The sequence below is a fragment of the Necator americanus genome, chromosome V (genome assembly GCF_031761385.1).
Source record: "Necator americanus strain Aroian chromosome V, whole genome shotgun sequence".
Taxonomy (NCBI): Eukaryota; Metazoa; Nematoda; class Chromadorea; order Rhabditida; family Ancylostomatidae; genus Necator; species Necator americanus.
Window position 1 is genome coordinate 24,928,816 of NC_087375.1, and position 121,896 is coordinate 25,050,711.

Consider the following 121,896-nt stretch of genomic DNA (forward strand, 5'->3'; position numbering starts at 1 on the left):
TATAAGAGGAATGAATTTTACAGGTCACTGTTTTTGAAGCAAATTCAAAGGAAGATACGAAGGAAGGATGGTGTAAAAATATGAATACCGTTGTAAACAACGTCTCTTTCAAGAAGTGTAACCTGTAAACAACTATCTGTTGCCAGTTAATGGTGAATTTCCGTATGAATAGCATATCTGATTGTTCTGTTCCCAGAAAACAGAATAGAAAACAAATAGTAAGACCGCAGAATTGCGAACGTATGTTTTCTGGTTATTTTTTGATGAGGTAAGGAGGAATTCAAAAGGAGATCAACCTTGTTACTTAAAACTACAACATTCTGATCGGAAATTAGTGAATTGAAGGAAATGGATCGAGAATTCGGTTGAAATTGATCGATAACATGAGGGTATTGACAGGCTCAGTTGTCAATTACGGAGTCTCCTCGACAATGATTTCTTTTTATTAAAGGGGAATCAAAAAGATATTTACGCAATCCTAAAATATTCCCAAATTGAACAATAGCACAAATAATAGTATAAATAATAGAAAACTAATAACAAGCACAGTGTATATTGCCGCAGAAGAAATTTGCCTTTGCATTTGCGGAAAGAAAATCCGCGTATAATTCTGGGTGCGCCACCCGCAGCACTTACGATTTCAGCCAGGAAAAGCAGCTGAAAAGGAAGTTGCGTCGTCAGCTGCAAAAAGACCGCAAAAACGAATGGAAGTCAGGAGCAATGGAGTTTGAAAAGCCGTGGGATGACAAGAACCTTTAGTAAAGCTTATTATTTACTAAAACAGTATAGCTGCAAAATGAAAAGAAGTTCTCCAGTCATCAACACTGACAATGGAGTGCCTGAAGCAGTCTTTCCAATTTGGAGGGATCACTTCAAGACCTTGCTGAATCGGCACGCGGCATCAGTTCTTGAACCTGGGCACGTTCATACACCAACATATGCGGTTAATGACCGTGTCGGACTACCCTACCGGCCGTGTCGGAGGTTCTGTTCTGTATCCAAAATGTAAAAAATGGAAAATCTGGAGGAGACAACGGAATTAGAGCAGAAATACTGAAACATCTTGCTCCGTCTGGGATTCGTGAGATGACAAAGATCCTTCCTTCAATATGGACAGAGAAAGGGATACCTGACTCGTAGGACAAGCTATCTTAATTCTCCTCCACAAGAAGTTATCCATCGCGAAAACAACGCGCGACAAGCAAGCTGGCTTTCGTCGTGGGCGGTCTACGGTCCATCGTCAAGAGAGTGATCGAGATCTAGAGATTGAGCCGTGGGATGACAAGATCCTTTAGTAAAGCATAAGCTTTACTAAAGGTTCTTGTCATCCCACGGCTTTTCAAACTCCATTGCTCCTGACTTCCATATTGGTATTCGAAACCAGCACAATTAGTGTTTCTAGATTTTGAAGCCGCTTTCGACTTTTCTCATCGAGACCGTCTTCTCAACGCTCTCCGCACCGATGGAGTACCTGGAAAGTTTGTTCGCTTGGTTAATGACATGAGTAAACGAACAACCGCTGCACTTCGAACACCAGCCGCATGTGCAACCCCGTCCTGCCGACATTATCCTAGCATCATCAGGAAACCAATTGACTGATCCCGAGTATCCCGCTGACGTTGCTGTTATATTGGCGGAAAGAAGTACAAACCTTCAACACGTTGTCAACCTTGTATCGAAGATGTTCAGTAAAGAAGCGGCTATTTCAGCACTTAACTTTCTAACGCCCATGTTCGACCCCCATCGCTAACGAAACGGAGTCAAGCTGCGGATCTACCTATCCGCAATTCGCCCCATCATGATGTACGTATCGGAGCTTCGGGCAGCACCATCTACGGTGATGGAGGGGCTTGAATGCGAGGGAAGGAAGCTACTTAGACGAATGATTGGCTACCTTTAACGTAGGCTATGCCACAATGAAGATCTTCACGCGGAAATCGATGTGATGTATCGGACGTTTAAGATATCAACATTTTGCACCTCCATCGAAAGTGGCAATAGAAAATGTCCTTGCTTCTTTGGTTATATATTGAGAAGAACGGCAGATTGCCTTTTTCAAAGTTCGACTTCGGGCTGGAGGACCACCTGGTCGAAAACTGAAGTTCTGGACTGAAGTCGTGAAAGAGGATCTGAGGACATTCGGCGTGGGTAGGCAGCTCAAGCGAGACGTGAGGTTTTGCAAGACATTCAATAACTACGAATGGATTGATTCTGTGGAAGCTCTCGCAGAAGATTGAGAAGGTTGGGCGGAGCTATGATCAAGGACGGCACAACTCGGCGAAGATGCGGGTAATCGCGTCATATATTGACTTGTTTTCTCGACTTAATCGCCGATTAAGTGAGAAAATAAGTCAATATAATAATAAATAATATTATTAGCAATAATTCTAAAATGCAGTGTTCTAAAAAAGAACGATATTTTGAGAGTGTAATGCAATTCTTCATCTATAGAGGAATTCAGTAGAGCCGCTAAGAGACCAAGCTTTTCTCATTTCAAAAATTCTTTTTGTAAAGAAGAACTTCTTTTTTCCAGTAAGCACCAGATGAGAAGGGTTATTCTATAAGATCAGCATAGAACTCGCATTAGTTTTATCCTTCTCGAAAAGGAAGCTTAATGCATAACGCAGAATTAGCGTATATTTAGGCTATTCAGCAATTTTCGCACATCTCTCTGCACTTTCCATGAGGAAAATTTCCTCAGCAACACCTGTGAGCCTTTCATTCAAGCTACGGAAACTTATAAATTGTGTTTAAAAAAAACGTTGTATGAGATAATTTTTTGCAATTCTAGGTTCCCCTCCTTTGTAACTAAAATACTCTTTCTCTCAAAATACGTATTATATAAGTTGAAACGGAGAGGATCGTCCTAGAAGGCACATTGGACAAAAAGCGCTCGAAACGGTTTCCAGTTCAAATTGTACCTAAAAGAATAAAATCTCACTGGGAAGAGATTTCAGAGGCAGAATGGAGTATTACTGGATCAAAATAGAAGACCTGGATGAAAGTTTCAGTACATATTCATTTGCTCCATCAGCTACATCTATGGAAAATGGAAATTCAGAATTGAGAAAGGTTGACTGTAACTGAGGAACTACAGTGTGGCAAGAAGGAAGATTTTGATCTTTCCGACATTTCGCCAGACTCTCAAGAAACTATTGATGTATCTGGACAATATTTTCTTCCACTCAGACAAATCTAGTACTAATTCATTGATGTCGGAACATGGAAGGGTTGGTTTTCTTTGGGGGGAAGGAAGTTTCTGCCGACCTCCACTGAACGGTTACGTCATCTCTTGGGCTGCACTCTTAAAAATAGACACGGTTTACTATTTTGTTCACCTCGGGTTGCATCAACTAATGTTTTTTTAAAATATCTCTGTGGCGACAACAGTAACTATCACTTGTTTATCTGTGGATCGTCTCTAGAGACATCTCTCTTCCATAATGCACATCTGGAAAGAAGCCAGATCTCCACTCAGAAATTAATTTCTACGATGAGATGAAGTATTTATGGTGATGCAAGCGCTTCATTGCTAATTTTTTAGTTGACAACGGCACACTTGTCTTTTTAACTTTCCAATCATACTCGTCGAAAAGATATTTTGTGCCTCATTATATTTTATGAAACTTATACGAGATTCCAACTCGTGACTATCCATTGAGAAGATGCTTGGAAGGAAAGTTTGTGGCAGTGACCAGTAAATGCTTCTAAACTTAGAATTTTGTGGGATATGAATGACACATTTTGGAGGAACTCATACATTGGTGTGAATTCTTAAGAATAATTATGAATAATGGATGGATATGGCTCAAAAGATCGTAATTTTTAGCCTGCAACTCAACTGCAATTGCATGCAATCAATTAACAAGATATCTCGTCGATCTCGTCTCATAGTGAAAATGGAAGGATTGTTTGCAAAAATCTACGCATAGAAGGTTCAGCTTCAGCGGATCTTTTGTTTTTGGACCTCGCGTTGTATCCGCTCTAGTTGTTTTTCTTTCTATTTTATTTTGTTGACTTTGCGATACTCCGAAAAAGGTAACTAAACCAGAGAGTTCGAGGGGAATTCTCATGAGCTTGGCTTGTCTATAAAGCGTTTGCGTGCTACCAGTATGCATATTTGTTTTCTCTGGAAACCCCATAATAATAACTTAAGGTGCATTTTCATTTACGGCAAAGAAAATCGCTAAGGAACGTGAGAAATATAAAAGAAATTCTCAAACAGGAAAGACAACGTCCAAACGCGAATCCATTACTTCCAAAGTTATTGATATCTATCCTCTTTCCTCTTTCTCTATTTCTCTTTTTCTATAGCAACGCACCGGATAATTTAACCATCCAACATCCAAATCACACCATTCACGAAGAAACAAAATGATTTGTGATATAAATGGAACCAATTGGGACCGAGACAACTGCAGTTAACCCGAAGGAAGCGGTATGCGGACACGTTTCGGAGCACACAAAAAAAATTGTCGTTAAAGATGTTCTACTTTAACACTGCGAGTCGCTCTAGAGACGAAGTGAAAAAAAAAAACTCCTTTACAGAGGAGACGTATACGGAGAGCTTCCACAGGTTGTGCCAAAAAATGGACGGCACAGCGATCGGCGAAATAAGCGAAGCAGAACTAGAACGAGACAACAAAATGTTGATTGAAGAAATTCACTGGCGAAGATGTGAGCTGAAGATCAAAAAATAAGAAGTGGTAACAGATGATAGTGATAACAGAAGAGAACAGAACAACCTTCGTTTTTAACGCATTCTCGCCTAACTTCGATATCGTGTCCTGAAATCTCTCAGTCATCTTGTTGCAGTACCTCGCACTCAGAAGTCGTTCCATCAATCTTACTAATCCCGTTACAGCTCGAAAATCTTTTTGAGGAATCACAAGTCGGGAAGCTTGGATTAACTCATCCATGGCATCTTAGCAGGAATCAGATAAAAAGTGCAATGCTTATTTGGCTCAGTATTGCGAACACTGAACATTCTTGATGTTCTCTTCATGTTTCAAGAGGGGAGCATTCTTTATTTATCATCATTAATTATTTGTTAGGAGGAGAAACTACTCTTAAATTCAGTGGAGGGACTGCACCGAAGCGAGAAATTTTTCAAGCAAAAATGTTTGTGATGGATTCGCTTCCTTTCATGCGCATCCAACTACCAATTCAATGGTAGCATTGATGCTTTCACCTCTAATTTTAATCTACTATTTAAACTCTCACTAAGAAAAGAAGAGTAAAAGAATCACTGCTTTCGGTTGGAATACCACATAACATCCAATACTACAAGTATTAGTCACCTATACAAGTATGATTGCTACCTGCCCATATTGGCTGTGGTTGTACTGGGTTGGAGCAGAATTAGTCGCAGTTTTTAGCAAGCATTTCGCAAAGACTGCATTCCGCTTCTCACTTTCCTAAGCGAAACATTCTTCACTGTCTTGTTCGTAAAGGTCTGAGAATTATGTTCACATTTGTCATATTATGCTCATTTCGAAGAAGAATGGAAGGCGTCACATTTATTTAGCCATCGTAGCGACGAGGAGATAAATAATGGAATGCAGTGCCAAGAATGATTTTTCTGCTTTAGATCTAGCGAAGCGAGCTTGGAGGATAAGCTTAAAGGCATCACCCCACGAATCTGAGGTGGTGCAGATTTCAGGTGGAGTATTCGCATACGGGATGGGAGACTACGGAGAGGGAGGTGATTCCGTCCATTTCTTGCTAATTGCCGTAAAAAACGGCCGCAAGATTGGCGCGCTCCAATCGAACCTCTTGTACAAAATGGTGCGCCAAAACGAATGAAGCCGTATCTTTCGGGCCGTTTTTTACGGCAATTAGGAAGAAATGGACGGAATCACCCCCCTCTCCGTAGTCTCCCAACCTGTTTACGAATACTCCACCTGAAATCTGCACCACCTCAGATTCGTGGTGTGATGCCTTTAAGAGAGAACGACTATTGGATTTTGACGATCAAGCACTTCTGGGGGTCGTGGATGAGGATGAGGGCACAAAACACCCCCAATGTTGGTAGAACATTTTAATCTCAACAGTTCCGCGATCATCCGTTGTCTCAAAATCCTCGGCAAGGTGTGAAAATTGGCTGCATGCGTATCTTACAAACTCTCTGATAAGAGCAAAGGTGCTCGACAATTCTGCGACAACAAAGTCTGTCTGCGTGTTGAACGCTGTGTCACTAACCCATCGCCAACAAAAGCAGGGAACCGCTTCCTCATCCAACATATTCTCCCACACAGGGGCTAACAGATTACCGCCCCAATGATTTCTTTAAAAACTGGCTAGCAAATAACGTTTATGACGATTTCGACGAGTTGGTGGTCGATGTAAGAGTGTGGATTGCTTGCAACAGACGTGACTTCTTTACCCGTGGAATCGACCGTTTGCCAAACAAACGCAAAGCACTAATCAATGATTGATGATGATTTGGTGATTACGCTCAAGAATAATTATATAAACATATTTTTGTTATAAACGCCAACTTAATACTAAACGCAAACGTGCACGTTAGTTCTGAGCACATACCAGTTGTATGTGACTTGCGCACATACATGATTAAGTGTGCAAGAGAAATGGGGCTGCATCTTTCTCGATTCTTCCTCCAGTTCCTTCTGGTTGACAATCAAGGTCCAGCTTGGGGTAAAATGTTAAAGCAACCATTCGAGAACAGAAAGAACGCAGAATGATTTGACGACAGAATTCTTAGGGGGTAGCGTATTATTACACTCACTATTACCATTATTATTATTTTTTTATTATTATTATCGTTGCTGCTATTATAGGACATGGTATTATTACACGAGGTTGATTGCAGGCTGTTCAATGTGCCATGCTTGTATTAGGCACAACCGGGAATTTTATTATACGCTCGGCGCACGCAAGAGATATAGCATGCACGATTCTATGGCAGGCCTTTCTTAAATATTGCAAACAGAGCAGATGATGATTCCAAGTGAATCCCCTCATTCAACAATGTCTGACATTGAACTGCCAGACATTGTTGAATGAGGGGATTCACTTGGAATGGCCGTTCCAGCAGATGCGTCGGATTCCCCAGGATAAGACACAGCGACGAATACAAAGATTCTTCTTCTGTACATCGATAAGGTTGGGAAGACCTATGTATAATAAAATGGGATACACCTCGACGAAGATGCGAGCAATCTCGTTAAGGGAATAACGTCAGCGTGCCGATTAAGTCAAGTAATTCATAACTAATCACTACATTTTCTCCGCGTCTTTCAGTAGCTTTGTGTTTCAACACATAGATGTCACAGAAAAGAGGAAATATCTTTTCGCAAAAAATTGGCTAGTCCCAATGTTGGTAGAGTTTCCCCACATGATAAAAAAAACATTATAGCAATGAAAAAAGTGGCTGTCAACTGGAAAAGACGTCAGTGCTAGAACTAACTTGTGCTCAGACCTAACTTTCATTGTGATTACACTTTGCTTTTATTCCATGTGGTTGAATGAGATGAAATGATCAACAATAATTAGACTAAAAAGTTTGATTGGAGAAAAATGCGTAGAGTAAACCGAGAAGACCATGAAGTTCTCAACGAAAAAGACACCTCGTCTGAGCACACATTAATTAATCTGAATTGGACTGACGGAAAAGCGGGATATGAGTATATGCCAGTACGCCCCTGCCTACACCCACAAAAACAGAAACCTCCATAAAAAGTGGTATTTTCCAAAACAACCTATTCTTGTTTACTTCATGGAAACATAAAAATTAACATTAACTATAGTAGGGTCAAAACGACATGAAGTACGGTGCATTTGCGTACGCGCTCGAAACGGCGCGGTGGAGGCAGCAGTTGGAACCGAGGTGGGGCCATTGCAAACTCCAGCGAAGGGTGGTGCCAGCAAGGGCTCCAGTACGCTCCTAACCACATCGCCTCGAAAGAAGCCGCGTACGCAATTGCACAGTGCTTCATTTCGTTTTGACCCTACTATTCCTTAGGTAAGCGGCAGTGAACTACCTAAGCGACTGTGGAGTCTATCTAGGATGCTTGTCCTCAATGAGAGCCCATGCAGCTCTGGACCTCGTAAAATAATAAACCACATGAGCTGACGATATCAGCAGATCTCCATCACTGTGATGACAGGTTGGAAGTATTGAAATATGAGAAGCTCATTGAGCTTTGAGGTGACAAACCAGTTCAAAGACGAAGACTTGGAAGCCGGCACACCATTTTTTGCCAACAGATGCAGAGTGACAGAAAAGTTGATGGTGAAGGCGTGGAAAGTGTCGACGGTTGCTCCAGAGCGATACGACTTACGAAAAAAAAACAGCGAAAATGTGTAAATTTCTTTGTGAGAAGAAGCGGTTACACAAACGCAAGCACACAATATGCGTAAGATAGCCCTTTTCTGCAAATCAATGCAACCATAACCAAAGGTGTTAGTACTTGTCCAGCAGATAATTCATATCTGATGGTAACGGAAATACTACGGGCTCGCCGTCTTTTTTTCTCTAAAAAGTATACGAAGAATAAAAGTGTACGGTGACTAAATCCGTGAAACATAAATAGCGTCTTTTCGGGGAGTGATTCTTGAAAATGCTATCGGCACATGCATATGCTATTTTATTGGCTTATTATAGGATTGCCCTGCCGGCGTTCATTGAAAACGTGAAAATCCTCTTTCATTTGAATCCATCACTTTTTGCATAAGCATTAATGAAGCTTTTCGAGAGTACCACACATGCATTAATTACTAATGAAAACCTAGAAAGGATAAAAGTTTGCCCTAATTGCAGCAACATATCTAAATGGAAGGGGAGTGAAAAGAATAATTTCCTCTCACTTTTTTTCCTCGAAGTATTCGGCATCTTGTTCGGTAGAAGACTGTTGTACTATCGGCGACAACAAAAACAAGGCTGGCTCCATCGAAGTAGCGGCGTAGACCTTCCGAGGACGGCTGCTTCTGATTATCCTGGTATGCTGATAGCATCTGACATCAGATTTGCATTCTCGCATAAATGCTGCACGACTGATGTGGCGATCAGCAACTGTGCCCCGTCATAAAGGCATGACCGTCGCAAATCGAATGTTTATACAATTTTTATAAGAGAAGACAGCATATTTTGTAAAAGAAAATATCGAGACATAGATAATGACTCCAAAGTCATCTACAAGGTACTATAAACACCAGTGACAAAGTAGTCATGATTATTCCTCTGCCCAATAATTTTTATTTTATTTATTACTGTTACTACTTCATTTTTATTTTTTATTAGGTTTGCAAACCTAATAACAGTGGTTGAGTGCTTCAGTGACCGTCTGATGAAAGCAATCATTGCCTCTTCACGTTCTTCTCGGCTTACATCGCACTTAAGTCAGTTCAAAAAAGTGTTTTGGGAGCAAGTCGACGGGGAAACCGATGAGGACAGCCTGAAGAGAAGACTATTTTAGCGAGGGAAATGAGCGGGCGTGACGGAGCGATAGCCGACGGCCATGGCATTCCTGGTGGTTTCAACTATAGAACGCGCAGGTGAGATGACAACCGCATTTAGGAGTTCAAAGGTTCAAATAACCTCATTATCGCAAACACGTAATCTTTAAAGCGAGGAGTACCACCTGATCATTCTCTGCAACACTTGGACGCCAATTAAGTTTGTGTAGATGGAACCTCCCGATCGAAAACTTGTCACGAACGCCAAGTTTACACCTTACGAAACGGTCACAACGCCTCATCGTCATGTCTTCACAATCCGGCACTACTGTTGGCGCAGAAAACCATGTAATCAAAACTGCTTCCATCAGAATGTGGGCGCGGACCATCCGAAAACCGAGTCTTTTGATTATATCGGTTCAACATCAGATTTGCACTCTTACATATACACTGCTTGACTGAATCCGTGACCAGTTACAATGTTCTGTCACAGAAGAATGAAATGTCGTGTTGAGTCAGAAGTGTATATAAAACTGGCCTCCTTGGTGCACGGTGCTGATGCAGTTTTCGAACGTTGTGACCACATTAGCTTCTAGATACGCATGATAAGCGAATAGAAAGGTGGCTGGAACAAGACAAGTTCGATACGACTCCCACTTACATGGAACTCCAGTCAAACGCCGGACGAAGTGCTGAACTCACCCTGATCAGATCCACGATCGAGGCGTGGCGGACGTCACCTAGCCAAGAACCAGAAAAGTGGCTCTTGCCACTCAATGGGGCTCGCGCTAAAGAAAACGTTGGAAATAAGAAGACGCCCCTTTTATCGTTGACTTCGTTGGGCTATTTATAAAGGGTTCCTACCCTGTCATCATCTTCCAAAGATTCACATATCCTGCAGTATGATAGACATACGTAAGTCGACCTAGCATGCGATACGTCAAATACGTACCTAGATTTTCGTCGACCGGTAAAAGTTCCTCGGCGGTGTTCCATTGAAATATTTTTTTTTAAACATGGAGTAAAAAGTTATTGAAGAGCTCATAGCTGAAGATTTCTCTTTTTATGCCACAAACACAGAAAGGAAATATAATAAGAAAAATGAGTGGCGTTTCCAGCATGCGCTCTTTTAAATGGCCATTGGTGTCATCTACGCGTTCAGGTTTTCCGCACTCAAAAAAAAAACACTGCATGTACCAACACCTAAGCTTTACACATTCATGTTGACACATTCATGATAACTGACTCGGATAAATGGCGATACTGCGCGCAAATCTCAGGTTCGATCCACCCCAGAAAGGCGAAAGTGCTCGTAAAAGTTAAGAGAAATAGTAGAAGCTCAGCAATAAAAGACACTATATGAGATCCGAGTTGACATGAAGTCTGTGAGAAATGTTACAATTTCTGATTAGATAAGTGCTGCTAGAAATCGCCACAAAAAAAAATTGATTCGCCCAAATCTTCTCGTTTTAATATTTGACGATTTTCATCTGGGCCGTATCCATCTTTGTTTTGACGAGCGACGATCTCATTCCTTTTATTAGCTATGTGGAGTGTTATGATGAGATGCAGTGCTTCTAGAAAGGTCTTCTTCAAAATACTCTCCTGGCACAGCTTTTCAATGTTAGATATCCGTATCTCTACCACAAGCAAAAGGAAAATTAAGGAAAGTTTTAGGTGAAGCAGAGGAGGCAAGTTGATGCAGAAAGCTGAAACGTACGTGTGTAGTGTTGAAGAGATTCTTAGAGAAGCGAGGCACCGAAGACAAGGAGTATTTGCCGTAGGGCACAGCCTAATACTTGTTTATTGAATGCGATTCTCTGAGCGCAGGATGAGTGATGTAGGAAAGCAGTGCTGAGCTGAAACGTCATCACTACATCGCAAAGTCGTAGATCTCTAGGAATACCGAGCTTACAAAGTTTATTCAAGTATGAGATGCTTTTTTGAGTAATTCTGGAATATTTAGACTCTATGGAGAAAAAAGTCTGAAAGAATCTGCGTAGTCAACAAACGGATGATAAGCGCATATGCATAGTAAGTGACGGGAGCTGACTCCAGTGACATGCGAGAAAAACAGTTTTCTTTTTTTCAGTTTCTCACGCCACACACCTGTGCAGATAAATAATTTACGACTGTGATTAGGTTGCTAAAAGGAGACTGAACAACATTTGAACACTAAGTTTTGTGTTACTAAAGTTGTAGTTGAACAGCATAACCAGATATCAATGTTAAGGAGTAAACGAGAGAGGGAGAGAGAGAGAGGAAAAGAGTTAAGAATATAAAAGAGATAACATTAGAGAAGAATCTTTGCCGTCAAATCGAATAAAGAATATCAGAGTCATCTTCCTTCGAACACATCTCTTTGAAAAAACTTAAAGACAGAAAAGTGCGGATTTCTAGTTCTAGAGGAAATTTTAAATTTACTTATTCAAGCTTTAGAGAATTCGTACAGTATATTTCTACAGAGAACTACTATAAGTTGCCAGGGGAGGAAAAAGTAAAGGAAGCTTTTAGTTGCAGCACTGTAATCATAACCCCGAGTTACGTTCGATAATTGCTGCCTCTAGTATGTACGTAATAACAGTGACACCGATAAAACATGTCATTTAGTGGATTCATAGCCATTTTCCGTGAACAGTAGTTTTATCCACTAAAAATTACACGTTCTAGGTATCACTCATAAATTTTCCAGAGAATAGGCGAATAAAAGTTATTTGTGACAAAAAGAAAAGTAGGAATTTTCCGGGACATAGCAGTAAACCTGCTGACCTACTTTCTTTCCAAGGGCAAAATATGCAACACCATATGTGGTTTTCAAGAACTTTCTAGAAAAGACATTTTCCACGGAGTTATTCAGAGTATGCATGTTGCGAGGAGATGCAGTGAAACTCGTCTTTTTTTGCCAATCAATGTATAACTCTAAACAAAATTTTGTTTTGTTTATACATCGCACGAGTCGAAAACACTCCGGTGTGTAAGACAAGAAACAGACAGAAAGAGGAAGATATTTAGTTTTTTTTTTCTTCTTTTTCTGAAACAAAAACTTACGAACCATCTGGGATCCAATAGAACACCTAGAAAAATATTCCTCTATTTTGCAAGTTAAGATCTGCAAATCTATGAATGACTGACCTTGTGAACAACTGTCATCTGCTTCCTTTCGGAAGAACCGTCCATGAAAGAGAAACTGAGAACTGCGGAGCACTCCTCACACCGTAAGTCCTCGGTTTGTTTTGCTCCTGTTTGGTTCCTTTAGCCACCAGCAGCTGGAAGAACTTAACCCACGGTGATCCCACCCACCACATTATTTTCTCGAGGCGTCCTGTGCAATGACATTCGTGAACGTGACATGACGATGTGTCATGTCAGTTTTTTTCCAATCCAATTTCGAATCAGTTTTCGGATTTTTCCAGTCTTCAATTCAAAATCGTTCGAGGTTTATGAACGAGTGTGGAGCCTTAAAATGATTTGTGGTGGCGAGCCGATGTGTCAAGTCGGTGTTTTTTTTTTCTCCTTTAGACAAACTGATAGAAATTTATGGGCCACGGAGGGATGAAAGTTAGGATGGCACTGAAGCATCTACTGTGGAGTAGCTGGGGAACACTATACCGCTGCGTTACAGCCGCTCTCATCCCAATAATGATCTTTTTTAATCTGCTTTTCTCGTTTGTTTCTTTTCGTTAGGAACAAACCGACTATGGTAGCGAGCATTGAAATCGACCCAGGAAGATGCAAGAGAATTTTGTTTGCCTTATTTTGTAAAAATAATCTTGAAAAAAAAAACATGACAGGGAATTCGGCATGCTTGTAGGATGTCTGAAATCTTGGAAAACATGGAGTCCCGATACTTCAATTGGTTTATTTGTGGATTGTATGGGTAGTTTAATATTTTGGATAACTCAACCAAGATTTGGAATTTCTCATAGTGCGAGGTACGGGGTATATCCGAGTTGAACTGAGGATGCGCGAAATATGATAATATGTATGAAGAGTGGATGTCATTGATAATGGGCAAAACGATCTCTTAAGCTGTTCACAATCTTGGTGACTTCCATTTGTGGATCTATCACTGACTTGGTTTACAGGATGTCAATTATTATTGATTTGGTTTGCACTAGCCACGAAATAGACATACAAAACTGGATACCATTATATCCTTCTTCAAGTATGGGATATTATCCAGAAAATCCGGAAGAATGACGACATCATCATTCACCTCACATAGATAGTATTTTGTGACAGGAATATCTATCAAATTAAATGGGACAGAAACAGGTTTTTTCGAAACGAACATTTCCGGATGGTTCGGTATTATATTGTTACTCAATCGTGAAGACCAAAACTACTATAATTTTGTTCAGAGAACGATTTTTCAGCCAACGAATGTTCCAGAAACGAAAACTGCTTCTGATTCTATGGTGTATGTATGTATGGTTTCTGATTTTCGTTTTTTCGCTCAAGTAGTGTGCTTATTCAAGAATTGCTCCAATTCATTTCGAATATATGAAAAACATGTACGAAAGAAGAGAAAGGAAATAAAAGAGTGACCGTAGTGATGTAAACAAGCGCAAAAGTGGTCAATCAGCTTAATAGGAGCAACTATTTCTAGGTGGCAGTTTGTATATTCCATATGGAAGGTTTTGAATGAATGTATGAGTTCACTGCACATGTTGGCGCTGAGATGTACTTTCAGGAGGTGATCAGTGGCTAGAAGTAGGGTTAGATTTTCCAGACGTAACGTTATATGGATGTTCCTGATTTCTCTTGGTCAAAACTCCCAGGCTATAAGAAGACTTGGCACATTTCAACGCCGCTGGCCGTACAACTTCATCTAAAGAGGTCTTGTGAAGTCCTGCTGCTAAATTAAACCTTGCTGCGCCATGACGATGTTGAATTACTGTGGCGTAGTGTTGTTTGATCTTTATAAGTCATCGTACTATCGCTGGTTCGTAAATGTCTACGATACTGATCAGGAGTCAGATGCGCTGGATCATCAGCAAGAGATTGATCGTTCCAAGCGCTCGCCGTCGCCTAGGAAAGTTGATCTGCCATCGCTGGAAAGTGGTTTCGCGAGGAGGGTTATTCAGGATTCTTCGCAGCTTAGCATTATCGGCCACCGTTCTGTTCCCAAGGACATTTAATGCAGTTTTATGAAGAAAAAAAAGCTAACCCATTCTAATTTAATTTTTATCCACCCTTTGGGATTAATAACGCTCAACAAACCTGAGTCTGCTGTTGTTAGAATTAGTTTTTACTCCTGTTTCAAATTGCTCATTAAGCATCCTTCAGAACGTTTGGTGGAGCTCAAGCTAATTTAGCAGCTTCCTAGTCTACCGCCATTGTTTTCGTAAATAAAAAAGATCACGTAACAAACATATCCGAAAACATCCGCAAGGATTCATTTGTTGGGATCAGCTGATATTTAGAGCATGTTCCGAGAAAGTATAGAATGCTATGAGTGGGAATCTCATGGAGTGACGAGAAATTGTGGTGAGATCTCAATTCAGATTGAGCATTTGGAGGATTTTTAGCTGCTTTTGATACTGATTAGAGATCTGAATCTGACTTGGATTGTGAGCAAAATTCAGCTAGTAGTTCGGAACGAAACGAAAGTTAGTAGTAGTTCTCTAGGATTTTTCAAGCTCCATCCCTTGAATCAAACTACTAGATAAATTTTGCTTACAACCCAAGTCAGATTCAGATCTCTAATCAGTATCAAAAGCAGCTAAAAATCTTCCAAATGCTCACACTGAAATTTGAACGGTAATCGAACAAACATAAAAGAGATGAAACATTTCTTGAAACAGCAGAAAAAGAAGGACTATGAACTTTGCGGATGCTGCTTAGTAGTCTGATAACCAGAATCTCACATTTCTCAAATTCCTTTAATTCTACCAGTGAAGCGGATGGAGCGAAAAATCACAAATTAAAAGGATAGGTCTCCATGTGCGATTTTCGATAAACCTCGGCATTTTGATGCTTCAATAATTGTTTTCTTTAATAGAGCCGGACAGGAGGTTATTATAATCCTTTATTCATGGCTAACTTTTCGGCAATATCGCCTTCAGAGTCTGAAAGGGGTGATATCGAACGTGATTAACCCGATCAACGCCTTATCCGCCCAACAAAGAAAGTCCTACGTTAACCGTTGGGCCTCATAGCTAATAGTAGAAGATAACGTCGTACCTCAGGATCAGCTGACTGTCCTGCCACTGCTAGATACCTGTTGTGAGGTGACTAGCACAATCAAATATCAGCCTTAAATAAGGCGCGAGTTCCCGCGTAATGGAGAGGCATTCCTCCTTGCGATTCATTTTTGGACTCTTGGAGTGGATCCAAAAAGCCTCCACAGCCTTGCGCGCCACAATGCTAGGTTCGCGCGCCAAAATCGTCCTCTCCTTCACCCCTTTCAGGCTCTGAAGAAGGCGATATTGCCGAAACGTTAACCACAAATAAAGGATTATAATAACCTCGTGTCCGGCTCTTTTAAAGAAAACAATTATTAAAAAGATAGGGACAGAAATATCAGGTCTAGATCGTTCTGCTCTAAACATTGTCTTTGAAGAAAATCTGTTTTGAAAAATTGTGCTGACTTCGATTCCTAGTTTTACCCTTCTTTACCATAATCTTACTGCACTATTCCAGTCCTGTAGTCTTTTGCTATTAGGAATGAAGGTGGTTCTACCACGAAATCTAAGATCGAAATAAGACAAAAGTATTTCTCTGAGGTGTTCCTCGTTTCAGATTCCTTATTCAGTCGCTTATCAAAGATATCCATGGCATGCTAAAAACCATGAAAGTACAAAGGTTAAATCATATTTGAAAGAGTATTGAAAGTTTAGTGCGAAAAAAACCCAGAAAGAGATTGAACACAGGGAAGGGAACTTCGAGATGAAGACCGATAGTAATAAAACGTCTTTTCTATCTTCTTACAAGGCAATCCGATGCTATTTTAAGAATTTTATTACTCTGTGCTTTCGGTTTGGAAGAAAAATTGCTTGGAGGAAAACCTGCTCATTCTTTCTTGAGGAAAGGGGAAGACGGAAGAAAAGATTAGAGATACAAACGCTGATTCCTGAACAAATATGTAAAAACCTCTTTTTTTCAAGGGCAGCTGGAAATAGGATAGTTAGACAATGTCAGTAACCCAAAACCGAATGAAAAGCGATTCAGCATCAACAGCTATGTAAAAGAATATAAGAAAGGAATAAAAACGCATCGAACTATTAGTCAAGGCACTACTTCCAGCTGATGGTCAAATTCCAATCCCTTTTTTTAGAAATGTACTAGGATGAGGTAAAAATTCAGGTTAGCATGATCCAGGCGGATGGCGACCCGGTCACAACCTCTGTTAAGAGCAAATGGCGGCAAGTGGATCAGTAGTTGGACACTTAAATTGAGCTGAACACATAGACGCTACATTTCAATGAGTTTACTCATCGACCCCCTTTTTGGATCTCGGCAAGAGGATTGCAGCTTCAAATTCACCTTTTTATACATTCACATACACTTGAAGTTTGCAAAAAATAAGGAAAAAAATTCTATCAAAGTCAAAGCCAGGTTTTATTAGATTTGTTAGGATAATCATATTATCTACCTGTTCATATCAATGTTCAAATTGTATCTGAATTTTTCTATGGGATTTTGATCCTTATATTGTACTACAGATTTTCAGTAAATAGGAAGAGAAAGAATTTCCGCCAAAATTGACATACCATTTAAAACGAGCCCTGAGTTATGCAAAATTTTCTAACAAAATCCATAGAGATTTAAGGATATGTTCTTCTTTTCAGAGACGCAGAGACAAGACTGAACGAAGAAAATTGACCGAACAGATAAAATATGGTAACGGGTTAATACTCAAGCCGCGCTACATACACAAATTAATGAGAAGAGTTGTTATTGAAAAGAAATCTCGGCAAATAAATAAATAATAAAGCACACGTCGTTGATCCCTATGGGGATGCGCTTACGCGGGTAGACTTTTAATTAGGAATCGTTTGGGTTTTGTTGAGCGCGTGTACAACCTAGACAATGATTTGGGCGTTAGTCGATGTGTTTAGTCATGTCACTGGTTTTATCGCTCCAGACAACTTTAGTGAAGGTTTATCGATCCAGAATTGTTGATATTAGGGCGGAACCAAACTATCGGTCGTTCAACCGCAGCCGAACCCTTTACCGAATTTGCTTCATGAGCTCAGCATTCTCGGCAGTATTCAAATTTTACTACTGCTAGCGTTGTGATTTCTTACGTGGCTAAAGTGGTTAGATCAAACAAATTGAATAAATCGAAAAAATAATTATTTGAGTTATGAACTAAATAAATCTTATGCAATGTGAAATAGCCAGGGTGGCGCAGTCAATGGTCGATGGTGCAAAACCTCCCTAGTGCAAACCAAGCCTTTCATCCCTCCGGAGTTAGATAAATTGATACCAGACCTGTCTGAGAGGATAAAAGCACTGACTTGATTATCGGCTGGCCCTGTAATTCGTTGTATAGGTCAGTACGCATTTCAAAACCTCCACGATTACGAATTCCAGTAAACGCGTTTTTGCACAGATTGATAAACCATTGACTTCATCCTTTTTAATAAAAAAAAATAATAGGAAAATTTAGGAACACCTTGTCGAGCTCGTTATATATTTGGGATAGTTTTGCCTTATGTTATATGCGTCGTAGAAACATTTGTCTTTCTTTCTAAGCCCTGCCATTATTACCGGATCAGGGCGACATTTTCAAAGACGTCCACACTCGACCTGCAGGAACTCATAAATTCATGGATGCAAGTTCATCCAAAATACCAATCCAATTTTAGGCACAAAATGCCTGTACGATTCAGCGAGTTTTATGTTTCACTCACATCAAAAGCAGCACGCAAAGAAACCAGTCCTACTCTATCGCCGTCAAAACGACATGAAGCACGATGCAGTTGCGTAAGCGGTTGCGACGGGGCGGCGCGCTGGAGATAGCGGTTCGAATCGAGTTGTGACCATCACGGATTAGAGCGAGCAACGGTGTCAGCAAGGATTTCCCCTAGGTTCTAACCGCTACGCTCCGCTACACCGCTTCGTTGTCCCTACTGTTGTCCCTACTGTATTATCATGAGTTATTCCACAGACTGTTGGATGTGGTGTATCCCCAGTTTATTGTGTTAGTTGGAGGGATCCAAAGGAATGTATGAAGCCCTTTATTTTGGGGACAGGATCCAGTTTTTTTTTAGTCCCTCTACAGTTCACTAAATCTTCTTCCATTATCCACTGTTCGCGAAGACAACAGGGAGAATGAACAGATATCACATAAAGGGCATGCAAAGAATATATAATCTGGTGTAAGGCGAAAATTTGTACAAAACATACATGGTACGAAGTAATTCACTGCTTAAAATCCTACAGCTTTATCCTAGGTTTGAAAAAAAGCCAGAAAACAGGAAAATTTCCACTAATATTGGACAGTTTGCATTAATGGTTAGAAGAGTTCGATAGTCAGTGCCTAAGGTATTCAACAAAGCTAACATGATGCGTCAATGCTTAGTGCGAGGATTATGGAAGTGGTTGACTGCTCTATGATGTCCACTGATGGTTCGTTGTGCTGACAAGTTTGATAGGGTTCTTGGGGAATACGTGCACGCCTTAACAGCGAACGGATCGCCTCAGTCTGGTTGAATGCAGACCATCGTCCCAAAACAGACAGAAATTAAATTATGTTTATTGGTCGCGTACGCTCAAGCTGTTTTCATCGGTACTTACTCGAAAAAAAATCACCGCACCTCAGTAAGTGCCTAAAAAGTAGGAAACATATGACATTGATAATTATCAAATTGCGGGGACTAATGTTTTTTTTTTCATTTTTCCCAAAATTCATTAAAACCCTCGTCGTATCGTTTGCTCTAAAATTTATACTTAAGCAACTGTAAGGTTATGAAAAAGTGTTTCGATCTTGTGATTAACTGCAATTTTCAGTGCCTAAGGTCTGAGATTTCTTTTATGAAATCCTTGCTACAGATAGTTAGAAAGTATGTACCACACCTTAGTGCTTAATTAGTTAATGCGGTATACAGTAGCTAATACATACGTACAGCATAGGATGCATGAAATGAGATGGGCAACGGCCCACATTGAGTCAGCTTCCAACTCACCTATATGGGCTGCTAGATTTACTTCTTTTTAGATTGTAGGGACAAATCCCTTTCGTTTTCCAGCTCAGTTTTCTTTGCTAAATCCTGATTAAGCCGAAAGGCTGCAGCGAATTGAGCCCAAAAAAGAAGTAAGTAGAATAAAACGAAGGGAGGTAAATATGACAGATGTTCAAAGAAAACAGCATTTCCGTGTGCTAATGAGTTGTGCATGTGTCGCTGAAATATGATCAACAACAGAACATATGACGGTGAGTTGAGTGAATCGGTCATGTCGAGAGAGTGTAGAAGAGATGTGTAGGAAGCCGAGGAACGTTTGTAAAAGCAGCCGAGTATGACTTGATCAAATTTCTTAGGCATATCTATGTGATTAGTCGAGCACAAATTACATGAGTTCTGAACATTTTCCCATGAACACAAACACAGCTGATGGTCATCGAATGAATCCTGTTGAGAAAAAGATTTTCCCACAAAGAGTTCAAATACCTGTGCTTCTAAGTGGTGCTCGAGTCCGGAAGTGAGGAATGATTAGTAATTTACGAATACCTCTTTTTCTTTCTAAGTAATTCTGCTAAGTCTGCTGTAGTTCTGAAAATCTTATTCCACTTCCATTATTGGGGAGATTTGAAAATGCATTCTTTGACTAACTTTCGGATTAACAGATACGTTAACTCCTCATGTTTGTGCCCTTTTTTTAGTAGAATATAGGATTTTAAGCGGAGAATTTCATAAAATCGGAAAATTGCTAACCAGCAATTGGATCTCCCTAAAAAGAAAGAGAATTGGGACCGTTGGGACTTCTTTTTGTTCAAAGATTCAACCAGAAGACAACCATGAACAGGAAGCATTGTGACAGTAAAGAAAGATAAACACATAAACAGAAGTAAGAAGTCAAAAGAAAACTTTAGCAGATTTTCAAGTACTCTCTTCTGTATTCCGTTGGTCAAGATTTCGGTTCATCCGTATACTTATTCTCGTCATCTTTCTCCATGCTTAGACTTCATACGACAGTTTATTCGTGCATCATCGTTCGCTAACGCTTCGAATTTTTATCCTATGTAGTTTTGATCCATGCGTACAAACGAATGGTACGTGTGCTACCTACAATCACGTGCATTATATAGGGATTCTTCCCAGACAGCTAACCTTTAGAACTTCTAGTCAGAAGAAAAACCTTTATTCATGCACCATAAGCTTGCTCTAATCTCTTTCAAGTTGCTCCCCTGTTAATGTACCTAATTTTTTCACCACTGTTCGAGTTATTGTTGGAAACACTCCCGGGACCATCTTTTGGAATTATGTAGGGATGGGTCATCGCGTACTCCACGATGTCTCCTTTTGTTTGGAATCAGTTCCCTTCCAAAGTATTACTTGATTTAAAGCCAAAAGTCACATGAAGTCGCATGGAAGTGTACGAGTTGTACAAAGAATCACAAACTACAAAAGTATTGTATCCGAAAAAAAAGCTTGAATTATAAGTTTAGAATTACTGCCCGTATTATTGTGAATAAACTGAGAAATCTGAAAAATCAATGACATCATTCATTTTGTTAGCATTTTCATTCGCCATCCACAAAAATTCTATTAAAGGCAGCGTATCACAAAATTATCGTAGTCGGGAGACCTGTGATATGGTATAGAGTTCTGTAGATGCAGCGTAGATTACGAGTACGAGCCTGGCCCACTCAGTTCGCTCTTATCGCCCTTAAAAATGACGTGGGAAACAACGTTTGTTTCTGCGAGGTTCGTATTCCTACGAAACGCGAATCCTTTGTGCACGCGCCGCATCCAACAGCGAGCGGTGGAAGATCAATGACAATTTCTCGCAAGACTATTCAGTTAAAACCAATGAATACGCGGCTGAGGGTACCGGAAAATATACACGATGGCGCGTTCTAGCATTCCTCGTAGGAACAACCGCCGTTCTCACTACCGTTTTTTGGAGCGATTGGGGTAAATTGAGCGGGCCAATCACTCTCTTGTTCGTGATCTACACCTCGAGCCCCATGTTTTCCATCAGGTTTCCGCACTACGCTAATTTCATGACAAGCTGCATGTAATTCACAAAAATTGACAACACGACTATCTGCCACCGCGGATGCTCCTACATAGACACCCTGTCAGTGACTGAAGCACTGTGTTAGCGACCAAATTTCATGCATGCGCATGAACGTTCTTTTACTCCGTACATCTCTTCTGAAGAACATGCAGGATTCGTTTGTTTTTATGGAAAGAATAGGGCTTGATAATTCTTCGAAAAATCTCTTAATGTCAAGAAATATTTTGTTTAGAAGATAGAAACCATGCAAATATACAGTAAATGGTAAATGGTATACAGTCGTAGCATAGAAGATATCTAACAAGCGGACAAACTGTACTATAGGTAATGACGTCACTATTTTGCATAGCTAAAGAATAATTTTTCATTAATTTCTTAGAAGTCGAGATCTTCCGAACAGATTCGCAGAAATTATCGGAACAATCACGTTTTTTGGACAAAAAAAACGAACGTTCTCACTAACAAGAGGAAATCACATAGGATTCACTGCGGCTTTTTTTTTTTGAAATTATAATCTTCAATTATTAGAGAATTTTGAGAGACTCCTAGCAAGTTACAAAATGAAATCCGACAAATATGTAGTGTCTGCAACATGAATTCTGGAAAAAAAAAACTGCTGATAAAAAGGAAAACAAGCAATGATGTTGACCAGAGAAATCATCGCCGAAAAGCAAATGATCGGTCAAGTGTCAAGATAAAAGATGGATCACGTGCTGCGTAGCCGTTGTTACGTTGAGGAAAATACAACGTTCACAGTGATTTTAAGTAGCTGAGTTGGTCAACGATCGCGATGAGAGGTTGTGTCCTCGAATAAAGTGTTATCCTCCACTCCATAAATCACTCATCTCGGAATTTCCCCATTTACTCATTTCGATTGACAAAAAATGAAGAGAAGTTTTTGTGTGGTGTCTTATATTTATTGTATCCAATAAGTTTTCTAAACCATCCTCATACTGAGACGATGGCAAAATTGGAGATATGTAAAACAAAATTTGTAGACATTGTTACCTGCAGTAACCCAAGACATCACAAAACTTGGACCCGTGGAGTATCGCAAGCGCCTAGGTTTATCTAGAAGCAAGAGGAACCCAACAAAACTAAAGAAAAGAAGGGAATTAGACGTTTCACTCTACTTTTCATTCATATGCGATTCAGGAAAGGTAAAGAAAGTTCCACTGAAATTCTCCTAGGGCAAGAGACGGAAGTGCAATGTTTGGGCTTTGAATCGTGTCTAAATCAAGAAAAGTAGCAGTGAACATGAGTAGAAGCTCTATTAAGTGAGTGGAGAAACGCACGAAAACAACATCGGATATCTGACACCCTGCACACCCGTCACACATGCTCGTTCTGATGCGACTTTCTGGAAAGGGATTCTTTAAACATCTAAACACTCCTATTTAATCCCCTACACTCTGGTCCTACAAAATTTGATTGAAACACATCTTCGTTCTCATGTTGCACAAGGTGAAGTGCAGTCTGAGACCTGAAAAAGGTAACGGGATGGTGAGGAAAAGGAGACTGAATAACTCTAGCCTGAAAAAGTGTCTTTTACGACACGCGTTCGAAATTGAACAGCTGAGCTCTGGATGAGCTAATTGCTTACTCATTTCTTTCGGTTGCGCGCATCACCAGTCCATCATCCGCTTCCATCTAATTTTCTGCCGAAATGGATTGCATGCATTCATTTCCTTTCACGATTTTCTATGAGATTTAAGACTTCGATTAATGGTGAAGGCACAAATTTATGGTAAAGCACTAGGATTTATGGTGCTGATTTTTTTCTCGAACTCTCATAATTCACTTTCAAAACGAAGGTACTGTAAGTTCACAATCTACAACTAGTTCAAAGAAAATGTGTTACAAACGGCTAAAATACTTTGATGATTGCACTACTTTGGTCTTTTGCAACCTCCCAAAAAATCTTTGCCATTTAACTGAAAACCACGTTAGGGAATCGTTGAAATCGAAAAACGTTAGGGAAAGTGTTAAGGAATCTTCAGTAGATTTTCAATTCCCAGTCACTGGTTAAGTGAAGATTCTGCACATTACTTTGGAAAATTCGAAAAAAAAAACAGTTCCGTGAAAGATTGGATTTTGTGCTATTTTCTAGAATGAGAGATTCTTTCTTTTACAAGTTCAGCAGGGGCGAAGCAATTTTTTTGCAATGATATTATTTGCAACTCCTCGTGGACAAGATGGATCACAATTTTCAGTCTGGACACCAAAGGTTCTACTAGTTGCAGTACTTCTTCTTGCGAAAGTTCGAGCAATGCTCCGAATTTAGAGGAATTTGGTTGGTGAACCATCTTAGACGCAATATTATATTGATTGTGATTGACTATATTAATGTTTGTGGAATATTTCAGTTTAAAAAATTCAAGAAAAATCATCAAGACCGAAGATATCTGAGTAGTAATAGACTCAATTTACGCATTGCATAGGACGTTAGTTGCACAAGACGTCGCTATAGTTTTAATTCTAAATTAATTACTACACCAGCTAGGAAAAGTCTTGAAGCCAGCCGATAAACAACTATCAAAAATTCTAGTAACTTCGTCCCAACAATTCTTCAGCTTGCAGTTGAGTGATTTGCATCACTACATAACAATCCCTTGCTGCGGCAGCACTCCATAAAAGTAGGGGAGGGGATTTTCAAAATAATATTGCTGAGAGCTCAGTTGGATACTGCTCAAGGGTCTCGTCAACGTCACTCATGGAACTCACGAACATCTTGGATAATGATTGCGAGGGACGGAGAAGATGCGAAGAGGAAAAGACAATACTGAGACAAGCACTATCAGCGAAAACAGGCCATGTTAGTTGATGATTCCATGTCGCGTAAAAAAAAACTGTGACAGAATGTGGATTTTTTTCTGAAAGTGTTAAAGTCCCACTGCAATAACGAAGTAAGGGCTAAAATTTGTGAGTTAAAAAGAAAGACTTTGACTGATTTGCTTGGGATGTAGCAAAGATTGTTACTGATCTTTCTCTATCGATCAAAATCTACAAAATGGTCATACTCGATGACAGACGAATATAGGTACCACTCGCAAAATACTCAACATTCCAGAAAAGCTGGGAACATTGTGGAAAGAGAGACAAAATGGGTTCACAGAGTAGATAAAACTGATGGATTTGCCTTTTCATTAATTTTGATATTAAATTTGTGCTTGCAATAGCAGCATTTTCAACTGGGGCGAGGATTATTTGGGAGTCATCGTTCTCTTCATAATTTAAGAAGCTGGGATCATATATGCTTTTTTGTTTTCACTCTTCCTTTCGTATTACTCAATACGACGTAAATTAAGAAAACAATATGTCAAAAACAAGCTCAAGGGTGGCATCAAAGCTCACTTGGATAAAGCTGCGACCTTCTGATCTTGGCAGATTACCGTATACAATTCCAGCAGTTGTTTTGATTTCGACCTATCCTATCACTTTTGACCTATAACGGTGAGATATACTAACTCTAGCAATACTCCAGCACATGATGTGGCTGCAAGTTATCGAAGTGGATCATGATCATCTTCAGATCATTACCTTTTCTACTATTAGGCGGACTATTAGGTTGACGCAGAAGAAATGCAGGTTTTTTTCATCACTTTAGCACTGTTTTATAGCAATAAAATGAGATTTTTGTACTCAGAATTATAGATTGTCAGAAAGTTCACCTAATGCACTTTCTAAACAAATGTATACGAAGTTTAATTCGAGTAGCTTTTCCTGAGAAATTTTGAATTTTATATTCAGATCCCACGGATCTCCCTCACTAGAGGGATCACAGCCGGTTAGTCGCGAGGCTACGTGGCGCGTCCCCGGGTGGCGGATAGGGGGCTAATCGCGGACCAAAAGCGACCTTGCGCTTGCCCAGAGACGCAGGTGGATTCAGGGGATGGACTCCCTGTTTCTGCTGAGCCAGGACTGACTCATGACATCCTTGTATCCCGCACGTCGGTCCGGCCAAAAGCCTGCAATCAAGTGACTGGGAGGTGCAAGGGAGGCGGTTTGGAGTCGCCTCCAACAAATAAGCTCCACATGTCCACACCGGGAGAACGAAAGTTCTCCCAGAAACTCATGGGACTAGAGGCTTGCAACCTGCCCATGGGTTTTAAAATTTTTAAGCAAAACACAGTAATAGAAAAGAGTCTCCTGATTCCGGAGGAAAGCCTGGTACGGTAGCGCCAGGTAGGACGGGGTTGCAGGAGTCATGTAGGCTACCAAAACGGAAAAGGACTAGGATGACGATCTGTACTTATAACGCACGTACGCTTGCATCGGAAGCGGCCATCGAAGATCTGATGATGCAAGCCAAGAAGATCAAGTACGACGTCATCGGACTGACCGAGACGAGACGACGTCACCCTCTCAACGCCGTATATGAAACTGGAGAAGAACTGTTCTTAGGAACATGCGACAGTAGAGGTGTTGGTGGAGTTGGCGTCCTCGTCAACACGAGTATGGCAAAGAACATCGACTCTTTTGAACAACTTACGACCCGAATCGGACGTCTGCGGATGAGAAGATGTGGCCCAATACCAGCTTTGACTATCTTCGTCGTTTACGCTCCAACATCAAGCTACGAAGAAGAAGAAGTCGAAGCTTTCTATATGGACCTGGAGAAGTTCTACCAAGAAGATCATGCCTTCTACAAGGTCATAGTTGGCGATTTCAACGCTAAGGTTGGCCCAAGAAGAACGCCGGAGGAACTTCACATCGGGACCCACGGCCTACAATGGAATGACCAGGGAGAGAGGCTCTCCGAGTTCATCATGACGACTAAGACCATCCATGGGAACTCGCAATTTCAGAAGCCCTCTTCTTTACGCTGGACGTGGGAGTCACCCGGTGGAGGGTACCGTAATGAAATAGACCACATCATCGTCAATAAAAGGTTCTGCCTGACGGACGTCGGTGTTGTACCAAAGTTCTACACGGGATCGGACCATCGCCTCCTCCGAGGAAGATTTTCCTTCACAAGGAGAGCAGAGAAAGCCGCCAAGTTCAGAGAGAGAAATCCCAGGACTACCATCAACTGGGATCTCTTCGCTACGCTAGCCGGCTTTTGGGAAGATTCCGCAATGGACAACATCGACGAGGAATATGACCGGCTTGTCGAACACCTTCACGACTGCGCGAAGAAGGCTGAGAGTTTTAAAACCACCAAGAGGCGCCTGTCTCTTGAAACTCTTGAGCTGATACGCCAGCGTGGAGCAGCACGAGCCGCAGGGAACCAAGAACTCACGTCCGAGCTCGCAAGGCTTTGCCGAGAGGCGATAAAGGAAGACCTTAAAGAGAGAAGAGCAGAAGTGCTGGCTGAAGCTGCAGAGGCGGGGAAAAGCATCCGCTATGCCCGTCGAGACTTCGCTAGTCGCAAGACGAGGATGACTGCTCTCCGGAACCCAAAGGGAACAGCCATTGCATCGAGAAGGGGGATGGAGAAAATCATCCACGACTTCCACTCTGATCTCTTCGACAGCCATGTCCACTTGCCTCCTCACCATCTGAGGGAAGATGGACAAGTCATTCCAGAGGTTCTCCCGTCCGAAATACGACATGCTATCATGTCGGTAAGAAATCGTACGGCACCCGGTCCCGACAGAATAAGACCAGAACACCTGAAGAGCCTTCCGCCAGTACTCATCAACACCCTGGCGAGGCTCTTTACACGTTATCTGTCGGAATGCAAGATTCCTAAACAGTGGAAGACCAGCAAGACCGTGTTGTTGTATAAAAAGGGAGATCCACATGACATCGGCAACTATCGCCCAATCTGCCTACTGTCCGTCATCTACAAGCTCTTTACAAGAGTAATCCTTAATAGGATTGAAAAAGTCTTGGATGAAGGACAGCCATGCGAGCAAGCAGGGTTTCGAAAAGGATTCAGCACGATTGACCACATTCACACTGTTTCGAAACTCATCGAGGTATCACGAGAGTACAAGATGCCGCTCTGTCTCACCTTCATCGACTTGAAAAAGGCCTTCGACTCAGTTGAGACGGAAGCGGTCGTGGAAGCCTTGGACAACCAAGGCGTCCCTACTCAGTACATAAAGGTACTTCGAGAGTTGTACAGTAACTTCACGACCGAAATTTCGCCATTCTACAAGAACATCATCATTGACGTGAAGAGGGGGGTCCGACAGGGTGATACAATTTCACCCAAAATATTCACAGCCACCCTCGAGAACGCAATGCGAAAGTTGGAATGGGACGACATGGGAGTGAAGGTTGATGGTCGGCAGCTACACCATTTGCGCTTTGCTGATGACATCGTACTGGTAACACCTAGCATCAGCCAAGCGGAACGAATGCTGACCGAATTCGACGAAACATGTGGATGCATCGGTCTTCAGCTGAATCTACAAAAGACGATGTTCATGCAGAACGGATGGGTCTCGGATGCCCCATTCACGCTCAACGGAACGAACATATCCGAGTGCACCAGCTACGTTTATCTGGGTCGGGAACTGAACATGATGAACGACCTGATCCCCGAGCTAGGCAGGAGGAGACGAGCGGTTTGGGGAGCATACAAGAGTATCGAGGATGTAGTGAAGAAGACCAGGAGCACCCGGCTCCGTGCTCACCTCTTCAACACCACGGTACTTCCTGCTTTGACCTGTGCTTCGGAAACCTGGGCATTTCGCAAGCAGGAAGTAAACGCGGTGAGCGTCATTGAACGCGCAATTGAGAGAGTGATGCTAGGAGTATCTCGTTTCACGCAAGTGAGGGACGGGATTCGAAGTTCTCTCCTACGTCAGCGATCGAAGATTAGAGACGCCGCCGCGTTTGCCAAGGAAAGTAAAATAAGGTGGGCCGGACACGTGATGCGCTTTAATGACAACCGTTGGACCAGAGCCGTGAGCGACTGGGTTCCCCGCGATATTAAGCGCACTACAGGAAGACCGCCGACCCGATGGTCAGATTTCTTCACGAAGTCCTTGAAAGAAAAATATGATGCTCTTCGTGTCCCACGCGAAAGGAGGAACCACTGGGCTACTCTGGCACGCGATCGGGACAAATGGAAAAATTACTGGCGCCCGCTCGACCAGTTCGAAGATCAACGGGAGTCAAGGTGATCAAGGTGATATTCAGATCACTTGCATTTCTTTTCGTTAACCTGATAGTTTCAGGTTATTAAAAGTCATAAAGTCACTGGCGTATCAATCCACTTGGGATGCGCCAACGCGTTTTACTAGAATTCGTAATCGATGAGGTTTTGGAACGCGTGTTGGCCTATACAATGACTTGCGGGGGCCAGCCGATGACCAAGTCAGTGTTTTTATCCTCCCAGACAAGTCTGGTACCAATTTATCGACCTCGGAGAAATGAAAGGCTTGGTTTGCACTAGGGCGGTTTCGAACCCTCGACCGTGGACCTCTAACCGACTGCGCCACACCCGCCCCCGTTTCGGTTTTTAGCATACATATATACTCACTTCAGATTGTCAACACAAAACAAATTGGCATTGGTTCCCGAGAATTTGATGCCAAATTGATTCGAATACAAAGTCCACGTGATTTCCTGACATTCCGCGCTGCTTTTGTTTATCCACGTTAGTGTTCCTCACATCCTTTCCACTAACTCTTTCCAGTCCCAAATTTCGGAGGTTCATCACTCATTAAAACGTTATTGAACTACATTAAGAAGCGTTCGTGTCCTTTCGACAGTTCGTGCTTGACAGGATCCACAAATCCATCGCGACTCATTGTTTTCCTGCCGATATTCGGTTGTTCAGCAGAAACTTGAGTGTGCATGTGTGCTTTCTTCATGGACTGTCACTTTCCAACCGTATAGCAAGGTGGTAGATCAGAAAACTGGTGTAGACAGATTCAAAGATTCCCATACTCAGCGTTTTGCGCCGGGAACACTGAACAACGTTTTTTCCTTTACGGAACTTTTTCTCGTAGAAAATCAATCACTAAGGTACATATTTCATAGGTCGTCAGCCAAAATTGCGGAGGGTATAGAAATTTGTTACACATGGGAGATTAAAAGAAACTGAAATAGACACTAAAAACGAGTTTGCATTATTTGCTTTGAAATATGTACTTATTTGGAGGAAAACTCGGTTTTGAAAATCTACGAGGTGCTACTTCCGGCCCTGAAATTATTGTAGCAGAGCTGATCTAAAACCCGATGCTCTCAAGTGAACAGCATCATAGAACTAAGGAGACACTACAAAGAAGTCAATAAACGAGACAGTTAAACAGAACAGATACTTACACATCGTTCCTCAAAAACGGCGACGGCGTTTTTGAGGAAGGGATTGTCGGATAGCACGTTTGAACATAAGAAAAAATTAAACATTGAAGAGAAAGAAGACTTATTCCACTTCCTCTTGACTCCGGAAGACGTAGATCCTCTGCGCTGATCTCTCTTTTCTCTCATTCGGTAGAAGGATTTCGTATTTGAATACTTCATCCATTTGTGTTTCTCTCCTATTTTTTTGCTTTGTTTTGCTTTGTTTCACGTCGACTCCATCGTCTTCAGAGCAGCGAAAACATCAATTTTCTTTCAGCTTTTCACTTTTCACTTCTTGGCTAATTCCACATTTCTTTAAAACATCAATGAACAAATAATATAATATGAATCTAATACATATAATAACATGGTGTAAGCGGGGACTTTCTATGTTCAGAAAACTTTTTTTGGAACAAAGAACGGTTTGTCAAAAGACCATCGGTCATATTTTTGGGAATTATAGAAACAACACATATAAATCTAAATAGAAATAAATATATGCGGACTGACGGGTATACTACAGTGCATACTGTCGAGTGCCTATAGCGAGAGTAATTACTGTATGCATTGGGAAATGACTGTGCAGAAAACTGTTTTAAAGGCATCACCTCACGAATCCGAAGTGGTACGGATTTCAGGTGGAGTATTCGTATACGGGATGGGAGACTACGGAGAGGGGGGTGATCCCGTCCATTTCTTCCAAATTGCTGTAAAAGATGGAACGGAAGATACGGCTTCGAGCGTTCCGGCGCGCTATTTTCTACAACGATTGGAGCGCGCCAGCCGTGTGCACACGCCGCATCTTCCGGGCCGTTTTCTACTCCAATTAGCAAGAAATGGACGGAATCACCCACCTCTCCATAATCTACGATCCCGTATACGAATACTCCACCCGAAATCCGTTCCACCTCAGATTCGTGGGGTGATGCCTTTGAAAAAGTGAATAAAGAAAAAACGAGTAGTAACCTTTCGCTTGCGAGCAAGAAATAATGAGGTCACTTTGGGGGGCGAACACACTTAATAAATCCATTCTATAAATAAAACACAATAAATCCTGTAACGAATTTTTGTGTTGAAATAAACAACAAAGATATGTAAGCATGGCCATTCAAATATAACCATGTTAGTTTCAGGTATATGAGATGTAATGAAAAATGTGAATCATCTGACGACGTCCGAAAAATAATAATCGATAAAACCTTCATAAAAATGGAAATAATTTTGCAATGTATAGAAATCCTCGATATTGAATAATAAATATAGTAATAATAATAAATAATATATAACAGAAAATAAATAAATAACTTATGATAATAATATTGAGTTGAATGACTGACTTCCTCTATAAAAAAGGAGCTCTTTGAAGTTCTCCTCGAAAGGTACTCCAGAGCAATTATCTACATCTATAAAACTAAGAAAATAAGGTTTCTGTCCATTTCAAGATGAACAATTATTCTGTTTGTGAACAGCAAACACGAGCACGATTCTTTTTTCTTCTTCTTTCTTCTTTTCTTTTCTTTATTTTTTTACCACCCATGTTTACAGCAACTTGACGAAGTCATGAAAATTATCATGCAGTGGTTGTTGAAGAGATCCGAAGCATCTTTTCGAGATGACTATGTCATCACAATAGTTAGGATAATAAATTTAAGACTTCCCGTCTTCTTATACCATAAAAATTTATGCGACAAAAACCGCAGGACAATAGAAAGGTGGAATAACGATACTATCTTTTTTATAGTTCAGGCTGCAAGAAATGAACCGGTCTGTACGAAAATCCTAATAGTTCTTGAATTACACAAAAACGCTTCAGCTTATCATTAGCTGCAGCTTAAAGGCATCACCCCACGAATCTGAAGTGGTGCAGATTTCAGGTGGACTATTCTTATAAGGGATAGTAGATTATGGAGAGGAGGGTGATTCCGTCCATTTCTTCCTAATTGCCGTAAAAAACGACCCGGAAGATGCGGCTCCGCACAAGGCTGGCGCGTTCCAGTCCTTGTAGAAAATAGTGCGCAAGAACGCCGGAAGCCGTATCTTCCGGGCCGTTTTTTACGGCAATTAGGAAGAAGTGTTCGTATACGGGATGGGAGACTATGGAGAGGGGGAATCACCCCCTCTCCAGAGTTAGGGGGGTGATTCCCCCTCTCCATAGTCTCCCATCCCGTATACGAACACTCCACCTGAAATCCGTACCACCTCAGATTCCTAGTATGCTGCCTTTAATCACTATTTATAAGGCTCTGCATAGCAACTGAGAGACGTTCCAACAAAAAGGGTCGGACAACATTTGAACAGCTTGGACGATATTTTTGTTACGGTCAATTCCGTTCAGATCGAATGTAGCGTAGTAGGCAAGAGGTTGCGCCGTGACTACACGATCAATCGATTGATTCGAAACCGCTCCACAGCCAACCAAGTCTTTCATCCCTCCGGGCTCGATAAGTTGGTATCAGGCTTCTCTGGGAGGATTCAAGCACTGACTTGACACATCAACTAGTCCGCAAGTTAGTGTATAGGCCGAAACGCGTTCATGAAACTCCAACGATTCCCAAGTGCAGTTTAAAATCCTTGGCGCGTCCTAAACGCTTTGAAATGCCAGAGACGGTATCCTTGATCCTTACTTCCCTTTAAAACGACTTTCGTTAAAGTGTGTTAAAGTGTTTATTTTCCTCTCAAAAACAGCTGCCTGTGGAGGTTTCACTGGATGTTCAGGATGTTCTCGATGTGTTCTCACAGCTTTGATCCACTTCATTTGTTCTAAGTGTCTGTGCCGCCCATGAGCTAACAGTCTTTCTGGAATCCGTTCGACCTCAGATCCGTATGATATGTTTGAGAGCGAAACGCGGGATTTCTCCATTTGATCTTCAAATAATCATCTCTTCTGATGAAAAAAAAGTTCAATTTTCCTACCACCTTCTAAGACTTCCTAAACACCGATGTCTGATGTCTAAACATTACTCTAAACATCTTATATTGATCTTATACTTTTCGTTCAAAACCTTATTACCTGAACACGTTTAGCTAATTTGTTGCGCACTTACTGCACTTTTTTTGATTCCTCTGTGAAGTCATGTGAACAGATCCGGAAGACGAGATCCAGCAGAGCAGCCTCTTCGCGTGTGCTCAGCACACTTCGTCATGAGTGTAAAGGTAAACTGTGCCCCCGCTGCGAGGCGACGGTGCTCAACGACAGTCTCGTCGCTACGCTCAAGTCAACACAACTCCTCTTCAGACCATGGTAAGCTGTTTTCTATTAGGATTTTGGTAATCTTCCTTAGTTCATCAAGAGTTTTATCCCAAGGTTGCTGGATGTTTTCAAACACTCGCTTTCTTATTGACTTGATCCGTTTTTGCTTTTTCTTAGTCGACTTTGCTCCTAGTTGAGTAAGAAGTAGTCCTCACTAGCTCTTCCCTGAAAACACTTTCCTCCTTCTTTTAAATTTTAATTACTACACAATTCACGTCCAACTATCTATCACGCATTCTATCAATCACTGCCACATGCATCCATCCACAGTGCCTGCCAGGAGGTACAAGAAAAGTATGGAAAGAGTTTCTGCAGCAAATTTTCGTTGTTTTCTTCACTTCTTAGGAGTCCGCCTTCTTAATAATTATGCATCCGGTTATGCAAACCTCATCCTCACTGGACAAATCTCATGACTCACTGAACAAATCTTGTGACTAACAGGTTTTTAGTTTATTAGGAAAAAGTTGAAGACACTCATTTATCGCAAATACCGCAGAGTATCAATATTTTATTCATATTCTAACAAAGCTCTGGGAATTCGAGTTCATTGAGATCCGTTATTCCAGGGAGACGCAGTTGCAGATGCGTTGGAGCAGCTCACAGCTGAACAAATTGAGCGTAGGTGTAACTTTGTTAATTTTTCAACGAAACTTTCGACAGAATAGAACAACAAATATTTTAGAGTTCCGTAAATACTTTAATATGTTTGACAAAGAGAACAAAGGATACATCAAAGCCACCCAGGTGACACTTTTGTTCTCCTGAGAGAAGAAAACTGAATAAATTGAATTAAAAATAAATGCATTTTGAATTGTCTTGTTCAGGTCGGACAAATCCTCCGAACTATGGGCCAAGCTTTTGAGGAGCGTGACTTGAAACAGCTCATAAAGGAATTTGACACCGATGGTAGGAACGTTTCCTCATAAATCGCCTACAACACCGGCTTATTCGTCCATGTTCATGTGTGTTTGAGGATCCGGTGAAATCGAATTTGAGGAGTTCGCCGCTATGGTGGCCAACTTTGTGGTGAATAGCGAGGACAATGAAGGTCTTGAGGAAGAGCTTCGTGAGGCTTTCAGACTGTATGATAAAGAGGTGAAATCAGAAGCTTTTTCTAACAAAATTTCAGGAGCAAACCTTTCCAAACTTTTGCTTTGATTTTAATTCACGTAAAAACCGAATACATTTCGACCAGGCAGAAAAAAAATATCTTGTAGCTTTCTTAGATCTAACCTCTTGTCATCTCTAATCCTAATTTTATGGAACTTTTGAAATATTGAATGAAAATTCACTTTCTCACCGCTGACACATTTCCTAGAACTGATCTGCTTCGCGACAAGGATTAGGGTAAATAATACAAAGTAACTATACTGGAAACTTGTTTCGTAGCGTACAAGAAACTTCCTCAGATACATCCACTTTTTTCAAAATACATACTTGCGAGAAGCTCTATTCATAATTTTCGGGTATGAGACACTGCATGTAAATATTTGAGCACGGTAACATTCACTATACCTATTTTTAATCTATGTGTCAAACTCAATAAAGGAACGTGTCATAGCATAAAATCTCGGGATTTTTCAACATCTCTTTGAGTGTTATCCGGCTCCTATTCGAGTTCAGTTTTGACTCAGTTCAGTCCAGTTTTTGACTCGACAGAAGCACTAATAGCTAGATAGAAAATTTTAATCTCAAAAATGCTTATGATAATAGGTTTAGGTGAAAGGAACGTAGAAATATCAAATTTGTTTGAAGCAACTCCAGACCTCATCTACAGTACTATATGTGAGCATAAAAAACCCATAGTGAGTGAAGGTTGGCGTAAAGTCATCGTCCACCATCGCTTACCCTAAACTTGTCAAGAAGTAAAAATTGCAAGACATCTCGCATAGAGTTGGATTCCCCTCTTTGAGGTCCATCCTAACACCGGCATATCACTGAGAAAAAGGCAGAATGCCGAATATTTGTTGAAAGTCAGTAGGTGGTATCCAAGAAGTGTAACATAAGTTTATAGTTGGAAAAGTGTGAAACACCTCAAAATTTCAAGAGAAAGTTAAAAAAAATTCTAAAAGAACCTCATGAAATGGTTGATTTTTTACTTTTTTTCTATTGATTAATGCGGATTTGATTACTGTATAAAATTGTAGTTTCTATATGCTTTGAAGCTTTGTTGCAAGAAGAGAAGTTTTCAAACCAGCGAACAAAATCGCGATTAAGCACGACCATAACTGAATTTTGTCAAACTTCTACTGTTTGTGGAGAGACGAACTTCGTTTGTACACTACAGCAGCGGAAACTTAGCTAGAAATCCCCAGCTCCACAAGATCGAATATGTAGACGAAAGTATCAAAAGAAATATAAAATGTGAATGGATTTTCCTAAAAGCTTGATCAACCTACAAAGATAATTCCTAGAGATTAGATAAATCTCCTCTTCTAGAAAATAGGAAATTTGGACCGTACAGGTCAAATGTGGAAGACTTCCACATTTTCTTTTTTCCACACGATCGTTACCCATTAATGTATCTAGCGAGCGATGGATCTGAGTAATTCTTCGAAGAAATAAACTTATAACATGAAAGATGTTGAGCAGTCGTAATAATGGGAGGAGGAGTCAACGACTTTCTTATTCAGGGAAATGGTTACATCAATGTGTCGGATTTGCGAGATATTCTACGGGCTCTTGACGAAAATGTGAGCGAGGAAGAACTGGACGAGATGATTGCTGAAATCGATACGGACGGCAGTGGAACAGTAGATTTTGATGGTGAATTTCCAATCACTTAATGCGATTTCATTTTCTACGCAATTAGATCTTTTCAGAGTTCATGGAAATGATGTCCGGAGAGTAATACGACAATAATGTTTGTGGTACAAATCTTTTTGTAGTAATCGTTGATGACTGTATAAATAAAATCATCTTCAAACACATTTCTCCGCACGAACTTTCTTAATAAACTTGACTGCTCCTGCTATGGATTTCCATTCCTTCTACTTTTCCTTTCTTGAAAAAATACTACCACTGGGAAAGAATCACAGAAACCGTCCTATCGGAGTAACGAAATTGTGGTCAACGTAAATCAACGTATTCAAGAGCTACCGTAGGTAAGAATTCGATTAGTCTGGAAGAAGCTGGAAATAAATCGATCGATTTGATGCTTTCGTTCAAAACGAACGTATACTTGATCAGTAGGCAGAAGTCTTGAAGGAAAATTCTTGTGTCTACAGCAATTTCAGTGGAAACTAGTACTGATAAATAGTTGACTGGAGTGCCGTCTCCACCCCAAAGTTTTACACTCATTTGTTTCGGACCCTTGCGAGTAAGGAACAGATCATGCTGGATTAGGTTCGGTCATAAATAACTTCCGTTTTGTTTGTCATACATTTATTGTGGTGAAGATTTGTTGTGATTTTGACGGACTGAGCATCTCTCCTAACTATCTCGTTGTTTGACTTGGATCATCATCGAAGGCTGAGGAGGGAGGGGGTCCATCGGTTCGTCTTTCAAAATAATCTTTGAATTTGTCAGTCCAACTTCTATCCGTCCGATTGATTATCACTCCATCACCAACACACAAACACACATTGCATGTTCTTTGAGCCGTGATCCCATGTTTAAATTCCCAAAGCCTAAATTCACATGGTGTAAGTATATTTTTTGATTCTCCATTTTTGAACTGAATGGAAAAAATTAAACGTTATGTGCGCAATACTAGAGTGCTGTCTAAAGACTAATCGGATTTCTGTGTAGTGATAATAAAAATCTGGTTGGGTAACTATTCCTATGCGTAGAGAATAACAATGGGTAGAAGTTTTTTATGACTAAACTCAATAAAAGGACCAACCATATTGACAGAAGTTTTGATAGGAAGTTTAAGTTTGTACTCAACCACGCTTCAACTTGTTATTGCAGCATCTCCCGCTTCCCCGCTGGATTAAAAAATAAGTATATTTGGACCTGGCTTGTTGTTTTTGAGTTGAGTCCTCATAAAGTATTAACACAAAGACTGGATGTTTATACGCGGAATGATGGCCTGTCGAGAACAAAATCCAAAACGATGAAAAGTATGATAAATAATGAATACGTGGGTAAGATGATTAGCCTCTTGTTTAGAAAGATTTCAGTGCTGCTGTAAATCTTTAACTGACGGTGAAGATGTCAAACAAAACGGTAACTGAAAACGGCTAATTCGATATTAGAGAGTACCTGAATCTCCTCTGATTCTTTGGGGGGGGGGGGGAGGGGGTAGGTGTACTGAGTAATTACAGAAATAAGAATAGGAGGATACGGTCGGATCCATTTGTAAAGTGCCTATAGTGGTGACGAATATAGATCTCCTATTTTCACTTCAGCGACTTATGAAAATCAGCGATTAACAACGTCCCTTGAGTACCTTATTTACAATTGAAGAGCATAGAAAATTCGAAATGTTTTTTTTTCTAGAAAAAGATCCATAAAGTAAGAAAAAAAAAGTAAAATTCTGCATCCTAGGATGGAAAATGAACTACTTGTTCGGCAGTTCTAATAGGCTTCAATTTTTTAATGTGAATGTTTTACAAATTTTCAAAACAACACTACATGTTATACCTTTGGGATAATGAGAGATTTGCACTCTTGATGGCTTGAAAGCGGTCGATCCGAACTGACCTTCTCATTCGTTCAGAGTTCACAAACTGCTACCGGAGTTGTTAAAGCGTACAAGGACAACGACTTACTACATCGGTTCGAGTGCATTGGTGCGCTTCAAAAAGATTGACAAATCATCTTTGTTTTCGTACCTTCTGGAGTTTTCTAGAACAGAGAACCCCCTTTGGCCATGGTAGTAGTAGATGCGATGGTCCTGCGATGTATCCAACAGTATGCCATTGGAACGATATCGTTATGGTCAACTACGGCTGAGAACGAAGGTATCCAACAACGTTCCGAAATGTCCAACAGCCGAACTGAGAACAATGCATTGAAACTCAAGAGCGCCTTCACAATATCACTTCTTCGGATTGTTTTCTTTTTGTGAATACAGCGACCTCACAAGGTGGTAAGCCTTGACTGCAATGTCATTGAATGCTTTAATGGTAGTAAACAATACGTTCCTTTCATTCTTACTTTAGACAGTCATCTGTGTGGTGCTCAAAAAATCCTTAGGTGCTGTTTGTGGCATTTCTACAGCAAGATTTGTTCATTCACTCCGCATTTTCATTACTTCTCAATCATTGTGAACTTCCATATTCCAGAAAGTTAGGATTGAGGGAAATGTCTGCAAAAGCTGACGTGAGCCGATCTTCTTTTTCCTAGTGACATTAGTCACTGACAGAAAATTTCTTCGAAGGGTCTCATAAATTTAACTTCACGTGATCCAACTGAAAGATTTGAAATATAGAAAAATAGACCCAAAATATGAGGAATATTTCGAATTTTGAGTTGAGCCCCAGTTATTCAAATCGTTCTTAAGGATGGAATCTGCATGCGGTTGGTTGAATACTCTCGGAATAGACGTGTATTCAGAAGATGGACATATGAAAGATGCGGTGACAAGGCGATCTCAAGGAACTCATCAGGATGTAACCCCCAACTACTGGTTGGCTCTTATTTTTCTTCTTCCCTTCTTGTCTTATAGCGGTTTTTTTCGATCTACCTCAGCAAATGAAAGGAAAATACAGTGTGAGAAAGGCCAAATTCCTCTAGCTTCCCACCTCCGGGTTCCACCTTTGCGTTCTACCTTTGCGCTGATGCTCCTATAGTCGACTTGTTTATGTTCACAGAACGCTCGCTCAACTCTTTATTCGGGCACTTTCAAATGTTCACAGCCATCTGCGAGTGGGAAAACCTTTTGCGAACCATCACGCTATTTCGCCGCTTTACTCGCACAAAGAGTTGGTGGTCTTAGCAGTTACGTCGGATTTTCCCAACGATCACCAGCAACAACGCTCACTGCTTCATTAACAAAGACGCAGTAGGTAATAGAGTCTCGCTCCCCAAAACTTCCGTAAGAAAAAAACTTAACTTTCCAAAATAATTGCTTCCGTGAAGCTATGTGGAGCTGTGCTCATGTCGCGTTGGATCCTACTCTTATTGCCCTCCAGTTATGTTCGGGAGCCTTTGTACATACTCGAATCCACGGGTATGAGAACTCATATCCTCAGTGATGATGAGAACGATGGACTAGTAGACTTCGGGAGTGCTCTTGAAATATACGAAAGATTCTGATTTTTTGATAACTCACGTGATTGTTACTTATTTTTCGTTTCCTGCAAGCATCTAAGTTATGATCATTCCTTTTGCTCTATTCAGAGACAATCAGAAACTTTTTGAGTGATGAAATCCTGCGTAAGTTTCGATAATAAACCAGAAAAAAAAAACAATGCACACCATACATACTCCCTTTACAGAGAGCTTTTGATCACATGCCAACGTTTTCCTCGGAGCCCGGAAAGTCAAACAGAACGCGGTAGATCTCAAGCATGATCAATGAAACCTGAATCCCTGTGACAACCTCAGTAGACGTATCACCACTTTGGTAATGGGGCATCGTGCGATTGAAGCACTTCACCAACGGCAATCATAATAGAATGGGACTCGTACCTGATTGTCGTGCCCCGGGTCCGCTCCGAGAAGGAGCAGCGGGCATCGGTGGGGAGACCCAGGGCCGACTGCCTGGATCCGGAGGGGTCCTGCGCTGGGCTTGCCACCGGATGGCGGCCTAGCCCCTCCGTAACCCTGCGGGCTCGATCCGAGGGTCCCTTCCCCCCTGCCCCGACTCCCCCTTTGGGGGTCTCAGGGCTGCCCCCTTGATCCCACGCCCCAATATATTTCCTAGGGTGCAATGCGGTTAAAAGGGGTTTTACGAATAGGGTTTATCCTTATGACATCAATACACGACACGGCACGCACAAATATACACGACATAAGGTGGATCAATAAGGGGGTCAGTCATGGCTAGATGGTTAAGTGGTTCTTGGCGGCAGATGGATTAGGGTTGCGGTTCGGACCCCGTGGGATAGGGTTGTTGCGGTGTGGTGGTGCGGCTATCGCACGAGGCGGAATATAACACGACGTAACACGACACCGCGAATAATGCGGATAAGAGGCTGGACCGAGATCGGGAGAGTGGCGAGAAGGAAACTGGAACTGGAACCTCGACTGCTCGGTGCCAGCCCTTATATATGGCGGCCTCATGGGAACGTTACCGTAATACATTGCCATTGGCAATGTTCGCCACGCAGCGCGCGAGAACTGCGGCCGGCTGGCTGGGAAAGTCGTGCCGGGCACGACACTGATCCTTCAGACCAAAACCCAGAGGTCAACTGGCATAGAGACAATTTACTTGTTGCACACTCTTTCTTTCCATTCGTTTCTGAATATTTTCGGCTCTGGAATAAATTTCAAATTTTATTTGAATTTTAGTTGGACGAAGGGCTGTCTGCCAAAGATGACGATTACTCAATTGGGATTCATTCGAGACGAGCAAAGTAGGTCAATGTATTTACGCGATCGTTTCTTCTTTTCCTACATTCCTCCCTTGAAAAACATGTTTTAGTATTCCTCCTAACGCTTGCAATTATGCGTAACATTCTATAACAACACCGGAACCTTATTATCACAACATTGTAGTATTAAGTATTGCAGTTAGTTCCTCGTTGTCCGTTGAGAGCAGCTAAAGAAGTTATTCCAGAACATTCTCTTTTTTTTTTGAAAAATGTCTTTTATTTCTTTGATGAACTTCGCAAGGTTCCAATTTTACATAACCCAGCTTACTTCGAAGCTCGCCCCAGATTATGATAGAAATAAACTCACGTTTCCGCCTCCTATGTGTGCCACCAGCACCCCTTTTCCCCGTGAACCCGAAGGAAACAATAACCTCAGGAAGGCTTCATTGTGCCAGCTTTCTTCACTGATTTACTGAATGCGTAGAATTCACATTTAATTGAAGCAACGAAATGTTTGTACAAAAACCATTAAAAAGTCTAAGTTTGAAGGGAGTCAATCCAGCTCAACTATGTGGTTCCGTTTCTGCTCCTTTTCTGTTCTATTATATGTGTTTTGCTCATTGTTGGAATGAAATACTACAGAATAAGTACCAAAGACCCCCAAGCTAGTGCGAAGTTGCACACAAAATTGTTGTTTTGTCTAAGGAGATGTTCTAGAGAGTAGAAGTTGTAGAACTTTCGAATTTTCGTTACAAAGACGGTTTTTCGAATATCCTGAAACTGTTCATAAATGTAGAGTAGCCACGGTAATTCATCTAGAGGAAAAAAACGAAAAAAAGGACGCAGATGCGAGTTTTTTTTTTGTTTTTTTTTTCTTCGTCATAACTCTTCTCGGCATGACCTCCTTCATTATAACTGGGCATCAGTAGAGTTGTGAAGGTGTGCTCTACCTATTGAACTTTTGTGAAACTCTCAGAATCCACTGCTAAAACATTTTTTGAAAATACTACCCATGGCTAAATACTATCAAGGCTGAGCCACAAATAACTATGGCCTAAGGAATCGTGATCCCTCACGTGAACAGAATGTTTAAAATATATTTTGATAGTTACATATTCGTAAAGTACAGGTTATTCAAGAGGTATCCAAGCAAATTGGGTGCCGCTGATGTATGTCCCTGCAGCAGAGGTCGACGCACTGTCCATCCTTAGGTTCCGCCAACCCCTTACACAGAAGGCCTACATGATATTTCTACTTGGATAAGCTGACAAAAGGAGCTTATAAAGAAATGAAAGTGTAAACATGAGCTCCAAACCCGTAGGGAAATGAAGATTACTCGGTAAAAGTGACGGAAAAAGGCGTTACACTTTGAAGAATAACACAAAAATAATGGAATAAGAGAATGCAAAAGTAAAACCGACTGATTAACTATGAAGGTAACGAAATGCGATGTCAGTTGTGACCTCTGTTGATCTTGCTCAAACTTACACCCACTATACAAAACTACATAATGTGAGATACTCACCCTACGGCTTTCATAGATCGAAACAATGCAAATAAAATTCATAAAGGTGAACATAGGCCGCAGGCGCATTTTGAGATACAAACTGACATATTCCAAAGCTTTCTCAATATGAGTACGGCGAGTCAGTATCACTACTTTGTTACGGAGAAGAGTACATAAGAGCTATATTTATATGATATTCTAGTAGTTATGATTTCTATCTTTTGTACGAGTAAAAATTTGTCTTCAAGTTGTAGCCTTGTTAGTTGCCGATCTACACGTATACATTTATGTATGTGCCACTTCATATTTTTTCATGTTTAAAGGCATCACCCCACGAATCTAGGAAAATGCGGATTTGAGGCGGCCTATACGGGGTCGTAGATTATGGGAAGGAGGGTGATTCCGTCCATTTCTTTCTAATTGCCGTAAAAAACGGGCTGGAAGATGCGGCTTCTGGCGTTCTGGGGCGCTATATTCCACAACGGGTTTGATTAGAGCGCGCCAGCCTTGTGCTTCCGGGCCGTTTTTACGACAATTAGGAAGAAAAGGACGGAATCACCCTCTTCCTCATAATCTACTACCCCGTATAGGAAGAACCCACTTGAAACCCGCACCACCCCAGATTTGTGGGCTGATGCCTTTAAGAATTCGATATGGCTAGAAACAATCGATGACTGACTATTATGCGGTATCTTATCAAGATATTCCTGCAGGGATATTGAATTACAGTTTTCGCATTTGCCAGGACGATTGATAGCATTAACATACGGTTCCAAAAACAAATAAAACCAAGCTCAAAGCTTCCCAAGTTTTGAATCCTATAAGAAGTAAGGCTCATATTCACCATCTACGCGGATTGCAACGGTCATCATTGTATTCCGAAGTTCTTCGACCTTTAGCCAGTCTGCCTAGGTTCAGCTGCAGAAAGTAGATGGGCGGGGCATCCTGCATGCGCAGTGGAGAGGTCTGCTGTCGCTACCGAACGTATCTCAATCATCGAAGCACGCAATCCCTAAGAATATATTCTAACAGCCGCGCTGGGTACCTCCTGATGCGCACCCCTTTTAAAGAGATAAATTTGTCAAATTTTCAATGCAGGTTTACAGAGACACCGTTTTCCTGCTTCCTTGGAAATGCTTGGAAAGGTCAAAAAATCAGTTTCCTTAGGAGAATGAGACTTATTTTACGATATTAATAACCTAAGATTGTACAAATTCAGATTTTCGTCAGTTAGGCCCCACATACCACGATGTCAGGCTACTATCATCAAGACCTCTATATAGCCTGGTCATATATCTCAGGCGGCAGGTTGAAGTTATCGCAACGGTGCCGCTCAATTTCTATAACTGACAAAACCATAGTTCTTGACTTAAATTAAAAAGAAATGAATGATGTTATCTTAGAATTTAGGTATCTTAGGCATTGCATCCTCTCACTCTTTTAATTGACAACTCGCCAGCACTGTACATTTGCAACAAGACATGATCTTACATGGAGAACGGTAAAGAGGGCGGATCCCGGCGGATTCTCCGCGAATACCTCCGAGTCATTACGTGTCCGTTAAAAGTAACATATCATTTTGTGTGGTTTTGAAGTAAGAGGACGGGAGCGAGTTTTGTCTAGATTTTACCTTTTCTCAGAAAGTCTAGAAATCTTATCAAATTAACTTCTTCTCATATAAAAGGTCGGAGATACGGAGGGTCCATCTGTCCGCGAATAAATTAGAGTATAAAAAACGTGGAACTTGCAGCATAACGTAATGGTAAGCATAACATAATGGTCATCATTCAAATTACTTTTGAAAGTTGGAATGTTCCGTTTTTAACGGAATTCTTCATACGTAGTTTTACGTACATACGTAATATTCCCTATGGTTAGAGAGATTTATTGTTATTTGTCTCTTTTGCGCTTGTTGTATTCTTTGTGTTTGTTCCTCGTATACGTTATATTGTTGGTTTATGTTTGAAATAATGTTTGTTTGTAAGTAACTGGCATGAGAAATATCGATGCATCCTATGAGGGATCATAGATCATATATCAGGAACTGGAATGCCGACGAGCAACTACACGATATTGTTTCATGATCAGAGATGTCAACAAGTCGAGTCCCATCTTCGCATTTGCGTCGATTCCGACAATGACCACCTGCTAGCTTGGTATTTTAGACATCAACGCATTGAGTTCATCATAGACGGGGTCCTAACTGGTGTCCTCAGCGGTTTCCGTAGGTGCGTGAGCACTTACGATCCAGAGTTTATGTCCTCCGCGATTCCGCAGTCCTAAAAAGGCGCATCTAGACGACGTTGAGCCAAATTCCTCAACCAGGTTCTTGTAATCGTTCCTCACAGCTATCGCGCAGCCACCTACTTTGTTCTCATCAGCATCGCCGCAGTATATGGTGTAATTTTCGATGCTGGTGACGGGCCGATCTCTCATGCGTGTTTCCTGCAGTGCAGCAAAGGCACACAGAGATATCGCAGAAGTCTGGATAGAGCGGCTTGTTGGAGTTCACTCGACAGTGTCCGGCAGTTCAGCGTGTCGAAACGAATGGTTGTTGCCAAAGATTCCATCCTTCCTTCAAGCAGTTGACCTTTCAGATTGTGGGCTTTGGCGATGTGCTGGACGACAGCACCTTTTTTCAATGTATGGGAATCTTTCGCCATATAACAGTGCAGATTATATATCTCGTACGTTCCCAATGCGTGCACTCAAACGCCTTATTGCGTTTAGTTAAAGCAGGGCCACCACGCGCACGTAACAATCAGACTCGTATACGCGACCCTGCCATGGGTTATATTTTCAAAATAATGTTTTAGCAATAGATTCAGAGAATTTCACTAAAGTTCAATAGGTAGTTTTTTTGTCAAGTATACTGATGCTCGAATATAATGGTAGAGAAGAAAGTGAAATGAGTTATGAATAAAAACAAAAAAGAGCGGATCCGAACTCCTTTTTCGTTCTTTTTTTTACTTTTGGTTTTTTTTTTTTGAATAAGAATTAAGTGGCTGTTGCACTCGTTATATTCATTAGAAGCGAAATTGACTAGATCCTCCGCATCGTCTCCGCTGGCCCGACGTCTCAAGCAGGAACGGATTCTGCTAAAAGAAAGGAAAATAATGGAAGAGGAGGCTGAAGATCGAAAGCGGAAGAGTGCAGATGCGAAAAATGCGAACGAGGAAGACAAGGAAAAGAAGAAAGAAAAGCAAAGTCAGGATGGGTCAGTGGAAATGAGATCCACCGAAAATAAGAAACGTAGCAAAGAGAAACACGATTTGCAAATTGATGAGCGCTTAGCTCTAAAGGAAATGAGCGAATTATACCGCGATTTGTTGGAAAGATTTGAAGAACTCAAGCAACAGCAAGATGCTCAGGTATGTCTTGCTTGAATAATAAAAATGTCTCGATTGCAAACCTCCCTTTTTATCAAATGAAAATCTTGCTAACCACACCTGTTATCCAACATCTGCGAGATCAAAACAACCCTTGCGCTACGTCACAGTACATAAATTGGTTGGCACAAAATGACACAACATGCTCAACCTGCCTTAACTTGTATTTAATTCCGCAATAACATACACACGTTGGTACTCCGTGAAGTCCGAAGAATGCAATCTCCGGATAGAGTCGTTTCAACATGGTTTGATAAAGGTTTATTAAAACGAGGTGCTCAGCAGAAGATTTCAGTGAATCAGCCTTTCGTAGATGCACAATAGAACCTTGTCTTTGTTAATACAAAGACCCAGAAGCAATGTTTCTCATCCAGAAGAAAAAAGCATGCTTGTTTTATTCATAGAATCATCGAAGACAAACATGAAGCCACAACCCCACAAAAGTGGATTATCAAGGCGTTAAATGAAACCGAAATAGTCTAATATGAATCTAATTTCAAAAGCAGAACATTTAAAAATTGACGACGTTGGCATATCCCCGCGGAATGATAGAGTCAGTGTTGTAGCTTAGAGAGCACGATCACGCTCAATTTCCGTTAGATGTCCTCAAAAAGCCGCTTTTGAAAGAGCTTTAACGACCGGATTTTTGCACTAGGCACCTAACAAGGTCCATTTGTGCATGCACGCTATAGTCGGGTCAAAACGACATGAATCGCGAAAGTAGTTGCGGTGCATTGCGAAGGCGCTCGAAACGGCACAGTGGAGGCAGCAGTTGGAACCGTCGCAAACTGCAGCGATGGGTGATGCCAACAAGGATCTCACCACGCTCCCAGCCGCTACGCTGCACCAAAGCGTCTCGAAAGGAGCCGCGTACGCTACTGCACCGTGATTCATGTCATTTTCACCCGACAATACGTCTGCGAGAAAACGGACAATCACTGGGCTGCTGACCCTATGCTCCCGCTCATTGCTTAAGCTGTCCGTTTTGTTCGCCAATTTCATCGAACGCCGCATTGAGAAAATTACAGATAGCTGAAAAAAGACTACTAGAAAGCAAACATGGAAATTAATAAGGAAGTGAGAAACATTTTGCACAACAGTCGCTCATGAGAAAATGTTCGTTCCTCATTTATGGAAAAGATGAAATTCATTAAGAAAACGAGAAATCAGCTTTTCCAGATAGCTGCAGAATCTGACAGCACTCGCTTACGCAGAGAAGCTGGAAATGACTCAAGTGTAAATAAAATGCTGCATGAGTTAATCGATAATATTAAGCAAGCAGCATCCAACTTCAAAACCTGTGCGGTAAGCTCGTAAAACAGAACCACGTAGGGAAACAGCTCGCAATACTTATCACTTCCGCGACTGAAATTGAATGTAATTTGAGATGCTCGCCGGATCATCAATGCCAAACGCGGAACACCATGAACGTGAACTCGACCACATAGCCCTTGAACTCGGATGTATTGCAGTAATCAAATAGGTTACAGTTTTCAACAATGAATAATGACTTTGTATGTCGAACAATAAAGAAGTTTACGAACGAATCAGCATAAAAAAAACATGAAGACGAAAGAAAAAGACTAAAGCGAAACCATCATAGAAAGGAGTAAGCAGGATCCGAGTCTGTAAGGGCAGAGCATAATTGATTTATAGTCAATCCCCTTAACCACTCGGACACCGCTGCCTCTGTTGTAATCCTCACCATTGTAACTACAAACTAACATCATTATGTCCACGGCTACCAAGGATCACTATCAATCAAATACAAAACATTCGCAGCGAACAGGATTCGAACCTGTGCGGGCAGAGCCCAATTGATTTCTAGTCAATCTCCTTAACCACTCGGACACCGCTGCCTCTGTTGTAATCCTCACCATTGTAACTACAAACTAACATCATTATGTCCACGGCTACCAAGGATCACTATCAATCAAATACAAAACATTCGCAGCGAACAGGATTCGAACCTGTGCGGGCAGAGCCCAATTGATTTCTAGTCAATCTCCTTAACCACTCGGACACCGCTGCCTCTGTTGTAATCCTCACCATTGTAACTACAAACTAACATCATTATGTCCACGGCTACCAAGGTTCACTACAAATCAGATACAAAACATTCGCAGCGAACAGGATTCGAACCTGTGCGGGCAGAGCCCAATTGATTTCTAGTCAATCTCCTTAACCACTCGGACACCGCTGCCTCTGTTGTAATCCTCACCATTGTAACTACAAACTAACATCATTATGTCCACGGCTACCAAGGTTCACTACAAATCAGATACAAAACAGCGAACAGGATTCGAACCTGTGCGGGCAGAGCCCAATTGATTTCGAGTCAATCTCCTTAACCACTCGGACACCGCTGCATATTGCTTGAGGTTCACCATAATTGCTACTACCAATCAGATTCAAAACATTCGCAGCGAACAGGATTCGAACCTGTGCGGGCAGAGCCCAATTGATTTCTAGTCAATCTCCTTAACCACTCGGACACCGCTGCCTCTGTTGTAATCCTCACCATTGTAACTACAAACTAACATCATTATGTCCACGGCTACCAAGGTTCACTACAAATCAGATACAAAACAGCGAACAGGATTCGAACCTGTGCTGGCAGAGCCCAATTGATTTCGAGTCAATCTCCTTAACCACTCGGACACCGCTGCTATTGTTGTAATCTCACCATTGTAACTACAACTATATATGTAGACAGTTCACTGCAAATCAGATTCAAAACTTGCAGCGAACAGGATTCGAACCTGTGCGGGGGCAATTGATTTCGAGTCAATCTCCTTAACCACTCGGACACCGCTGCATATTGCTTGAGGTTCACCATAATTGCTACTACCAATCAGATTCAAAACATTCGCAGCGAACAGGATTCGAACCTGTGGGGCAGAGCCCAATTGATTTCAGTCAATCTCCTTAACCACTCGGACACCGCTGCCTCTGTTGTAATCCTCACCATTGTAACTACAAACTAACATCATTATGTCCACGGCTACCAAGGTTCACAAATAGAAACAGCGAACAGGATTCGAACCTGTGCGGGCAGAGCCCAATTGATTTCGAGTCAATCTCCTTAACCACTCGGACACCGCTGCATATTGCTTGAGGTTCACCATAATTGCTACTACCAATCAGATTCAAAACATTCGCAGCGAACAGGATTCGAACCTGTGCGGGCAGAGCCCAATTGATTTCTAGTCAATCTCCTTAACCACTCGGACACCGCTGCCTCTGTTGTAATCCTCACCATTGTAACTACAAACTAACATCATTATGTCCACGGCTACCAAGGTTCACTACAAATCAGATACAAAACATTCGCAGCGAACAGGATTCGAACCTGTGCGGGCAGAGCCCAATTGATTTCGAGTCAATCTCCTTAACCACTCGGACACCGCTGCATATTGATTGACGTTCACCAAATTGTACTACATGATTCAAATGGCACATCACGGGCCCTTTTTGTCATCTCCTTAACCACTCGGACACCGCTGCCTTGTTGTTAATCCTCACCATTGTAACTACAAACTAACATCATTATGTCCACGGCTACCAAGGTTCACTACAAATCAGATACAAAACATTCGCAGCGAACAGGATTCGAACCTGTGCGGGCAGAGCCCAATTGATTTCGAGTCAATCTCCTTAACCACTCGGACACCGCTGCCTCTGTTGTAATCCTCACCATTGTAACTACAAACTAACATCATTATGTCCACGGCTACCAAGGTTCACTACAAATCAGATACAAAACATTCGCAGCGAACAGGATTCGAACCTGTGCGGGCAGAGCCCAATTGATTTCGAGTCAATCTCCTTAACCACTCGGACACCGCTGCATATTGTTGAGGTTAATAATTGCTACTACCATCAGATTCAAACATTCGCAGCGAACAGGATTCGAACCTGTGCGGGCAGAGCCAATTGATTTCGGTATTCCTTAACCTCTCGGACACCGCTGCATATTGCTTGAGGTTCACCATAATTGCTACTACCAATCAGATTCAAAACATTCGCAGCGAACAGGATTCGAACCTGTGCGGGCAGAGCCCAATTGATTTCTAGTCAATCTCCTTAACCACTCGGACACCGCTGCCTCTGTTGTAATCCTCACCATTGTAACTACAAACTAACATCATTATGTCCACGGCTACCAAGGTTCACTACAAATCAGATACAAAACATTCGCAGCGAACAGGATTCGAACCTGTGCGGGCAGAGCCCAATTGATTTCGAGTCAATCTCCTTAACCACTCGGACACCGCTGCTATTGTAATCTCACCATTGTAATTACAAACTAACATCATTATGTCAGCTACAGTTCACTACAAATCAGATACAAAACATTCGCAGCGAACAGGATTCGAACCTGTGCGGGCAGAGCCCAATTGATTTCGAGTCAATCTCCTTAACCCCTCGGACACCGCTGCATATTGCTTGGGGTTCACCATAATGCTACTACCAATCAGATTCAAAACATTCGCAGCGAACAGGATTCGAACCTGTGCGGGCAGAGCCCAATTGATTTCGAGTCAATCTCCTGGACCTCTGTGACACCGCTGCATATTGCTTGAGGTTCCCATAATTGCTACTACCAATCAGATTCAAAACATTCGCAGCGAACAGGATTCGAACCTGTGCGGGCAGAGCCCAATTGATTTCTAGTCAATCTCCTTAACCACTCGGACACCGCTGCCTCTGTTGTAATCCTCACCATTGTAACTACAAACTAACATCATTATGTCCACGGCTACCAGGTTCCTACGATAAACGCGGCGGTTCGACCTGTGGGGGATTGTTTCGTCACTCCTTACCCTCGGCCCGCTACTCTTGAAGGTTCACTACAAATCAGATACAAAACATTCGCAGCGAACAGGATTCGAACCTGTGCGGGCAGAGCCCAATTGATTTCGAGTCAATCTCCTTAACCACTCGGACACCGCTGCCTCTGTTGTAATCCTCACCATTGTAACTACAAACTAACATCATTATGTCCACGGCTACCAAGGTTCACTACAAATCAGATACAAAACATTCGCAGCGAACAGGATTCGAACCTGTGCGGGCAGAGCCCAATTGATTTCGAGTCAATCCCCTTAACCACTCGGACACCGCTGCTGTTGTCCACCAGTTACGGTTGCACTACAATCAGATTCAAAACATTCGCAGCGAACAGGATTCGAACCTGTGGGGGGTGTTTGTACTCTAACCCTGGAGCTGCTTGTTGCACATTTGTACTACAATCAGATCAAAACATTCGCAGCGAACAGGTTGAACGTGCGGGCAGAGCCAATTGATTTCGAGTCAATCTCCTTAACCACTCGGACACCGCTGCCTCTGTTGTAATCCTACCATTGTACTACAAACTAAATGTCCGGCTACCAAGGTTCACTACAATCAGATACAAAAATCGCGAACAGGATTCGAACCTGTGGGCGGCCAATTGATTTCGAGTCACTCCTTAACCCTCGGAGCGCGCTGTGTATGCATCATTATGTCCACGGCTACAAGGTTCACTACAAATCAGATACAAAACATTCGCAGCGAACAGGATTCGAACCTGTGCGGGCAGAGCCCAATTGATTTCGAGTCAATCTCCTTAACCACTCGGATTCACTACCAATCAGATACAAAACATTCGCAGCGAACAGGATTCGAACCTGTGCGGGCAGAGCCCAATTGATTTCGAGTCAATCTCCTTAACCTCTCGGACACCGCTGCATATTGCTTGAGGTTCACCATAATTGCTACTACCAATCAGATTCAAAACATTCGCAGCGAACAGGATTCGAACCTGTGCGGGCAGAGCCCAATTGATTTCTAGTCAATCTCCTAACCACTCGGACACCGCTGCCTCTGTTGTAACCTCACCATTGTAAACAAACAAAAATGTAGAAAGCACAATCAGATACAAAACATTCGCAGCGAACAGGATTCGAACCTGTGCGGGCAGAGCCCAATTGATTTCGAGTCAATCTCCTTAACCACTCGGACACCGCTGCCTCTGTTGTAATCCTCACCATTGTAACTACAAACTAACATCATTATGTCCACGGCTACCAAGGTTCACTACAAATCAGATACAAAACAGCGGACAGGATTCGAACCTGTGCGGGCAGAGCCAATTGATTTCGAGTCAATCTCCTTAACCCTCGGACACCGCTCATATTGCTTGAGGTTCACCATAATTGCTACTACCAATCAGATTCAAAACATTCGCAGCGAACAGGATTCGAACCTGTGCGGGCAGAGCCCAATTGATTTCGAGTCAATCTCCTTAACCTCTCGGACACCGCTGCATATTGCTTGAGGTTCACCATAATTGCTACTACCAATCAGATTCAAAACATTCGCAGCGAACAGGATTCGAACCTGTGCGGGCAGAGCCCAATTGATTTCTAGTCAATCTCCTTAACCACTCGGACACCGCTGCCTCTGTTGTAATCCTCACCATTGTAACTACAAACTAACATCATTATGTCCACGGCTACCAAGGTTCACTACAAATCAGATACAAAACATTCGCAGCGAACAGGATTCGAACCTGTGCGGGCAGAGCCCAATTGATTTCGAGTCAATCTCCTTAACCACTCGGACACCGCTGCCTCTGGGTATCTCCAATTGTGGCTACAACAATCAGATTCAAAACATTCGCAGCGAACAGGATTCGAACCTGTGCGGGCAGAGCCAATTGATTTCGAGTCAATCTCCTTAACCCTCGGACACCGCTGCGTTCAAGGTACTACCAATCAGATTCAAAACATTCGCAGCGAACAGGATTCGAACCTGTGCGGGCAGAGCCCAATTGATTTCGAGTCAATCTCCTTAACCACTCGGACACCGCTGCCTCTGTTGTAATCCTCACCATTGTAACTACAAACTAACATCATTATGTCCACGGCTACCAAGGTTCACTACAAATCAGATACAAAACAGCGGACAGGATTCGAACCTGTGCGGGCAGAGCCCAATTGATTTCGAGTCAATCTCCTTTGTTTTCAAAACATTCGCAGCGAACAGGATTCGAACCTGTGCGGGCAGAGCCCAATTGATTTCTAGTCAATCTCCTTAACCCTCGGACACGCTGTTTGTTAACCACTCGGACACCGCTGCATATTGCTTGAGGTTCACCATAATTGCTACTACCAATCAGATTCAAAACATTCGCAGCGAACAGGATTCGAACCTGTGCGGGCAGAGCCCAATTGATTTCGAGTCAATCTCCTTAACCTCTCGGACACCGCTGCATATTGCCTGATTCGACCAAATGTGACTACCAATCAGATCAAAACATTCGCAGCGAACAGGATTCGAACCTGTGCGGGCAGAGCCCAATTGATTTCGAGTCAATCTCCTTAACCCTCGGACACCGCTGCATATTGTTGGGTTCACCATAATTGCTACTACCAATCAGATTCAAAACATTCGCAGCGAACAGGATTCGAACCTGTGCGGGCAGAGCCCAATTGATTTCTAGTCAATCTCCTTAACCACTCGGACACCGCTGCCTCTGTTGTAATCCTCACCATTGTAACTACAACTAACATCATTATGTCCACGGCTACCAAGGTTCACTACAAATCAGATACAAAACATTCGCAGCGAACAGGATTCGAACCTGTGCGGGCAGAGCCCAATTGATTTCGAGTCAATCTCCTTAACCACTCGGACACCGCTGCTCTCTGTTGTAATCCTTCACCATTGTAACTACAAACTAACATCATTATGTCCACGGTCCAAGGTTCACTACAAATCAGATACAAAACATTCGCAGCGAACAGGATTCGAACCTGTGCGGGCAGAGCCCAATTGATTTCGAGTCAATCTCCTTAACCACTCGGACACCGCTGCTCTGTTGATGCTCACCATTATTGCTTATCTAATTTACCACTATTAGGATTGCTTAACATCATTATTCCACGCTACCAAGTTCACTATCAATCAGATACAAAACATTCGCAGCGAACAGGATTCGAACCTGTGCGGGCAGAGCCCAATTGATTTCTAGTCAATCTCCTTAACCACTCGGACACCGCTGCCTCTGTTGTAATCCTCACCATTGTAACTACAAACTAACATCATTATGTCCACGGCTACCAAGGTTCACTACAAATCAGATACAAAACATTCGCAGCGAACAGGATTCGAACCTGTGCGGGCAGAGCCCAATTGATTTCTAGTCAATCTCCTTAACCACTCGGACACCGCTGCCTCTGTTGTAATCCTCACCATTGTAACTTACAACCAACAACTTCCAGCGACAGATTCAGGGCGAGCCCAATTTTTCTATTGTTTACTAACATCATTATGTCCACGGCTACCAAGGTTCACTACCAAATCAGATACAAAACATTCGCAGCGAACAGGATTCGAACCTGTGCGGGCAGAGCCCAATTGATTTCGAGTCAATCTCCTTAACCACTCGGACACCGCTGCCTCTGTTGTAATCCTCACCATTGTAACTACAAACTAACATCATTATGTCCACGGCTACCAAGGTTCACTACAAATCAGATACAAAACATTGCGTCCCTGGGGGCATTGATTTCAGTCAATCTCCTTAACCTCTCGGACACCGCTGCATATTCTTGGGTTCACCATAATTGCTACTACCAATCAGATTCAAAACATTCGCAGCGAACAGGATTCGAACCTGTGCGGGCAGAGCCCAATTGATTTCGAGTCAATCTCCTTAACCTCTCGGACACCCGCTGCATATTGTTTGAGGTTCACTCATAATTGCTACCTACCAATCAGATTCAAAACATTCGCAGCGAACAGGATTCGAACCTGTGCGGGCAGAGCCCAATTGATTTCTAGTCAATCTCCTTAACCACTCGGACACCGCTGCCTCTGTTGTAATCCTCACCATTGTAACTACAAACTAACATCATTATGTCCACGGCTACCAAGGTTCACTACAAATCAGATACAAAACATTCGCAGCGAACAGGATTCGAACCTGTGCGGGCAGAGCCCAATTGATTTCGAGTCAATCTCCTTAACCTCTCGGACACCGCTGCATATTGCTTGAGGTTCACCATAATTGCTACTACCAATCAGATTCAAAACATTCGCAGCGAACAGGATTCGAACCTGTGCGGGCAGAGCCCAATTGATTTCTAGTCAATCTCCTTAACCACTCGGACACCGCTGCCTCTGTTGTAATCCTCACCATTGTAACTACAAACTAACATCATTATGTCCACGGCTACCAAGGTTCACTACAAATCAGATACAAAACATTCGGCGACAGGATTCGAACCTGTGCGGGAGGCCAATTGATTTCGAGTCAATCTCCTTCCTCGGACACCGCTGCATATTGCTTGAGGTTCACCATAATTGCTACTACCAATCAGATTCAAAACATTCGCAGCGAACAGGATTCGAACCTGTGCGGGCAGAGCCCAATTGATTTCGAGTCAATCTCCTTAACCACTCGGACACCGCTGCCTCTGTTGTCCTGACCATGGTTACATCCAATCATTATGTCACGGCTACCAGGTTCACTACAAATCAGATACAAAACATTCGCAGCGAACAGGATTCGAACCTGTGCGGGCAGAGCCCAATTGATTTCTAGTCAATCTCCTTAACCACTCGGACACCGCTGCCTCTGTTGTAATCCTCACCATTGTAACTACAAACTAACATCATTATGTCCACGGCTACCAAGGTTCACTACAAATCAGATACAAAACATTCGCAGCGAACAGGATTCGAACCTGTGCGGGCAGAGCCCAATTGATTTCGAGTCAATCTCCTTAACCACTCGGACACCGCTGCCTCTGTTGTAATCCTCACCATTGTAACTACAAACTAACATCATTATGTCCACGGCTACCAAGGTTCACTACAAATCAGATACAAAACATTCGCAGCGAACAGGATTCGAACCTGTGCGGGCAGAGCCCAATTGATTTCGAGTCAATCTCCTTAACCACTCGGACACCGCTGCATATTGCTTGAGGTTCCTCTTTGCTCTCCATTGCAACTACAAACTAACATCATTATGTCCACGGCTACCAAGGTTCACTACATAATCAGATACAAAACATTCGCAGCGAACAGGATTCGAACCTGTGCGGGCAGAGCCCAATTGATTTCTAGTCAATCTCCTTAACCACTCGGACACCGCTGCCTCTGTTGTAATCCTCACCATTGTAACTACAAACTAACATCATTATGTCCACGGCTACCAAGGTTCACTACAAATCAGATACAAAACATTCGCAGCGAACAGGATTCGAACCTGTGCGGGCAGAGCCCAATTGATTTCGAGTCAATCTCCTTAACCACTCGGACACCGCTGCTCTGTTGTCCATTGTAAGGTAAAATAACACCATTATGTCGGTGGCTCACTACCAATCAGATACAAAACATTCGCAGCGAACAGGATTCGAACCTGTGCGGGCAGAGCCCAATTGATTTCGAGTCAATCTCCTTAACCACTCGGACACCGCTGCTCTGTTGTAATCCCATTGCTCAACTAACATCATTAGGTTCACGGCTACTAAGGTTGCTACTACCAATCAGATTCAAAACATTCGCAGCGAACAGGATTCGAACCTGTGCGGGCAGAGCCCAATTGATTTCTAGTCAATCTCCTTAACCACTCGGACACCGCTGCCTCTGTTGTAATCCTCACCATTGTAACTACAAACTAACATCATTATGTCCACGGCTACCAAGGTTCACTACAAATCAGATACAAAACATTCGCAGCGAACAGGATTCGAACCTGTGCGGGCAGAGCCCAATTGATTTCGAGTCAATCTCCTTAACCACTCGGACACCGCTGCCTCTGTTTATTCTACCATTGTAACTAAACTTTCCTCATGAGGTCCACCCCTACCAAGGTTGCTACTACCAATCAGATTCAAAACATTCGCAGCGAACAGGATTCGAACCTGTGCGGGCAGAGCCCAATTGATTTCTAGTCAATCTCCTTAACCACTCGGACACCGCTGCCTCTGTTGTAATCCTCACCATTGTAACTACAAACTAACATCATTATGTCCACGGCTACCAAGGTTCACTACAAATCAGATACAAAACATTCGCAGCGAACAGGATTCGAACCTGTGCGGGCAGAGCCCAATTGATTTCGAGTCAATCTCCTTAACCACTCGGACACCGCTGCTCTGTTGTAATCTGCCATTGTTTACCTTGTAACTACAAACTAACATCATTATGTCAGGCTCACCAAGGTTCACTACCAATCAGATTCAAAACATTCGCAGCGAACAGGATTCGAACCTGTGCGGGCAGAGCCCAATTGATTTCGAGTCAATCTCCTTAACCACTCGGACACCGCTGCCTCTGTTGTAATCCTCACCATTGTAGCTACAAACTAACATCATTATGTCCACGGCTACCAAGGTTCACTACAAATCAGATACAAAACATTCGCAGCGAACAGGATTCGAACCTGTGCGGGCAGAGCCCAATTGATTTCGAGTCAATCTCCTTAACCACTCGGACACCGCTGCCTCTGTTGTAATCCTCACCATTGTAACTACAAACTAACATCATTATGTCCACGGCTACCAAGGTTCACTACAAATCAGATACAAAACATTCGCAGCGAACAGGATTCGAACCTGTGCGGGCAGAGCCCAATTGATTTCGAGTCAATCTCCTTAACCACTCGGACACCGCTGCCTCTGTTGTAATCCTCACCATTGTAACTACAAACTAACATCATTATGTCCACGGCTACCAAGGTTCACTACAAATCAGATACAAAACATTCGCAGCGAACAGGATTCGAACCTGTGCGGGCAGAGCCCAATTGATTTCGAGTCAATCTCCTTAACCACTCGGACACCGCTGCCTATTGCTTGTGGTCCTCACCATAATTGCTACTACCAATCAGATTCAAAATCATTAGCAACAGGATTCAACCTTCGGGCAACCCAATTGTTTCATCAATCTCCTTAACCCCCCGGACCCCCCCCCATTTTTTTTGGGGAACAAAAATTTAAAACCAATCAGATATCAAAACATTCGCAGCGAACAGGATTCGAACCTGTGCGGGCAGAGCCCAATTGATTTCTAGTCAATCTCCTTAACCACTCGGACACCGCTGCCTCTGTTGTAATCCTCACCATTGTAACTACAAACTAACATCATTATGTCCACGGCTACCAAGGTTCACTACAAATCAGATACAAAACATTCGCAGCGAACAGGATTCGAACCTGTGCGGGCAGAGCCCAATTGATTTCGAGTCAATCTCCTTAACCACTCGGACACCGCTGCCTATTGCTTGTAATCCTCACCATTGTAACTACCAACAGATTCAACATCATTATGTCCACAAGGTTCACTACAAATCAGATACAAAACATTCGCAGCGAACAGGATTCGAACCTGTGCGGGCAGAGCCCAATTGATTTCTAGTCAATCTCCTTAACCACTCGGACACCGCTGCATATTGCTTGACGTTCACCATAATTGCTTCTATCAATCAGACACAAAACATTCGCAGCGAACAGGATTCGAACCTGTGCGGGCAGAGCCCAATTGATTTCTAGTCAATCTCCTTAACCACTCGGACACCGCTGCCTCTGTTGTAATCCTCACCATTGTAACTACAAACTAACATCATTATGTCCACGGCTACCAAGGTTCACTACAAATCAGATACAAAACATTCGCAGCGAACAGGATTCGAACCTGTGCGGGCAGAGCCCAATTGATTTCGAGTCAATCTCCTTAACCACTCGGACACCGCTGCCTCTGTTGTAATCCTCACCATTGTAACTACAAACTAACATCATTATGTCCACGGCTACCAAGGTTCACTACAAATCAGATACAAAACATTCGCAGCGAACAGGATTCGAACCTGTGCGGGCAGAGCCCAATTGATTTCGAGTCAATCTCCTTAACCACTCGGACACCGCTGCATCTTGCTTGAGGTTCACCATAATTGCTACTACCAATCAGATTCAAAACATTCGCAGCGAACAGGATTCGAACCTGTGCGGGCAGAGCCCAATTGATTTCGAGTCAATCTCCTTAACCTCTCGGACACCGCTGCTATTGTTATATACATTTCTGCATATTGCTTGAGGTTCACCATAATTGCTACTACCAATCAGATTCAAAACATTCGCAGCGAACAGGATTCGAACCTGTGCGGGCAGAGCCCAATTGATTTCTAGTCAATCTCCTTAACCACTCGGACACCGCTGCCTCTGTTGTAATCCTCACCATTGTAACTACAAACTAACATCATTATGTCCACGGCTACCAAGGTTCACTACAAATCAGATACAAAACATTCGCAGCGAACAGGATTCGAACCTGTGCGGGCAGAGCCCAATTGATTTCGAGTCAATCTCCTTAACCACTCGGACACCGCTGCCTCTGTTGTAATCCTCACCATTGTAACTACAAACTAACATCATTATGTCCACGGCTACCAAGGTTCACTACAAATCAGATACAAAACATTCGCAGCGAACAGGATTCGAACCTGTGCGCTGAACCTGTGGGCAGAGCCCAATTGATTTCGAGTCAATCTCCTTCCTTAACCTCTCGGACACCGCTGCATATTGCTTGAGGTTCACCATAATTGCTACTACCAATCAGATTCAAAACATTCGCAGCGAACAGGATTCGAACCTGTGCGGGCAGAGCCCAATTGATTTCGAGTCAATCTCCTTAACCTCTCGGACACCGCTGCATATTGCTTGAGGTTCACCATAATTGCTACTACCAATCAGATTCAAAACATTCGCAGCGAACAGGATTCGAACCTGTGCGGGCAGAGCCCAATTGATTTCTAGTCAATCTCCTTAACCACTCGGACACCGCTGCCTCTGTTGTAATCCTCACCATTGTAACTACAAACTAACATCATTATGTCCACGGCTACCAAGGTTCACTACAAATCAGATACAAAACATTCGCAGCGAACAGGATTCGAACCTGTGCGGGCAGAGCCCAATTGATTTCGAGTCAATCTCCTTAACCACTCGGACACCGCTGCCTCTGTTGTAATCCTTCACCATTGTAACTACAAACTAACATCATTATGTCCACGGCTACCAAGGTTCACTACAAATCAGATACAAAACATTCGCAGCGAACAGGATTCGAACCTGTGCGGGCAGAGCCCAATTGATTTCGAGTCAATCTCCTTAACCACTCGGACACCGCTGCCTCTGTTGTAATCCTCACCATTGGGTAACTACAAACTAACATCATTATGTCCACGGCTACCAAGGTTCACTACAAATCAGATTACAAAACATTCGCAGCGAACAGGATTCGAACCTGTGCGGGCAGAGCCCAATTGATTTCGAGTCAATCTCCTTAACCACTCGGACACCGCTGCCTCTGTTGTAATCCTCACCATTGTAACTACAAACTAACATCATTATGTCCACGGCTACCAAGGTTCACTACAAATCAGATACAAAACATTCGCAGCGAACAGGATTCGAACCTGTGCGGGCAGAGCCCAATTGATTTCGAGTCAATCTCCTTAACCACTCGGACACCGCTGCCTACTGTTGTAATCCTCACCATTGTAACTACAAACTAACATCATTATGTCCGGCTACCAAGGTTCACTATCAATCAGATACAAAACATTCGCAGCGAACAGGATTCGAACCTGTGCGGGCAGAGCCCAATTGATTTCTAGTCAATCTCCTTAACCACTCGGACACCGCTGCCTCTGTTGTAATCCTCACCATTGTAACTACAAACTAACATCATTATGTCCACGGCTACCAAGGTTCACTACAAATCAGATACAAAACATTCGCAGCGAACAGGATTCGAACCTGTGCGGGCAGAGCCCAATTGATTTCGAGTCAATCTCCTTAACCACTCGGACACCGCTGCCTCTGTTGTAATCCTCACCATTGTAACTACAAACTAACATCATTATGTCCACGGCTACCAAGGTTCACTAAGGTTCCCATAATTTAAATCAGATACAAAACATTCGCAGCGAACAGGATTCGAACCTGTGCGGGCAGAGCCCAATTGATTTCGAGTCAATCTCCTTAACCTCTCGGACACCGCTGCATATTGCTTGAGGTTCACCATAATTGCTACTACCAATCAGATTCAAAACATTCGCAGCGAACAGGATTCGAACCTGTGCGGGCAGAGCCCAATTGATTTCTAGTCAATCTCCTTAACCACTCGGACACCGCTGCCTCTGTTGTAATCCTCACCATTGTAACTACAAACTAACATCATTATGTCCACGGCTACCAAGGTTCACTATCAATCAGATACAAAACATTCGCAGCGAACAGGATTCGAACCTGTGCGGGCAGAGCCCAATTGATTTCTAGTCAATCTCCTTAACCACTCGGACACCGCTGCCTCTGTTGTAATCCTCACCATTGTAACTACAAACTAACATCATTATGCCCACGGCTACCAAGGTTCACTACAAATCAGATACAAAACATTCGCAGCGAACAGGATTCGAACCTGTGCGGGCAGAGCCCAATTGATTTCGAGTCAATCTCCTTAACCACTCGGACACCGCTGCCTCTGTTGCAATCCTCACCATTGTAACTACAAACTAACATCATTATGTCCACGGCTACCAAGGTTCACTAAAAATCAGATACAAAACATTCGCAGCGAACAGGATTCGAACCTGTGCGGGCAGAGCCCAATTGATTTTTCGAGTCAATCTCCTTAACCTCTCGGACACCGCTGGCATTGCTTGTAGGTCCTCACCATTGTAATTGCTACTACACAATCCAACCAGATTCACTACAAATAATACATTAGCAGCGAACAGGATTCGAACCTGTGCGGGCAGAGCCCAATTGATTTCTAGTCAATCTCCTTAACCACTCGGACACCGCTGCCTCTGTTGTAATCCTCACCATTGTAACTACAAACTAACATCATTATGTCCACGGCTACCAAGGTTCACTACAAATCAGATACAAAACATTCGCAGCGAACAGGATTCGAACCTGTGCGGGCAGAGCCCAATTGATTTCGTTTAGTCAATCTCCTTAACCACTCGGACACCGCTGCCGCATGTTAGCCTCACCATTGTAACTACAACACATATATTTCTTACTACCAATCAGATTCAAAACATTCGCAGCGAACAGGATTCGAACCTGTGCGGGCAGAGCCCAATTGATTTCTAGTCAATCTCCTTAACCACTCGGACACCGCTGCCTCTGTTGTAATCCTCACCATTGTAACTACAAACTAACATCATTATGTCCACGGCTACCAAGGTTCACTACAAATCAGATACAAAACATTCGCAGCGAACAGGATTCGAACCTGTGCGGGCAGAGCCCAATTGATTTCGAGTCAATCTCCTTAACCACTCGGACACCGCTGCCTCTGTTGTAATCCTCACCATTGTAACTACAAACTAACATCATTATGTCCACGGCTACCAAGGTTCACTAAAAATCAGATACAAAACATTCGCAGCGAGCAGGATTCGAACCTGTGCGGGCAGAGCCCAATTGATTTCGAGTCAATCTCCTTAACCTCTCGGACACCGCTGCATATTGCTTGAGGTTCACCATAATTGCTACTACCAATCAGATTCAAAACATTCGCAGCGAACAGGATTCGAACCTGTGCGGGCAGAGCCCAATTGATTTCGAGTCAATCTCCTTAACCACTCGGACACCGCTGCCTCTGTTGTAATCCTCACCATTGTAACTACAAACTAACATCATTATGTCCACGGCTACCAAGGTTCACTACAAATCAGATACAAAACAGCGAACAGGATTCGAACCTGTGCGGGCAGAGCCCAATTGATTTCGAGTCAATCTCCTTAACCACTCGGACACCGCTGCCTCTGTTGTAATCCTCACCATTGTAACTACAAACTAACATCATTATGTCCACGGCTACCAAGGTTCACTACAAATCAGATACAAAACAGCGAACAGGATTCGAACCTGTGCGGGCAGAGCCCAATTGATTTCGAGTCAATCTCCTTAACCACTCGGACACCGCTGCCTCTGTTGCAATCCTCACCATTGTAACTACAAACTAACATCATTATGTCCACGGCTACCAAGGTTCACTAAAAATCAGATACAAAACATTCGCAGCGAGCAGGATTCGAACCTGTGCGGGCAGAGCCCAATTGATTTCGAGTCAATCTCCTTAACCTCTCGGACACCGCTGCATATTGCTTGAGGTTCACCATAATTGCTACTACCAATCAGATTCAAAACATTCGCAGCGAACAGGATTCGAACCTGTGCGGGCAGAGCCCAATTGATTTCGAGTCAATCTCCTTAACCACTCGGACACCGCTGCCTCTGTTGTAATCCTCACCATTGTAACTACAAACTAACATCATTATGTCCACGGCTACCAAGGTTCACTACAAATCAGATACAAAACATTCGCAGCGAACAGGATTCGAACCTGTGCGGGCAGAGCCCAATTGATTTCGAGTCAATCTCCTTAACCACTCGGACACCGCTGCCTCTGTTGTAATCCTCACCATTGTAACTACAAACTAACATCATTATGTCCACGGCTACCAAGGTTCACTACAAATCAGATACAAAACATTCGCAGCGAACAGGATTCGAACCTGTGCGGGCAGAGCCCAATTGATTTCGAGTCAATCTCCTTAACCACTCGGACACCGCTGCCTCTGTTGTAATCCTCACCATTGTAGCTACAAACTAACATCATTATGTCCACGGCTACCAAGGTTCACTACAAATCAGATACAAAACATTCGCAGCGAACAGGATTCGAACCTGTGCGGGCAGAGCCCAATTGATTTCTAGTCAATCTCTTTAACCACTCGGACACCGCTGCATTTTAACCGACGTTCAACAACCATTGCTTTCTGTTCCAGGTAAGGGATAATTATGGTAAAGGGAGCATATCACGAATCTAGCGGATTTGGAAAATGAGCCAGAGATGGTATTGTAGATCGCAGGATCCGGCGTAGTTCTGCTCATCTCCATCTAATCAAAGACGGCGCGGGAATCGCTTCATTAGGCACATTAGAACAGTGCATTAATAATGGAGGTACATTAGAACATACACTTGCTCCATTCAACTGCCTATTCATTGGTTTCACTTGAATATGCTGATGAGGAAACATCACTGATCTTCTCCATATTACACTCGTACAGCCAGAAAACATCCATTATAGTGAAATCCTACAGGATCGTACAGAGGGTGATTAAGTAATGTTTTCCATTGGAAAAAATCCATTACCTAACCCTACTTGTCACTTACTACAATGGACGGTCCGTTGTACCAACTAACATTATTTCATCGTTATAGTTATGAAGCTAAAAATTACACCTTCTTCGAGAACACTACTTTCCACCAGGACAACACCCAAAGGGTTTTCAGAGAACCAACATACCATATTTGATGTAATGTAACTTTGTACTTGTTCGCACAGTTCTCCGCAAACCATTTGGGCGTTGCCCCACTAATCGGATTATGCTGTAGTAATCCCCTTTTTGTGAGGATTACAACAAAGCAATCCGACTTTCGTGATAAGGTTGTATCTATCTTATCTTGTCATCACTCGAAAACGTCAGTGTTCCCATAAAAAGCCAACAATCCACAAGTCATCTCTTCCGCAATGCAACCTGTTATCATCGCTGCTTTACTATTGAGAACAACTTTGGCTTTCTTCATTCCTATAAAACTATCCCCAGTAAACAACGTCACAAAAGGAGGAGCACCGGTAAGGCAAAAGTACATTTTTGTGTATGCTGTTGAAGGCAGCGTATCATGAAATTGACGTTATGTGGAAACCCGTTAGAAAACATACAGTTTGGGATACAGATTACGAATGCGAGCATACCCCTGGCTGAAATCCCCTATTTGTTCTGAAAAATGTGTTTGTTCCTACGAGGAACATGAAAGCGCTCCACTCTCGCACAAGCGTCATGTTCATGAGCGTGTGGACGACAATCAATGAGGTGTCCTCGGGAGACCATTCACATAAAACCAATGAATACCGGGTGAGATGCAACGCGTGCAAGGATGCGCGTTCTCACGTACCGTGTGCGAACAAACGCCGGTCCTACGCTGTTTTAAAGGCATCACTCCACGAACCTGAGGTGTTGCGGATTTCAGGTGGAGTGTTCGTATGCGGGATGAGAGACTATGGAGAGGGGAGTGATTCCGTCCATTTCTTCCTAGTTGCCGTAAAAACGGCCCGGAAGATACGGCTTCAGGCGTTTTGGCGCACTATTTTCTACAGGGAGTTCGACTGAAGCGCGCCAGCCTTGTACGGCGCCGCATCTTCCTGGTCGTTTTTTACGGCAATTAGGAAGAAATGGACGGAATCACCCCCTCTCCATAGTCTCCCATCCCGTATACGAATACTCCACCTGAAATCTGCACCACCTCAGATTCGTGGGGTGATGCCTTTAAGACGGTTAGAGGGAATTGGATAGGTCCACGCTCATGCTCGTAATCTACTCTCACAAACTTTTCGAACAGCATTTCCAACTTCGTCAGTTTTTGATACGCTGCCTTTAACGCCCAAAAGCAAACAAGTACTGTTTGGTAAGTAGGTGAGCTGCCTGCGATCCAAGTACAGAGTCAGCATGCTGGAAGAGATTGATTAAATGCATCATGCCACGAATCTGGAGTGGTGCGGAATTCAGGTGGATTATGCCTATACGAGGTCGTAGATTATTGGGAGGAGGGTGATTACGTCCATTTCTCCCTAACTGCCGTAAAAAATGGCCCCGAAGATGTGGCTTCGAGCTTCCTACAACGAGTTATATTGGAGCGCACTAGCCTTCTGCACGCGTCGAATCTTCTTGGCCGTTTTTTTTTTACGGCAATTAGGAAGAAATGGACGGAATCACTCTTCTCTCCATAATCTACTACTCGTATAGGCATAACCCACTTGAAACCCGCACCACCCCAGATTCGTGGGGTGATGCCTTTAGTTGACTTGATTTTAATGAGTTGTTGTTAATATCGACAAGAAACATATGATAATCACTATGCAGTAGCTCATGTTATGGTGATTATCAGATTGTATTTCCATACATTTAATTAATAATAGATAGAACTCATTGCTAACATCTATGCTTATTAGTTTGTCTGTCTAAGTTAACCGAACAGTAAAAATATTGAACTCAGATTTGTTCAAATTTTAAACTTTCGTCTGAATTGTGTTACCAAAAATGAATGCCGTAAAAACCAGTCCCGTAGTCATATCGGCCAAAGAAAGATGCCAATTTCTACCGAAATAATGTTTTGAGTGTTTCTGTTAGACCTCAGATTAATATGAATTGCCGATGGACATTTTCGGACGAAAAAAAAAACTTGTGCTATTCTTGAGTAGTCAGATACGGACGATTCTAGTGACTCCATCATGACAGTCGTAATTTTTGTCCCTCGGAGCAACCTCGTATGACACCCAGCTTGATGAGGTGTGTAGTAGTGCATCAACAGTCAACCCATTCCACGTTTTTGGCAAAAGAGTCATGCGAAGAAGGGCTAAACTGTAAAAAAAAAGGTTCTGATCAAAAAGTTTATCAATTGCAATTTCTCACAAACCATCACTTGTAAGTGCAAGAGTGGTCGCACCACCCCAGATTCGAGGGATGATGCCTTTAACTAGCAGCTGACTACGATATTTAAAAGCACCGTTTCATTAACTGACGTGATTGGAAAACCTGTGAAAGGAAAACATAGAGTTGTGGGTGTGGATTACGAATATGAGCGTGACCCAGCTCAATCCCCCCAAAAAAATGGTATGGGGAACTACATCTGTTCCTACGAAATACGTTAAAACGCTCCACCCTCGTACACTTGCAACGTCCACGAGCGAGCGGTCGAAAATCAATGAGTTCTAGAATGAGAATGGGAAAATCAGTGAGTTCAGGCTATTCAAGTAAAACCAGTGAATAGGATTCTGGCAGGACCGGAACGTTTGCAAGGGGCGAGTTCTTGAACGAACAAACGACGTTTCCACCCCGTTTTCAGGACGAGTAGAGGGAAATGAATAGGACCAAGCTCACACTCATAAGCTACACCACAAGGGTCATATTTTCCCACAGAGTTCCAAACTACGTCACCTTCAGAACGTGCATGAACCAATTAAATTAAAATACAAGTAATTTGCAGCAGCCAACAATTATCCATAGTTTTTCTTGTGCGAAGTCGCTTATACTTTAGAATTTAAACCAAGTTGGTGGAAGGGCTTCGCTAAGTTCAGCAAATTTCGTTTTTTCTTTAGTTATTCCAAAATGGAAACAGCTTCTTCGTTACCAACATCACTGTTGGAACACCTGCTCAGTTGTTTTCCGTGATTGTGGATACTGGCTCGGCCAATTTCTGGATCCCAGACAAGACGTGCACCACTTGCCAAGGCAAAAGGTTATTCGACAGGTAGGCTATAATTGCAATTTTGGTTGCAATATTCTCGATTTTTAACACTGTCACCATGCTGTGCTTCGTAGTCATTCGACATGCTGTTTGTTTCAAATTCAGTGCATTAAATTTGCGAAGAAATTCGAATGTTGCCGCTGTCACGGCTTATCTTGAAGTCTGGTTCTTGAAAACTCAGTTTTCCTCTAGTATAAGAGAAAATGCTCACTTCATAACGTTGCGTTTTCTTTGAAACCTTGTTGAGTCTTTATGGACCATTTCCTGAAAACCATTTTCTGTTCATGGTGAATTCAAATCGCCAATCTGTGCTACTGGCAAGAATGTCAACTGTGTAATCGAAATGGATGTCGATGCTCATAGAAATGTGTTCAGAGCTGCAGCCGTAGAGCAGAAGTCCCTGACTATCCTATATGCGTTTCCATTGTGCTTCTGACGAAGCACAGTAGACGTCTGCTTATCAGAATTACGTGACATATTTACTTAGGTGTTCTTCCCAGTTCTGCACAATGGAAGACTCATTGGTCGCTCCAAAATTGAATCATGAGGAAAGCTTCTCTTCTTGTAGTAAATGTCTTTCGAAAAACATATTTTATCTCTTCAGGGATGAAAGTAGCTATTATCTTCAGCTGACAAAATTGCTTTTGTTGAAACTTTGTGTTCCACATGGTCGGAACTGATTGTGTACAACCGTTGTATTCAACCTGGGAAGGATCACATGCCTGCAGTAGTGCACACACTTTTGTGCTTGATGCACACTCACTCTTCTCTATTAGTATCCCCAATCGGAGGACCACCCGGTTGAACGTATTACGGTGCCAACTTTACGTATGTTCCTCCAGTAGAGAAATCTTTCTGTCATAGCTGAAGATGTTTACGATTTTATGCTTACTGAGTCGCTGTTATGATTTACTCTGTTCCCATTTCATTACTTTTGTTTTTGCAGAAACCAAATTGAACTCTTTCCAGCCAGAGCTCATCATCGTATTTGCGTACTAACAGAACGTGGATGACAAGCAACCACTTTGGAGTAGCAGAAGGCTTTCTGGGATTGGATACTATGCGGGTAGGTTACTTTTTCTCTTTCAAACATTGCAACTTCGATGATTTTGTCCCAAGTTTTTTCCATATTAAAAAGTTTGGGGGTTTTCCCTATTAAGGCATTCCAGAATAGATGTTCTGAAAAAACCAGATATTTCCCCAAATCATTTTCGAGAAAATAAAATCACACATAGTCGGGTCAAAACGATAAGGAGCATGGTGCATTTACGCGCGCGCTTGAGATGGCACGGTGGAGGCAGCAGATGGAACAGAAGGACCATCGCAAACTGCAGCGCTGGGTGGTGTCTGCAAGGGTTCGCTAGCACGCTCCTAACCGCTGCGCTTCACCGCACCGCCTCGAGAGAAGCTGCATACGCAACTGCATGGAGGTATATGTACAAAATCATTACCTTTGCAAGCCCTGATAACTAATTTCATTGGTATTAAATCAAAACCAAAGACATGAATGTGGGAGTCTTTAGCTTGCCATGGACGCTGCCGACATGATTGTCATCCCAAACACCGAAATTGGTCAAACGATGGAGATCCCAGCGTCTGTGTCATCCACGAATGGTGTTGACGGAGTGTTTGGGCTTGCATTCGCATCCATAGCGAGTGGCAACGTTGTGCCCCCAGTAGTTAGAGGCAGCAACCAAGGTATAGAAAAATAGGTATTTTTTCAGCAGCTTAAATTAAATTGATTCAGGTGATATCGTTCAACCCTTATTCTCCATTTGGCTTGAGGAATTATGGGAAACATCCGACAACGGCACAGCTGGAGTGATTTATTACGGAGGTTCTTCGAATATGCTCACATTCACAACAATAGTACGGTAGTCGCAAAGTAACTCCCACCTATGCGGAGAAATAATGGATGGAGCACTGACATATACCGAGCATAGATAGGTTTCGCAATGAAAAAAAAACACTCAATAAGCGGACCTGGCGAAATAATGGGGCTAACTAGTTCGGTGTTGTATAAACCTAGCATTGGGTTGAGGAATAATGTGGCAGTTTTTTTTTAGAAATCAAAAATGCACATAGAAAAAAGTATCGGCACTGTCTTTTATAATGTTTGATGGGAAATCTTCTTTCTTAGACGCTTCCTTTTTTCTAGGTCGTTAAAGTGGTATCAGATGAATGGAACGGAGCATTTCTGACACTTTTTTTTCCTGAAATTTTGTCCAGAAGATTAGATCGCTGAAGCATATATGGATGCTGTTTGAGGAGAAGGAGCAATGCTTGAAAGTACTGCCCGTTGTTTGGGTCAGCGCTCCGGGAAACTTGAATACAGTTCTGAAGAAGGATTGCACAAAGGTCGACTAGGTTGTCCTGAGTTGAGAGAAAATTCATTCTTTATCATACTTTCCTTCTCAAATGAAAAAGCTACTGGGAAATATCGAATAGTGTATTCATCGTTGTTGTTCCTCATATCACTCCTAACGACCTTTACCAATCACTCATTGAGCTTTTCAATGCGTCACATTTCACCATGCTTTCCTTTCTGTTTTTTTATCTTGTTTTCTGTATTTTTCAAAGCTGTCCTAGTTTATTCACCGTCTTGCATACATCATGCAAGACGGTGAATAAACTATACGTCATACGGTCATACGTAGCAGAAATCCAACAAGATACATATGCATTTCTGATTTCTCGGAGCTCAAACGGTTTCAAACGGCTTGTTTGAAAAAAGGGAAAAAATGTTTCAAAAATGTCCCATTTTGCACATTTGAAAATTCATTGTAATGATCTGGATAAAAATAACTGATAAAATTAAAGAATGAAAGTGCAACAGTCTTTTACAGTGAAAGATTCTCTTTAAGGTACGTATGTAACAACTTGCCAAAACGAAATGATCGCACGTGCATTCTTAAGCTTGAAAAGAACGCTCGCTAATCGTTCTTCAATCATTTGTTGATTTTCATCTGCTGCGATGAGTGGAACCCGCAAAGGTCTCCATCCATACTAACCGCTGGCGCCACTGCGTCGCTTCGAGCGCAATCGCTACGCAACTGCATCGAGTTTTAGGTCTTTTTGACCCCATTGCCCTATACAGAAGTTGTGAAGATTCACAAAAGATTATTCTGTGCCAATCGACTTTGAGATAAGCGTATGACATAAGTACTAACTCATTTTTAATCCAATACAAACTGCATGTGACAGGAATTTCATAAATCAACTCATGCTTACTTCAAGAATCCTCAGGCATTTTCAATGGTGTCTAAAGTGTTTCCTTTTTGATCATTTTTACTTACTATCCAATTTCATTCCACTTTAGCCTACAATTCTTAGGATATGACCTCGTTCACTGTCACAACAACCATGCTTTTGTACAACTCTAATCAGCTACATTGTACCAGTTCACTATCGCTAACTTCTACGTCAACGGCATGGGAGTCAATAGAAGGATTCAGGTGACTGAAAATTTCCGCTAGTTATGATGCTTTTGCAATGTTCTTAAAGGCATCACCCCGAATCTGAGGTGGTACGGATTTCAGGTGGAGTATTCGTATACGGGATAGTAGATTATGGAGAAGGGTGTAATTCCGTCCATTTCTTCCTAATTGCCGTAAAAAACGGCCCGGAAGATGTGGCACAGCACAGAGCTGGCGCGCTCCAATCGAACTCCTTGTGGAAAACAGTGCGCTGTAACGCTCGAAGCCGTATGTTCCGGGCCGTTTTCTACGGCAATTAGGAAGAAATGGACGGAATGGAATCACCCTCCTTCCCGTAATCTACGACGCCATCTACGAATACTGCACCGAAAATCCGTACCATTCCAGAGCGATGCCTTTAGAGATCTTATATGAGTTTCACGAATGTGGACCCTAGCTTTCTTTACTTCTGTGGTGATTTGCCAGAAGCAGCTGTTAAGCTTTCTTTTCATTGCTAGCTGGACAGAGTATATATATATATATATATATATCTTTTTTACTGATGCAAATGAGTTTCTTTTGTTATCGCTAGTGGTACGAAGGAACTGATTTTCCTCGTGCACACTTCTAGAAAATAATAGTGTGACTAATCTTTGCTCCGCAACAGTTACTTCAGCGGCAGTAAAATTTGTCAATAGGAAAATGTTCGCTAACTAAGAACCACAAAGGTAGAAACATACTTGTTAGGCAGCCGCCTTGTTAAAAGTAGTGTATCACGATTCTGACGTGGTGCGGAACAGCAAAGAGTAGAGTTCGGATTGAGTGGATTGCGGGACCTAGCGCTCCGATCCCCCCAGCAAAATATTCATTGGTTTGACTTGAAGAGGCTGGTGAGAAGACATCATTGTTTCTTGGCCGCTCGCATTTGAATTCCGCGAGTGCGCTAAGATGGCGGATTTCAACTGAAATCGTCTTTAAAAATCAGATTGGAAGACGATTAGGGAGAGATGAGCAGAACCACGCTGAATTCCGAAATCCACACCCAAACTCTGTGCTTTCGATGTGTGTTCCGCCCCACGTCAGAATCATGATACGTTGCCTTTTTGACGCCGCCCCAATGTCTGTGTTCTGTATCTACGATGCCAAGAAATGAGTACGTAAAGAATACACCCTCTTTGATTGTAGTTCTTGTCCTAAACATCAGCATAGTTCCTACATATTTTTGCAAAATGTTTCTCCTCCTTATCCACTAGCTCCTTACGTTAAAACAGTCACTTTCCCCTCAATCGATCATCTTTTCCTATAGTTGGGTGCGCAAATCATTCTATTCTCCTTTTGTTGTTGTTGTATGTTTGCATCCTTGGAAAGGCGGAATCAATCAAGAGTGTTTCGAATAATTTTGTCTCTCTTTCTCTTTCTGGCGGGGGAATTGAGCGTGATTATTCTCATACTCGTGAAACACACCACTACTCCTAAACCGACATGAAGCACGGAGTAGTTGCACGAGCGGTCGCGCTGGAGAGGTCGCGATGAAAACAACCAAAAAATTGCAGCCAATATTGATTCTGAAGACTAGGCAAAATTTGGGAAACTACCAAGCGGCAGCTTGTGCAACTACACCGTTCTTCATATAAATTTGACCAGACCAAGGCTACGCGATCACGCGTGCACGAGGCTGGCGCGCTCCAACCGAACTCGTTGCACAAAATAGCGCTGATTCTGTGATTAGACGATTTGATTAAACGCTCGAATTCGTGTTTTTCGGCCCATTTTTACGGCAATTAGGAAGAAATAGACGGAATCACTCTTCTCTACATAATCTACGACTCCGTATAGGTATAACTCACCTGAAACCCGCACCACGCCAGATTCTTGGGGTGACGCCTTTAAAATACAGTACACCAAAAAGCGTAGGAAAACAGGCGGCCGAAAATCGCACATCGCCCGACTAGTTGTTGTGAAAATCACTATGACGATGCCTTTTCAGTCGACGATAATCACAACGTCCGCATTCATCAAAGTGCCGGCAAGCAATTTTGCTCGAATATTAAACACATTAAACGTACCTGCAAGCAGCCCACTGCCGGCTCAGGTAAGTAATTCTGCTCATATTATTCTGTTCTTCTATGTATTTTGCAAACAGCACATATATAATTATACAGGTAGACTGTAATTCTCAATTGCAACTCGTATTCGACTTTGGAAACCAACAACAAACGGTGACTCAAAGGAATCTGATCTTGGAAAATGCTGACGGAAGTTGCATTTTGGCAATAATGCCGACAGATTCAAATGGCTTTGACATGGGAATGAACATCGAGCTTGGAATACCGTTCCTGCGCGGACGCTGTACATACTTTGATATGGACCATGAAAGGGTTGGATTCGCTGATGCTATTCAGCACTAACGCTTCTTCATCTGCTCTGCTCGGAACCAGATCATTAAAGTCTGCACAGACTGTAAAGCCAGAAAACAATGTGCTCGACTCAGTTTGTGCTTATTAATTAGCCACGATAGTCATTTGGTATTTTATTGGTTACATCTTGCCGTTACCGCTTCAGATGTGTTTATGCAGTAATTTAAGAATTGCCTTCCTATTTTGTAATGCTTGCAAATGTCTAAGACAATGTTGACGACTCACCAATAAGAAAAGTCTACGTGTAAATCCTTCCCAGTATTGCGTTTAATAAAACGTCATTGATATTTTACTAATAATAGTCACTAAGAAAACATAAAAAATCCCTTAGAAACAAGAGTGGTAAGGTTATTTTCGCATTGCGAGCAGCATAGACAAAATCTTAAGAAAACACGCCGAAAAGCCAAAAAAAAAAAATTCGATGAGGACGAGGTCGAAGTCTATGTATGTCCTGCAGTTGTTGAGTAGAGGTCCGAAAACATTGTTGATCTTTATACTGCGGAACGTTTTGGAGTCGTTACATTATTCATGGAGTGGTGAAATCAAACAAACAATGTTCCATCACTCGACATCACATGATCTGACCGAGAGCGGTGTCAACCGTGTGATGGGATTTTTCCATTGCTGGTCGTAAAGGGTGGGGTTGCAAGGGAAGGGGGTCGTAAGGGAGTGTGAGGTGGGCAGTAGTAAAGGTACAGTAGTTCCTACAATGCACAACGTGTTGACAATGTGACTGTCCTGACATTTGTATCAGGACCCGAATTCTGCGTTGTTATGCTATAATTTTGGCGCTGTATCATATATCCATTATACAAACATTCGGCATTGTAAAGAGTTATATTTTGACGGTCATCTTATCAAGATGACCGCCCACGAAGTTTGTTTATTCTACGATTGCTCATTATGCCTAATTTGTTAACGACCGCCCAACAACGGGCCATTCCTGTGTTTCATGGCTCCCAGTGAGCACATCGCTTTCGCCTATCAATAACTTCTTCGCCTATCAATATCGTCTTTGCCTGTCAATATCGTCGCCTGTCAATATCGTCTTTGCCTGTCAATATCGTCGTCGCCTATCAATATCGTCTTCTCCTATCAATATATTCATCGCCTATCAATAACGTCTTCGCCTATCAATAAATTAGTATACTACTACCACTGAACCACCTGTACTCTGAGGCAACGGCCTTATCGCTTTACTAATAGGGCATAAAGAAGGATCTGTATAAATCCTTCGCGCCATCACATTTTGGTGCATCGGCTAAATTCGATAAAAGCCGAGATCCTCAAACGGATCATAAAGTCCAGCCCACCCTTCGCTGGCAGCAACAAATTCATTGTTGCTTAATAAAGTCCAGCCCACCCTTAGCTGGCAAAAGCAAGCTAATAGCTACTTAAGCATATCTCTCGTGCAGTCTAAGGTCACTGCTTATAGCGTATCAACGCTACGATTGCTCTCGCGTCACAATGACACTTGTTTTTCACAAAAGGCCGATATTGCTGAGTGCAAAAACGCTGCAGTCACTACTGGATAAGTACAGTACTTACTCAGATGAGATAAAACCATCAGGAACAGATGAGGAAAGGTACGAAGAGTATCTCAGTGCCGCAAATTTGCTCTCTGGAAGCATAGAGACAATCAAAATGAGCAGAAACGCTCTTCAGGCATTGATAGATAAATTGCAAAAAGAATATGAAGAAGCAAGATCTAAGGGAAATAAAAAAGACCTCACAAATGAAGTTGAGGAGATTGAAAATGACACGCAATTCAATGAAAGGATTGCAAAGGCAAACGAAATGGTATATATACTAAGTGCCAGAGTCACAGAAGCACGGAATCACATGGGAGAACTTGCAAGGAAGATGGGAATAACTCATAGAGAGCCCACAAAACAAAAACCTGCAAGAATAAATGAAACTCACGCAGATCAGCAGACCGCAACAGAGTCAACTGCGACTGAGGAAACCGAAGAAGGTTCTTCACAAAATGACGCCATTTGGCTCTCGGAAGACAATTCAAATTCGGAAAAAAGTAGAGAAGACGATGAAGATTTCATATGTCGTACTCTCAAACCAAAGCAACTAAGTTTTCCACGATTCTACGGGGACGAAGAAGAGTTCCCTGAATTTTGGGCAATATATGAAACGCTCGTTGACCAAAGTAAGGTTTTAAGTACAGTCGAAAAAATGCTGTTACTTAGAGATAGCCTCAAAGGGAGAGCAGAAACAGCCATAAAAGGCATACAATTGATCCCACAAAATTATAAGTGGATGATTAATGCTTTGAAAAAGAAATACGGTAATAAACCGACTAACAGAGCAAAAATAGTGCAAAAATTAATTAATTTGCCAGCAGCAAAGAATGATGCTGATAGCTGTATGAACACGTTCGACAAAATTCGAATGCTCATGAATCAAATGGTCTCTGCAGGCCAAAATATACCACAAATGCAAGATGCGATGTGGACAGAGAAAATTTTGGAGAAATTTCCTTACACTATAGTGAAAAACGTTCTTGTTACAATTCAAGATCAAGATGAAGTGAAAATAGAAGATGTAATGGATCATCTTGAGAAGGAGATTAATGCAAAAAAAGTTTGTAGACGCACGTTTAAAAGGTCGTGTAAAATTTGAAAACCATCCGAACCGAAGACAATACGGTGTGGATGTTACAGAACCCCCAAAATTGGGAAAAATTTGTCGTTTTTGTGACAACTCAAATCATATATCAACGAACTGCCGAACAATCACTGATATCAAATCAAGGCGAAATATGGTGAAAGAAGCCAGACAATGCTGGAAATGTTTCTCAGAAGAACACAGCAGTTATGACTGTCAGAAACCAAATTGTCCTAAATGTGGCAAAATGCACGATGTAAGCCTTTGCATTTCCACTTCAAATGATGGTACCAGGACAAGATATAGCGCTGGTGACCGATCGCGCAATCAAAGCTCCTCCAATACCGTACCAGTTCCAAGAAATAACACTACTACTCGGAATCAATACGGCAATGGCCGCAATAATGGTAACGTCCGCAACAATCAGCAGACAAATCCTCATACAGCTGATCACAGTACTAACCACTCAGCCGAAGGTTCCGTGTACATTGACAAAAGAAAAGAGCAAGTAGTCCTGATGACTGCCGAAGGAAATGTTTGGAATAATAACACCAGACAATTCGAAAAACTCCTGTTTTTCTTTGACACTGGAGCTCAAAAAACTATCATTAGAGAGCAGACCGCAAGGGAATTTGGTCTTCCAACTCAGAAAACCGAAATCTGCACAATGTCAGGTATAGGTGGACATACCGAAAAATATCAAACAAACATTGTCCCCCTCAAAATCAGCAATGCCTTTGGCAAGGAGATCCATATGACGATTCAAACCAAGCCAATTATCACCAATGGCTTTTCGTCTGTACGTCTCAACGATGCAGATAAACAATACCTCCAAGACAATGAGATTTGCATAAACAATCCGAGAGTTCGCGGTGAACATCAAAACCCGCAAATATTAGTCGGTCTAGATAACTATTACGACCTCGTAAACACAGTTGACACTATAACTTTGCCATCTGGATTACGCATTGCGCGTACGGTATTCGGACCAACGGTACACGGCAAAGAGTCAATCAATTCGCAGCAAGAAGCGACAACGATAACACATGGCCTCAGCCTCGTTCAAGAACAGAATGAATCAGAAATTCTACAGAAGTTGTTCGAACTAGATGGTTTAGGAATATCATCAGAAGAATGTACTAAGAACGAAAACACATTCGAGTACTTCAAAAGCTATTCGAAATCAATATCGTTTGAAAACGGCGTTGTAACCGTACCCTTTCCCTTGAAAGATAATGTCATCGACCTAACGGATAATTACGGAATAGCGTACCGTCGATTGATTTCGTTACAAAGACAACTATCAAATAATATCCACCAACGTGAGTGGTATAACAAAATAATGAACGATTATATCCAAAACGGAGTTGTCGAATTAGTCCACGGACAAAATAAAAATTCGGCCGGCACTTACTACATGCCACATTCCGGAGTTTGGAAGCCAGAAAAGGCAAAACCATTGAGGATAGTATTTGATGCTTCCTCTAAGAGAGTCGGACAGCTTTCGCTGAATGATGTGATCTACACAGGAGAATCCTTCGTGAACAAAATTCATGATGTTCTAGTTGCAAGTAGAACCAGTGGAATTATTCTTTTATGCGATATTGAAGCGGCTTTCACGCAAATCAGACTAGTGGAAGATCATAAAGATTTGTGTCGGTTTTTATGGCTGAAAGACATGAATAAGCCTCCAAATCGAGACAACATAGCAGAATACAGATTCAATCGTTTGCCCTTCGGTAACACCTCGGCACCAAGTATTCTTAACATGGCCATTCTGGCATATTTAAATCACAAGAATACTCCGCTCTCACTGGAGATTGCAAAACATATTTATGTGGACAATATTCTCTTATGCGCCACCACCAAAGAGGAAGCACTAGAAAAATATACTGCTTCAAAGAATATTTTCCGTGAAATCGGCATGAATTTACGAGAATATATTTCAAACTCTGCTGAAGTTAACAGAGCTATCCCAAAAGAGGATAGAGCGCCCACAGACAACATAAAACTTCTTGGCGTCAAATATGACACCAAATCGGACGAATTTGTGATGAAAGTTACAATTCCACAAAAAGAAAAACTAACCAAACGCGATATTGTAAGCCAAATAAACTCGATCTATGATCCCGTAGGCCTCGCAAGCCCACTGATTATCAAACTGAAGTCTCTAATGAGAGAAATTTATGATACAGGGATAGAATGGAAACAATACGTTCCGCAAGCGCTGTGTATTAAATGGAATTCTGTAATACAAGAGATAAACAATGCATGTATAAGGGTCAGTCGACCATTGCTACGTTCTCCCACGTCTCACACCTCAAGAATTTCCTTATGGGTGTTTTGTGACGCCAGCAAAATGGCAATATCGACATGCGCATATCTGAGGTGCGAAAACACTAATGAGATCACTTCATTGATTAGTGGAAAGAGCAAGCTAACACCAAAAAAGATCCAGCAGACTATACCACGCTTGGAATTGTTGGCTATCTTAATAGGACTGCGAATGGCGAAAACCATTCTTGATTCAATAAACATTGAAATTATTTCCGTAAATGTCGCCAGTGATAGCGAAATAGCACTTCAGTGGATAAGGTCTTCACGCAAACTTCCGATATTCGTGACTAATCAGAAGGATCGCATTTTGAGATTGAAGACTCAAATCGAAGTCAAATCCATCCCAGTACATCTATTTCATGTTCCAACACATCATAATCCAGCAGACGTTGGAACTCGAGGCACAACGGCAAGCCTCATCAGTAATCATGATTGGGTGAGAGGACCCAGATGGCTAGAGCACGACCAGCAAACTTGGCTTATTCGATCCATAGATAACCTCAGCTGTGATCAGTTTTACGAAGAAATAGAGGACAATCAACATGTGAATGTTGAAACCACAAACGAGTCAGCGGAATCATCCCGTTTAATAATAGATCTAGCTCGTTTCTCTCGCTACAAAACAGCTCTTCGAACATTCTCAGTTGTTGGAAAATTGCTGAGTAAATGGGTGAAACGGTGCAATTACACCAGGTCAACATCGATTACGCTAAACGTACTCTCCCTCTATACAAATGAAGATGTCATTGCTGCGGAGGATATGGAGATCTCTGAGAAACTCATCTTAGCAGCTATCCACGAAAACATCAACGTGCAAAAATTGCAGAAACGATTCCCAAATCAGAAGATTATCAGAGACGAAAAAGGTATCATTCGATACAAGTCACGCATTCAGAACGCCAATTTGCCATATGATGCAAAAATGCCAATTTTCATTCCGAATTACTCGGAACTAGCCAGGCTAATCATTCATGACCTGCATTATGGAAACGCACACTGCGGCAAAGAACAGACATTAACGCTGGCAAGACAACGATTTTGGATTCCGCAGCCATCTAGAATGATCAAGAAATATCTACGTACATGCATTACGTGTAAGAAATGCCACGGATTGCCATATGGAGCACCAGAGATGCCACCATTACCAACAGATCGGGTAATAGTAACCAAACCCTTTGCCAATGTTGGATGCGACTATATGGGACCATTTGAGTCAAACGTCAAACAGAAAATGTACGTCTGTTTATTCACATGCCTCACTACCAGGGCTGTGCACCTTGAAGTGGTCGAAAATTTGTCAGCGGGTGCATTTTTAAGCAGCTTCATCCGTTTTATATCTCGAAGAGGTGTTCCAAAACTCATCCGAACTGATTGCGGAACGAATTTTAAATTGGGATCAAAAGTGATTGAAAATTTGTTCCTAGAAAATGATGAAAATGGTAGCTCCGTGATGAGCTACAGTGCCTCAGAAGGCATAAAGTGGATTTTCAATCCACCTGCTTCACCATGGATGGGAGGCGCATGGGAAAGAATGGTTGGATCCGTGAAAAGATGCTTTCAAAAAAGCATTGGACGTAAAAAATTGTCATTTGAACAAATGACTACAGTAATTTCAAGAATTGAAGCGATAATTAATACTCGCCCGTTGACAAAAGTAAGTGCAACGGATCTTGATGAAATACCGATAAGACCTATCGATTTCCTACAAGGAAATCTAAAGTACTCTATTCCAAGCACGCAGTTACAGTGCGGTAATGGCGATACAGTATATGATCCCGAGTTGCTTCAGACAGTTGCGCAAGCACAGGAAGCATTAATGTTTTCGGAAACGATCGCTACAGTATTTTGGGAGCGATGGAACAAAGAGTATCTTACATCCTTGAGAGATAACCAGAGAGTGCTACTAAAACAACCGCGGCATGTGACAAATACACCGCAAATTGGAGAAATTGTACTTATTGAGCAAGAATTTCTTCCACGTGGTAACTGGATGTACGGCAAAGTACTAGAAACAGTACCAAGTGCAGATGGTCTTGTAAGATCAGCGAAACTCCTTACGCCAAACAAAAGAGTTATCCAAAGACCACTCAACAAGTTGTATCCCTTAGAAATACGTAGTTCTGTGGGAGACTCACATCTAGAACTCGAAAAAGACTCCACTTCTGAGCGGGAGATACACCAGAAAGAAAGAGTAGATTCAGCAGAATCATCTTCCCGCAGAACTCGTCCAACTAGACAATCGAAAACACATGCCTTAAAAGTCATCCAAGAATTTGAAAGAAGTCTTGACCGACCCTCTACTTCTTCAAGTAGACAGGTATCCACATATCTGCTGATGGCTATGTTGGCATTATCAACTATATGTCCAGTGACAGCGACAGCACATGAGAACAACTCAATAAAGTGCAACGAAGGAAGAGTAGAAATAGTGCCTCCTTCATCAAGATTTGAGCTTTGCATCAACGCAATGTGCAGAATTATGTCTAACGTATCGAAATCGTATATATTTGAATTGGAAAAATCATCATTAGATGAAAATAGCACGATTACGTTACGCTCTGAATGGGAGAGCTCAGTGGTCTTCTCGACTATGCAGTGCGAACCGCCAGACTTTTGCGAAAAATCGGCCTTGCTGATGAGCAAAGATCTTATAGGTAATCCTCACTGTTGGCCACTTGGAGCCATAATCACCTTAACAGTGTTAGTTTACCTTTCGATCAATAGCATCATGTTGATCATATGGTTAATTAAATGCACACGAAATGCAAAACGGAAAGGAACTCCGAATTCCACATCCGAAGAAGAAACAATTCCAATGAGAACATTCAATCCACATCCGATCAATATACCGTCCGCCTTGTTGATTTGTGTCGCACTCTTGGCACTAGCAAGCAAGGTAATTACTTGCCAGCATGGATATATGAGGCATAGTGTAGAGGTAGTCTGCGAAAATCGCGGAAACTGCACTTATAATTACAACGAGGAAGTTCTATTCAATAGAATCAACTCCAATCTTTGTATTCAGCTTAATCATGCTAACAAAACGATCGGACTTATAAAGATACGTTCGAGACCAATGAAACTGTCCTGTTCCAAAGTTTCATTATTCTTCACTAGAGAGACGAAACTCAAGATCTACCACACAACGAGATGCTCACAAATGGGCTCTTGCACTCAGTCTAAGTGCAGTAGAATTAGGCTGGACGAAGTAATTCCTGAGTTCAAAAGATCATCTCCATATCCAGGATACTCAATTTGTGGTAGCACATGCGGCGGTATAGCATGCGGTTGCTTCCTACCATTTCCAGCATGTACGTTTCTGAGGATTGCTCATGTTCCGAAGAAGACGCAGACTGTCTTTGAAGTAGTAAGTTGCATGGAATGGCAACCAGTAATCCAAATTGACGTCGATTTCATGCTTTATAATAAAGGAAAGCTGAAATCTTTCAGTTTACAACCTTATATTACACAAAAGTATGATGAACTGTCATTGACAGTCATTTCTTTGCAAAAACCTCATTCTCCATTGATGGACAAAAGATTCGCTGTAACCCCAATGGAGGCTATGATGCTACCAGATCATTATCAACTTCCCGTTGAATGCGAGTCAGAAGCATCTGCTCTTGATGCCTTTGTGAACTGCACAAATCGCATGATCTGTTCTTGCGAAAATATGAAAGCACCGCAAACATGTCAGTGTCCACATGATTCACTCCAAAATTTGAGGAAAGAAGTGTCAAATGTAATGCCCATACGCACTCCGTTCACAGAAATCTTCAGTGATAGCAAAGAAATCTATGCGCTCTCCAAGCAAGGAGAGATCACTCTCGCAATAGAATCCAATTTGCTTATTGGCGGCACTGAGTTCATAATCAATCAACCATGTGAGATCTCGGTTCGTGGGGTCAAAGGGTGCTACAGCTGTAGCGAAGGCGCAAGAATCGATTTCCTTTGCAAGTCATCAATAAACTCGTGGGTTACAGTACAGTGCGAGAATCACGTTTTCCCCATTGAATGCGGCCCAACAAATACTTCCGTGCAAGTTATTTTAGACTTCGAATATTCGGTAGTATCACAAGTGTGCCACACATCATGTGATGGCAAGAATGTTACCTTTGATCTACAGGGAACACTCTTGTACCATCCAAGAAGCAAGAGAAATTTGCTCTCGCAGACAGAAGTGCAAGAGCTACATGCAAAGAATTCATTACTTAATTTTGATCTGCCTGATCTAAATCCACTAATGAATACCTTAAAAATGCACTGGCACCTGCACTATAGCCTTTACCGCTTGCGCCACATTGGCCTTAGCCACTGGTTTGACGTACTTATTCGGACCCACAATGGTCTTAATGATAGCCAAAATAACGCGGTCACTAACAGTCAGCATAATCAAATTCGCTTGGAGAATGGTTTGCTTGGTACTGAACCTATTTGGCAAGATCACTGCGTGGATAATTTGCAATTACAGGCAATAATCAAGCTCGAATCATACATCATATCATCGTAATAAGCACATTTAGTGATAAAAGAAAAATAAAAACTCAAAAAAGAGTACTAATTCTACTAGTAAGCCTCCGCCGCCCAAGGCCGCACATTCGAATAATAGGATGTGTCAGCTCCTGGAAAGGATCAACTATGAATTCTCGTAGTTGATTCTCGGATTCCGAATAACGACGCCAACGCCAACGAGCCGCAATGGAACGATGCCGATGCTATCTCCAACAAACTGCAATGGAACGACTCCACCGCCGCCGCCGACTCCAACAAGCTGCAGTCGAATGAAGCAAATAGTGAAACCTATCGTCCGGTGATCATTGGCATTTGACTCGTTTCAATAATTTTAATTGTGTGGCCCGGAGTGTCCTGACATTTGTATCAGGACCCGAATTCTGCGTTGTTATGCTATAATTTTGGCGCTGTATCATATATCCATTATACAAACATTCGGCATTGTAAAGAGTTATATTTTGACGGTCATCTTATCAAGATGACCGCCCACGAAGTTTGTTTATTCTACGATTGCTCATTATGGCTAATTTGTTAACGACCGCCCAACAACGGGCCATTCCTGTGTTTCATGGCTCCCAGTGAGCACATCGCTTTCGCCTATCAATAACTTCTTCGCCTATCAATATCGTCTTTGCCTGTCAATATCGTCGTCGCCTGTCAATATCGTCTTTGCCTGTCAATATCGTCGTCGCCTATCAATATCGTCTTCTCCTATCAATATATTCATCGCCTATCAATAACGTCTTCGCCTATCAATAAATTAGTATACTACTACCACTGAACCACCTGTACTCTGAGGCAACGGCCTTATCGCTTTACTAATAGGGCATAAAGAAGGATCTGTATAAATCCTTCGCGCCATCACAGTGACAATGGGTCAAAACGACCTAACAACCTCCTGCAGTTGTGTATGACTGCAACAATGAACTCTTAAACCCCCCAAAAAAAAAAAAAAAACAAAAAACCCCTCAAAAAAATTTTTTTAAAAAAAAAAAATTTATAAAAAAAAAAAGGGGGGGGGGGGGGGGGGCCCCCCCCCAAAAAAAACCCCCCCCCCCCCCCCCCCCTCCTCTTTTTTTTTTCCCTCCCCCTTCTCCCTTCTTCACAAAAAACCCCCCTTTATAAAAAAAAAAAAAAAAAAAAAAATATTACCAAAAAAAAAAAAAAAAAAAAAAAAAAAAAAAAAAAAAAAAAAAAAAAAAAAAATTTTAAATAAAAAAAAAAAAAAAAAAAAAAAAAAAAAAAAGAAGCAAATTTGCTGAAATGTTGTTTAAATATTGATATTGGAATGTTTTCATTTTCATTATATTCTGTTTTTTTCTCCAAAATCTATCAAGTATCTTGGAATACTGATTGAACCACACAATACGACAAAAAAAGAAGAGTCAGCTGCATAGGTGGAACCAGAGAAGAACGACGAAAAAAACCGAAAAATCAAAATTTTGTTTCTACAATATGACATTGGGGTGACGCAGGCTCGACACTCCGCTGAATCAAATTTTTGCAAAAGAGCTAGACACTTGGAGCCACTTCCAGAAAATGAAGAATTGAACTATATGCAGTTTTCAGCAGTTCAAAAGTAGAATTTAATGAATAGAGAAGCTCAGATTCTCTGCAGATTGTTAGATCTGAAACTTCGTGATAAGAGGATCAGAAGCAATATTTCAGAAAAGAAGGTCTGCCCTAAAAAAACAGTCATATCGCTGTTTTTTGCAATCTCCCAGTTTTCTTTGGAATCAAAAGAGATAAATGCTATCTTCCCCATCTCTATCCCATCTAAACTGATAAAAAAGGCATTTTTCCCATCTCTATCCCATCTAAATTCCAAAGATTTCCTATCTTTTCGAAATTGGCGATTTTGAGAACTCTAAGCGAATAGGCAGGGGTAAGGATTGTGGTTCACGAATTTGAGCGCCATCAGGCTCAATTCCAACCTGTAATCTTGAAGAGGATGTGAAATGCAATTTAGCTGCACTAGTATTCCCAACAACCCAAGTTAGTACATATTGAATATTGACGATAGAATTGCCCATGTTTTGTCGAGTAACAAGTTACATCGTAGTAGGAACAGGCGAAACCTTTCACGCTCTCTTTCACGTTCTTTCTGGAAGCGCAATTGGGCGTGAGCAGGACCATGAGGCTGAACAACATACTTTATTATACCTGCCTTTAAAAGCAGCATACCACGAATCCTACGAAGTGGAGTGGCGGAAAAAGCCAGAGATGACTTGCAGACTACAGGATTCAAATTGGCACCACTCATCTCTCCCTAATTATTTTAAAAAAGCAGAGTGGAAAGCGCTGATTTTTCCAGTTGCTAGTGGCCACCCCTGTGTACGCGTCGCAACCGAGCGCGAACAGTCGAAGATTAGTTACGTCTTTCACCAACCTCTTCAAATGAAACCAATGACTAGGCTGCTGAGGAGACCGGGACGTGCACGTAGAAGAGCGTAGCTAACGCACCCCGTAGAAACTGAAGTGATTCCTACGCAGTTTTTCATGTCCATCGCGGAGAGATGAGTGATACCACGTGGTTTTCCGCAATCTACAACCCCGAATAGAAGCTTCCCATGAGCACATCAATCTCATTTTTAGCTTTTCTCGCGGATCCCCTCGCCACGGTAGATTCGTGGTGTGCTGCCTTTAAGGGAAGTTCGTAGAATTATGGAACATATTTCGTGATTTTCTGTCAGACAGTAGGAGTTTTCAAGAGTGATATATTCACCACTTTCGTCACGCCCCCACACTTCTGATATATTGGTCTGATATCTCTGATCTATTTTAAAATTTCTAGAACACGAAAAGAACCAACTATGTTTGATCACACATTGAGAAAGAACGACGGTAAGATTGATTATCTTACAGCGGAATTAAGCAAGATTCCGCACTCCGTTCGTCCTGCAAACGTTTCAATAAGTACAGTACTATGGAGCGATAAGGGCAGCAACTTAGAACGGTGAGAAATTGTTTGGAGAAGGGATAAAGAGTTCCGTGGTTGTAGTAGTTGTACCCATCGTCCAATACGAACGATGATATGTTGGAAAGGCACTTTGAATGTTCTACGAATTACCACTGTAGTTTAGCGCCTATTCCAATAAATAGATAGAGTCGGGTCAAAACAACATGAATCTCTAGTGTAGTTGCGGTGCATTTGCGTACGCGTCCGAAACGGCGCGGTAGAAGCAGCAGTTGGAACCGAGGTGGCACCATCGCAAAATGCTGCGATGCGTTTCACCACGCTCCTAGCTGCCACGCTCCACCGCACCGCCTCGAGAGAAGCCGCGTACGCAATGCTTGCTGCTTCATGTCGTTTTGACCCTACTATAATGTGTTTGGTGTTTTATTCTAGTTGATGATGTTAAACACACTGTCCGGACAGAAATTTTCATCACAACGAACTTTCCTTTGAATATTTGCTTCTCCAATAGTTCGCTTCTCAAGAAGAAAAGTGAACCTGGGGACTTCTTTTTGCCGCTGCATTACGTTCATGATACTTCTAAGAAACTGTGCTCTTTGTACTTCGAACTGCATATGTTATAGACGGGTCAAAACGATGTATTGCGTAACCGACTGTACTACGAGCGACGCTGTGGAGATAGCGATTGGAATCGATGTGGAGCCACTGCGAACGGCAACGGCATTGTTATCCCAACCAATCCTAACCGCTACGCTCTACCGCATCGCTTCGAGCGCAGGCGCTTACGCAACTGCACCGTGCTTCATGCTGTTTTGATCCTACTTATGCCAGCTGACTTTTGCAGCTTAGGAGTCTCATGATTTCAAAAGCAAACAATTCCGAACTGTTATAAACTAGGGTCATTCCATGCTACTTTTAGACCCGCTCTTCTCATATTATTTGGTGTCCAAAGTATTGCTCCTTAGATAGAATGGACCGTATAGGTGTAACTACTTTTGTCCCTACTAGAAATCTCCAGAAACCCAAAAAGTTGTGATCTCAATCTTATAATCAGCAGTGATGAATTCATTTCCTACAATGGAACACCTATTCCTCACCGCACGGTTAATCCGCTAGAGTCCAACAGCGACAAAACACAATACGTACTACGTACGTGTATCCTGTCGTCGGATTCCTATACACCACTCCCCGACGACAACAGCTGCGGCTAGTGAAGGACGACGACTTTTATGCGTACCGTCGATTGGAGTCCCTAGTCGCACCTGAGAGCCCGTGGCGAGGTTTTATGCATCATCCAATACTGACTGGATACTGACTGTTGACTCGTACTTACGCGCACATGACTCAGTATTTCAGGAACATATCAGTTTCGGGAACCGTTTACGTTGCTGCAGCACCTTTCCGAACATATCCGACCTTAGAGGAGTAGAGCATTACTTCGACCACTATAGTCAAGCGAATAAGGAAGAAGATGACTGCGCGCGACCTCTACAATACTCCAAGTTGGTCCTGGCACGAGGTATAGCAGTGCTAAGGGTTGTATTGGTAACAGCGGCGATGTCTTCAGCAATATCTTCGGGAATGACTGACTTCGAGGACGAGGATCGCCTTTATATTGTGGATGAGCTGGATGGGAAGGTTTGACATATTCCATTACATCCGAGTGATACTCTGAATTGTTGATGCTCAGCGGTTGATTTTGCAGACCGAGCGAAAAGTAAAGGAAGAGGGCTCGAGTTCTACTTCAAATGTGGGGGAGCAGAAAATTGCTGCTGAAAAGCGGCAGCTGAAGTCACGTTTGGTTGGACATTTATTCTCTTTGATTCCTTTTATCTCTTGCTTTACCTTCTAACCTTTTCTTTTGAAGCTTGATACACAGAGCACAGAAAAGCGGCCTTCCTTCATTTTCGTAGTGGAGTCTAAGGTCTCGCTTTGAAGAGACCGGTTGAAGTTAGGGGTGTAATGGAAATCAGTTGCGATTTCTAATCAAAATTGCAGCTGAACGACTGCCTCTTCTAACAATTACCACATAGAGAGCTAGGGTAAAATGTAGTTGGAAGCACTCAGTGGCGCCCTTTCTGGAAGGAAGTAATTAAATCTATCGGGGTCTTGAGACCCTAGGACCTAAACGTTAGTGTTAGAGGATCTATGACATGTAAGCCAAAGTAATTAAGAGAGAAAAGTAAGATAAAGAGTCCAGAAATAAGGGCGCCACTGAGTGCCCCCATTCCCCTTCCCCTAACCACATAGCTGAGAGCTATAGCTGCTAGGAGCAGCACAAGAGGACGCTTGCTTCGAATTCTGCTGTTCATATTGATGTGATGTACTGATATATCAGATCGTTGTTAGTTTAAGGTTTATGAAGTATTTTGCCGCAGAACGATTTATTCTCTCACCCAAATATGTTAAGTTGTGGTGAAGCCATACGTCTGCAGTATTACACGTTTTTTCTCTGCTAAATTCACAACCTCTCCTCCCTCACTGCTCCAATCGGATATTCATTACACCGACTCGGCCGAAAGACTTCTATATTTGCTCTTTTCTCTTTGACCAGACAGTTGCAGTTTTGCTAGTAGCACTAAGGAAAGGACGTATCCACTGAAAGAAAAATTCGAAGTTCAAATGGAATAATGAACAATGCATCTTCGCAGAGTTCTATGCATATCATTCGTAGCATGTGCACGTCCAAACTTCAAAGAATACCTTGAGGATGCATTGATGTGTCAGGGTTACCCATAAATGATCAATTATTATTAGTAAGTATAGTATAAGTAGTATAAGTATATTTGCTTCAGTGTAGTACAGAGTGTGAATGCATAAAAACGTGTTTTATATCGCAATGTCGTAACCTGTGGCCTTGACTTTTGTGACAATTAAATTCAATTACTTTTATAACACTATTGTAAAAGGCGGACAATCAGCTATCATCAATTAACTCAGGAAAAGGTAAGAGAACTAATGTGGGATGTTTACCAGAGGTTCTTTTTCGATTAAGTGCGACTTAGAATCATATTTTTCTTCAAAGGAAACGAAATTTTATGAACAGGGGATTAAAACTCTCTCAGTAAGATGGCAAAAGTTGCTGGATAACGACGGAGACTACGTGATCGACTAAAGATAAAGTAAAATATCTTTGGTCAATTCGTTTCTTTTTTTTGCTGCCACTGAAATAACTGATTACTAAGGGTAACAATAATATAAGAAGTTAGATCCAACCTTGTACCCTCAATGGATAGTGATGACATCAGATGCACTGCGAAGGAGTTGCACTGCCTGAGGTTACAAAATCATTGCTAAAACTGACAAAAAATCTATTTCCAGGTAATTCCTTTTCATTTAGGTAGAACTAAGAAGCAAGTTTTTTTCTATGACTATTGCTTTTCTGCGTTGTCTGAAATGTTGAAGGTCCTATACTAAATTTGTACAAAGAATATGAAGAGGTTCAAAATGAGTTTTCTTCTTGCAGCCTGCTTCCCTCAAGAACCGTATAGTTCGCTCTAGTGCAAGGTCTTGCGCACTGGTAACCTCAGGAGACAAGGATGAACTTGCATTCAGTGAAGTGAGTCTCCGAGAGCGAACGAACATTGCAACGAAGAAGAAAGAAGAGAACGAGGTGCGATTATACTAGTCTAGGTGTTGCCTGTCGACATACAGCTGCTACTCTTATGACCTTTCCTGACCTACGCAGGAGCACGGTTTTCTTCGAATTTCTAACTTTCTTTGTAGTAGTGCTCTTGCTAAATACGCGTACGAGTTCAAGTCAACCCATTTGCTCACATTTTCTTATATGATGATTGCCTGTGTCTTGGAGTCTGTGTTAATCATAGTTGGGCAGGAGTAGCGCATTCGTTTAGATGTCCGCTGTAGTCACATGGTTGATTCGAAATCAGTGCATCCTAGTGTAACAAAGCCGTTCATCCCTGCGAGGTCGTTAAATTGCTACCAGACCTGTCTGTGAGACTAAAAAGACTGACTTGACACATCCGCTAGTTCCCACAAGTTACGGTATAGGCTAGTAGCACGTTCGCAAACCTCAAACGATTCTGAATTGAAGTGAACGTGGTTTCGCATCTCTGGCGGATTGATTAATGCAAGACACATTCTCTTTTCTCATTTATCCTTTATCGATCCTATTTGTAACAGGAACTAGTGATTGCTTTCTTGCCTAGCACACACGCATCTTCTTCACTCATTCTAACCTTGACTTAGTTCTGTTTTTTAGGTTGTGTCAAGATTGGAATTTGCAAATTTTACGACTAATGCGAGAAGACGACATCATTTGGAGTCCAACAGTGCTGTTTGTGGGAAGAAGCGTGTACTTTTTCTAGTCTTCTAAAGCGATACACAGTGTTAATCGTTAGGACATTTTTTGAGGTTTTCACTCATCCTCGGTTGAAAAGTGGAGATCGACTCACGAAGCTTATCGACCCCTTGGATTCCGCTCCACTTATCAAACATAAGGTTTATTCATTTGTATTACTCAATCTTGATTCATTCAACTGTTCGGAACATTTGCACGAATTTAAAATCGTTTAATCCTGTTCTCCTAGATGTTATTTTCTAACTTTTTTTTGATTAAATAGGATTCCAAGAATGCGAGAAAAGAAAAGACTACATCAGACGCAGATTTTTCCTTGGATGGTGAGAGTTCCTGATTTTCTTATACCTATTTGCCTATTTTCATAAGGGGATTCAGTTAAACTTATAAGAAGAGAAAAAAGGACTGAAAATGAAGCATTGCTAAGAGAACCTCAAGTGAGGTGAGCGCTTCCTTTCCAATTTTTGCTGTTAGAAATTCAACTTTTTTTAGGTCTATTTCGAATCTGTCATCTCGACTTCTCGCAAAGGTAAAATGCTGGCGTTTTAATCTCTTTAAGTTCTCTTGATTTTGTTTGCGTTAAGGATAAGAAGGCGAAAAATCGAATAGTGCAAGAAAGCAATATGGCTACCTATAAGAAGAAATTTATAGATGAGGTGCATGTTGATGAATTTTTTCTTCATGTGACCATTTTTTTTCAAAATAATCAACACTTTGGCCAATGGTTTGTGTTTTATTGGTGCTGTTGACATTTCAGCTCCACTTAGAAATGTCCATGTTCCTGATTAGCTTACAAGACCCCTTTAACTTGCAGTTGAATCCTATTTGGCTGTGTGGATCGACCACTCAAAATTAGAATTTCACTTTGTAGTTCAACAAGCTGGTTTTCTGTATTGAGACACCCAGTTTTCGTCCAAAAATGACTAGTAGTACTCTGTATGTCATTAATTATTTCCAATTGTAAGTCAACGTTAAACTAGTAGCGTATGACGTTTCCTGTGATTAAAATTCTCTGTAATTTTCGGGCGGATCTTTTCCACACGTCGAGTGTTTTTTGCTCTCTTCGGCTGAGCTTTTTTTTTTCAGAATGCGTTGGCCCGATCTATGGGGGAACTCACTTTGAAAGTTAATGAAAAAGAACGTTCTCTCAGGGGAGATCCAGATAGAAAACGAACAAAGCTGTCTATTGAAATGGAATCCGATGAAGATGACTTATTCTATAGTAAAAAGCCTTATATTGCCCTGGGTAAGTTTCACACAACATACATTCAACAAATAATGGATTAACTTGACTATTCCAGCAAGAGAACAAACTTCCGATGCCGAAAACGAAGATAGTGAAAGGCATCTGACTCGCGCCAGACGTCGGAAACTTACGTTTGTTTTTTTTTTGTTGAAAAAAACTTTGAAGAAACTTCCACTTCTTCGTGCTAAAATTATTTCTATCCAGTTCCACAAGTTGTTGATCTATTTTTATTTAAAGAAGGAATACAACGAAAAAAATCATCATAGGCGTTCACTATTACGTGGAGACAGCTCAATAAAGAGACTTCGAAAAACACCTACGTCGGCCATTATCCGCAGAAGAATGCCGCGCATTCACTGCAATAATACTGTAAGTTATGTGTGTTCCCTCAGTTTACTGTGATTGCTACTGTTGAATTGCTCAGAGTTTTTCGATCACATTGCCATTGCGTAGGCGATCATTAACGCGCAGCATTAACATGTTCGCGAATACCAGCACATATATAGTAGGGTCAAAACGACATTAAGCGCGGTTGCATGCTCAAATTGACACAAATCTTTTTTCGTCTTCCACATTCTCATTCTTTGCTTTACTCTCCATTTTCCTACGAAATTGTCAGAATTTCTGTTAGAATACCTCGTCATTTTAGTCATAATCACAGTTCCATAAAAAGCAAATTGCCGAGATTTCGACATGTGATCTTTCCAGCAAGAAGTTCACAGGTAACACAGTGAAAACCTGCGGCTCTCTGGTCAGGTCAAGTGAAAGAGTGATCGGTAACCCTCTGACAATGATCAGTCCGTAAAACGAGTGACACCGTGAAAACACGCCCTGTAAAAGAAGTGTGCGTTAGTAATTTCTGAAGTGTTTTTGCAGGCGTTTTGGGTCCTTCTACGGGCTTATCTCTCTGTTTTTACATTTACGGAAAGAATCCGCTATGGTGCTCGTGCATTATGTTCCATCCCCTACTTTGCCGGTGAAGAGATCCTAATCTTGTAAATTTCCGCGAAAGCCGCTTTTAATTACTAGTTCTTATCAGTGTGTCTGTATGTAGATGTATGGAGATCGCGACTGGCATCAACGTGGGACCAACTGCAACATTGGGCGTTGCTAGCAAGGGTCCGCTGCACCGCGCCGCTTCGAAGGTATCCGCTTACGCAAATGCTTCGCGTTTTGGTCCTACAATACCCAAGAACACTCCAAATTTAATAACGCGTTCTTCAATGAGTCGAGTTTTAGCAAACACTTTGTTTTAGGTCACCTTTGAGTCAGCTGCATATCTATGCCCTTGAAACACCAATGCGCAGCACTTACATCTTAAAAATACTTTTATATTTGTCGTGATGATCGCGGCATGTGCAGAAATTCTGGCTACAACTCGTCTAACGAAATATTAAAATTTTAAACCTCTTTTAGGGAGGTGTGGAAACGTTTGATTCCTTTCTTAACTTTCCTCTTACCAGGATTGATGCTGCCGAAGATGTAAGTTTTAATCATTAGATTTTCTTACGGAGCAAAGAACCTTGGGTGCATTTGTTTAAGTCATTGTCCGACCCCAACGAGTCTATGAAAATTGTCTATCATGATTTTATGACCAACGTCCGGAGCGAGGTACAGTCTTTTCCTAAGTTGTAATAGAAGATATGTACATATAATAAAACGTATCACATACGCCACATATAATATACTGATTACGAGTGATTAATTATGCATAAATAAGGGTTTCATTGACTCGTTTACTTTTCCTGTACCTTTTGCGAGTTCATTAGGAACTTTGTTCCAAGGAACTCCTGTTTCAGGCTTAGTCGTTCCATTTTAGATGACATGTGTCTATGTTTTTCGAAATCAGTTCTATTTTGGCAAAATTTTGTTTCGGGACCTTGCACGAAGCACTCGGTTGTCAACAACCCAAATTAATAATTTTCTTGGGTACTAAGTTCCATAAACATACATTTTTTTTTTTGCTGTCATTTCTCAACTTTTTCTAAATGAAAGATGGTTTACTTTATTCTTTTTTTTAACTTTTCATTAGGCGTGAGAAAATGAAAGTGTAACTTGCTAAAGGCATCACCCCACGAATCGGGGGTGGTACTGGTTTCAGGTGGGTTATGGCCGGTTATGGGTCCTAGATTGTGGGGAAAAGGGTGATTCCGTTCATCTTATGCAGGCGTCGCATTCTCCGGTCTGGCGATTAAGGAAGAGATGAACGGAATAACCATCCTTCCCGTAATCTACGACCCCGTATAGACATAACCCACCTGAAACTCGTACCTCCACAGATTCGTAGGATGATGCCTTTAAACGGTGTTTTTTTTTTTTATTAATATATCATGTTCACCCTCAAACTTCGGAAGTAAGTCAGGATACTTTTTAAATCAGACAGTGATTTTCAAGTCAATCAATTCATTTTGAATCTAGTTGGACACATCAGGAATTTTTTAAGTTTTTTCCTCAATCCAGTAAGGATTTTCGCTTTCTCATCTCTAGCATTCTCTTCAACAAATGTAAACTTCCCAATTCTCGTCAAGAACAAAAAATGATTGATGGGAGATTCTCTCTGTATCAAAGAGAGCAGAGACAAACATCAGTTCAACCTTTTGACATGAAGAAGTTATCTTTGAGTGTCTTGGAAGCAATAGGCAGTCGAAACTAACCTCTGACATTCACCAACGAAGAGATAGTTGAAGAATGTTTGCAAAGTGTACTCTGAAGCAGAGTATATAGTAGTGACAGAGGAGTCAGACTCTCTTTTCGGAACAATTAGAAGGATATCATTATCCAGACAACTTGTTAGGAAAATGACAGGATTGGTAGCTTTTGGGGTACTCTGTGCGGGCGAAGTACATTTCACTCCTTCGTTACTATTACTGTTCCACTTTTGCCAATACCTACCGCTGCCCCAATTTCAGAACTAGAATCAGAAATTATCAATAGCGAAATGGAATAGTTATGTTCATTTCTCTGTAGAGATCTGTAGAGTGAGAGATGAAATAGAACTTGAGTCCTTCATACTTCTGCGATGCAGATCTGAAATGTCGTCCTCTGGTGTCAAATTTCCTATCTTATTTTTCTCTGAAGTGCGATGACTTAGTGCAGCATCTTGAGTATTAGAACTGTGCACCATCATTCACAGCTGTGGGAACAAAAAAAAGGTTTATAACTGTAGAAAGGAATAAAATCAGTGCAGAGTAGGCTAGAGTTGCTGAATAATGATGCTCAGGGTAAATTACATAGAATACAATTTTGCATGGTTGTAAGGAGAGATTGTGTCTATAAATCACCAAAACTAGGTATTTTCCCAACTATCTTTTGAGAGAACCAAAAAACCTACAAAGGTCCATATTTGCGGCTAGAGGTTTATCTTGATGCTCTATCAAAATATTTCACCGAATTTATGAACCGTTCTACAGTAATCCTGCAACAAAAAAAGTGCGAAATTTCAGATTTTCGGCCGCATGTCAAAATCTGTATGACTTCGAACAAAGTCCAATAACTCAGTTCGTCGTGTACAAAAGCTAGTTTGACTTGAAGAACTATCGGGATTCAGTTTTGCTTTTTCCAATTTTTTCTTTCCCTCAAAAGTTACTTGAGAAGAGGTTGAGAATTTTAGCAATAATTTGAATAATTAATTTCAGTGGGAAAAATTGCTAGAAATTTCATCCTGCTCTCAGCTCATTTGCAAACAAAGAAAAAACCAGAGTCTTTAAAAGGGTAACTTGACCCTTCTCAAATCTTACTCTACAAAACGCACACTTGATTACCTTTCCTTGTTTCTTTTGCGCTAACGTATAGATGTGAGAATTTACCCAGTTGTAACCTCCTAACTGGCGCGCGCTTGGACGTAAATTGCACTACATGCTGGCTATATACGGCAAGAGGTTCACTTTTGCAAGTGCGGAGACAGGATGTAAGTATAATTCTGTATGTGCGGCTTGCAATACTGGTGATTTCAAATCGCGAAAACGAATAGATATCAATAGCGAACGAGTTTGAAAACCCATTGAAAGACGATGATCCAAAGAGGGGCTACGCTTTATTAGGATAGTACAGCGGCAAAATGAAAAGATGAATTATACGGGACCGTTTTATTAAACATCGCGAAGAAACAATGTGCGACGAGCAGGTTGGCTCTCGTCCTGATCTGTAATTGCCCAGGTGTTCATTGTCAGGAGCGTAATAGAAATTTGGCAGCGGTATTCACGGCAATGCAATAAGCCTTTCTGGAGTTCGATGTCGCTTTCCACTCTCATCATCGAAACCGTCTTTTCAACGGATTTCGCGCCGATTGGAAAAGTTTGTTCGCCTAGTTGACCACATGAAGAAACGAACAACTGCCGTGGTACGAGCAACGCCAGGATATACAACATCGTTTAAAGTGATGAATGTAGTAAAACAAGGAGTAGTGGGGGGACCCTTCACGTTCAATTTTCCCGTTGGTGCCATCATGGGAAGTACAGTCAATCATTGTCATGCTGACATCATCTTAGCACCATCAGAGTGACCCTTCACCAATCTACAGCACCTCGTCGATGTAGTAATATTCTGTTCAAGCAGTGCAAAGTTGCAACATGTCGTTGACTTTTCGTCGAAACTAGCTCCAGCCTATGGATTGCGACTTCGTCTTGACAAATGCAAGCAGATGTGGGTCTCCTCGAGAACGTTAACGGGAATAGGTGGACGGACATTGATCGAACTTGTCCATGAGTTCTGTTGCCTGGGCTGTATGCTGAAGAGTAACGGTAATCACGAGTGTACGATAAACAGCAGAGAGGTGCTAAGCTTTGTTCTGCTTTCACCTCCTTGACCAAGTGTTTGTCGTCAACTCCGCCGCCCACAAATGCAACCTGGGAGTCTATTTATTTGCCATTTGTCCAATCATGTTGTGCAGATCTGAGACTTTCGTACTACCGTCAATGTTTATGGAGGGGTTTGATTGCACGAAAAAAAGCTGCTTAGGCGGCCGCTTGACTGCTTTTGGCATAGGGTATGCCACAGTGAAGACCTTAGCGCGAAAATCAATGTGGTTTACCGGCGGATGACTCGTGGAAAGTATTAACATCTCGTACCGGCAGCGAATGTGGCCGCAGCAAATTGTATTCGCTTCTTTAATCGCATACCAAGCAGACAAGAAGATCACCTTGTTCAGCGTGTTTTGAGAAATTTATCGGGTTCAAGCCGAAAAAGGCCACTCCGCCGAAACGGAATTACTGGGCTGAAAAGCTGAGAAATTTTGGAGTGAATAAGCAGTTCAGGCGAGACGTAGGATTTCGCAGGATGTAGAAAAGCGATGAGCGGGTCGATTCTGAGTACGTTTTTGCTGGGCTTAGGTGATAGTATCATCCCACCGATTGGGTCAAGCAAATCATGTGTATTGTATTTATTGTGCGTCTAATTTGTTCCTCTAATTTTATTATATTCAATTTTTGGTTGCCGTTTGAGCTGCTATATATCAGAAAGATATGTATGCCGAGATATACTGATATATCAAAAAGAATGAACTTCAAGAGAGTCTTTTATAGTAGGTAGGGGGTATAGGGGTGGCGTTTTCAGATGGTTTTTTTCTCATCTGCGCACTTGGCCCTGCTTCTGAAGCACTAGAACAGAGCCATTTTATAACTGATATAGTTGATCGAGCTTTGTAAATCATATCTCGGAATTTTGAAAGTCACTTACAATACTTATCAGCCAACATACCATACCATGAAATAGCGTGAAAGGTGTATTAGTGTAACGGCGACGCATGCTCGGTGAAAACGTTCCCTCTTCAGTAAATGGCGAATTCCTCTAACTTTTCTCCTTTTTGACTTTTGTTGTTTCATCTTTTTGCGTATTGCGTGAATATATTTGCATAGTTCCATTGGACGCTTCTCAACGACTTTCGTTTGTTTTTGCTTCTAGGACGCCTCTAAGGTCATACATAGTAGGGATTTATTTCCTACTCTAATTCCTCGCGTAGTTAAGCACATTTTTCTGTGTTCTTAGTTGTCATACAGAGAAATCCCGTTTTTGCTAGTTCAGAAGTTTCTACTGATTCCAAAACATCTTCTCGAAACTCCAATTTGTAGGGACTGGATTGCTGCGCCAGTTTTTCTGCACAAAAATTATGCATAGTTAGATCTTCCTAGGGCGGATTTTAGAATTTTACTTAGATTCCGATTACAAAAACACTAATCACAGACGATGCACAAGTACAGAAAAAATGAGGTAAAAGTTTAGTTCTTACAAGTTAGGATGCTAGTGGCATACGGGCAGGACAAGCCATAAAACCGATGAAAAAGAAATTTGTCAAGAACAGTTGAGCCTAATCATGCACTTTTACGCTGAAACGATAGCGAAGAACTATGAAAATCAGAAAGGAAAGAGGTTCGGAGGCATATTGTAGAAGCAGCTCCTTGCATGCCTTCATAGAGGACACGCTACGTCTTCATGCTAGAAGCTACCACACATATGAAGGAAAAATGAAATATTTCTAAATCCTAATACCAAACTATTCACTAGTCGCACTAATAATGGTTTTCTCTTTTAGGGTATAACTGTGAGTGATCTCGAATCGAGAATCAGGGAGAGGGTGGAGAATCTAAAGAAGGTGTGTTAAGGTCATTGAAATGCCACTTTCATGGAAACTCTTTTGCTTATAGAATGTTGAAGATTTCGAGTATAGTTGCTATCAAGCAGAATGTGAGGACACTCTTGGCACTGAGCCATTTCTTGATCCCATTGCATATCGGAGGTACAGCACTTCTTAATTTTTTTCATCTTGTGGGGCCCTGTATTCAGGTCTGATTGCTACCTGCTCCCGGTGGCCCTGCTTTAGAGGCAGCATACCACGAATCTGGGGTGAAACGGATTTCAGGTGGAGTATCCGTATACTGTGTCGTAGATTACGGAGACTGGCTCCGCTCATCTCTCCCTCAATCGCTGCAAACAGTCGGACCTTGAATGCTGTTTTGTAGCGTCCCTTGCTTCCTGTCGGGGCAGTCCGAATTGATTTTCGACGAATCGCAGGGCGGAAGCGGCACAAGGGATGGAGCGTTGCAATGGATGGTGTCGTACGAAGCAGCATTCTGGAGACGGCTGTTTGCAGTGATGCAGGGAGAGATGAGCCGAACTACCCCCGTCTCCATAATCTACGACCTCGTAGACGGATACTCAACCTGAAATCTGCACCAGCTCAGCGCGTGGTATGCTGCCTTTAACTAGAAATAACCAGGCGTTCGAGTGTGCGCATTGAGAATGTACGAGCTACATAACCTGCACAGTTATATAGCGCAAGATTTCCATACATTGCGAAAAGGTGCTGACGTCCAGCACAACGCCGAAGCTCTCGACCTGAAAGGTCATCTACCTGAATGGAGCATGGAATCTTTGGCAAAAATCATCCATTGCGTCACGTTGAAGTCCTTACATTGGCGAGCGAACTCCAGCAAGCCCTCCTGTCTAAACTTCTGGGATATCGCTGCGTGCCGTTTGCTGCACTGCAGGAAATTCATAGTGGCGTGGAGGTGACTCCGGACGTCCAACTGCGATGCACAGCGGAGGTTCGCGCTCCGGCGGGGTCTCCCAAGCTGAGAAGGAGTTCGACACATTCGACATTCCGAATTCTTGGAATCGGAACTCTGGCTAGGAGCAAACCACTGCTAAGATTTATCACCGCCTTGGCAAAGTGCCGCAAGGTGGTCCTTCTAGGTTCGGCGACGACCTGTGGTGTATCAGACGTCGGACCTCACGTTGCTCAGGACGTCCATGATTCTGGCCCAATGCGACACCCGCACGACTCCCCATGGAGACTGTCTCAGACTGTGTGCTTATAACGCGAGAACAGTGTCCACAGACGCTGACCTGGATGCCCTTTTCGGAGCTGCAGAGCGTGTCAGATTTCACGTGATTGCTCTGCAGGAGACCAAGTGCCGAAAGTGTGACGTACGACAAATGAATGACGGTACACTCGTCATTCGTGGAGAGAAGGTTCCGTCGCGAAATGAAATGTAGACGGTGTTGGTTTTGTTGTGCACCCATCTGTCGTCCATCTCGTCGATTTTCACGAGATCCTGCTACTTCATCTGGCAATTCTTCGCCTCCGTCCTCTGCGCCAAAAAACCCCTCAGTGTCATCAACTGCTACTTACCAACATCAGCAGCTGATAAATCCGAATTGGACGCGTTTTACGAGGAGCTGGATTGATCCGCAACGAGAAGTCCTACAAACTCGTTGTCGGAGTCTTCAACGCAAAACTAGGAAAGGCTACAGAAGAGGAATACAGGATCGGAAGATTAGGACTAGAGGACTGGAATGAAAATGGCAATCGTCTCGCTCGGTTGTGTCTGCCGCTCGTCTCTTTCATGGGAACTCTCTTTTCATGAAGAAAGATTATCGTCGGTGGACATGGGAATCGCCCACTGGGGCGACTCGCGCGGTGACCACATACTCACCAACCGGAATTGGCGTCTACTTGACGTCTCAGTAGTACCATCCTTTTGTAGTGGTTCTGATCACCGTCTCCTTTGCGCAAAAATACGACTTAGCCACACGATGGAAAAGAACATCTGCTATCACCAACGAAGGAGAAACAAAGTCGTCTACGACGATTGCATACTCGAGGATTCCTTGTCCCAAGGTGACTGGCATATCGAGGAGGACCCAAACGTAGACTACGAGATGCTGCTCAGAGGATTACGAGCTTGTGCTGAGCGTGCCTCATAGCCGCGCACGACAAACTTGGATTGGATTTCGAAGACCACCGAGGAGTTGTGGGAAAGAAGAAGGACTTTGAGGTTTGATCCAAATGCATCGCACATTCAGCAGTTAGTAGCAAACACTAGCTGCAGAAAAACGTTGCAAGAGGATCTTTCGAAATACAGGCAGAAGAAGATTCTGGAAGCAGGACAAAGAAGAACGAGTCTAAAAAGTGCCGCGGGGATCCGCGGGGATATAATATTCCGCTAGCAGCCTTGCTGAGCGGAGATAGGACTCGCACGTCTTTTCCGTTCTTCAACTCTTGTGTCAAGCCCAATCATCCCACTGGTGAAGCTCCACCACGGATTCTCCCTTCGGAAGTAAGAGTCGCTATCAAGAGCATGAAACCTGGCACAGACCCTGGACCAGATTTTATATCATATCATATGATATCAAGAAAGGATCCAGACCAGTGGAAGACCTCACGGAGGTCTGTAAGAAAGGTGACCGAGAGGACCTTCGGAACTACCGTCCGATATGCTTGCTGAGCGTGTTATACAAAGTCTTCACCAAAATCATGTCTAGGACGCTGGATGAAGAACAGCCTCAAGAACAAGCTGGATTCCGTCAGGGGTTCAGCTGCTTGGACCACATCCAGACCGTGTCGAGGGTCATAGAGGTTTGCCGGGAATACCGCCTGTCCCTTGTTCTAACCTTCGTCGACTATGAAAAAGCCTTTGACAGCGTAGAAACGAATGCAATATTGTCAGCGCTGGTCGATCAAAGTGTGGACGCATCATATGTGAGGACATTAGCCAATTGCTACGATCGACGCACCACTAAGATACAGCTTTTCCACCGCCTCCTCACCATACCCATTAGAAAGGGGGCACGACAAGGCAATACTATATGCCGAAATTTTTCACGGCTGCATTGCAGTGGATAATGAAATCACTTCCCTAGGAAGAAAGGGGCATACGTGTTGATGGAAGATTTCTCTCGAACCTTCGTTTCGCGGACGACATCGTTCTCTTTTCGAGCAGTACCAATGAAGCAGAAACGATGCTAAGCGAATTGAACGAAGTAGGGAAGAAAATAGGATTGCGAATAAACAGAAAGAAGACACAGTTCATGAAGTACGCCTACTGCGAGGACGGAGGAGTACAACTTGAAGGCTTCCAAGTCGTGAAAACTTCGTCATACGTATACCTCGGACGTTCTATGAACACGGAAAACGACTTGAAGTAAGAACTGAATAGAAGATCGAGAGCAGCATCGGCAGCATTCGCACCCATCAGAGAAGCTATGGACCAACTGACGGACCAAGTTTTTCATGCCCATCTGTTCGACTCGACAGTTCTTCTGCGCTCTGTTACACAGTGGAGACGTGCGCAGACACTGCTGCCACGTCTAGGAAGCTACTTACTACCCACAGAGCCTTTGAGAGATGTCTTTTGAAGTTTAACCGGCGCACACAACACCTAGCCGGTCTTCGTAGCTCCGACTTAAGAGGAATGTCCCGTCTTGGCGATCCAGTGAAATATATATAGGAAGCAAAGCATAGATGGGCCGGTCACATCATGAGAAGAATCGACGATAGATGGACTAAAAGAACGCTAGAGTGGATCCCAAGAGATGCTATACGTCCTCGAGGGAGACCGCCAACGAGATCGGGTAACGTGTTCGCTACACGGATGGACCGGCTGAGAGCTCAGCTGGATACGGCTCAAGGACCTCATCAACGTCATCACTCACGAAACTTGAGAACATCTTGGGTGACAGTGGCGAATGGAAGAGATGCTGGGGCCGAACGTCCAGTGAAGACGGGCCATCTAAGTAAGTAAGTAAGTCAATCTGCACTAAGGATCAAAAGATGTTCAAAAGAAGGAGATGATTGGCGTGGAAAGGCAGTTCGGGGTAGAGGGGTTTCCTAGGATATGGAATAACAACGGATGGATTGATTCTGTGCAAGTTCTTGCTGATGATCGAGTAGGTTGGGCAGAGTTATGCTCAAGGATGACACACTTCGGCAAGGGTGATGGCATTCGTTTTAAGGGATAACACCATCCCCCCAATTGAGTCAAGTAAGTCAGGTCATCTCGTGGAATTCCATCGTTTTATTTATATCATGTTTTACATGTATACACTTGTCCCTGCTGGTAGAGGATTTTTTGTTCAATTTTCATCTTTTTTTTGAATAACACCACTCGAGAAATAAATTTCTTGAATGTTTTTACATGTTCATAGCGGTATCAGCTGCAGTATCGTTAATAATTTTTTTTCTCGATCTTTTAAGACATTTCATAGGAGATTTATAAAAAAATTTGGTCGAACTGCACTTAGCGAGCCATCCCAAGATGATTTTTTTTTGCTGCATTTTGTACAGACCAGTGGATGAAAAGTTTACTGTTTTAAAGTAAACAATTAATTAATTTACATTCCATTTCCATGGATTTTCTGTTCTATCCAAGTGATACTGCTCTATGGTTTTAGAATATCCTTTAGACATCCGTTTGTAAGACGCGGTGACAGAGCGATGAGCATGCTCAGTGCAACTTATGGGATGCATGCTGCACAGTTCCGTAATAATTCATGCTCTCTAAGTGAACTGTCTGGAGGAATGTGGCGTGTCAAACCATTCGAGTAAGTCAGTCTTTGGCTACTGAGTTCAGCCGTCTTATCCTGGCGGATCATTGGGATCAGTAAGAACAACAAACACTACTGAGTGTCGCTGCAGATTTGATGATGAGTGTCATTCTTGGGCGTCCCTTTAAAGCTTTTTTTTCAAAATTAGCATTGCCAAAATTAGCATTGCTAGTGGTAGTTAACAGTATCATTTTGAGAAATTTTCGATGCTGAGTTCTATGTTGATATGAAGATAGAGTCGGGAACATGATTTGCTAGTTTTGCAGCGAAAACACAAACTATGTGCATGTTTTGGAATTAGCAGCCTCATCAGCACTGTAGTCGTCAACAATTGCAGCATCAATAGGCCTCACAAAATGAAGCGACTCAAAGTGGATTTCACACGTGCACAAAGAGTTGCTTTGGTGAATAGTTTTTTTCGCGAATTCTATGGACATGAAAGCGTGGGTGAAAAATTCTTAAGATATCCTACAGATTTCTTGCATTTCTGTTAGTTTGAGCGATGAATGGGGACCATTTTTTTTAAAACCTAGGTATGTTTGTGGTGATAAGGAGCACTGGCAAGATATTCTGCATTATTTTATGTGGAGTTTCTCGCAGGACATGACATGACATTCCGCTTTTTTTAACAATGCGGTTTCTTTATTTTTCGAATAATCAAGATGGAGTGTCAAGTGAACAAAATGGTGTAATTCTGAAACCCAGCTTTTTGCTGCTAGTCGACGTGTTGAAACCGTTGAAACTGCTTGTGAAACGTGTGTTGTGTATAGAGGGCATTGGATAAGCCAGGATAACTTAATAAGGAACAAAACAACACGGAAGAAAGAACACAGAAAAAAACATGGTGGAAAGCAGCATTATCGAATGACCTAGTAGCGATTGGCGAAAGATATTAGGAATGACAGGCGTGGCGAAACGTATGTCTTGTAAAGAAATATTGGTAAATCATGGTCCTTAACGTGCACGTTTCTCATTATTATAAAAATAGACGACGACGCTTTTCTGTGTCTAAGTCAAAATGAGTGGAGAAGTCGAACGATTTATCAATTATTACCCCAAGGTCTCGAACTTGCTCTTGATATGGAATAATTGTTGAATTGCAAAAGTAGGAAATCTGAGGAGCCTCTCCGAAGTGCAACGCTACTGTTTTGGAAAGATTTAAAGGTAGATCCCATTTTCATGACCATGATATCATTCTCTATATTGCCAGGGAAGCCGTGTTGTGAGCGAAAGTTTGCTCATTAGGTCGATACGAAAAGTATTTTTTGATGTCGTCTGCGAACATTTGAACTTTCATATCAGGATGAGTTTTCAAATAGCTGGGAAAGTCAGTAATGTACGCAAGGAAAAGGAGCGGAGAGAGTGTACCGCTTGCGAAACGCCGGTTTGCAATGCATTACGCGTGGAGTAAGTGTTATGGACCTTCACAGTCATGTGTCGTTCTTGAGGATACGATTGCAACCAGCTGAGCAACTGTCCGCCAACTCCATAGTTTTCGAGTTTGAAGAGAAGCTTTTTGTGGTTTACCATGTCAAACGCTTTGGATAGGTCGAATAATATTACATCAACTGACCTCCCTTTGTTTGCTTCGGTTATCCAATCTTAGACCGGATCAGACAGCGAAGTAGTGGAGGATCCAGATTGGAAACAGTGTTGTTCGAAAGGAATGACATCTCTGGTTGATAACCACTCGCTTAGTTTTCCGTCGATTATCTTTTCCAAAACTTTGCTTGCGGAGGATACAATACTGATGGGGCGAAATTTCGAGAGAGCGTTAGAATTGCTTTTTTTTGGGTATTGCGGTAATAAGAATCTCTTTCCAAATTCAATCGTAGGGACACGAAAGCGAAGGATTTAAAGTTTCGGAGCGGTAAGCATAAATGACAAAGTCGAAAGATCTTTGAGGAACCTGAATGGCAGAAGAATCAGTAGTTGGCAATGGAAGATTATGACCGCTTTTATCAAGTTCTAATGAGTAGTTAGAAGCAAAGAATTCAGCAAGTGCGTTAGCTTTATCGAGATCGGTTTTGATCAAATTCCTATTGTCCGTCCTCAACACAGACAGTTTTTGTGCTTGTTTAATCTTTTTAGCAAGGAAGTTATGAAACTTTTTCATACGTTTTCGACAAACGCCGCTCACGATATGCAAGGTATTTTTTTTCATATGATAGTCAAGATCAGCACAAATTTTTCTATAGAGAGCGTTGTTCAAAGGTTATCAAGTTAGTGGAAGAGTCGATTCTTTTGATCGAATAGATTTCATATATGCAAAGGATAGGTCGGTACATAATTGTTGTTAAACTTAAGCGGGACAAACTTGGCTAAACTATTGTACATCACTAGGCAAAAACGGCGATACATTTCTGCAACCGACTCATAGTTGTCGAAAACTTCCAGCCAGTCCATACGAGCGAGAAATTTACGTAGTTCGGAATAGTTTGCACGACTAAAATCTGGCAAGGGCAGATAGAGGGGTTGTTCGGTATTAAAGTGGAACTTGAAAGTAACAACATTATGATCGGAAGTGGCAAACGGAGGCTTAATCTCGATATCACTGATACTAGATCCGGAAGAAAGAGCGAGGTCGAGAATGGAATGTAAACTAGTGGGAGCATCAACTGCTAGATCACAGCTTTCCAATAAAGTTTTGGAACGTTCAGTAGGGAAATTGCTATGTTTATTCACTTCAACAAAAAGGTGGCCCACAGTTATGATTTTAGGTGACGAAAGACAGAGTTCAAAAATAGCATCAAACAAGATATCATCATCAGTGTTAGCAGAATCTGGGGATCGATAGGTAACTACAAATTTGCGAGAAGGAGGTGTGAAAGGAGAGAGTTCAAGACAGAACATATCAGCAGCCATTTGACATTTGAGTGGAATGAGAACAGCGTGAAATTTATCGCTGACTAAGCAACTGACACCTTCGTCCTTTTGAAGCGGCGTTTCTGAGCGAAACACGAAGTATGTTAAACCGGTTCGGAATCGGAAATGGTAGAGCTGAGCCATGGTTCAGTGACAGCTAATACATCAGATTGGTGCAGACGAAGAAAAGAGTGAAAAAGTGCAATTTGTTTACTATGCTGCGTGCGTTAAACAGAATACATTTTGTCTTAGAGAGAGGACCACACTGGATTACGTGTTTCCCGTCAATGGTTTGCGGGGAAGTTCGGTGATGTGAGTGAGAGCACCTTTGTAAACCATCCATTCACGCGTAGATAACCGTTCATTTCTTAGACGACCCTCGTGCCTCAACTCATAAAGGCTTCTGCGGCGTAAGGGCGTTTACATGACACTATACTGTATGCAAATCTACTCTACTCAAATGTGTCCATAAGTATGATTGATATAGCTCAGTACACATGTTTTCTTATCCTACTTAAGTCCTCCTCGTTACTATTTCCGAAAGATGTTCGTATGTTGTAATTTCGTAAATAAAGAAGTGTGTAGTCCAACTCAGTTGAATTTGAGCCATATAAATTGCGTGGTAGAACTTCATGTGAAGCATAAATCATAACTTACTAAGATTTTAGATCTGAAATTTTCATTTGAAGACCTATTCGTTTCTGTCGTGAAAATGGCAACAAGTACTATCAAATTTCCGATTATTTGGATCAAGTCAGTGGCGTGACCGATCAGGCTAATTTTGGTATGTAGTTTTTAGCCATTCGCATTGAATTTCTACATAACATATTTGCTCAGAGAATCTCCGTGAAAAGGCCAAGTTTGACATTATCTTGGAAGAGAAGATCAGAAGTGTGCGTAACAGCCTTGCCGACATCCGCTTTCGCAAATCGTTTGGATTCGTGAAAGGTACTTGGTTACCTCTGGATAATTCATTTCAGCTGCGCAGATCTGTTTCAGAAGAAGAGAATGGTCCGTCGTGCTCCTCTGACGTCGCTTGCACCGTTGAAGACAATTTTGAAAGTGACTTGACCATAGATTTCAGTGACGACTGCATCTATCTAGGGGTTTGTACGCCTATTCAAATTTCAGTTATTACCATTTTAGCGGTTCCCTTTTTTTACCGAATGGAACGAAGGAAGGCTTTCAAGATTTATCACTTCCCCAAGGGAAAATTGAGTTTCATTTTCGTTTCTAAACTCTTAATTTTCCGTTGCGCTAATCCTAAATGTTTAATAATATGATCGGATTACTTTTGAGGATCTGTTTCCCAAACTCGAAACTTCCACCGAAGACCGCACATAGAATAGTGTCACTATTGAAATCGGAGCGACGTTTCGAGGAAATAATAGTTCACATCATGCGTTATATGCTAGCAAACATTTTTGCAAAACTAAGGTGACGGTCCAGGTGAAACCCCTATTTTTTGGATAAAAGCTTTTCTTTTTAGGAAAATAGATACAGTAGCGTTTCATTTAAGAGAACGTGTCCGTACACCTTTACAATCGTTCTATTTAGTTCTGACTTCAGTCCTAAACAAGCATAGGCACTGACAGCAAAGACATCTCAATCATCATTTTCGCAAAATGTACACTTGACGAGATTCGTTTGCGTCGGGATTCGTTGTGACTTAAATTCCACCAATATCACATTTTGGTTTGCCAATAGTGATCTATTACTATGAGAATTGTTTGTAATTCATAAATGAAGTATCCTCAGTTCTTGTTCCTGTAGTTTCTTTGATTTTCTTTCATTTCAGGAATATTCGACTGTTTTCGAAGGATGAGTGTTTTGTAACAAGTCATCTGCTTTTTGATAGAGAAAAAGTATGGTAGGAAGTGCATATTTTACAACTGCTTGTTAATGTTTTTAATACTGTTTTCGCCGAGGTAGTAGCTTTTTTGCAGTGTTGCTCTTACTAGCGTTTAGGAATTCAGTTTACCATCGTGTCAATATCGGTGCGACTCGTTAGTATTGTTGTAATGTTTTGACACTTCGTTTATTTGACAAGCTTCCACTTTGAAATGAAGTCTTAAAGGTTACTTGTGTAGTCCTCTGAACTAATTTGATTTTCAGTGATCGCGTCTTTCAGTTCTACCTTGCAGGTCAGGTTACTGCGGATTTGATAGACCGCACTTGGCAATCCTCTGCTGATTAAATGCAGCTGAATCTGTGCCTGCATAGAAGGTCAGTAGGCCAGAGCAGCCCTGTTCTAGCTTGCTCTGATCTCTAAGCCCAGCCCACTGAACTGTTTCTGAACGCTTTTTCTTATGCAATGAAGTAATCAAATTTGCTTCTTAGAGAGTTAAAGGAAACATCACTAATCTGACGTGGTGAGGGAGTACGCGACAAATGCTGGTGATGAGGTTGTATATTGCGTGATCGTGGGCGGTTCCGCTCATCATTGACCACTCGTCATAAGAAACGGCGTGGGAACCTCTCTAGTTGTTGCGAGGGATGTTAAAACACACCTCTATTACGCGTTGCGGTTCCCACAGCAGTCTATTCTTTGGTTTTACTTGAATAGGCTTGTAAGGAGGCATCACCGACCTTCGAGCGCTCGAACTTCGATGCGGCAAGTGCAGAACGGTGGCGCGTTGCAATATAAATCGTCGCAAAAAATCGCCTCTTACACTCCGTTTCTTTTACGATGATCAAAGTCATCACCCCACGAATCTGAGGTAGTGCGGATTTCAGGTGGAGTATTCGTATACGCGATCGTAGATTAAGGAGAGGAGGGAGGGGGTATTTCATTTCTTCCTAATTGCCGTAAAAAAACCACCCGGACGATACCGCTTCGAGCGATCCGGCGCGCTATTTTCTACAATTTGTTCGATTGGAGCGCGCCAGCCTTGTGCATGCACCGTATCTTCCGGACCGTTTTTTATGGCATCTAGGAAGAAATGGACGGTCAATCATCCTCTCCAAAATTTACGATCCCGTATGCAAATACTCCACATGAAATCCGTACCACCTCAGATTCGTGGGGTGATGCCTTTAAGGAAGGATGAGAGGAACTACGCTGTTGCCCGCAATCTATCCACATTGAGAATAAATGTACATAATGTCATCAAGCAAACCGGTCCACGACTTGAGAAAGTATAGGAAGTGTGCAGGATATTCTTGTTGTATACTGATTTGCAATGGCGTACCGTGTAGATGCTAGCTGCCACTTCCTGCATGCCAGTTTTACAGAGTCGTTAACCGACCTACATCTCGATCAATCTACTATGCCATTAGGTGTTCAGAGTGGACCACATCGATCGAACTCGAGATGCAGGTACTCTTAATGGAGAAGGCGAGGGGTCAAAGACTAGTGATGCCTTCTCACCTCCCTATTCAAGTGAAACCAGTGAATAGGTTGCTAGAGGACAAGAACGTATACATAGAAGCGCGTTCTAACGTACCTAAATACTAAAGTAATAGTTCTAAGTACTAAAGCGGTCACCAGACCTTTTTTCTTACCACGATTAGGGAAGGATGAGCAGGAACGTGCTGGGTTCGTGTTAATTGTTTGTTGTTACTCCATACGGAGACTCGGGATTTTCTTCTGCAGTCCTTTATATTTCACACAAAGTAAAAAAAAACATTTAGTTGTATTTTGTGCTACTCTACGATAGAGGATCGTTGATTTTCCGTCGAGAAAAAAAAAACGAAAACTAATAGTTTAAAATGAGTGGACATAACAATCTACACCATTTGTTTTCGAAGGTTGATTGAAGTAGGACGTCTGTGCTATGCATTATTTTTGATGCTGCAGCTACGCTAAGTGGTGACGTTAGGTAAGAACCAAAAAATCGTTGTACATAAGAAGTTTTTGCACTACACAGAATAATGATTTGTTTCTAGATAGCTACAATCTATGTTTCATGCTGTTTCAGGTAAAAAGATGACTGAGCGCGAATCATTGTGGCTAAGAATGAAGGAGGGTTCCATTCAGGAAAGATTTATGTTTGTGTTCGATCACGTTAGACCTTCGTAAGACTGTAATTAGAAGATCTGATTTTTTTTTTTCAGAAAATACCAGGACAGTTTTCCTTCATGTATTCACACAGGATCGCGTTATATTGAGTTTCACGGCCTTGAGAATGATAACACGGCATGCTCACACATTAGGATTAAGAATGTGTCGGACAAGGTGTGCTTTTGTTTTTTGTTCATTTTTGCTTGCTAGTTGTTTTTCTTAGTGTTAGGATATTGTGAAAATATTCGATGCCTTAAGAATAAAATTTGTTTCGGAGATTCTCATTTTCCATAGAAAACTGGTATTGATCTACACAGCAGCCTTTTCTGTTGCTGTGTAGATCAATACCAATTCCAACGTTTATGCATTTAGGCGAGATTATAAATAGCGCGCCAGGTTTTAGAGCTACATGCAGCTCGCAATTTTGTTATGAATTATCTTCCAGCATGTCATCTTCAATGTTCGAAGACCTCCTCCAGCGCACTTTGGTGTCACTCCAAAAGTAAAGCTCGTCGTTCCACTTATTTTGCATATGATAAAGTTTCTCAGCATTGCTTTTTCAGGTCGGCATCATTCAACCGCAAGAGGTTATCACACTGTTTATGACATTTAGCGGACGTTGCTCGAGGATTCCAGATGACATTGTTTGGATATATAGCATTTATCAACTTGAGGCATGCTCTTTAACCTTCTCAAAATATGAAGAAAATTCGAAGTATGAGCTCTGCACGATAGGCTGGCCAAATTTTCCCGAGATTCCAATTCATGCAAGCGATCTCAGCCGTTGATCTCCAATTGTTCGTTTTCGCTTTGTTGCATTCAGAGAAATTTGTGGTCTAAACATCTCTGTTTTATAGGGTTTTCTTTCCTCCTGCTTAAGCGATTAATGTAAAAAGAACCATTTGAAAATAGGCCCAATAGCAACTTTCTTTCCTCTAAAAAAGTGCGCAATCGAAATTAAAATCAGAGCATTCTTTACTTCTTCAAGACCTAGTCAGTACGCTGGTGAAGTGGGATTTGATGGAAGAATTTACATGAGTTTAACTGGATTCTCTCCTTATTCTTTGTCCACAGCTTTAGTACATCTTAACTTCAGTGCGTTCACTCTGTCGGTTACAATAATTCAAAAATACTCTTTATTTTAGATCACAGATGATGCTGCTGCACGAGTGAAAGCCGAGAAATTTTCCACCAAGACTATTCGAAAGGTTACTTATTTTAGACTGAGAATGGTATAATAGTGCATTTTATTTCTTCCTAGCGCTTACTTTACATACGTAGTCTAATATGCGAATGCTTACGCTTATATTACAGTGAATAGCCAGCATCAATTTTAGCTATAACTATACCTATTTATGCACTAACTATTTCAAAGTATATCTTATGCCGATCAGTTATGGCACTTGCATGGGTCGGAGAATGTAGCAAATGTTTTACACCTGGCGTGCGTGTTTTTCCGTGACAGCAAGAAAGGTCGTTGTCTTCGAAGACATACTGTAAGAATGGTTCCTGAGTTGGATGAAAAAGGATTACTAGGTATGTTACATGATATTATCTTTGTATATCAGTATTAATTTAGAGCATCGCAAAAACTTATATTAATTGTAGTGGAAGAGGATGAATATGACCCAGACTTACATGATGACCAAAGCGAAGATCTACCTAGTGCATATGAGGGAGACCTCTAAACTACAGCAGTCAACAACTTTACGAAACCTTCATCATGACTTAAACGAACAAATATATAGTTTTATATTCTCATCATTACTTTAGTGTAATTCAATTCTTCTTATTCTTTTGGTCAAATTTTTGAATAAAAATTATTGTCATAGTAGATGTTTCGAGTTTTTACACACTATTTCTATCTATCTTGGTATTCTAGTGATATGAGATGTGATAAACACGTGTATACAACTTTTTGTGAAAACGTGTTTAGTGACTAACTCTTCGATGATAATGATATGTTATAGCATCTTGTAATTTCTTGTGTTACTAGTCTCGGCAGTCGGCGCCGCTTTGGTTCTCTCGTTTCTGCACACGCCCTTAATCTTTAGCCGACTCGTTTTCAAGAAAGTGATCACTGTTCTTGTTGAAACACAAACTGTAATCTTGTTCTCTGCCATCAGCTAATTCAGCAGTTTAGTCGGTCGCACTTTAAAAATGATCACTTTGAGATGATGTAAAATGGAGGATTAGAGCTTTTGACTTTAGGTTCCAGAAAACTATCCTTGTGTTGCTATCTTCTCTTTATATTGTAGCTTCATAACATTACATAGAGATATAGTAGTATATTTACAGTATACAAAGATACAAAAATATAACACAAGATTAGCGTCAGGTACATATATAGAAATATGTAGTAGAAACAACGTATTATATTTATTTTCCACTTTTATTCATTTGTGCACTCGACATCTTTCTGGGCGTACTACATATTTACCGACATAGAGGGAAATTGTTTATTTCCTGTTGTCGATGAGAGTTTCTGCATTCTCTTTTCGATACCTATGTATTGCTTGCTTTCACGTGACAGTACCGTCAGTACCTTTCTGAATTCTCTTTTTGTTAGGTAATTTTTAGTCTACTTTTAGTCATATTTCGTCTATAAAAGCTTTGTGAAACGACATTTATTCTTGGTTTTATTCGTCCGAAGTGGCAGGTTGTATTTAATGCGCTGCATGTGATTCGCGGAAGATTTTTGTTAAAATTTTCTGCTTGTGAGAGAACTGAGAGAGTTACTATAAAGAACAAAAAATGTTTTCAGTCTCGGCTCTGCTACATTAACTGTAGATTCACCGAAAAAATTAACTCTTGCATATTTGCACCTTCTTAGAAAACTCTTCAGCAGCTTTTTTCTTGAAATACATCCATGATTTGCCATATGGTGCAAGAAGCTCTTCCGTATAAATATATTCGCATAAAACACCTGTTTTCCCTCTCTCATTTCTCATAACTACTTTTGAAGTAGAGCGTGAATGGACAGCGTTTGAATAAAGACGGTAGGATTTTTATCTTGGAATTAACAAACAAAGAAAATGCAAATTCATTCATTCAGTAATGCAAGAATTCAGTGCCCGTTGAAGCATGGAGTAGAAATTTAGCGCAAATTTTCTAAAGGAGGTTATAAATTGGCAAATATCTTTTTTCTGTCAAATGTTCAAATACTGTTTTCAAAAGAAATCATAGATAATTTTGGCACATTCTGCTCCTGCAAACAGCAGACGCCTCTCTTCCCTTGCACTTGCCTTGCATTTCTACATTTCGTAAGTGTACGGAATTGAGTTTCAAAATGAGTGTAATCATTTTTACCCGTCAGATCTTTATAAGTTAGCTTTACAGTAAGAAGCTTTTCACCAGTTACTAAATGTGTTCACTTTTTGCTTTATTTCCTCTTTCTTCTTTTTTCCATTTTCTCCTTATTGCTGGAACGTCAAACAAATTTCACATATATAGGGAGTCATCTTGCTGTTAGAAATGAAAAAAAAGCACGAACTTTTTGACTTTTGTCTGCTATGCACTTCTTGAAGGCTATCTGCGCTTTTGAACTCTGCAAGGGGTAGTTTCCTCCCATTAATTGTATTGTTACTTTGATCTCACTGGTCTTGTTCAAGACCCACGAGTTCTGGTCTCTTGTGGGAAAAAGCTCACCTAACCTCTTGTATCCTTGGGCTCATGTTTGATCTTTGTTAGCGACTGGAGAGAAACAGTTTTTGTAGCTGAACCTAGTCTCATTCTCTCTCATACGTGATATTTCTACAGAAATTTTGGTTTCTTTAATGTTGATTGCTTTTAGTTCGTTTTTTTTATTTTTCTATTAGTATGTGAATTCAATTCTTGGTTAGAGCTCTAGTAAAGGAGCCACTCAATTGTGTTGATGATTTTTTTCTTACATGTAGATGTCAATATATGCAGTATCGAGAGGTACACGAGTAGTTTTTTCCTTCACAGTATTTGTGTGTGGACAAAAAAAAAACGCTTCTCAAAATTTTCAGAGTTCAAATTCCTCAACGGAATGTTCTCCAGAGACGAAATCCGAGATTTGTTAGATTTGTTAGGGCCGTAACTTTAGGTCAGATATCAATTTTATGCAGTAGAGAGACTTGTTTCATCCAATCTATTACTGCCTCTAGCATATCTATTTGTGTTAAGTGCTTGTGAGAATATCTATTAAACAATGTTTCGGTTATGTTCTATAAAAAAAGTGCACATCATGAACTTGTTCATAGAGGAAGAATAAAGGGGTTATCACCGTTTTTACTCAAAGTTTGATAAATTCGATGGCGTCTCACAGGCACGTTATTAGTCAAACAGCAACATACCCACTTTGGCACGCATTTTTTCTTAATTTCTTGCTGGAGATACCTAGTTCGAATCCAAGAAATTGCAAGCAAACTATCGAATATGCAAAGGATGGAACTTTGAAATCATTGAACCAAAAACCAAGGGGCGAAAAAGGCCCCAAAATAATTGTAACGTGTTGGTGGAAAATATTAATACGGAAAGAAATGAAAGAAATATAGTAGGGTCAAAACGACATGAAGCACGTACGCAATTGCGTACGCGGCACCTCTAGAGGCACTTTGGTGGAACGTAGAGGCCAGAAGCGTGGTGAAACCCTTGCTGGCACCACGCATCGCTACAGTTTGCGATGGTCGCACCTCGATTCCAAGTGCTGCCTCCACCGCGCCGTTTCGAGCGCGTACGCAAATGCACCGCAGCTACACTCGTGATTGATGTCGTTTTGACCCGATCATAAATGCAGGGTGTCTAACAGTCAATGTCACTGCACAATAATTGGTTTGTTGGCCTCCGTTCCTCCTTAGTCTAACTTTCAGTGTGTACGGTCTGGATTCTCTGAAATCTCTTAAAAAGAACTTTATGCTTCTTGGCACATCCTCGTCACTCTTCCCTTCTCTCTCGTCTAAATGATAAAGGATAAAGTCACTGGCGTATTAATCTACTTGGGATGCGTTTTCAGCCATTCGTAATCGTGGAGGTTTTAGAACTCGTGTTGGCCTATACAATGAGTAGCGGGGCCAGCCGATGATCAAGTCGGTGTTTTTATTCTCCCAGACAAGACTGGTCCTGATTTATCGACACTGGTAGGATGGGAGGCTTGGTTGGCGCTAGAGCGGTTTAGAGCCATCGACCATATGGCTACAAGGGACCTCTAACAGACTGCCCCACACCTGCCCTCTCTCGTCATACGAAGTCAAAATGAAGGATCTAAATTGTTAGTTTGCACTCGCAGTTCGCTTCAAGGTTTACGGACAATCGAACAGTGTTTTTTTTGCATAACCTTGCATCATATAAGCTTATCAGTTCGATGCTCGTGATTCAGATGGATTTTCGGACATGTAGAAGTTTTGCTTTTTCGCCGCTGTGTTGTGAACTAATTGACAACATGAAAAATTTGATCGAACGCTGTTTTTTACAATGCACAATTGCTCATTTTCAAGGGCGTTCTGCTAATTTGAGAGCCTTTCAGGTTTCGTGTGAAAAAATCTCCACCCAATTAAGCCTCATAAGAGGAAATCATTCATTTATTCTGCAATGGCATCGTAAAGTCACTTTCATTCATTTGTGTATACTGTAACGTTCACTTAGTCTTTTTATTTCTCAATTCCATGAGTTCTTATTCTATACATTGACTACATTGAGTCTTTACAACCCAAAATCTTATTCTTCTAAATCTAATTTTTCTAATTTCATGGAATTAACCACTTCAAACTTATAACACCATCCTTTTCTCTCATTGTGCTTGGTTGCAGTGAACGAATATCAGTGACATTCACAACTCGTAAATTTTTTAAAGGTGATGCTGAATTTACATATGTACATAATCTTCGTTTTTGTGCTTTCGATATCCGTGTTGGGGTTATTCGGTAACGCAATGGTTTTTTGGGCAGTGAAGAAACACAGGGACCTTCGAACGAAACATGGTGAGAACAACCTGTAATCATTACGTCCTTTTTTCATTCAAATTTTAGCCAAACGCGTTGAAAAAATTTGTTTGATTGCAGGTGAGTTTTTAAGGACCTATCCATTTTACTGGAATAAACGTTGAGAAAAAAAAAGACAAAACGAAAAGGGTTTCTTAGAGGTCGTAGACTCCCTAGCCAAATTCATCTACTTCTTAATTCAATTTCACTTCCATTTTATTGTCAAATAGTACCCGTATACCACTACTTGGTCGTATTTATGTCCATTCTCTTCTCTTTTTAATATGTGTAAGATTAAACACTAGGCACACAACACTAAGTATTAAGATTTCTTTTTGTTGACGTTTTTTTTCGGAACCATAACAATCACGTGACTGGAAACTGAGATCCTGGAGTGAACTTCTGTTTCATCTACATACTAGATATTCTACATTCAGTACAGGTTCTACTCTTAGCAGTACAATTGGTGGACAGCGGGAGAGGGAGACTGACAAGAAAGATAACTTTTCCAAAAGAATGTCTTTTTTAGGTGTATTACTATCGTTTCTGTGCTTGTACCAGTCCCTGGTTCTACTGCTGGAACTATTTTCGAGTAGCCGAAACCTTATTGGAAAAATAACCCATCGCTCGGCATGTTTTTACTCTCTTCTACCTCTGAGTATTGCAGCCAATATCCAACTTACCCTAATATTCGTTATATCACTCGATATCATATTTTTAGTGGTCAGGCCAACAAAGTAGGTTAATTTCTTAGAATACCACTGCTACAGTGGAGACTGAGATATATTTCTAGATACAATATTATTCAAGTCTTCCCTTATGTATATTTGGTACAAGCTCCATGTATCGTATCTGCTGCAGTTTTTCTGATCATGGGTGTTATATCTGTAGACAATGAACGAATTGAAGGTAAGTTCATATAGCGCTGCCAGCTGTAATACGACCTCTCTAATAATTCGTATAACGTGTCACCGGTATCACTTATAGTACCGTTGTTCTTTAAACTCGACTTTTCTTTGTGAGCAACATCTTCTTTCGTATCGATCACATGCAGGTGTTGTTCAGTGGCATCTCTTTAACGATGGACAGAAAGAGGCTTGAATTTTTTTAGTGGACTTCGCAATGAAATCTGGCCAACAGTTTGGCGTACTGCGTCTATATCAGAACGTGACTCCTTGACTTGACCTATGGGGCTCAAATTATCGCTTCGCCGAGGTGGTTCGTCCTTGAGCGTAACTCTGCTAGACCTTCTCTTTCTTCAACAAGAGTTTGTAGGAAATATTACGTCTTGCTTGGACTGCATATCTATGCTGAATGCTCTCACGTCTTCTCTCTCAGTCCAAAGCTTCACTTTCCGGTTAAGCGGCCTTTTAAAGCGTGAACCCGAGAATATCTCAGAACAGGTGAAACAGAGCGATATGCTGGTCTCCTTATTATATGACCAAAGAAGCACAGACAATGTTCTGTAGCCACTTTCGATGGCGGTGCCAGATGTTGATATTTTCCACGTGTCATCCGCCGGTACACCACATCGACTTCCGCGTAAAGGTCTTCATTGTGGCATACCTTAGGTTAAAGGTAGGCATGCAGTAACGAGTAGCCGTGCAATGAGGGCTCTTGATCGCCATAGACGGTGCCGCACAAGTCTCTGATACGTACTGATAGTACATGATGGGACGAGATGCGGTTGGGTAGACTCGCACCCTAATTTCGTTGAAGATCGACTCCACGCACTCCGTTCACGAGTTGGATGCAGAAATAGCCTTAGCACGTCTTTGCTGAATATCTTTCTCACAGCTCGTAGCTCATGGTTCTTCAGCATACAGTATAGGTAAAAAACACATCGACGAGCTCGATTGGTTATCCGTCTACTTTTATTCCTGTTGGAAGTATCGAGAAGAACCACATCTCTTTTCATTTATCAGAGCGTAGACGTGAACCAGAGGCTCCAGCTACCTTCGACATAAGGTCGACAACATGGTGGAGTTTCGCGATCCTTTCCGAAGTTGCACAGGAAGAGTCCTGCAACTGCCCTTTGTCCTGCAACTGCCCTTTGTCTTACTCCAGTTACCACCTCAAATGGTGTTGTATATCCAGTTTGTGTCTGAACTGCAGCAGGTGTTCGTTGATTCATGTCATCAAGCCAGCGAACGAACTTTTCTAATACTCCATCGGCGCGAAGCGCGTTGAAAAGACGGCCTTTATGAGGAGAGTCGAACACGGCTTCAATGTCCAGAAAGGCTAATTGCATTGGCTTCGGGTAGGCTTCGTGAGTTCGGATTCGCTGCCAGATTTCGATCACTCTCCTAAGGATGAACACCTGGTCAATCGCAGATGGGCCGGGACGAAAGCCAGCTTCCTCGTCGCGCAGACGTTGAACATCAGCCAGCAGCTGGGGACTGGAGAACATCTTTTCACTTTGACGTTGTACTCTTCTATTAAAGATTTCTTCTGGTTCTTGTAGTCCCATACCTTTTAAACTTCTTTGCTCTTGATATCTTTCGCCATGTTGTTGCAGCTGCCGATGCAACGTCCTTCCCACTCCATTTTCCTGGCTGAGATCGCCAATGCTGCTGGCCGCGCATACGAATTGTACGGGGATCTTGTCTCCGCACAAGCAAAGGCAGACGTATTTCGGCATTAGAACCGTGAGAGTTTCCCTTACAGGGTACTGGATATAGTTCGTCAAGGAATTTGCATCGCAAACTTTCTTCCTAGATCGGACTCCAAAATAAACAGAAAAACACAAACAGAGACACATTGGTAGGGTTTTATTCCGCATTCTTTGTCTTTGGACCAGCCATGTCGACTCCCGGTTGAAGAGGAACTCCTCGATTCCTCTTGTGGGACCTCATTTTAAAGACCAGAGTCGAATGCGACATCCCCAACAGGGCTGGATTTTTGAAATTCCGGCAGGGGAAGGTCCTCTTCAGGAGGTAGTCGGGTTGAAGTTTGAAGGTATCCACCTTGCGCAAATAACAATGACCACTTGGGGTGGGTATTTCAAACATCACCACATTGGGCTCACCTAAGAATGAGTCTATATTGTTCTCTTTATTGGTTTCCGTAGGTCCATGGACAACTACGATCAAGGATTAACGTCGTCTGCATCCTGGAATCGTAACGAGCCCCATTTAGACGACGTTGCCCCAAATTCCTCCACCGATTTGTTGTCTTTCCTTAGAGCTATCAAGCAACTTCTTATCTTTTTTTTTCTTTAGCATCGCCGCAGTAGATAGTGTAGTCTCTGATATTGATGTATCTCTGATGCGTATGTTCTGTTTATTTATTTATATGAATCCCATCAGCAGGTTGCTACCATTTATCGTCATGGACTTTATGGGAGGACGGAGTGTGTTCGTGAGTGGAGCGTGAGACAAAAGTGCAGAGCTTTAACTTTGTCGAATCTGGAAACCGGATTCATTGGACCTTGCATTGACGTCACTGCTTTCCTTTCGCCAGATTGAGGTGCCGAATGCAGGGACAGTATGAGTCAGTAGTCGCTCATAAAAAACTGAAGCCTTTTGCATCGACACTTACGTTACGTCTTTGTTCAATTACATTTCTTTTTTTTTTGGAGTCGCTCAGTGAAATGAATTTAGAGCACAGTTTGAGTCGACGAAAAACCGAAAAAAAAGACCGAAAATGTGTACGAAGTCTGTACAAGTCGTGACTTCAATTTTGACATTGTTAGGAGGGAATGCTAGGACATCCGCGTTTGCTGCACCAGATGGTGTTATGGACTCTCGTTTCTACCATGTTTGTACTTGCGGGAAAACTCACAGCGCAGATCTAGCAGCTAGAAAAGTTCTTTTGGTTTTGAATGCTTCAAAACTCTGTGTAACTTGATCCAACAGAACCAAACTAACGCAGAATACTGCTTCGCCTCTTTTTATCAGAGGTGGAAGTGCAGGAATTATAGATTCAATTATAGATTCAAGTGCGAATGCAGAGATCCCTCCTACTTCGTGGACAGAATTTTCCTTGCGGGTCGCGGAGAATAGTCCCAAAACTCTTCTTGGCGGGCTTTTACACTGCTACGTAAGCATCTGCGATTGATTGCAAACCATGCTGAAATCCAATGTGGGCTCCATACAGATTATTGTATTTTTGTAACTATTGTGAAAATTTGCTTTGCCCTTTGCTAACGGTAGCTCGCAGATTGCATTACGATTTTTGTCTACGAGATAACACTCTGAAAATCATTTGTATAGCTAGTAAGAAAATATTGGTGTTTTACAAATTTGCTTTGTTATTGCGAATGAATGGACCTTTCTATACGAGGAATGAAATACCAAACTCTAATACTGTTACTCCTTGAAATTGATACACTATTTCATGATCATAGTTTCAAGTTTTTGAGTTACAATGATAATGAAGTAAAGCGGAGAAAACAGAACAAAACAGAAAACAGTTAAGGGAAAATTCCGCAGAAAGATTTTTTCTTTGATACTAAACGACATAAGTTTACGAAATGCACGCTATTTTAAAAGAGCGTCATGTCTGTAGTTTTGCTCTCACTTTCCTGTATTCCGGTAGTTACAAACGTTGAGTGTTGGCGAGTGGGAGCACCATGAAAAAGAGTTTTATCCAACAAATTTAAGGAATCACCCCACAAATCTGGGATGGTGCAGATGGAGAGTTCCTATACAGGGTCGTAGATTATGAAGAGGAGGATGACTCCGTCCATTTTTTCCTAATTGTAGTAAGAAACGGCCGGAAAATAGAAAATAACGCGCCGGAACGCTCGAAGTCGTATCTCCATAATCTACGACTCCGTATAGGCATGACCCACCTAAAACCCGCCCCACCCCAGATTCGTGAGGCGATGCCTTTAACTAACGATGTTAACAGATAGAGATCTTTCGTGGTAGTTTTCCCGCCGTAATGTATTTGGATTATCATAATGTCAATGTTCCAGCATGCAATATATCGCTGTCATACCCACATAAAATTCATTTTTTATGGAATCTATGGGTGATTGGTATTAGTACTGCTATCATGGCTGTTTATACCGTCACCGCTTTAATAATGTGGTTTAGAGGTTTGTATTTAAAAGCATTATCTTTAGGAGAAAAAGTGTTTAGAGAACTGTCAAAAATGTGTTTAATGATTTAATCCAAAGGAGTAAGGTTGCGAGCTATGATTCAATCAAAGCGGAGACTTTACTTTTTAGATTGGCAGAATGTTAGCAAATTGGAGGGGTCCTGCGTCCTAGATCCATCTTTGCGTTACCAAAGAAAAATGATCAGAACACTTTCGGTGTTCATTTCAGTGTTCTTCTGTTCGGGGTAGGCTTTAAACATATGTATTTTGTTTTAAATAGTGTGAATTGTACGTTTTCTATCTATCACAAAATACCTTTTTTGGTTCTAGATTTGCTAGCGCGATTATGATTCTGTCATCTAAACTCATGTTGCATAGTGATTCAGAGGCTGTTGTGGAATCTTACGCTGTGAGTGTCGTTTGCTTTAGCTGATGCTTGTTGCAGGAAGTGTTAATACTTTATACAAATTGCATTCTCAATTTTTGCTATTACAGACAATTCCAGCAGTCATCTCATGTTCTCAAAACTTTTACGTGTACAATGTAACCAGCAAAGACTTCCGAAAGGCATTCAAGAAGAATTTCAATACGTTGTGGAAGTGGAAGAATACCAAGTTCAGCCGTACAAATCCTTTGTTTCAGATCACAATGTCTGGCCGAAAATCCGCTGTAAATGTGATCACAATGAATACAAATAGCTGATATGCGACTTAGCAGTTAATCATCACAATTTTAGCAATTTTTAGGCACTTTGGGGATGCGCTGCGCTCTCAGCGGGAGAGCAAAAAAATCGTTTGTTGAAATCAAACCTCATATCATATGAGGAATTTTCTGCTATGTCCGTTTTTTATTATTACGTATTGGAGAGCGCTCATGGTGTTATTCACAAAAAACAAGGATGTCAAAAGAGTTGTCCTTGAAGTTCTGAATATCGCCAGAATAGCAACTTTTTTATCCTGATTAGATGTTAGCTAGGGAGTGGATGTAGCGCTGTAGTCGATTAGAGGCTCTGCTGCCTACACGGTCGATAGGAGGTTCTAATCCGCCCAAGTGCTCGCCAAGCCTTTCATTCCTGTGGGGTCGATAAACTGGTACCAGACTTGTCTGGGACGATGAAAACACTAACACGTTGCCTAGCCCCCGTAAGTCATTGTATAGGCCAGTTACACGTTCGTAAATCTCAAGCTATTCTGACTTGAAGTGAACGTGGTGGCGCATCCTAAGTGGATCAATTAAAGCCAGACACTTTATACTTTATCCTTTACATAACAACTGAGTATAATGGTGGTAACACTTTCGGTACTTTGGAACAAACTCGACGTAACTTTCCTTTTGATATTCCAACAACTATTTCAAGCTAATACGAAAGAGTTTAACTCTTCAAAATTACTTGGGTTAATTTTAACTGGATCGTGGTACAGATACAAAGAACTGGTTGATCCATGCAGATCTATTTCTATAGGAAAACGCGAAGACGCGGCTCGTAGTTAACAGAGTTACGAGTTGCGCTACGTGGCAATTGCTAACAAAGCAAACATTTTTCTTCTTCTCAACTTCTTTTTAAATTTTTATTGCGATATGCTGTTCAGCTAAAATTTTTGAAATCAAATTTCTGGAGGAATAAACTGAATGGGGAAATATCCTCACTCTAATGTTATCACTGTTACGAAACCAGTACTGTGGCTGACTTCATACTGTTGTTGTAGTGATATCTGTTATTAGGCTAGGAGCTCAGACAGTATTCATTTGTGCTGCACACATCTTCGCAAAGACTGGATGTAGGACCCATCCCGTAGAACGGCTTGTCATCAGCAAGTGTTCTTTGAAAATATTAGTCCAGTGTGAAGTTTTCTTTTCAATGTGCAGCTTTACCTACCACGGGTGATAGATACATGCTACAGCTAGTCCGGAGAAGAACACCTGACTACACATGGTGGGTCCATAACAAATTCGCAAACCATCTGGAAAATTCAGCACTATTCTGATTACTGATATTTATTTTCTCATACAGTAAAGTTCAGATGAAGATATGTGTGTTGGAAAGCCACGTTCACCTTTGCAGAGCGCGATATGTCAAGAACTCTGCTGATAAAGATTGTCTTGGTTTGGTCATTGCAACATTCTATCCG

General features: G+C 41.8%; 9 protein-coding genes across 22 annotated transcripts; 6 read left to right on the top strand and 3 right to left on the bottom strand.

Annotated features, from left to right (window-relative positions):
• Nucleotides 1–947: 947 nt before the first annotated feature.
• On the top strand, nucleotides 948–2,237 carry RB195_015095 (uncharacterized protein; the record flags this gene model as incomplete). Its single annotated transcript, XM_064205631.1, has 3 exons — nucleotides 948–1,005; nucleotides 1,403–1,504; nucleotides 2,062–2,237. The coding sequence occupies 3 exons, from the start codon at nucleotides 948–950 to the stop codon at nucleotides 2,235–2,237; spliced, it is 336 nt and encodes a 111-aa protein (XP_064061512.1).
• Nucleotides 2,238–25,847: 23,610 nt separating this feature from the next.
• Nucleotides 25,848–46,906, top strand: RB195_015096 (uncharacterized protein; the record flags this gene model as incomplete). Of its 4 annotated transcripts, XM_013445576.2 has the most annotated exons (16): nucleotides 33,092–33,094; nucleotides 33,670–33,721; nucleotides 33,786–33,847; nucleotides 33,928–34,009; nucleotides 34,077–34,198; nucleotides 35,737–35,869; nucleotides 35,926–35,950; nucleotides 37,767–37,839; nucleotides 37,899–38,010; nucleotides 38,212–38,245; nucleotides 38,335–38,371; nucleotides 38,553–38,678; nucleotides 40,505–40,569; nucleotides 45,081–45,405; nucleotides 46,603–46,728; nucleotides 46,811–46,906. In XM_013445576.2, 16 exons carry the CDS (start codon nucleotides 33,092–33,094, stop codon nucleotides 46,904–46,906), a joined length of 1,473 nt encoding a protein of 490 aa, XP_013301030.2. The 4 variants fall into 4 exon arrangements, with proteins under 4 accessions (XP_064061513.1, XP_064061514.1, XP_013301030.2 ...); XM_064205632.1 differs by lacking the exons at nucleotides 33,092–33,094; nucleotides 37,767–37,839; nucleotides 37,899–38,010; ... (5 more) ...; nucleotides 46,603–46,728; nucleotides 46,811–46,906 and adding exons at nucleotides 25,848–28,684; nucleotides 32,937–33,006 and having other exon boundaries at nucleotides 35,926–35,954; XM_064205633.1 differs by lacking the exons at nucleotides 33,092–33,094; nucleotides 33,670–33,721; nucleotides 33,786–33,847; ... (3 more) ...; nucleotides 35,926–35,950; nucleotides 37,767–37,839 and having other exon boundaries at nucleotides 37,933–38,010; nucleotides 38,124–38,245.
• A 7,651-nt stretch (nucleotides 46,907–54,557) lies between these two features.
• On the bottom strand, nucleotides 54,558–55,424 carry RB195_015097 (uncharacterized protein; the record flags this gene model as incomplete). Its single annotated transcript, XM_064205635.1, has 4 exons — nucleotides 54,558–54,618; nucleotides 54,828–54,944; nucleotides 55,161–55,247; nucleotides 55,333–55,424. 4 exons carry the CDS (start codon nucleotides 55,422–55,424, stop codon nucleotides 54,558–54,560), a joined length of 357 nt encoding a protein of 118 aa, XP_064061516.1.
• A 947-nt stretch (nucleotides 55,425–56,371) lies between these two features.
• RB195_015098 (uncharacterized protein) lies at nucleotides 56,372–63,120 on the bottom strand (the record flags this gene model as incomplete). 3 transcript variants are annotated; one of them, XM_064205637.1, is made up of 20 exons in its annotated part: nucleotides 56,372–56,432; nucleotides 56,518–56,610; nucleotides 56,695–56,781; nucleotides 56,867–56,953; nucleotides 57,039–57,125; nucleotides 58,117–58,203; nucleotides 58,750–58,836; nucleotides 59,377–59,464; nucleotides 59,550–59,638; nucleotides 59,725–59,811; nucleotides 60,240–60,326; nucleotides 61,729–61,815; nucleotides 61,901–61,957; nucleotides 62,035–62,121; nucleotides 62,201–62,287; nucleotides 62,367–62,453; nucleotides 62,539–62,595; nucleotides 62,673–62,759; nucleotides 62,845–62,931; nucleotides 63,017–63,120. In XM_064205637.1, the coding sequence occupies 20 exons, from the start codon at nucleotides 63,118–63,120 to the stop codon at nucleotides 56,372–56,374; spliced, it is 1,680 nt and encodes a 559-aa protein (XP_064061518.1). The 3 variants fall into 3 exon arrangements, with proteins under 3 accessions (XP_064061518.1, XP_064061517.1, XP_064061519.1); XM_064205636.1 differs by lacking the exons at nucleotides 58,117–58,203; nucleotides 58,750–58,836; nucleotides 59,377–59,464; ... (1 more) ...; nucleotides 59,725–59,811; nucleotides 60,240–60,326; XM_064205638.1 differs by lacking the exons at nucleotides 56,372–56,432; nucleotides 56,518–56,610; nucleotides 56,695–56,781; ... (6 more) ...; nucleotides 59,725–59,811; nucleotides 60,240–60,326 and adding an exon at nucleotides 61,583–61,643.
• A 916-nt stretch (nucleotides 63,121–64,036) lies between these two features.
• RB195_015099 (uncharacterized protein) lies at nucleotides 64,037–72,634 on the top strand (the record flags this gene model as incomplete). 3 transcript variants are annotated; one of them, XM_064205639.1, is made up of 7 exons in its annotated part: nucleotides 64,037–64,141; nucleotides 66,662–66,813; nucleotides 67,780–67,876; nucleotides 68,334–68,508; nucleotides 68,558–68,679; nucleotides 72,214–72,318; nucleotides 72,389–72,634. In XM_064205639.1, 7 exons carry the CDS (start codon nucleotides 64,037–64,039, stop codon nucleotides 72,632–72,634), a joined length of 1,002 nt encoding a protein of 333 aa, XP_064061520.1. The 3 variants fall into 3 exon arrangements, with proteins under 3 accessions (XP_064061520.1, XP_013290666.2, XP_064061521.1); XM_013435212.2 differs by lacking the exons at nucleotides 72,214–72,318; nucleotides 72,389–72,634 and adding an exon at nucleotides 70,144–70,193 and having other exon boundaries at nucleotides 68,558–68,647; XM_064205640.1 differs by lacking the exons at nucleotides 64,037–64,141; nucleotides 66,662–66,813; nucleotides 67,780–67,876; nucleotides 68,334–68,508; nucleotides 68,558–68,679 and adding an exon at nucleotides 70,242–70,265.
• A 1,476-nt stretch (nucleotides 72,635–74,110) lies between these two features.
• On the top strand, nucleotides 74,111–106,601 carry RB195_015100 (uncharacterized protein; the record flags this gene model as incomplete). Of its 4 annotated transcripts, XM_064205643.1 has the most annotated exons (24): nucleotides 74,111–75,261; nucleotides 75,410–81,494; nucleotides 86,385–86,547; nucleotides 86,596–86,666; nucleotides 86,734–86,829; nucleotides 88,495–88,641; nucleotides 89,251–89,343; nucleotides 89,403–89,489; nucleotides 89,612–89,669; nucleotides 89,725–89,788; nucleotides 89,839–89,875; nucleotides 89,931–90,002; nucleotides 90,433–90,592; nucleotides 90,648–90,723; nucleotides 90,859–90,961; nucleotides 92,009–92,074; nucleotides 92,135–92,203; nucleotides 97,119–97,178; nucleotides 97,231–97,322; nucleotides 101,771–101,908; nucleotides 105,466–105,560; nucleotides 105,614–105,724; nucleotides 105,776–105,882; nucleotides 106,575–106,601. In XM_064205643.1, the coding sequence occupies 24 exons, from the start codon at nucleotides 74,111–74,113 to the stop codon at nucleotides 106,599–106,601; spliced, it is 9,228 nt and encodes a 3,075-aa protein (XP_064061522.1). The 4 variants fall into 4 exon arrangements, with proteins under 4 accessions (XP_064061522.1, XP_064061523.1, XP_064061524.1 ...); XM_064205642.1 differs by lacking the exon at nucleotides 74,111–75,261 and having other exon boundaries at nucleotides 75,417–82,105; nucleotides 86,423–86,547; XM_064205644.1 differs by lacking the exons at nucleotides 74,111–75,261; nucleotides 75,410–81,494 and having other exon boundaries at nucleotides 86,500–86,530.
• Nucleotides 106,602–108,295: 1,694 nt separating this feature from the next.
• On the top strand, nucleotides 108,296–110,467 carry RB195_015101 (uncharacterized protein; the record flags this gene model as incomplete). Of its 2 annotated transcripts, XM_064205646.1 has the most annotated exons (9): nucleotides 108,296–108,314; nucleotides 108,586–108,597; nucleotides 108,697–108,766; nucleotides 108,833–108,953; nucleotides 109,225–109,281; nucleotides 109,343–109,453; nucleotides 109,925–109,987; nucleotides 110,174–110,315; nucleotides 110,388–110,467. In XM_064205646.1, the coding sequence occupies 9 exons, from the start codon at nucleotides 108,296–108,298 to the stop codon at nucleotides 110,465–110,467; spliced, it is 675 nt and encodes a 224-aa protein (XP_064061526.1). The 2 variants fall into 2 exon arrangements, with proteins under 2 accessions (XP_064061526.1, XP_064061527.1); XM_064205645.1 differs by lacking the exons at nucleotides 108,296–108,314; nucleotides 108,586–108,597 and having other exon boundaries at nucleotides 108,705–108,766.
• A 4,145-nt stretch (nucleotides 110,468–114,612) lies between these two features.
• On the top strand, nucleotides 114,613–120,469 carry RB195_015102 (uncharacterized protein; the record flags this gene model as incomplete). Of its 3 annotated transcripts, XM_064205647.1 has the most annotated exons (7): nucleotides 114,613–114,721; nucleotides 115,251–115,458; nucleotides 115,515–115,630; nucleotides 119,643–119,765; nucleotides 119,898–120,012; nucleotides 120,098–120,176; nucleotides 120,263–120,469. In XM_064205647.1, the coding sequence occupies 7 exons, from the start codon at nucleotides 114,613–114,615 to the stop codon at nucleotides 120,467–120,469; spliced, it is 957 nt and encodes a 318-aa protein (XP_064061528.1). The 3 variants fall into 3 exon arrangements, with proteins under 3 accessions (XP_064061528.1, XP_064061529.1, XP_064061531.1); XM_064205648.1 differs by lacking the exons at nucleotides 119,643–119,765; nucleotides 119,898–120,012; nucleotides 120,098–120,176; nucleotides 120,263–120,469 and adding an exon at nucleotides 115,833–115,900; XM_064205649.1 differs by lacking the exons at nucleotides 114,613–114,721; nucleotides 115,251–115,458; nucleotides 115,515–115,630 and having other exon boundaries at nucleotides 119,723–119,765.
• Nucleotides 116,643–117,362, bottom strand: RB195_015103 (uncharacterized protein; the record flags this gene model as incomplete). The annotated part of the gene is made up of 1 exon (XM_064205650.1): nucleotides 116,643–117,362. The coding sequence occupies one exon, from the start codon at nucleotides 117,360–117,362 to the stop codon at nucleotides 116,643–116,645; it is 720 nt and encodes a 239-aa protein (XP_064061530.1).
• Nucleotides 120,470–121,896: the final 1,427 nt, after the last annotated feature.